General features: G+C 37.5%; 12 protein-coding genes, 4 non-coding genes and 1 pseudogene across 20 annotated transcripts in view; 13 read left to right on the top strand and 4 right to left on the bottom strand.

The window, feature by feature from the left end:
- The first annotated feature begins 36,407 nt into the window (after positions 1–36,407).
- On the top strand, positions 36,408–37,931 carry LOC137747815 (pyruvate decarboxylase 1-like; annotated as a pseudogene).
- Positions 37,932–46,316: 8,385 nt separating this feature from the next.
- LOC137748176 (thioredoxin-like protein HCF164, chloroplastic) lies at positions 46,317–49,069 on the bottom strand. Of its 2 annotated transcripts, XR_011069997.1 has the most exons (5): positions 48,691–49,069; positions 48,073–48,291; positions 47,632–47,735; positions 47,167–47,506; positions 46,317–47,070 (listed from the first exon to the last, which is right to left on the bottom strand). XR_011069997.1 is itself a non-coding variant. In XM_068488283.1 (4 exons), the coding sequence occupies exons 1-4, from the start codon at positions 48,859–48,861 to the stop codon at positions 47,224–47,226; spliced, it is 777 nt and encodes a 258-aa protein (XP_068344384.1). In that variant the 5' UTR covers positions 48,862–49,068; the 3' UTR covers positions 46,317–47,223. The 2 variants fall into 2 exon arrangements, 1 of the variants encoding a protein (XP_068344384.1); XM_068488283.1 differs by having other exon boundaries at positions 46,317–47,506; positions 48,691–49,068.
- Positions 49,070–49,119: 50 nt separating this feature from the next.
- LOC137748178 (uncharacterized) lies at positions 49,120–49,790 on the bottom strand. The gene has a single exon (XM_068488284.1). It carries the CDS (start codon positions 49,733–49,735, stop codon positions 49,262–49,264), a length of 474 nt encoding a protein of 157 aa, XP_068344385.1. The 5' UTR covers positions 49,736–49,790; the 3' UTR covers positions 49,120–49,261.
- Positions 49,791–50,611: 821 nt separating this feature from the next.
- On the top strand, positions 50,612–54,329 carry LOC137747424 (uncharacterized). Its single transcript, XM_068487528.1, has 6 exons — positions 50,612–50,998; positions 51,592–51,836; positions 52,621–52,827; positions 52,966–53,056; positions 53,202–53,475; positions 53,563–54,329. The coding sequence occupies exons 1-6, from the start codon at positions 50,700–50,702 to the stop codon at positions 53,893–53,895; spliced, it is 1,449 nt and encodes a 482-aa protein (XP_068343629.1). The 5' UTR covers positions 50,612–50,699; the 3' UTR covers positions 53,896–54,329.
- Positions 54,330–66,209: 11,880 nt separating this feature from the next.
- LOC137748156 (BTB/POZ domain-containing protein At5g66560-like) lies at positions 66,210–69,235 on the top strand. Its single transcript, XM_068488253.1, has 4 exons — positions 66,210–66,711; positions 66,831–66,900; positions 66,992–68,320; positions 68,449–69,235. Exons 1-4 carry the CDS (start codon positions 66,644–66,646, stop codon positions 69,052–69,054), a joined length of 2,073 nt encoding a protein of 690 aa, XP_068344354.1. The 5' UTR covers positions 66,210–66,643; the 3' UTR covers positions 69,055–69,235.
- Positions 69,236–71,668: 2,433 nt separating this feature from the next.
- On the top strand, positions 71,669–71,754 carry LOC137749117 (small nucleolar RNA SNOR75). Its single transcript, XR_011070186.1, has one exon. It is a non-coding gene; the product is annotated as a small nucleolar RNA SNOR75 (small nucleolar RNA).
- Positions 71,755–71,926: 172 nt separating this feature from the next.
- On the top strand, positions 71,927–71,995 carry LOC137749108 (small nucleolar RNA Z105). Its single transcript, XR_011070178.1, has one exon. It is a non-coding gene; the product is annotated as a small nucleolar RNA Z105 (small nucleolar RNA).
- Positions 71,996–73,308: 1,313 nt separating this feature from the next.
- Positions 73,309–73,382, bottom strand: TRNAV-AAC (transfer RNA valine (anticodon AAC)). The gene has a single exon. It is a non-coding gene; the product is annotated as a tRNA-Val (tRNA).
- Positions 73,383–73,499: 117 nt separating this feature from the next.
- TRNAI-AAU (transfer RNA isoleucine (anticodon AAU)) lies at positions 73,500–73,573 on the top strand. Its single transcript has one exon. It is a non-coding gene; the product is annotated as a tRNA-Ile (tRNA).
- An 813-nt stretch (positions 73,574–74,386) lies between these two features.
- Positions 74,387–76,145, top strand: LOC137748280 (oxygen-evolving enhancer protein 1, chloroplastic-like). Its single transcript, XM_068488408.1, has 2 exons — positions 74,387–74,706; positions 75,230–76,145. Exons 1-2 carry the CDS (start codon positions 74,464–74,466, stop codon positions 75,983–75,985), a joined length of 999 nt encoding a protein of 332 aa, XP_068344509.1. The 5' UTR covers positions 74,387–74,463; the 3' UTR covers positions 75,986–76,145.
- A 1,423-nt stretch (positions 76,146–77,568) lies between these two features.
- Positions 77,569–79,965, top strand: LOC137748849 (CASP-like protein ARALYDRAFT_485429). 2 transcript variants are annotated; one of them, XM_068489038.1, is made up of 4 exons: positions 77,569–78,016; positions 79,222–79,354; positions 79,448–79,517; positions 79,645–79,965. In XM_068489038.1, the coding sequence occupies exons 1-4, from the start codon at positions 77,886–77,888 to the stop codon at positions 79,734–79,736; spliced, it is 426 nt and encodes a 141-aa protein (XP_068345139.1). In that variant the 5' UTR covers positions 77,569–77,885; the 3' UTR covers positions 79,737–79,965. The 2 variants fall into 2 exon arrangements, with proteins under 2 accessions (XP_068345139.1, XP_068345138.1); XM_068489037.1 differs by having other exon boundaries at positions 77,571–78,016; positions 79,448–79,962.
- A 1,010-nt stretch (positions 79,966–80,975) lies between these two features.
- LOC137749061 (pentatricopeptide repeat-containing protein At2g22410, mitochondrial-like) lies at positions 80,976–83,025 on the top strand. The gene has a single exon (XM_068489244.1). It carries the CDS (start codon positions 81,005–81,007, stop codon positions 82,994–82,996), a length of 1,992 nt encoding a protein of 663 aa, XP_068345345.1. The 5' UTR covers positions 80,976–81,004; the 3' UTR covers positions 82,997–83,025.
- A 7,778-nt stretch (positions 83,026–90,803) lies between these two features.
- On the top strand, positions 90,804–91,583 carry LOC137748208 (uncharacterized). Its single transcript, XM_068488320.1, has one exon. The coding sequence runs from the start codon at positions 90,897–90,899 to the stop codon at positions 91,371–91,373; it is 477 nt and encodes a 158-aa protein (XP_068344421.1). The 5' UTR covers positions 90,804–90,896; the 3' UTR covers positions 91,374–91,583.
- Positions 91,584–108,698: 17,115 nt separating this feature from the next.
- On the top strand, positions 108,699–109,028 carry LOC137747814 (STS14 protein-like). The gene has a single exon (XM_068487955.1). It carries the CDS (start codon positions 108,699–108,701, stop codon positions 109,026–109,028), a length of 330 nt encoding a protein of 109 aa, XP_068344056.1.
- Positions 109,029–110,404: 1,376 nt separating this feature from the next.
- On the top strand, positions 110,405–113,721 carry LOC137747813 (STS14 protein-like). The gene is made up of 2 exons (XM_068487954.1): positions 110,405–110,541; positions 113,145–113,721. The coding sequence occupies exons 1-2, from the start codon at positions 110,405–110,407 to the stop codon at positions 113,719–113,721; spliced, it is 714 nt and encodes a 237-aa protein (XP_068344055.1).
- A 430-nt stretch (positions 113,722–114,151) lies between these two features.
- Positions 114,152–119,237, bottom strand: LOC137747637 (uncharacterized). Its single transcript, XM_068487781.1, has 12 exons — positions 118,773–119,237; positions 118,597–118,679; positions 117,720–117,792; positions 117,348–117,434; positions 117,100–117,216; positions 116,511–116,939; positions 115,847–116,250; positions 115,665–115,764; positions 115,505–115,564; positions 115,337–115,423; positions 115,098–115,226; positions 114,152–114,776 (listed from the first exon to the last, which is right to left on the bottom strand). Exons 2-12 carry the CDS (start codon positions 118,671–118,673, stop codon positions 114,474–114,476), a joined length of 1,866 nt encoding a protein of 621 aa, XP_068343882.1. The 5' UTR covers positions 118,674–118,679; positions 118,773–119,237; the 3' UTR covers positions 114,152–114,473.
- A 15,035-nt stretch (positions 119,238–134,272) lies between these two features.
- The window catches only part of LOC137748174 (histone-lysine N-methyltransferase SUVR5-like), an 11,468-nt gene continuing 2,420 nt past the window's right edge, over positions 134,273–143,320 (top strand). For 2 of the 3 annotated variants that reach the window (XR_011069996.1, XM_068488281.1), the window contains exons 1-7: positions 134,274–134,557; positions 134,680–134,905; positions 137,010–137,550; positions 138,068–138,370; positions 138,505–138,615; positions 139,289–139,399; positions 140,044–142,854. Coding sequence is in view for 2 of the 3 variants with exons in the window: in XM_068488281.1 (XP_068344382.1) it covers positions 137,080–137,550; positions 138,068–138,370; positions 138,505–138,615; positions 139,289–139,399; positions 140,044–142,854 (3,807 nt within the window). In the remaining variant the exon portion in view is untranslated. Of the gene's footprint in view, positions 134,558–134,679; positions 134,906–137,009; positions 137,551–138,067; positions 138,371–138,504; positions 138,616–139,288; positions 139,400–140,043; positions 142,855–143,320 lie in introns of all 3 variants that reach the window. The other variant, XM_068488280.1, reaches the window with a different exon arrangement.

Genomic DNA, 143,320 nt, shown 5'->3' with positions numbered 1-143,320 from the left:
CTAACATGAATAATTTCATTATGTGTTTCTTCTTGCCGTGAAATTTATTTCATATATATGCCCACAAACTGTTTTTTTTTCTTTTCAAAATGGAATCCGCTGTTAGCAAACAACAATGACTGATAGACTAGTAAGCTTTCAAGCATGGATTGATCTTATATTAATTTTAGAATTACATGTCATGTATTCCATAGAGCATGAATTTCACTTTGAGTTTGAAGTTGCTATACAATTGAAGTCATTTTTTGTGGCTTAACATTGATTCATGCCCAAAATTGTATTATTTCTTGTATGGTTACTGGTTACGATTATAAAATAGTAACCATTTAGTTAGTTAATTTGTGTGACTGTTTGTTGTAATTTCTCATGACATTTGTTTAGCAATTTTTTTTGCTATTACTTTTTGATGTATCTATAGAATCTAGACTTTTGTGGTCCTTCTTCCCTTTTCCATCGACATTCCTGTAAGTTGATATGCATGCAATGCAATTGATTTTTAACATCTAATTCATTGTATTTGGTTTTTCATGTATCTAGCATGTAGACTTGTGTGTGGCCACACGAACAAAATATTATTCTATATAGGTTCTACATGTTGAACACTGGCCACATCCCATTCTCAGTACATTTCTTCGATGTTATGAAGGCATAAGTCAACAAATTATTCCAGCAAATACGCATGGAAATTATAAGTCAAATTGGTACGGGATATAACTAACTTGCATGTGAATGTAAGGTACTGTTAGGCTTTTGATGGTGTTCATAAGATTCTTATGTTAGAAGAATGTACATACGGATCTTGCTCGTGCTTTTTTTTTTTGGTTAAATTTTGCTGTCCAGATTCACTAAACTGAGCAACATGAGCATTTTTATGACAAGTCTAGCTAGGAGGAACAATACCCTTTTAATTCATGTGATTGATAAGCCAATTAAAGATGGCTTCAGCCTTATCTTTCCAAAGTACAAATAAAAGAGAAAAAAGTTGCTTTGGCTTCGCTTCGTATTGAGTTTGTTGTGTTCCTCGTGTGCTAAATGGGTTACCATCTCAATCACATGATACTGGCATCGAGGTCCAAGCTTGGGGGTTGGAACTTTGTAGTACTGCATGCATGCGCTGGGATTAACAACCACCACATACGTTGTCCGTGGTGACCACTTTAGTGTCTGGGATCGGACCATAATGTTGCTGCGGTGGTCCATCAGTACTTTCTGATGTGAGAAGCAGAAGTGAAAGTTTGGGGACGTTTTTCAGCAATCCCACCAAGTAAACAAAAATGGAAAGCTCCACATACCTAGGAAATATTAAGAGACTATCTCCATCTGATCTTTTGTTCTATTTGCTTGTTTGTTGTGTGGTTAATGTGATCGATGTCGATGATTATCTGTATCTTTCAAAATCCATTATTGTTAGAACATAAAAAATATTTGTGCTTTACTCTTCATAGGGTCCTCAAGCAATTCAACTAGTGAAAATTGGTGGATTTGGAATCAATAGCATATCTGTTAAATAATTGATTCCCACACTATTGAAGATATGGTAAGGACATTTCTAATTGAACTATACTCATCATTTCGTGATATTTTGATTGATTTTCTTGTGCTGGTCATTGTTTCATTTTGGTGAAGAACGAAAGAATGTATGTACCTCTGTCCTCAAAATAAGTTTAAGTTGGTCGTTATCATATGCATTTTATACTAAAGTCCTGGAGCGCATATCATGTTTATATTGCTAAAAAATTGTAGTTAGGAGTTTAATAGCTTGGTAAAATTTCAAACACAGTCCTTTTTGTATCGTTAAAGTAAAATCTTCGTTGAACTTTACTCATGAGTTATGAATTATTGATAGATTGGTATATATAATGGTTACAATTAATGTTAAATATTATCCAGATTTTTTTTTAACTGACAATACTCAAGATTTGAAACCTAGCTATCTAGCTTCCATCTCGCTGGCTCATAATCCATTGTTCCATAGTCATACTAAACACGATTGATGTGCATTTCATTTACGAAAGAGTTCAGTGTCAAGATCTAAGAGTTCATACATTCTTCACAGTTATTATATATCTTAGAAACAATCTCATTATAGAGAGAGTCCTATAGTAAGAGATTAAGGACAGATAGCCTGATGTCACATCAGCATAATTCATACTGACATCGTGTCTGTTCAACTATAGTTGTGTAAGTTTAGATTGTTGTGTACTTCTTAATTATGTCATTTAGGAAAGTACATAAATATATAAAGTCTGCCTTGGTTCAGATGTAAATACTGATTTATTTTTAATGAGAAAAAGCTTTGTTATAAGCCCTAGAATATCTTTGCTTATTTCTAATCAATTGGTGAATCTCAGTCCAGATCATGAATTCGTTGAAAGATCAATAAACGTCCACCGGTAAGTTTGGTATTTTTAGGTCAACCATATTTGTGGGGGAAGATGGCATGAAATATATACTTATTTATCGCTTCTATGGAAATGAAACTTTGGAATCACTCACGAGGTTGTGTCTGCAGGAGTTATAAATTGTTAAAACATTATTTATTATCTTTCAGAGTTTCATTCAAGTGTAACTTCCTTCAAACATCTAAAGTTTAAGCCTGCTTCTGCTCTATATTCATGTGTGATTCCCCCTTGTAGATGAGACTTTTTCTTTGATAATTGATTGTTATTGTGTATTTAGGTTTTTGCTAAGGTTTTGATCAGGAGCTGATATATACACGTATATATAAATAATCCAAATTCTTGTGAAATTTTGCAGGATACTGTTGATTCATCATCATAGTAAATAATATATCACATCTGGCTGTTGGACGTTGCTTTTGAGTTCATCATCCCCACATGGCGTTTTAGTGTTGGAGCTAAGCTATTCTCTTTCACTGTGGATGGCCATGGGGAGATATTTCTGCTATAATGGAGCCCTCCTTTTGTTTATTTCAGCGGAGGATCTGGATTCGCTACACTTGTAGGTTTGGAGAGAGTGGAGTTCAACTAGGAAGTGCTTTCCCATATTTTTGGAAGCCTTTGTAAGGACCGACACGAATTGTCCTCTTCATACAGTTAATCCTCTTACAATATTCAATTATTATTTAGTGGTAGATGCCTTTTTGTACAAGGCTTTAATGGAAAAATCATTGTATGTATGTTCTTTTTTACTTTTGAACAAAATTAATTCTGGGAATGGTTTTTTCATAGAAGTATATGGAAATATGGGTACTCAGAAATTTGCCCTTGCTTAATATATATATATGGCGACTTCTTCTTTTCTCCCCTTTGATAATGGTCATCTCTTCGTTTTTTACTTCATCCGAATATCACCTAATTGCTTTCTTCAGATATTCAAACTGCTTGTGTAGGGTTTCGGGTTTTCGATCAATTCAGAAACTCCGTTAAGGTTGTATCTCTCCAAATATGCTGTTCAATGGACGTTATTGATTGCATTAGAGTGAGAAAATACCCCTGCTTTGTCCAAAATTATGAGCTTAGTTATGTATATATTATGGCCTATTGCGTGTACTGGTCGTTTATCGGTGCTGTTGGCGGCAAGTGAAAACTGTTTGGTCAGAGAAACTGGTGTATTTCATGGTGCCAAATGTTCCTTGGGTGCATATTTTACCATGGCCAGGTACTGTCCTTTTACTGTCCTTTATTCAGGTTTCAGGATTCGAGGTCAAGGTTTACCCTTGATTATCTAAAAAAAATCTGGGTCTAGTTACGAGTTCAGCTTTGTCAGTGCTTTCAGAAACCAGATCAATTAGGGCTCAAACCTTTTCACCATTGTGTTAAAAGGTGACTTGCTTTCAATAAAACAATTGGAGATGAAGAGTTACATCATCTATCAAAATTAACCAATCGAAATATATATATTTAATAATTCCCAGTCCCAAATCTCAATCGATCCCACCCTTTAATTTCCATTCACAATTATCAACTTAAATAATGCAATATTTAATATTTAATTTTCTAACACAATCTACTTATTAACTATCTTGAATTATCACAAAGATTATGTATAGAAGAAAGAATTGCAGAAAAGCTTTTAGAGAGATAAGCAAGAAAGATGAAGTTTCAGATTTCATTAACCGCCACAGTTATTACACTCAAGCCTTTATATAGCTTGCTAATACTTAGCTTGTCAAGTAAGCTACTACATAACCAATACAATCAATACATGTGGACTAATACACTGTTGACACATGTCCAAGTTTGTTATCCTGTTATTACCCCCCTCCCCTCAATCTTAACCAAGGTACCAAGGTTAAGACTGCCACAATGATGAACAAATACAGGACTATGGAGACCCTTTGTAAAAATGCCATCTACTTGCTCCTTAGTTGGTATGTATTGAACCATGAGATTCCCTTTTTGCACCTTCTCACGAACAAAATGAAAGTCGGTGTCGAGGTGTTTGATACAAGAATGAAAAACAGGATTTGTACTAAGAGATTTATATTTCGCCTCAGTATAACTACGAGATATTGAAGACTGCTTCTTAGACTACCATGAAACTGGATTGTCAAAAAAAAAAAAAAAAAAAAAAAACACCACATAACCAGTAATGGATAGTCGTGTATTGATATCAACAGCTCAATCGAAGTTGGAATAAGCTGACAGAAGAGAAGAAGACCCTGATTTATAAGTCAAACCATAGTGAAGAGCACCTTGAAGATATCTGAGGATCCTTTTGACAAGAGAGAAATGAACATCTGTTGGTTGACTCATATATTGACACACAACACCAACGAAATAAGCAATATTAGGGCGAGTAAATGTGAGATGCTGAAGGGCGCCACCTAAAATTCTATATAAAGTGGTATCAAGAAGAGGTGTGCCATCAACAACAAGCAACTGAGAGTGTGGTTTTGCTGGAGTAAGGGCAGGTTTACAAGTATCCATGCCTGCCTTCTTTAACAATTCAATAGCATACTTGGTTTGGTTAATAAACAAATCCCCATTCTCTCTATACTGAATATGTAGTCCTAAAAAATAGGTCAATTTGCCCATATCTTTTACCTCAAACAAGTCACCAAGAGTGGTAATAACAGCTTGAACCTGAGATGTATCTGAGCTAGTGATGATTATATCATCAACATATAATAAGAGAATCACCACATGTGTGCCATCATACTTGACAAACAAGCTAGCATTAGATTGTGAGACATTAAAACCAAGACCATGTAAGACACTAGTAAATTTTGAATGCCAAGCTCAATGAGCTTGTTTTAGTCCATATAAGGACTTTACAAATCTGCAGACATAGTTAGGATGCTAAGAATCAACAAAACCTTGAGGTTGATGAATGTAAACCTCTTCTTGCAAATCATCATGCAAAAATGCATTTTTTATGTCAAGCTGCCTTAAAGGCCACTTACATGAAGTAGCTAAGGTTAAAATAAGTCTGACAATGGAATGCCTCACCACTAGACTAAAAGTCTCAGAATAGTCAATTCCTTGTTCTTGAGTGAACCCTTGAGCCACTGATCGAGCTTTGTAACGAGATATACTGCCATCAAAGTTCCTTTTTCACTTTATAGACCCATTGACACCTAACTACGGATCGTTGAGATGGAACAGGAACTAATACCCAAGTCCTATAAGATTTCAAAGCATCAAATTCCTCCTGCATTGCCTTTTGCCATAAAAGGTTCATAGAAGCATTCCTAAAAGTTTTAGGTTCTTCTATATCAACTATATCAACAAGATAAGTGTAACCAAAAAAGCCATACTCATTTGGAGCAAGTTGGAGTGAAGATGACTCTAGAGAAGTTGCTAAATAAGCTGAATAATCCTGTCTGGATATTGCACCTGTCTTTAATCTAGTTCGAATTGGAGAATTATGAACAGAATGGTCAAAAGGGAGTAATACTTGCAACTGAGTAGAATCTAGGATAAGTAACAATGAGTGTGGAGGAATGGCATTAAAATGAGCCATTGATGTTTCAAATTCTTGTATACTTAGATCAACCATTGAATATGATGAAGACTTGTCTGACATATTAGAAACAGAAGCGAAAGTACTTGAGGAACTGTCATGCATACCACCAATACCAGTATGAGGAGTGATTACAGGTAAAGTAACCACTAATGGAGGAACTAATCAAGTTTCTTGAACAGTTGGAGCACACTAAGTTGTAACAACGTGAAGCTTAGCAGGAAACACACTTTCATCATAGATAACATGTCTGGATAAAATCCTTTTCTTGGACTAAAGGTTATAGCAAATAATAACCTTATATCCAACTGAATATCCCAAAAACACACATAACATTGATCTAGGTTGTAGTTTATTGGAATTATATGGCCTGATATAGGGAAAAACTGATGTACCAAAAATCTTGAGATGTTGCAACATTGGTGGTTTCTGATATAAAGCCAGAAATGGGGAATCTATATGCAAAGATTTACAGGGCATTTTGTTAATCAAATAGACAGTATGTGCACATGCATGAAACCAAAACTCCTAACATAAACCAGCAACAGAAATCAAAGTAATAGCAGTTTCAATAATATGTCTATTTCTCCTCTCAACAAATCCATTTTGTTGAGGAGTATAGGGACATGAGATCCTGTGTAGTAAGCCTTTAGAACTCAAAAAGCCTTCAAATTGTTTGCTAGTATATTCACCCCCTTCATCAGATTGGAAGTACTTAACAAAGTCATTAAAATGTACTGAAATGAAGGTATAAAATCTCATAAAGATGGAAAAAAAAAACATATGATTTATTGCATAAGGGAAAGATCCATAAAAAACAAGTACAATCATCCATAAAGGTTACATAATACCTATATCCTTCAATGGATTTTACTGGAGAAGGACCCCAAATATTAGAATGAATCTTTTCAAAGGGTACTAAACATCTAGAAGACTCTTGAGGAAAGGGTAATTTTGACATATGCCTCTGAATACACGAGTGACACATTGTACACTGATCATTTACTACATTATTTATTTGTGACTGTTGCAACATAACAGATAAGACCTCATTAGTAGGATGCCCCAGCCATTGATGCCACACAGAAGACTTGATTAATTACCCAAGATATGTTGAAGCTGGAACATGTTGTGCTGAAGAATGCAGAGTCTTGAAAACAGGAATCTGAAACAGCTCATTTTGCTACTCCTGCCTTAGTAAAGAACCTCCTTGGTTACCTTGTCCTACACAAAGAATAGAGAGTCATCACAAATGAACCAACACCGATTATGTTTGCAGAGTTGTTTAACAGATAACAAATCCTCAGTAAGATGATGAACATGAAGAACTTGAGTCAGTTTAAGAGAATGAGATGGTGTATGAAGCATTGCAGAGCTAACATGCTTGATAGGCAAACCTTGACCATTGCCTATTTTGATTATATCAGTGCTTTCAAAAGGAGTGACTTGATTCAAGTTGTTAAAATTTGAGGTCTTATGATGGGAGGCTTCAGTATTGACAATCCAAGTATCACATGTAGGGTAGAGAGTTATAGTATGAGCAGCCATAGCCTGCATAGAAGAACTGGAAGCTGATGGTCATGGAAAATATGGTTGAGATGATAAATTTGGAGACTGTGGATGAGCAAAATCATGCTGAAGTGAAACAGATGGACCACTGCCTTGATAAGCATAATTGCTTCGATGATAACACTTCAATGCAATGTGTCCACGTTTCTTACAAATTTGACATTCAATGAAAGTATGAGAATATGAAGAATTTCTGTGAAAACAGTTAGGAGCTGTGTGACCCCTTCTCTGACAAATCTAACACTCAGGTTGCATAGTAAAACGAGAATCAGTGTTACCAATCCATACTCCTTGTTTGTAGCCTCCATTATTACCTATGCCCTTGTTATATTTGTAACCACCATTATTTCTTTGGGAACCACTATAGTAAGGCCTTGACTGATAAGAATTATGTGAAAAAGGTATATAATTCTGTGATTGAGATCCAGAAGAAATATTAGAGCCAATATACCCAAAGCCATATCCAGGAGCAGAAGCAGTATATGGAAATGATGGAGGTGGTAGTGGTGAGACATCATATGGTGGAGGATGAGCATTATAGGAAGCTGGATGGACCGGTGGAACAGTGGAAGGATAATAGGTACCAGAAGTAATAGTACCAACAGTTGCAAATGGAACATCAGCATGAGATTGAGGATGAGAGGAAGAACCCCCTTGATTAGGAAAAACCTGTGAAGATGAACCCCCTTAATTAGGAAAAACCTGTGAAGATGAACCCTGAACATACATAGCAGCCATCTTATTAGATAGAGTATGTTTCATAATCTCAATATCATTTTTAGTATTCAACAGTTGGGCACAAAATTCTTTCAACGAGATTGTATCTTCATAAGCCAAGGTGACAGTTCAGATAATAGCATATTCCCTGGGAAGACCAACTAGAACAACAATGATGAAATCATTCTCAGAAATGTGTTCTCCAGCAGCAAGTAATTGATCCCTGATGGATTTAAGCCTAGACAAAAACTTGTCAATGCTATTAGATTCATTTTGGCGAGTTTGAAACTGTCTTAAGCATATTAATTCTCGATTTGGGCACAGTGGCATATTTATCTTCAAGAATCAACCAAGCCTTACTAGCAGTTTTGCAACTAAGCACATGTTCAATCGCATCATCAGACAAAATAGCTATTAACAAACTAAGAAGTGCTAAATCCACTGTTTCCCATTCTTGAAAATCAGAAGAGATTTCTCTAGTGACCCCAGATTCTGTATTGATCACAAATTTAGGTGGACAAACAGATGAACCATCAAAATGATCAAAAAGCTTGTACCCTCGAAGAATAGCCTTGAATTGGAAAACTCATTTCGAGTAATTTGTATCATTAAGCTTGATGGTTAACATCCCCAAAATACTCTCAATTTTCACAGTAGGGGAAGTCATTTTGTGTCAAAGCAATTTCACAAATACCTAGAAAAAGTAGTACACCAATTTCACGCTAGTAATGGCTATAGGCCTTCAATGTATGAAGCTCTCAAAAAAAAAAAATCCCAATCTTGAACAAAGAAATCATGAAAAAATGATCAAGATTCATATCTATGGCATTGGCCTTCAAGTATATCACAAATCAAACACTAGAACCAAGAGAAATCACAAATCTTATGGCAATCGACCTTTAAGTAGTGTAATCGGCAATCGACTTTCAAGAATCAATTAGCAATTGGCTTTTCAAGAATCATTCAATGGAATCAACTGAGGTAAAGAAATAACCTAGCAGAGACAGAGAGTATATAAATCATCGGAAATCGCAGTCGGCGAGACAGAAGTCACCAGAAAAGTACGAAGTCGGCGCTACCCAAAAAAACTCCACTGTAAATCTCAAACCTTCTTCTTGAGTTGCAGTAAGTGGAAGAAATTATGAACAAAGTAATTCCACAAAGGAAAAACCTGCTCTGGATACCATATTAACTATCTAGAATTATCAAAAAGATTATGCAGAAAAGAAAGAATTGCAGAAAGCTTTTAAAGAGATAAGTAAGAAAGATGAAGTTTCATTAACCGCCATAGTTATTACACTTAAGCCTTTATATAGCTTGCTAACACTTAGTTTATCAAGTAAGCTACTACATAACCAATACAATCAATACATGTGGACTAATACACTGTTAACACATGTCCAAGTTTGTTATCCTGTTATTACTACTAACCAAAAATTTTCCTCAAAATATGGCTTAACGCTTCATATAAAATACCAAGAAAACCAATATCTTATTCATTAATTACTCAAAACCCAAAAGAGCAGTACACCCACCAATATATAACATTGAATTGCCACAACTCTTATTGTTGTTTACATATTACCATCAGGTGCTTGCATGCAAAGGTTAGAAGATGATGGTTGGACTAAGAGTCAGTGCTAGAGGACGAAGCGTTTCGCAATGAGCCAAGCAATCAAATCCACATAGTTTTACGGTATTTCCGCATTTGCACAGTCATGTTAAACATTATACAGAAAAGAGAACAGAGAGATTGTAGAAGAAGAAGAAAGAAACAGAGAAAACTTAGAGAGAAAGAGAATGATTTTCCACTTGTATTTTCTTGATTACAAAGATATTGTTGCTATATAGATGGATATTCACTTAACTGCCTTATCCGAATCTTACAATACCAACAACCCTAACTACCTTATCTGTTTAACTAATGACATGTGTCATGATCCACACTCTCCATATCCTATATACTCTAACATAGCAGATTTATATACAATAGCAAACAAGAAAGGTGGCACAGGAACACAGCCCACAATGGCTTCCTCAGCAAGCAATTGTACACGAAAATCCTTGAGTGAAATGACATTTTCATGCCCTCTTATTACAGATTTAAATGTGTTGTATTCCACATGGAGTTCATTCAAGGCAATAATCACAATGTCTTCATTAGGAAATGTAACACCAAGAATAGAAAGTACATCCCTTTCTTCTTTAATTCTTCGAAGATACTGAGAAATTGAATAAGATCCTTTCTTAATGTTGTACAAATTAGTCTTTAACTTGATGATACTAGTTTTTCTGACTGGTAAGAAAAATTCGTTTTGAAGACGAACCCACATCTCTTGAGAACTCTTGCTACCACTCACACAAGAAATTGCAAATAAAGAAAGTGTTGTTAACAACATCAAAGCATGATCATGCATTTTCCACACTTTAAATTCATCTAATTCTGGTATGGCAGATGACTCATATATGATTATAGAATGTGTAGAGGTTGCTGCATACCGAGGAGGACAAGGATTAGATCCATCAATGAATCCCATAATGCCATGACCTTGCAGCATCATCTTCATCAAAAAATGCCACTGCAAGTAGTTGGTGTCATCTAATTTTACACAAGGAGAGGAAGAAACAAACGGAATCAATGATATAATTGAGGATTGCAAAAGTTGCAATTGTGCATCTGTAACCATAACTTTTGTTGTAGAAATGAACAACCCAGACAAAAATTTGTTGTAAACAAATCAAACTGATGGAACTGAGCAGAAAAATCGAGAAGTTATTGCAGATACAGCAGGAAAAAAAAAGAAGGAATCTTGGTTAAGAATCAAGAAGTCGAACAAGAAATCGATCGAAGTATGGAAGAAACAAGTAGAACCATGTTGTCGGTAGTTAGGCTTATCCAACTTGACTGAAACTGATGTTGAAACGGATGGAAAACAAACACCTAGTTGATCAATTTTCTTTTAGAACAAAAAACAAACACCTGGTGGGCAAGAACTTGTAAAATACAGAACGCAGGGATCGATAAGAAACACAACCCAGAAAATCAGAAAGGAAATCACAGAAAGATCATGGAAGAAAGAAATAGGTAGCGAAAGCAAAGAACTAAGGACCGAAAAAGCTTGCTACGAAGCTTATTTAGCGATGATACCATGTTAAGCATTATACATAAAAGCGAATAGAGAGATTGTAGAAGAAGAAGAAGGAAACAAAGAAAACTTAGAGAGAAAGAGAATGATTTTGCACTTGTATTTTCTTGATTAATTTTCTGGTTACAATGATATTGTTGCTATGCCCTAACATCCTCGATATCCTGAGCATGGAAGCTGATATTTATTAGTGTTGTTGATAGGATAAGTGCTTTCATTGCCTGGTTTATATTACAAAACACAACAATTAAATTTTAGTTAAACATAGTTTATTGTGAAACAAATCGACTTCAAAATATTGGTTTCCAAATTTTGAACAATATTGGTGTGGGAGAAATAAGTGATACTCACATTCAACTAGAGCTGCTAAGAGAACTATGCAAACAATGCAAGAAAGTGCCAATGAGACTTTGCTAACCTTAGTTGTTGCCATTATCACCTATGTATGAGAAAAAATATCTATGTTGTTGTAAGTGACAATCAAATTTTTAGCCTTTTATATCATTTTCTTATCAATCTTTATTCTGAATTTGTGGTATTGTTGGAAACAAAATAAATTTTAAAAGGAGATTTAAAATTTAATAATAACGCTTATACTTTTGGAAATGTCATAAAAATCACATATATATATATATATATGCACATTTGAAATCTTTGTGGTTTTACCAAGTCTAATGAGTGTTATTAGATATTTGTGCATTTTGAAATGCTTTTGACACGCTGCATTTTGAACTTAGATTGATGTGCTTTTGACTAAATATTTGTGATTATATTCTGGGAAATGTTATTAACACTCTTAATAATAACGCTTATACTTTTGAAAATGTCATAAAAATCACATATATATGTATATGCATATTTGAAATCTTTATAGTTTTACCAAGTATACTGAGTGTTATTAGGATATTTGTGCATTTTGAAACACTTTTGACACGCTGCATTTTGAACTTTGATTGATGTGCTTTTGACTAAATATTTGTGATTATGTTATGGGAAATGTTATTAACACTCTTAAAAAATGATTATGTAGTTTACATAATTAGGAATGTGTGGTATTTTTGAAAACAAAATAAATTTAAAAAAAAAAGATTTAAAATTTAATAATAACGCTTTTACTTTTGGAAATGTCATAAAAATCACATATATATATATATATGCATATTTGAAATCTTTATAGTTTTACCAAGTATAATGAGTGTTATTAGATATTTGTGCATTTTGAAACGCTTTTGACATGCTGCATTTTGAACTTTGATTGATGTGCTTTTGACTAAATATTTGTGATTATGTTCTGGGAAATGTTATTAACACTCTTAAAAAATCAATTATGTAGTTTACATTTTCTAAATTTTAAAAAGAAAATTACATTTAGGAGTGCAAAATTATTATTTTTGAATGTAAAATGACCTTTTTGACATTTTCTAAGATTATCTCCAATTCAAAATAGAAAATGTAAAAGTTATAAGTCCTATTTGACTACAAATTTGGTGTTGTATGTTATAACATTTTCAATATATACGAAGTCAAATTTGACCGTGAACTTTTACACATAAAAGAGAGTTTAAGTCAATTTTAGAGTTAAACATAACTTTTATATCATCTAGATATGGCCGGGCCTTCCACTTTTAGTCTTAGAGTATTATCTAAAGACATGACATATAACACCAACGTCATATATAACTATAAATTTTTCTAGTATATTGAAGAGTGGCTGAGTCCAAATTTAAAGAGCCTTTAACGATAGATATGTTCTTCAAATTGTAGATGTAAGTAGGATTGTGACCCGCCCAGGCCAAAAGTGTCGTCACTCCTTGAGCTAACCTCAAGGACTTGCGTACATGCATGTATTCTTGAGAGAATTATTGGCTGCTAATGTAGATGTTTTATCTCTTCGATTATCTTGTTTAACAACACTAAACCTAATCAAAGTAGAACGAGATCACAATATTACTAATACGGAACTCTTCAAAAGGGCTCATCACAACTTATATATTCATGGTCAGCAAGGTTGAGACAAAGTAATAAGCCCTAATATATGTATAGCTCTCTAAAATTTGACGAGCAAGCGATTAGCTAGGGATGGCATTTTGTATTTCATTCTTTGAAAGTATCCCAACATGTGATGAACCAACCGCAATAAAAACATATTTTTGTACCTAATTTCGAGCCCGATCGAGCTACAAGTTTCTTACGAGCAAACGTTAAATTCTCAACATCACCTCTCACTCTTAATTGTTCACAACAATATCGTTCTTGATGCTGCTAATACCAATGCCTTCATTGCCTATTTAATTATAATGTTGTTTGGACCCAATTTTTCACGCACTTGGTCCATTTACTCTAAGCTTTTGAATGAAAGAAATATTAAGGATCAGGATTGGTTTCCAGATAAAGGTTGAATCAATCCCACAATCAATCTATGTTCAGATCCTAGTCAAAGACGACAAGACTTGCAGGCAATAGAGTTTCAACCGAGAACAATTATGAGAATATTCAAAGATTATGCCAAAGAATTATAATTGAATTATACCATACTTGCCATCACGAAATTCTCCCTTTAAATAGAAGTGATTTTGCAACGTAGAAAGGCCCTTCAACTCAACAAACAACTCAAACGTTCTATGCAAAACCTTCTCATAATTCTGAGAAAAATACTAATTATCCTAATCCCTTGTCAACATGTACACCTTCAGTTTGGATTAACAATTGTGTTGGTAACCGACGATGCACTCAGTTTGAATTAAACCACTGAAGCTGTAGAATCAATCTATCGAGTTAGCGAGAGGAAAAATGTCGCATGACCATATGACAAAAAGAAGAAAAGAATTCAGATGCAAAGGTAACAAAATTAAGTTCGAATTTACAAAGAAAGGGATAAAGGGAGGAGAGAGTTGAGTGCCTAGAGATTTTGATTTAAGATTTTAGCAGCAAAAGTAGACAAGTTACTAGAGAGAAAGAGAAAATTGTTGTAGCTAGATAGAGTAAGAGATCGAGTTGCTGAGCAAGGAGGAAGAAGAAAGTAACTCATACTTAAAAAAAGATCAGAATCTTTGGCTGACGAACTAATTCGTCAAGCAAAGGTACCAATTCGTTGGGAAAAGGTATTAAAAATGTGACGTGTATGCCGACCCAACATATTCATCAGTCAAACTAAGTTGGTTTGTCGGGCAAAGGTTCCATAAAAATGCCGCGCATTTAAGTTTTTGGCCAAAAAAATTGGTGGGAAACACCTTTGCCCCACGAATAGTACAAAATTTCGTCAGATAAACCTTTTAATGTAGGGAAATTTTTGAATTTTTGAGAAAAAAGTGGGAATTTGAAAGTTTTTCCCGACGAATATAGTGTTTTTGCCTAACAAAAATGTTAAGTTTGCCCCCCAAATAGGTATATTTCGTCAGGCAAACACCAAAAAATAAAAAAAATTATTGAAATTTTATTTATTTTTCAAACAATTAAAAGATCAGGACCATCAAATAATATGAGTTTGTGGTTTTACTTTCAATGAGCGCATTTTTAAAGTCATCAAAATCGGATCTAAAATAGCCGTTAAATTGTTAATAATACATTTTTAACTGTCGAAAGATTTATTCCTGTTATTTAATTCCTAAATAATTTTTGGCGTATGGAATCTTATACTATGTTCAAACAAGTATAATGGTTGGATAGTTGAAATCTATTTGTCAGAGTGCAAAATCAACAAAGTAAGTCTTTCATTTATTTGTGCTACATTGATTTTTTCAAATTAATTTTCATCGGGTAAGGTTAGTTTTTTAGTTTATTGTATTAATTGCTTTTAGTTTTTTGTTTTATTTTTTTGCCCGATGAAACTTTTCATCGCACAAGGTTTGTATTTCAGTTGAACTGTATTGCTTTTATTTTTTTAATTTTAGTGTTGCAGAAGGTTTAGTTTTTTAGTTAGTTGTATTGTTTTTATTTTTTAAATTTTATTGTTTTGCTTGACGAAACTTGTTTTTCCGCAAAAGGTTTAGTTTTTAGTATAACTGTATTGCATTTATTTTGGGAATTGTTAGTAGCACTCTAAAAATTTTATTCTAAACTCTTCATAAATATATTTTTCTTTCTAATTATCGAAAATTTAGAATGCCAAATGAGATTTTTGAAGTGCTAATAGCAATTCCCTTTATTTTTCTTATTGTTTTGCCCAACAAAACTTTACGACGTGCCAATTTTTTCCCTTAGCTTTGCCTGACGAATGCTTTTGTCGCTTAAATTTTCTGACAAAAACCGAAACGTTAACCACTATTGCCCGACTCGACCAAAAAGGAAAAATACAATGTTGCCCGACCAAAGTTTCGATTTCGTCCGGTAAAATTGTCTGGCAAATATTAATTTATGATAGTTATTGCGTTAGAAAGTAGTTTTGGCTTTTATAATAATCCATATACTAGGGTTATATAAGAATCATCATAAGTACTAGGCTCATTGTATTAGGATTAAAGATTCATGCATCACGTTAATCTCGGTTATCCAAAATTAACCTCCTTAATTAACTTAGTATTACGATCTAGTGATATTCTTCTTTACTTGTAAATAAAAGGTTTAGATTCGATTCACATCATTGATGAGTTTAGTCCCACCTTTAACATTCATAAAGAGTTACATCATGTATCAAAATTAACCAGTCACACCTATACCCAGTCCCACCTTTTAACAGACACAAGAATAAAATTAAATAATTAAATATTTAATTTTCTAACACAATCTACTAATCAAATTTCTTCCCCAAAATATGGCTAGACACTCCATAAAAAATACCATGAAAACCAATATCTTTATTCATTACGCGAAACTCAAAAGTGCAATACACCCACCAATGTATAAGACTGAATTTCCACAACTCTTATTATTGTTTAGATATTATCATCAGGTGCTTGCATAGTTGCATGTAAAGAGTTAGAAGGTGACGGTCGGAGGAGGAGCCGGTGCTGGAGGACGAAGCTTGTTGCAACGATCCAAGCAATCAAATCCATCGACCCAGCAGCTACGATCATAAAAGCAAATCGCACATCTTGTTACGTCCTCCGCATTTTGCAGAGTCTTTTCCTAGAAACCCTTTGCGTGAAAGCTGATGTTTATCGGTAGCACTGTTACTGCCGTTGGTAGGATGAGTGCCTTCATTGCCTGTTTATATTACAAAAAAGAACAATTAAATTTTAATTAAGCAAAATTGTTGGGAAAAAGATCGACTTCAAAATACTAGTTGTCAAATTTTGAACGATATTGGTGTGGAAAAAAAAAAAAATAGGTGAACGCACATTCAGCTTGAGCTGCTAAGAGAATTATGCAGACAATGCAAGAAAGTGCCAATGAGACTTTGCTAACATTAGTTGTTGCCATTACCACCTATGTATGAGAGAGAATATCTAATATGTTGTACGAGTCACAATCAAATTCTTAGAATTTTATAGCAATTTCTTCTCAACGCTTCTTCTGAATGTGTGGTATTTTTTAAACTAAATAAAATTTAAAAGGAGATTTAAAATTTAATAATAACGCTATACTTTTGGAAACGTCATAAAAAACACATACATATGCATATTTGAAATCTTTATAGTTTTACCAAATATAATGTGCGTTATAAGATATTTGTGCATTTTGTAACTTTTTTGACACTATGTATTTTATAACTTAATTTGATTGATGCGGTTTGACTAAATACTTGTGTTTTTTCAGAAGATGTTATTGATACTCTTAAAAAATTAATCATGCACTTTAAACTTTCTAAATTTTAAAAGAAAGTTACACTTATAATTGCAAAGTTATTTTTTTAACATAAAATGACATTTTTGACATTTGCTAAGGCTATCTCCAATTCCAAATAGAAAAATTAAAAGTTATAAAATCATTTGTTTTTTTTTTTTGAAAAATGGATCAGCTGATGGTTTCATCATGACAGTCCACCTTTTTAAGAGCCGAAAAGACGTACAAAGGCATTTTAGCCTCCCCCTAGCTACCATCGTGTGATTCACTAGCCAAGAATCGAACTCAAAATGGACTGTGTGAAATATGGGTCTGGAATTAGTCCCCATCCACTAGGCCAGTGTTGCAAATTGTAAAATTAACAATGCATACGGAGTTAAATTTGACTGTTAACTCTTATACATAAGAAAGAAATTAAGTCAATTTTAGAGCTAAATATAACTTTTGTATCATCTAAATATGGCATGGCCTTCCACTTTTAACCCTAGAGAAATATCCAAGGACATATATAACTTTGATTACAAATAATACCGATGTCATATATAACTACTCTAAATTTTTACAGTATATTGAAGAATGACTGAGTCAAATTTAAAATGCCTTTAGTGATACATATGTTACTGAAAGTGTAGATGTAATTAGTTGGTGATCAGACAAGCCAAAAGTGTCTGTCACCTTGAGCTACTTTAAATCTCCAGTGCATGTTGTGTGTATATATATATATATATATATTTTTTTTTTTTTTTTTTTTTTGAAGACCTTGAATACGGTCCCTAACTATAAATATTTTTTGACTGAAACCTTGTTGGTTTTCAATTTTTGATTGAAGTCCCTGAAATTAATGTGATAATTTATTTTTATGTATGTTACTATATTTTTTAAATTAAAAATTGAAATTTATAGTTGTTTATATTAATGATATTTTAAATGAAAAACCATAATTTGTGGGATTAAAAATATTAAAATATAAATATACTATTGTGTGTGTATATAAACATGGGTACATTCATCAAAATTAACCAAAAAATTATTGTACCAAAACATGGGTACATTCTTCAAAATCACATAAAAAGAAAAAAGAAGATATTAGGCTTAATTAATAACATTAGTAAATTTCTTCAATTAAACTTGACATGGATACATTCTCAAATCAAAGAAAAAAGAATGTACCCATATAAGTTTAAAAATGGATTAGAAAAAAATTGAATAGATTTTATATAAAAAAAGGGTACATTTTACATATAACAAATTGGTATATTTAAGAATGAGTACATTTTAAGATTAAAAATTTGAACACCTTGTTACGGCCTTTCCGCATTTTTCAATCTTTAAGAATGACTCATCGGCGATCTCTTCCTCACCATCGGTCTCTTCGTGCTTGGAGGACCCCTTATCAGTCTCGTTGTCATATGATGACCCCTTAGTCGATGATTTAGTCTCATACTCATCGGCATTCTCAAAGTAAGGCCATCTTCAACCGAAGGAGGGCCAGATGGCTCTCTTTAGCCCTGTAGCCCTTCAAGAAATTATATTTTAATGAACAGTGTCAGGTATATTTCATACCATCTCCAACCGAAGGGGCCAAAGGACCATAGGCCAAACATATATAGCCTTGTGACAAAAAACCATCTGCAACCTAGGGGGCCAAAAGGCCATAAGCCAAACATAATTTATTATTTTAATTGAATTAATATAGTTAATTAAATTAAACTACCATATTAAAATTAGATTTTCGAACATATTGGAAAATTATTGAAAGAGGTGACCATTTGAAAATTATTGGAAAAAATTAAAGGAAAGATGATTGGAAGAGAATAGAATGTGAAGAATCAAAATAAAATAAAATAAGATAGAATGGTGAAAAGTATGTGAGAAATTTTTTCTTAAAAAAAAATTCGTCCAAAAAACAAAAAAAGGGTTGGGCTCATTAGGCTGGCTGGAGATGGCCAACCTGCTGGCCTAATTTGGTGGTTTTGGCTCGGTGGGGCCCACAAGCTCTTTGGCCTAGCCCTCGGTTGGAAACGATTTTCGTGTCATTTCGAGTTATTTTTAGCCCTATGGCCCTCTAGCCGAATCGGTTGGAAATGGCCTAAGACACCAACTGGCCAATCTTCTTGTTGTACTTGATTGCCGACGACTCTTGCTTCTTCATTTAACGCTCAAACCTTATGCGCTCATTTTCTTTGTGGGGTTCCTCTCCATAAGAGCAACTACAGTGGTGGTCTTTCTTCGGCAGATGGACCCTTTGTTGGAGATGGCCTAATATCTCATTGTCTCACATTGCTCATCACTAAAAGTTTCTCACACTTTGTAACACTTTGTCTCTCTTACCAAGTGAATGGAAGGATGGACCATAGAGAGCAAAATTGGACACCTTGGATTTGAGCTTTGGGGTGTGATAATTATATATAAATTAATATGGGCTTTGGGCTCGGGCTCTAATATTAATCTAATATTGAATTATTTTATTAATTCGGAATCAATTATTTATTTTTTAAAATCAACAAACGCATCCTTTTGGATGAAGTCTGAGAGGATGAAAGAGTACTAAGAGCAACGCATCTTTCTGAGCAGATGCCTCCTAGAAGATGCATCCCAAATTCGTACATGTTGCGAACAGGCATATGTACATTATATATTCATCCATCTGCATTGCATTTAGGAAATATAAATTATTCTTCCTATGAATTTTACCAAATTCTATCAGTAAGAGAAAACCACAAAGACATTCGTCAGAAGTCATGTTTTTTGGTGCTAAGATCTTGACTTAGATGGTTAAATCCTAGTGAAGCAGACGTCTATTGAAATACAAGCACAAAGTAGGGACGAAATTATGTTTTAAAGACATTGCAGTACGCAAGCCTCGATGTCATTTTATTTGTTTGATATTACTTTCGTTTTATTCATACTCTGTCAATATATTTAGTTGCAATTTATTGTTTATTCGCATATTCAAATTTATTCCTATACATATATATATATTTGTCATTAATTATTGATAAATATCCAACACTCTTTTCCAACAAAACCCACCTCCAACGGTAGCAAGTTGCCTAGGAGAAATGGAAAATCCCGATCCCCCACTGGCGGACAAATATTTTTATGCAATAAGATATAAAACTGTATAGTCACTTAATCGCTTGTTTGACACATAATTATTATTATTTAGATAAATTTGATATTGAAAGATGTGAAGTTGGAACACAAAATCTTGAATACTAAGACAAATATTTTTAATCAATTGAGCTAACAACGCCCTTATTGAATTACAAACATATAAGGTCATCTCCAACTGATGGCTGGTCAGAAGGCTCATTTTAGCCCTCTGGCCCTCCAAGATTCTCCAAGATATTAAGGCCATCTCCAACCGATGGCTGGTCAGAGGGCTCGTTTTAGCCCTCTGACCCTCTAAGATTCTCCAAGATACTAATATTTTAATGAACAGTACAGGGCCATATTTGTCTCCGTCTCCAACTGAGGGCCAGAGGGCCAAATGGCTCGTTTTAGCCTTACCACAAAAAACCGTTTCCAACCGAGAGCCAAAGGGCCAAACATAATTTATTATTTAAATTTAAAAACTATAACAACTTAAATTTAAAAACAACAACTTAAATTTAAAAACTACAACTTATATTTAAAAATTACAACTAAAATTTAAAAACGACAAATTAAATTTAAAAACTACAAATTAAATTCGAAAACAACATTAATTTAAATTTAAAAACTAAAACAACTTAAATTTAATATCCATAATCAACATCATCTTCATCATCCGCCATCGTAGGAGTATAGTCAGAGGTAAACAACTGTCGTCGGCTCATAATTTCTTTTTTTTTTTTCTATCAAAATAGGCCTTACTCATTGGAGTGTAATTCGAAGTGTTCATTTCCATATTCATATCATCCATCTCTTCTTGTATTTGTTTTGCCTGTTCTTCATGCCTACGCTTCATTTCTTCGCCCTCAAGGGCATTTTGCTCCGCCAATAATTGCAATAAGGCCACCACTTCATGTTGAGCGGAGTAATTATCATTTGCCTTGCCATTTTCCTTCAACCTTCGCGCCTTGTTTTGTCCTATAGCCCTAGGTATGGAACCTTCACCCGAAGACGGATTTTCTACCCTTTTTTGTTGAACGGTTGGAGATCCATCTTCATCCATATCTACAGCTGAGGATGCAGTTTCGAACACTGGCGTAAGAGCACTCTTTGGTGGATCTTCAAATAACACCCACCCTTTACAAATTTCCCAACAATTGTGAAACTGAAAGGGTTTCGAGCTGCTCTCCATATACAATTCCTCCGCTTAGCGTACCTAGAAAAAAATTAAAGGAAATTAATCTATGAAATTAAATGTAATATAATTAAATATTTAAAATAAATTGTGAAAACACTTACTTCGTCGTAGTAATTAGCACCGCTTTCATGTCTACTTGCGGCTGCTAACAATGCTTGATGCCATTTGTTCAAACTTGGCTGAAGATGTTTCTTCCATCTTGAAGAACAACTCTCGTGGTTTCGAATATTCACTGGAGTGGTGTCTTCATAGAACTCTAAGTATTTTTTGGACACACGAGTCCAAACATCGTCATTTGTTTGACAATTCCCCCTCACACTATTTTCCGACACCCATCTATAAGCCTTGCAAAGAGTTTCATCTTCTTTTTGGGTCCAAGCCCTACCTTTCATTGCAGAAGAGGCCATTTCAAAATTATTTAAAAAATTGAAGGATAGATTTTTGAAAGAGGAAGGAAAATATGAGAATTGAAATGGTAGGAATGGTGAAAATTTTGTGAGGAATGGTTTAGGTATTTATAGGAAAAAAATTTTCTATTTTTTTTTTTTTAAAAAGGCCCAAAAAACCCTAAAAAAAAAAATTGAATCCAACGGTAACTGGCGCCAGCTAGCCGTTGGTTTCAAAATTATTTTTAAAAATTCCTATCGATTATAACCGACAAGAATACATTTGTATTAAATAATATAAACGAAATCATGTCGGTTATTTCCAGTTTTTCTGGCCAGCCCTCTAGCCCTCTCCGATTCCGTGGGGCCCTCTAAGATTCCACAGCCCTCTGGCCTAGCCCTCGGTTGGAGATGATTTTCAGGCTATTTTCGGCCTTCTGGCCCTGGACCCTTCGGTTGGAGATGGCATAATATTTTAATGAACAATACAGGGCCATATTTGCCTCCGTCTCCAACCGAGGGCCAAAGGGCCACAGGGCCAAACATAATTTATTATTTAAATTTAAAAACTACAACAACTTAAATTCGAATCCAACAACTTAAATTTAAAAACTACAACGATAACTGACCCAAAAAACCAAAAAAATTAGAACTTAAATTTAATGAATGGTTTAGGTATTTATAGAAAAAAAAAATTAGAATTTTTTAAGAATTTAAAAAAAAAATTGGTCCAAAAAAAAAAATTGAATACAATGGCTAGCTGACTAGCCGTTGTATTCAATTTTTTTTTAAGCAATCATGTCGGTTATAACAGACAGAAATACATTAATTTTTAATATAAATATATTCATGTCAGTTATAATCGACAGGAATGCCCTATTTTCTAGCCAACCTTGGGCTGGCTGGCTGCATGCAACCAGCCCTCTAACCCTTTCCGATTTCGTGGGGCCCTCTCAGATTCCACAGCCCTTGGTTGGAGACGATTTTCGGGCTATTTTCTGCCCTCTGGCCGTCTGGATCTTCAAATGGCTTGTTTGGCACCTAATTATTATTATTTTGTTACAATCAATGTTGAAAGATGTGGGATTGGAACATAAAATCTTGAATACAAAGACAAATATTATTAATCAATTGAGCTAACAACGCCCTTACAAATTGAAGTATACGAATATAATAATGGAAGATTCGTACAAAATAAAAGTCTTCGTAAGGACGCACGCAAAATTATTTATTTATTTATTGTACCACATTCAAAACTAAGCAAAATGCGTCAGTAGTACAATAATATAGTCTATCTGTGATGATCAGTTAGCCTAGCTAGCTAGTCGCTAGGAGCAGGAGCAGGGGCTAAGACGCGACAGTTTTCATTACATTCTTCCCGAGTTGGATAGCAAACATGGTGAAAGGCGCAACACCAGCATTCCAGACCTGTAGCTGTTTTAATTCTTCCCTGCAAAATGTTAGTCGACGGCGGCGGTCCGGGATATTATTCACAATATCATCTCTCTCCCTTATATTCTGATAAACTGCATCACTTTTCTCAGCAGCGCCATCGTTGCCATTATTGCCTGCTTATATTGTTAAACGCAAAAACAAATTAATAAAAGCTAAATTATGTAAAAACCAATAGGGTTGGTGAATGTTTATTTGATAAGCATGGAGATATACGCACCTTCGGTAAGAGCCACGAGACTTGTGAAGATAATGCAAATTGTAGCCAACTGCATTTTGATTGCTTTACCAGTCTCCATTGATTTGTATGTTAGAGGAAGCAGAGACAACTTTGTGGTGATACGAAGTAAAATATTACTGTTAGGTTTTTATAACAAGAAGTTTTAGGTCAGTTTATTCAATTGGAAAGATATTAATTGGCTAATTGTTTTTTTTTTTTTAAGGGCAAGTAATCTCAGTTTCAGTTTCTTTGGATTTTACCAATCTAACAGTCATATGCAAGTATGCAACTCAGTTGTAATGAGTTCAGTTGATTAGAGTAATATGCTATTCCCTTTAAATTTAAGTTTAAATTTTTTTTCGTAATTTAGATAAGTTTAATGTAGACTATCGCTTGCAAAAAAAATGAGAACAATTTAGTATAGTCGGCTTTATCATTTTACTCATTTGGTGTTCGATAATCCTTATTCCTCAACATCTGCTTGTATTAAAAAAAATAATAATAAAAAATAAAAAAAATAAAAAACAGTAGCGGTGTAGAAAAAATATATGCTTGTATAAAAAAATTAAAACAACATTGTTGATGAAATATGTGGTTCTCGACGTTGATATTCAAATTATTTTCTTAATAAAATTGTGCAATACATGGATTATCTTCCCTTTACGGGTTTAGGGTTTAACATTTAATTTGTGCGGGTCACAGACTTGTTGACATTCTTTTAGAGACCTCCAGCACTCATGGTTAAAGGCGCAACACCAACATTTTTGAATCTGACTTGGCGAACAACTTTGTGAGCATAGCTCCAGTTTGCTGGCCCAGATATTCACAGTTTCATCACCTTTCACCATTGAATTCTCGACCACATTACTCTTCTTGTTGCTAGGAACATCAAAGTTGTTTCCATTACCTGTTTATAATTTCCAGTGAAAAAAAAAGAAAATACTTCAAATTATAACCCGTAAACGAAATAAGTAAAGTTCAGATAACTCATAGAATTTAATGTCTTTTGAGAAAGAAATATAATAGATGACAACTTCCATATCACTATCAATCCTACAAGTTTTAGGCGAATTGGAAAGGATAAATTTTCTTCATGGCATCTATTTGTTTATTCAAGCCACTAAATCTAATAAATTATTTATTCAATCTAATCATGGTCGAAGTTATATACTTACATTCAGTAAGAGCCAAGAGGGCAACAAGGACCATGCAAAACAGAAACGACTGCAGTTTGATTACCATTTTCCAACGATGTGTTTGAAAAGTCAGATACAACTTTGTGTTGGGATATGATGTCAAACTATATCTTATTCCGTTTTTATAACAAGAAAATTTAAACCTCGATTAATCAGAGAATCAATGGTGATAGCAATCATAGCAAAGAATCCAACAAGTAGTAAAGTATGTGATATAATTGGAATTATTTTTAACGTATAAATTGTAATTGCCTTGTCTAGGAAAAATCAAACTAAGGTCCTGGTTTCAGGCTCTTTTGGAATAGTTGAAGGGGGGAGTCCTATAACAGCAAATCCAATCTTATCCTAATTGGTTTACCATTTTACCATCTAATGCAATTAGAGATTTGGTTTACATTTTGTTTCTATTAATTTTTCTAATCCACGTGTTATATTATAAATGGGAATGAAGTTTGATGTTTCGTGAATCTTTGATATATTATTAATAGATAATACATGTATTATACTATAAGTAGATTGATAATATCACATGTAATAATTGTCACATTGTTGAATTTGGCATTAAATCATGCCTAAACTAAAACAAGAATCAAATAAGGATTAGGATATCTTGGACGCAAAATATTTGGATTTGTGTTTCCTAGTTGGTTTAGGATTTGGTTTTAGTATAGGATTTGGTTTCCTTTATTCTAGGGATTTTGTGTAAACCTATGACATCTATTAATATAAGATGGATGTGGGATAGAGTTTTGTGTGTGAGTTTTTGAGAGGTATAAGTTTGTATACTTGAGAACACTTTGTGTTTGTGAGTTCTCTTGTATTTGTTGGTAATCAATCAAGCTTCCGTTGTAAGAGAGGTACTCCTATATTGGAGGAACTCTGAAATCATTGTGTTTTGTTCATTGCTTGATTGGTTTTGGTTTAGTTTACAACAGGTGGTATCAAGAGCTTAAGTTTTTACGTGAGTTGTGACTATCAAGAAATGACGAAGACTGGTGATTCTACCAGTGGATGATGTTGAAGAAAAGTCTAGCATTAGTAGAACCAAGATGACGAGTCAGAGTGCTAGGTTTGAAATTGAGAAATTTGAAGGAACGAACAACTTTGCTATGTGGCAATGTGAGGTTCGAGATGTCCTGATACAACAAGGTTTGGTTGTTGTGTTAGGAGACATGCCATTTTCGATGAAAAAAGTAGAATGGGAAAGATTGAATGCTCAAGCATGTCCTACAATTCGGCTATGCTTGGGAAAACAACAGATCATGGTGTGATGAACATAACTTCTACGAAGGAATTGTGGGCTGTATTGGAGACAAAATATATGAAGAAGAGTGCAGAGAATTGACTGCATCTCAAGAGCAAGGTGTACAGGTTCCAGTACAAAGAAGGCACGAAGATGATTGGCCATCTAGAAGAGTTTAACAAGCTTTTAGCTAAACTGGCAAATCTTGAAGAGATAATCAAAAATGAAGACAATGCCTTGATCTTGATGAACTCATTGCCTGAATCCTATGAGCCTTTCGTGACTACTTAGATTTATGGCAGGGAGACAATTAAGTATGATGAAATCTCAAGTGCTCTTATGAATCATGAGGTGAGACACCTTGACAGGCAAGAAAGGAATAACATTGAAGCTTTGATGGTGAGAGGGAGATCGAAAGAAAAAGAAAGGTTCGTACAAGAAAAATAGTAGGTCTTATACTAAAGGAGTCTCAAAGAATAGGAAGTTCTTGGACAAAGATGAGTGTGTTTTTTGTCATGAAAAAGGACACTGAAAGAAGGACTGCCCTAAAATCAAAGAAAATACTAAAAAGAAGAAAGACGACTGTAGACATCAAAATTTCGGTGAAATGAATGTTGACCAATAATTAAAATTTCAACGCTCACGTGTCACATAAATTTTACATGTAGCGTGTGACTCAACGAAAAATCGAAATAAATTGGAAAAGTCATCAAATAGGACACGTGTCAATACCTGGCATAAATGATTTATTTCATCTGATTATTTAAATCCAAAAATCAAGTTTTGGAATTCTATAAATAGGAAGTCAAGGCATTCATTTTGAAAAAAAGAAAGGGGAGGGAGAAAAAAAAAAGAAGGAATTTACATCACACCAAAACCTTGAAGCCTTGAAACTCTAAAGCTCTCAAGCAAATCCCGAAGGATCAAGAAAACACTCTTTGTTCTTCGTCAAATCCTCCTTCAAAGGTCAAGCCCCAACGGCCCTTGAAGAACTTCCACCAACTCAAGATCAAGCCCCGACGGCCCCTTGAAGAAAGTGTTCATCATCCGTTCATCCTAAGATCAAGCCCCAACGGCCCTTTGGATCAACAACCTCAACAAATCCACACATCCAATCGTTTCTTCAAGATTAAGCCCAAAAGCCCTTGAAGATCCGCTCATCCATCAACCTTCAAGATCAAGCCCAAAAGCCCTTGAAGAAATCCATACACCCAATCTTCAAGATCAAGACCAAAAGCCCTCGAAGATCCGTTCATCAACTGTTCATCCCTAGATCAAGCCCCGACGGCCCCTTGGATCAACAGCTCATCCACAAACCTACACCCTACGAAGATAGAATCAGATGATCAAATTACAAAGAGATTGTAACCCCAAAATCATTAAACACAAAAATATATTTTGTACACGTATTCTTGTTTCTTGTTTCAGGAATTTTTCGTGTTTACAAATTTGGCACGCCCGGTGGGACATCTCTACCTTTCATCTCTATCCTCCAATCATCGAAAAACGCAAATGGCATCAAGAAAGGATCAAGCTGTTCCTGCAATCAAAGCAAAGAACAAGAACATCATCGCCGCAAGTGGTGATATTTCGGGCATCATAACCCGAAGTAAGGCAAGAGCTCTTTTTGCCGCGGCTTCCGCCCCTGCATTGACTCTGTCAAAGGAACAAGAGCACCTGAGGTACGAGCCTGTGATCACCCTAGCCTCGCTAAGGACATCAAGGGGGGAAAGCCCGAGGAAATACTCAGAGTCCCTACTCTCCGACGCTGATTCGAGCGGCAGTACAACCATGCAAGTCATGACCACTGGAGCAACTTCAATCGAGGAGCAGCTAGCTCAGATGAATGAAGCAATCGCAAAGCTCACACGGACTGTGGAAGAAAAGGACTTGCAGATTGCCGCACTTGTCAACCAACTAGATGCGCTGCCCGACGTGAAAGTCGACCCAAATATTGGCCTATTAAAGAAAGAAGTCGACGAAGAAGATGAGCCACCAGCGGAGAAAGTTGAAGAGAAGCCGAAGCTAGACCAAGCAACGGCATTCATGGGATCTCTCTCTATCCAGCAGCTACAGGAGATGATCGCAAACACTGTCAAGACACAGTACGAAGGAAGCTCGCATGACTCCGTACTGTACTCAAAGCCTTACTCCAAGAAGATTGATGCTTTGAAGATGCCAAGGGGTTATCAGCCCCCAAAATTCATGCAGTTCGATGGAAAAGGCAACCCGAAGCAACATGTCGCCCATTTCATTGAAACTTGCAACAATGCTGGGACAGAGGGAGACTACCTCGTCAAACAGTTCGTGCGTTCGCTGAAAAGTAACGCTTTTGACTGGTACATTGACCTCGAACCTGAGTCTATCAACAGTTGGGACCAGCTAGAAAGGGAATTCCTCAACCGTTTCTACAACACTCGTCGTACTGTAAGCATGCTAGAGCTGACCAGTACGAAACAGTGGAGAGATGAACCTGTCGTCGACTACATAAATAGATGGCGCTCCTTAAGTCTGGATTGCAAAGATCGGCTTTCTGAAACCTCTGCCATTGAGATGTGCGTTCAAGGCATACACTGGGGGTTACATTACATCCTTCAAGGCATAAAACCAAGAACATTCGAAGAGCTAGCAACTCGTTCCCACGACATGGAGCTGAGTATCGCTAATCACAGGAAAAATGAGCCGATTACTAACTTCAATAAGGAGAAAGTATTCGCCCCAAATGTAGACAAGACCGGGAAGAAGCCCGCTAAGGAAGCTTTCACCGTCAACACTACCCCCATCAAGACTTCCTCAGCGCCCATCAAGACCTCCTCAGCACCCATCAAGACCTCCTCAGCGCCTATCAAGATCTCCTCCAAGAAGAAAGCGAATGAGATAAAGACAAGTGAGCCTTCTCGCACCCAAGATAGATACAAGAGCACCTTGAGAGAGTTGGAACAGAAAACTTACCCTTTTCCTGACTCTGACATGGCTGCCATGTTAGATGACTTGCTGGAAAAAAAGGTGATTGAGCTACCCGAATGCAAGCGTCCTGAAGAAATGAATCGTACAAACGATCCTAGGTACTGCAAGTACCATCGTATTGTGAGCCATCCTGTTGGCAAGTGCTTCGTTCTTAAAGAACTCATCATGAAGCTAGCACAACAAGGGCAAATTGAGCTCGACCTTGAGGACACGGCCGCAACGCATACCACTACAATTGCGTTTGGATCGTTTTATCCTGTGTCTCTCCAAACGACACCTGACCGTTCCCGTGAATGCTCAAGTTGCACGGCACCTCCTACACAACCATCACTGGAGAGAAGCGACCAAGATGCACATGCTGATGATAAAGAAGGATGGATATTGGTAACCTACAAAAAGACAAGGAAACCAAGACCACGAGTCATACAGCCAAAGGTGGAACAAAGAAGAAATCACCGCGGCCGCAACAATGCGAAGCCTAAAAGAAACATAAAGCATAATAAAACAACATATGCTAGGGAACCTATGGAGCAGGAGCCACGCATTCCCGTTTCCTTGCGTGAGTACTTCCCGAATGACTTTTTCCAACAGTGCACTACTGTGGCCTGTCACATGGTTGAAGTAGAAGTAGAAAAGCCCTCAAAAGGCAAAGCTATCGCCACTGAGGTAGAAAAGGCCCTTACACCTGGAGAAGGTCTGCCAACACACTTTAGCATCGAGGAAGCGCTACCATTGCCAAAAAAGATGCGAAGAGCACTAGCAGCAGTCTTGGCAGGTCCCGACGACCACGAAGTGCAGGAAAGTAACGACGAAGGCTCGAAGCTTCAGCCACATGAATGTGCCACATGTTATGCCACCCATGACGTAATTAACTTCACTGACGAAGACCTACTGTTGGGATCAAAGCCTCACAACCGTCCTCTCTTCGTCTCCGGGTACATAAGGGAATACAAAGTCAACCGCATGCTTGTGGATGGTGGGTCGGCCATAAACATCATGCCAAAATCAACAATGACCATAATCGGCATCAAGGTGAATGAACTATCCCTGAGCCGTCTGCTGATCCAGGGTTTTAACCAAGGAGGACAAAGGGCGATGGGCATGATCCGAGTAGAGATGACCATGGGTGAGCTCAAATCAAGCACGATATTCCACGTGATTGATGCAAGAACTTCCTACAGCTTGCTCTTAGGAAGACCTTGGATCCACGCAAATGGGGTAGTGCCGTCCACCCTTCACCAATGCCTAAAGTTTTACCGAGAAGGAGTGAAGGTGATTCAAGGTGACACCAAGCCATTCACCGAAGCCGAATCACACTTTGCAGATGCCAAGTTCTACATGGATGAAGAGACGGTACCCGAAGCCCTTCCGGAAGAGATCAAATCCACGGGCAGAGCAGCACCTAAAAAGCAGGAGTGGCAAGCCATGCCTAAAAAGCAAAAAGAGCAGGCCGTGCCATCTTCAAGCAAAGACGATGACGAGTTTGCTAAACCTGCAACAACCAAAGGGAGTAGGATGCCGTCAGAAGGATCGAACGCACCCATATTCCGGTATATCCCGATGTCAAGAAGAAAGAATGGTCAATCTCCATTCGAAACTAGAAAAGCTGACACACAGTGGCACACGGATAACGTGAAGTTGCTCAAGACGAATGCAGTTTTGCCTCTGACACAGCTAGGGGGTGCTAAGGCCGCAAGACTACCACAAGGCTTCATAAAAGCTCTACCAAAGAAGGTGGAATCAAGCTTTCTTCCAACCAAGAGGACCGAGGAAGGTTTCGACCCTAACGCCTACAAACTCATGTCAAAGGCCAGGTACGACTTCGCTTCTTCTGCGATGGTTGGAAAGAAGGTTTCAAACACTGTCAATGACGAAAAACGTAACCTCACCAAAACTCAAAAGAAGTTGAAGGAGCATGGTTACGGAGTTGACAACAACAAAGCCGGACTTGGTTTCACACCAAATGCACCTGTAATGATTTCAAACCAAGCGAAAAACACTAGCACTCAATATGTCAGCATGAGCATTGAACAAGACCAAGAAGAGCCTAAACCCTCCCCTCGGACGTCGGTCTTCGATAGGATGAGCCATTCAAGCTCCAGAACTTCAGTGCTTAATCGCATTGGTGGTCAAGACCGAACCTCTGTCTTCAAGAGGCTTAACGCGCCGACATCCCAAAGCTCTGTTTTTGAAAGGTTGTTAAAGCTTAAGAAACAAAGCAACACAATTATCTCTCCTCTGCGACGATCAGCTTCAGAAAGATTTGAAGATAATGAGAAGCCTTTTGGAAAGAGGAAGACAACACCAAAGGGAGAAAAGCTCGATGGGTTAGGAGAAAAAGACGACGTTCGAAGCTTGATTCCTTCAAGGATGAAGCACCAAGCAATCCTAGAGGTTGACACAAAAGGACCACTGAAGGTAAGGAGGCGCATCATCGTCCACACTGGAAAATCTTCATGCCAACAAACCTAAGAGAACGGCACTGAAGATGAAATCCCTAAGAAAGATGTCACTTCTGGCTCTTTCGACACAAAGTCTTCACCTCAACCGCTAGGGGCATGCTCCAAAACCATGTCAGTCAAGTCAAGTGAAAATGAAGGATGGATTCATGTTACTCCGAAGAAACTGCACGAGAAACATATGTCTTGTCCACAAGTTCACTAATCGGAAAGGGGGCAAAGCAGCTACCGTCAACCTTCAAAGCTACATGAAAATGTTGAGGATGATGAAATTACAACACAAAGATCGTTCATGCGGGATCTTTTCTTCCTCGAAGACGTCTTCAATTTCTCAATCAAGGCTCCTTGTTATGAAGATTGTAAGGAATGCATTTCAAAGATCGCTTCGAAGAAATTGGACAAGCAGCAACCATCTTGTCCACAAGTTTATCAGTCGAAAAGGGGGCAAAACAGCTTCTGTCAACCTCCTGAACAATGTGAAAGTGTTGGAGATAATGAAATTTCGACACAAAGATCGTCAATCCCCATCACAATGTGCGACCTCTTCCTAGAAGACTTCTTCAATTACTCGGTCAAGGCTCCTTCCTATGAAGATTGCGAGGAACGCCTCTCCCAGAACACCAGACAATCCTTATGCCAACAAGCTCGAGAAGACAGCACTGAAGAGGAGATCCAAGATGTTTTCCACATCACGGTTCAAGAAGGTAAAGAAGACGAAATCCCCGAGGAAGATGTCACTGCTGCACCACCACAACTCGAAGATGGGGGGCAAGCCACGATCGATGATCTCAAGGAACTCAACTTAGGTACAAGCAAGGAACCAAAGCCTATCTTCGTAAGTGCATTATTAAGTACAGATGAGATAGAGGAGTATTATCAGCTGTTGTTAGAGTACAAAGACGTCTTTGCCTGGACCTACAAAGAAATGCCCGGCCTGGACCCTATCATCGTTGTTCATCATCTTGCGGTCAGGCCTGGAACACGACCGATAAAGCAAACTCAAAGACGCTATCGATCTGAGCTTATCCCACAAATCGAGGTCGAGATCGACAAGCTAATCGAAGCAGGCTTTATTCAAGAAGTGCAATACCCCAAGTGGATCTCCAACATCGTCATTGTCCTTAAGAAATCAGGACAAATACGTGTTTGCGTAGACTTCCGGGACCTTAACGATGCTTGCCCAAAGGATGACTTCCCCTTGCCAATCATTGATATCATGGTGGATGCAACCACTAGCCATGAGGCATTATCATTCATGGATGGCTCTTCTGGGTACAATCAAATTCGCATGGCCTTCGAAGACGAGGAACTAAAATCCTTTTGTACTCCAAAAGGTATCTACTGCTACAAGGTGATGCCCTTTGGTCTAAAGAACGCTGGAGCTACGTATCAACGCGCAATGCAGAAAATCTTCAATGACATGCTACACAAAAACGTAGAATGTTACGTAGATGATGTGGTGGTCAAGACGAAGAAAAGATCAGACCACTTGAAGGATCTGCGAATAGTGTTCGAAAGGCTGCGAAAATACAACCTCAAGATGAACCCGTTAAAGTGTGTGTTTGGCGTCACCTCTGGAAAATTCCTCGGCTTCATCGTCAAGCACCGTGGTATTGAAGTAGACCAATCAAAAATCAAGGCCATTCAAAGCATGCCCGAGCCAAGAAACCTGCACGAGCTGAAAAGTCTACAAGGACGGCTAGCCTTCATCAGACGCTTCATCTCCAACCTCGCAGGGCGTTGTCAACCGTTTAGTCGCCTTATGAAGAAAGATGTTTCATTCGTATGGAACAAAGCATGCCATAATGCTTTTGAAAGCATAAAGAAATATTTGTCAAGTCCACCTGTCCTGGGGGCACCTGTGCCCGGGAAACCACTCATATTGTATATTGCTGCTCAGGAAAGTTCAATCGGAGCACTCTTGGCGCAAGAGAATGAATCCCAAAAAGAAGGAGCACTTTACTACCTCAGTCGAACTCTCACCTGCGCTGAGTTGAACTATTCCCTAATAGAAAAGATGTGCCTCGCTTTGGTGTTTGCCATTTAGAAACTCAAACATTACATGCATGCTTACACCATCCACTTGGTTGCTAAAGCCGACCCTGTCAAATACGTTATGACTAAGCCAGTCTTGACAGGGCGACTCGCTAAATGGGCTTTGCTTCTTAATCAATATGAGATCATCTACGTCCCAGCTAAAGCCGTCAAGGGACAAGCGCTAGCAGACTTCCTTGCAGATCATCCAATCCCGGCTGATTGGAAAATCTCAGACGACTTGCCTGACGAGGAGGTGTTCTACATCGACATCTTCCCGACATGGACGATGTTCTTCGACGGATCCGCACGAGCAGATGGAGCGGGGGCAGGAGTAGTATTCATGTCGCCACAAAGGCAAATACTACCTTACTCCTTCCAACTGAATGAGCTATGCTCCAACAATGTTGCTGAGTACCAAGCATTGATCATCGGGCTCCAAATGGCGATCAACATGGAAATCACAGCTCTTGAGGTATATGGCGATTCCAAGCTCATAATCAATCAACTCTTAACTGAATATGAGGTGAGGAAAGATGATCTCGTCCCATACTTCCGGCTAGCGACCCAACTGCTACAAAAGTTCGAAGCTGTGACACTAGAACATGTGCCAAGAAAGGAAAATCAAATGGCAGACGCTCTCGCCAATCTAGCCTCAAGTATGACACTAGGAAAAGATGAAGTTGCAGACGTGCCAATTTGCCAAAGATGGGTGATTCCGCTCGTTAATGAAATGTCACTAGATGATACAAATGTCATCTCAGTACTTCCAGTCGATGCTGAAGAGTGGAGACAGCCGCTGATCGACTACTTAGAGCACGGAAAGCTTCCAGATGATCTTAGACACCGTTCCGAAATACGTCGACGAGCACCTCGCTTCCTTTACTACAAAGGAACACTCTACCGACGCTCTTTTGAAGGACTGCTCCTGAGATGCCTAGGTGAGGAAGAAGTTAATCAAGCCATGGAAGAAGCACATTCAGGTGTGTGTGGGGCACATCAGTCTAGACCGAAGCTACATTTCCAGCTTAAAAGAATGGGTTACTACTGGCCGAGCATGGTGAAAGACTGCCTGGAACACGCCAAAAGGTGTCAAGCCTGCCAATTCCACGCCAACTTCATACATCAACCGCCTGAACCATTACACCCTACAATTGCTTTATGGCCGTTCGACGCATGGGGATTGGACGTTGTAGGACCAATTACGCCAAAGTCATATGCGGGGGAAGCTTACATCCTAGCTGCAACAGATTACTTCTCCAAGTGGGCTGAAGCCATACCTTTAAGAGAAGTAAAAAAGGAAACTGTTGTTCGTTTCATCAAGGAGCATATCATCCACCGATATGGGGTGCCTCGCTACATTATCACTGACAACGGAAAGCAGTTCTCCAACCGACTCGTGGACGAGCTTTGCGACAAATACAAGTTCAAGTAGTACAAGTCTTCCATGTATCATGCTCCGGCCAACGGCCTCGCGGAAGCATTCAACAAGACGATGTGCAACCTCCTGAAAAAGGTAATCGGCCGAACAAAGAGAGACTGGCATGAAAGAATAAGTGAAGCACTTTGGGCATATAGGACTACACATAGGACTCCTACCCAAGCTACACCTTATTCTCTCGTATATGGCGTAGAAGCTGTTCTACCGCTCGAAAGTCAAATTCCCTCACTAAGGATGGCTATACAAGAAGGCTTGACTGATGAAGAAAATGCAAAGTTGCGCCTTCAGGAGTTGGAAGCGCTGGATGAGAGAAGGCTCGAAGCTCAACAACACTTGGAATGCTACCAAGCACGATTATCCAAGGCATTCAACAAGAAAGTCCGCCCAAGGTCTTTCCAAGCCGGAGATCTCGTGCTGGCATTGCGTAGGCCTATCATTACAACTCATAAGACAAAAAGCAAGTTCACATCAAAATGGGATGGACCCTACGTAATACAAGAGATCTACACCAATGACGCCTACTTAATCATGGCAAAAGACGGGTTGAAGATCGGCCCCATCAACGGCAGATTTTTGAAGCGCTACTACCCCTAAAGCAAACACACCACGCTCCTGGCCCGCAAGAGCATAAACTGTGTACGGCAAAATCATCATCAAAACCATCACTCATTTGAACTACGTCATGACTTGATCCCTCCTCAACCAAGGGTACGTAGGCAACTTGAAACTTCAAAACTTCAAGTACAGTCACATCAAAAAAAAAAAAAAAAAAAAAAAGCATTTGAACTACGTTTCGACTTGATCTCTTTGTTGGAAGGGTATGTAGGTAGCTTGAACGTTTAATTTTGAGTTCAGTCACATCAAAATGAGGTTGTAGTAAAAGTGACTAATGAAAGTCAATATTATTACATTCTTTGTACAAAAAATTACATGTTATTTGTTAAAAAAATAAAAAAAAAATAAATAAATAAATAGAGGAAGGGAATGCATGTATATGTGTTCTCCCAAAATCAGAAAAAATAAATTAAAAAAAAAATAAAAAAAATTAAAATTAAAATTAAAAAAAAAATCAGCAAGTCCTTAAAGTCTAAGCCCAGCGGCCGAATCGGCCTGGTCATTCAAAGCCTTCCAAGCTTTACCAAGTATAGACTGAAGATGCTTGCTCTGTGCTTCAATTCGAAGTGGTCGACGACGCCGCCGTCTACACCAACTGCACTTCCTCGGCCCAAGTCACCATCTTCTTATGCTTTACTCTCTTCTCCCTCCCATCAATCGATGGAATCCATGGCCATTCCCCCCAATCTCGATTCCGACGCAGCCCAGTTCAGCCGGTTCACTTCCCCACTTCTCACCCCTTGTCTTCACAAACACTCGACTTAGCTTCGGTTCTAAACCTAACACCAACTCCGGCGCCGGCTCCAGTGACTGCTCAGGCTATCGTTCCTCCGACTCCGATCGAGTTAAGGTTTGTCCAGTTCGCCGCCACAAGTTAAACCCTTAGAGCTTCAACCCAAGGAAGCTTCCAAGGTCGACTCAGCCTCTGTGCCTCAATTGCAAATCTGTTACAGGAACCCGTGACCTCCATTCATTGCGATTTCACCACCGGAGGTTGCTTGGTTGCCAGAAGTCAAACCAAATTCCAAAAATCCCAGAAAAACCCAAATCCCATCACAAAGTTCCCATTTTTTCTCTTTTCCGAGTTGTTTTCAGAAACGGTTTTTGAGTACGATCAAAACCCAGTACCCCATGGACACAAAGATCGGATCCCTCGACGTCTGCAAGCCGGCGTGCACCGACGTCGAGAGCCTCCCCATTGGCGCCACTTCGGCAATCCAGAGCTCTGCCCCCTCTGCCGTGATCAACTCCTGCGACGCCACTCTTGGTTGCCACCTCGCGCGCCGACTCGACCAAATCGGCGTCACTGACGTTTTCACTGTACCTGGTGACTTTAACTTGACCCTCCTCGACCACCTCATCGTCGAGCCCGGGCTCACCAACATCGGCTGCTGCAATGAACTCAACGCCAGGTACGCTGCTGACGGCTACGCTCGATCGTGGGGAGTCGGCGCATGTGTTGTTACTTTTACTGTGTTTGGGCTCAGTGTTCTCAATGCGATTGCCGGAGCTTACAGTGAGAATCTTCCATTGATTTGTATAGTTGGAGGGCTGAACTCGAATGATTACGGGACGAACAGGATTCTTCACCACACTATTGGATTGCCGGATTTTAGCCAAGAGCTGAGATGCTTTCAGACTGTGACTTGCTATCAGGCTGTGGTGAATAATCTGGAAGATGCGCATGAAATGATCGATACCGCAATTTCAACTGCTTTGAAAGACAGTGAAGCCGGTTATGGTTGGTGGGCCTAAACTTCGAGTTGCACATGCTGGCGATGCCTTTGTTGAACTTGCTGATACTAGTGGTTATGCTCTGGCTGTCATGCCATCTGCAAAGGGGCTTGTACCAGAGCACCACCCCCATTTTATTGGAACATACTGGGGTGCTGAGAGCACTGCTTTTTGCGCCGAGATAGTGGAGTCCGCAGATGCACACTTGTTTGCTGGACCGATTTTCAATAACTACAGCTCTGTTGGGTACTCTTTGCTTATCAAGAAGGAGAAGGCCATTGTGGTGCAGCCTGATCGAGTGACCATAGCAAATGACCCTTCATTTGGTTGTGTTCTTATGAAAGATTTCCTCAGAGCTCTTGCAAAGAAGCTGAGGCACAACAACACTGCTCATGAGAACTACCGCAGGATCTTTGTTCCTGATGGACACCCTCTAAAGTCTGCACCGAAAGAACCTTTGAGGGTTAATGTTCTGTTCCACCACATCCAGAATATGCCGTCAAGTGAAACTGCTGTGATTGCTGAGACAGGGGACTCATGGTTTAACTGCCAGAAACTGAAATTGCTGGCTGGTTGCGGGTATGAGTTCCAAATGCAATATGGATGAATCGGTTGGTCAGTTGGAGCAACTCTTGGGTATGCTCAGGCTGTTCCTGAGAAGCGTGATTGCTTTCATCGGTGACGGGAGTTTTTAGGTGACTGCTCAAGATGTGTCCACCATGATCCGAAATGGACAGAAGACCATCATCTTCCTGATAAACAACGGCGGCTACACAATTGAGGTGGAGATCCACGACGGACATGGTTAAAGAGGAAAGAGAAATGGCTGGTAGTGCTTGACGTAGTTCACTATGCCGTTTACATGCTCAGTATCTTCGACATCTACTTCAAAGTCCTTCATTGTCCACAACATGGATCCCGTCACCTTTCGCTTCTCAAGTCACCATCTCTGTTCACCATAGCTTTCCTGTGCAGGGGGAGTTGGGTGTCTTGAGAAATTCTCCTCGATTTCATCCTTGCCGTCTCTACCGCAACGGATGTGCTTGAAAGGTAAGAGATGGACGCATACTGCGGTAATAGCTGCCATTGGGGTGAATAAGCAGAGAACGCAGAGAGGCTTCAGTGGTGGAGGAGCAAATGGAGCTCAAACTCCAACAGTAGCTTGTTCGCTGCCCGTCAACGCCTCCACCGATTGCAGCAGCAACCATCCTTGCCGTCTTTGCCGCTGTCAACTCCTCCCGCGGAGTGTTCCTTCTTCATCTCCACCGATGGAGACATTTGCAGCACTACAAAAAAAAAAAAAAAAAAAAAAAACAACGGAGATCTCACCAAAACGCAGCGACAAATCCACCAAGCCCCGAGCCGTCTCCGTCTTCGTTGAGCTCTTCGTCCATGCTCTCCATTCTGCCCATCTACCCCAGTAAGATCTTCATGCTGCTCTATGGGCAGTTTGTCTCTCTCTAAGGATGAGCAGCGTGGCCTTCTCCCTTCGATCATTGATCTCCTCACAGCTGTGCTCCATCTTCAGCTCTCCAAACTCCATAGCCGCAGCAACACCATCCACTAACTACCTCAAGCTCCTCACTCCGGCCACCGTGGTCAAAATCGGCGAAGAACTTCAGTGACCGCTGTCAAACGACTAGCCGATCGTGAAGCTCGACGCTTTGCACTACCTCCAAGCTCGACTCCAGCTCTCTGTCCGTCTTCGTCCTCCTCTGCGAGCCCTCTCCTTCTACCGATCAGCTTCAGCAGCACAGACACCCCTTCCTCCTCCGTCTTCTCTCGAACTCGGCCTGGGTTTTCACCCACAAAACTAGCTTGCAGAGCACCATATATATATAAAAATAAAAAAATAAACAAAATAAATAAATAAAATAAAATAAATAAATAAACAAAATAATAATAAAGAAGAAAAGTATTGATGGTGCCCACCGAGAGCAATTATACAGAAAAAAAAAAAAATAGATGATGCATGCTACTATTAGCAAGTCAAAAGAAAAAAAGGAAAAGATGAAGCAATGATGATGTTGGGAAGAAATGATGAAGGTAAAAATAAAAAATAAAAAATAAAAAATAATAATAATAATAAAATAAAAAGGCAGTAATGATGATGTTAGGAAGTAATGATGATATTGGGAAGCACTGTAAAAGGCAGCACCAGCTGCCAACTGTTTAAATTAGCAGATTGGAGGGCATTCGGCTCTCACAATGCCAAAAGCTGAAACCACTCACAATGGCAAGCTACTGTTAGCAAGTCAAGAAGAAAATAAGGATAAGGTGGTGCACGACACCACTTGCAAAAGTGTGTTTAAAAAAAAAAAAAAAAAAGGGAAATAACACATCTTGGTGATATATATGTTTTATCTGTATTTAGCACATTACACTGAATAAAATAAAGCATGTCCATTGATCTCCGAGAAATTACAAGTGCATACAAAAAAAAAAAAAAAAAAAAAAAAAAAAGAGAAAGATGGAGCTTTCACAAAGGTTGTTCACGTGAAGCCCCACTACTTGGCAAAACTCCAGGAGCGGGAGGCATCGAAGATAGATCATTCGAGGCCTCAATACTTGGTGGAACGCTGGATGACCCAGGAAAAATGTGCCTCTGGAGATAAGCCGCAAGCCTTTGACGGTCACTTTGAATCCGACCTTCAGATTCTTGCAGCTCATCAAGCTTTCTCTTCATGCCCGTCGAATAGTTATTTGCAAGCACGTGCAAACTTCTATTCTCGTACTTAAGCTGCTTGATCTCTTGCTTAAGACTTTCCACCTCTGCCATCAATGATTCAACTTGACGGGATCGAGCAAGTAGGCGTTGGCCCATGTTGGACACAGAGCCTGCACACTGAACGCTGAAAGCTAGGGACTCTTGAACGGCCAACTCATCGGACCGTCCTGAAAGCAGCCTACTATCCTTAGGAGTGAGGAGGTTCCTAGCTACTATCGTAGCTGTTGTTGCGTCCTTCATCACAGAATCTTCACCTGTCAAATGGCCATTATAAGATAGGAAAAAAGGGCACCATACATTTACCTGACGCGGCGCACTCGGATCACTGCTGAGACTCAAATCTAAGCAAATGTTAGACGGGTTAGCCATTGTCAAAGGGTTAAAAGAGAAAGGTGGATGGAGTAAAATCAGAAAGGGCCGAAGACGATTTTCACAAACGGGCGATCTTCAAAGTGTGCATGTTGGAGGTGATCGATACCTCTATAAAAAGCCAAGGCGACACGACCACCGATTCAAAAAAACCGGATTTTCCTGCGTGAAGTTCGGCGACGCTTTCGCGGCTTTTCAGATAACGCGTTCAACTTTGTCAAAAGATCTCTGACAAAGTTGAAAACACGTGAAGGTTATCATCCCAACTACGCGCCTTTGCCAACAAGCGTGGTGACAGAGCCGCACCCGTGACTACTTTTTCGAAGAGGCGCTCGCTCAGAAATCGAAGAGACGCTTGTTCAAAAATCGAAAAGACGTTTGTCGACAAGGGTAAAAGAACAGTACCACCACTTGCTATTGGGAAATCCCTATATATGTCGACCTTCATCTTTTATGGCAAGGCAGACCTAAAGAAAATGCCCAACTCTTCCTCACCTCTGAGGGCGGACTCTCAGCAAAGCCTCTTGAAATACTCAATTTTTTTTCTCCCCCAAAGAAGATACCAGATACCTGGAGTACAGATGACCCAGGAGGAAACGGTAGATCGAAGCATGTGGAGACAACCACAACAAATACATGTGCTGATTCATTCGCCGTTTCTTCAAAAGCAAAGGTATCTCATATCATCAAGGTCAAAAGCAAACGTATCTCATATCATGCTCTTTCCCTGTCTTTTTCTTTGTCCTTGTTCTTACTCGCATGGCAAAGTGAAAGAAGCAATCAGCCGGCACTTGGAGTCAGTCTTTCGATCTGGAGCCGACTGCCTGGAAGCTATTCCCTGGTTGCTTACCTAGCGTTGCTCTCGAGTAGTCATCTTCAACGGTTGATACACTTCCAGAGAAGAGACCACTTCTGCAAAGGGGAGCAAGTAAGGCAAGTGAAAATGATACGTTGAAGCATGTGGAGACAAGCAACAACTGCATATGCTGAGCTATCCTCTAACCCTCCTCAATACGAATTGGAAAGATTGAACAAAGAAACAGATAAAAGGAGTAAGCTCAGACCTTCGAGGGAGACCAAAAGAATCCTGCTGCCCAGTTCAAGAGTAGCACAAAGGAAAATCAACGATTGGAGGAAACCAAAAGAATCCTCCAGCCCAGTTCAAGAGTAGCCTGTGGAAAATCAACGATTGGAGGAAACCAGAAAATCTTCCAGTCGAACTCAAGATCAAGCCTCGACGGCCCTTGGGTTGACATCTACATTAAGGGACTTCAAAACGCATCTTCTTCACGTGACAAGCACATGTCTACGACGCGCCTTGAAGTGGGGGCATTTGTAGACATCAAAATTTCGGTGAAATGAATGTTGACCAATAATTAAAATTTCAACGCTCACGTGTCACATAAATTTTACATGTAGCGTGTGACTCAACGAAAAATCGAAATAAATTGGAAAAGTCATCAAATAGGACACGTGTCAATACCTGGCAAAAATGATTTGTTTCATCTGATTATTTAATCCAAAAATCAAGTTTTGGAATTCTATAAATAGGAAGCCAAGGCATTCATTTTGAAAAAAAGAAAGGGGAGAGAGAAAAAAAAAAAAAAAGGGAATTTACATCACACCAAAACCTTGAAGCCTTGAAACTCTAAAGCTCTCAAGCAAATCCCAAAGGATCAAGAAAACACTTTTTGTTCTTCGTCAAATCCTCCTTCAAAGGTCAAGCCCCAACGGCCCTTGAAGAACTTCCACCAACTCAAGATCAAGCCCCGACGGCCCCTTAAAGAAAGTGTTCATCATCCGTTCATCCTGAGATCAAACCCCAACGGCCCTTTGGATCAACAACCTCAACAAATCCACACATCCAATCGTTTCTTCAAGATTAAGCCCAAAAGCCCTTGAAGATCCGCTCATCCATCAACCTTCAAGATCAAGCCCAAAAGCCCTTGAAGAAATCCATACACCCAGTCTTCAAGATCAAGCCCAAAAGCCCTCGAAGATCCGTTCATCAACTGTTCATCCCTAGATCAAGCCCCGACGACCCCTTAGATCAACAGCTCATCCACAAACCTACACCCTACGAAGATAGAATCAGAGGATCAAATTACAAAGAGATTGTAACCCCAAAATCATTAAACACAGAAATATATTTTGTACACGTATTCTTGTTTCTTGTTTCAGGAATTTTTCGTGTTTACAACGACTTAGAAGCAAATATGGTTGAAGTCGAGGATGAGGAATTTGTCTATGCCCTAATTGCATCGAGCAATGTGGATTATATGAAAGAGTGGGTGATGGACATAGGTTGTACTCATCACATGACTTCTCAATGGCATTAGTTTTCATGCTTCAAAGTTATGAATGGAACTGTGTATATAGGAGATGATAACCTATGTGCAACTCAAGGAACTGAAAGCATAAGGATCAAGCATCATGATGATTGATTCGAGAATTGCATAGTGTAAGGTACATCCCAAATCTAAAGAAAAATTTTATCTCACTAGGCACTCTCGAGTCACAAGGCTACAAGCTTTACTCCGATAACAATGTGCTCAAAGTTGCTAAATGAGCACTTGTCATAATGAAAGAGCCTTGAAATGACTTACTTTATATGCTACAAGGAAAGACTTTGGAAAATGGAGTGGCTATGGTAACTAATGAAGTGCAAAGTGATAAAAGTGACTTGTCTGCATTATGGCACATAAGGTTGGGACATGTAGGAGAAAAAACATTGCAATGATTGATCAAGTAAGGGTGTTTAAAAGGAGCACAAACTGGAAAGATAGAGTTTTGTGAGCACTGCGTTATTGGCAAACAAACAAAGGTGAAATTTGGCTCAGTTGTTAATCAAACGAAAGGAATTTTGGACTATGTTCACTCTGATGTTTGGGGGCCTGCAAAGAATTCTTCTTTAGGTGGAAAATGATGGTTTGTATCTTTTATTGATGACTACTTTCACAGATCATGGATATATATATGATGAAACGAAAGGACGAGATTCTTGACATCTTCCTAGAATGGAAGAACATGGTGGAGAACAAGACCGGAAAGAAGATTAAAATATTGAGAAGTGACAATTGAGGGGAATATACCTCTGATCCCTTCTTTAAAGTGTGCAAAAAGGAAGGGATTACTCAGCATTTCAGTGTTAGACATACTCCATAACAGAATGGGATTGCAGAGAAACTAAATAGGACCATGCTCGAGAAAGTTTGTTGCATGCTATCTCAAGCAAAGTTGCCAAGGAGATTTTGGGTAGAAGCTTTGAGTTATGCATGTCATGTGCTTAATCGACTACCATCAACAACATTGAAGGGTGGAACAGCCATTGCAGTGTGGTCTGGAAAACCAGCTCATGACTATGATAAGCTACAAGTGTTTGGATGCAATGCCTACTTTCATGTGATGGAAAACAAACTGGATCCACGAGTCAAGAAAACTGTCTTTATGGGATTCAACAGTAGTGTGAAAGGCTTTAGACTTTAGTGTCCTGAGTTGAACAAGATTATAGTAAATATAGATTTGACATTTGATGAAAGTCACATGAAATTGAAGGAAGAAGTTCAGATAGTGGAGCTTGAGGAACAAGTAATTGTGAATTCACAACCAAGTAAGGAAGTTGTGGAAGAAGAAAGATAAGGTGATCAACTTGAACATGAAGAGAGTGATCACGAAGAAGAAACATCATCAGAAGGACTAAAGATACAAGATGATTACATAACCAAAAAGAAAGGAAAAAGAGACATATCCTTACCTGCAAGATATAAAGATTGCATTGCCTGCATGGTATATGCATTGCCAGTAATTAAGGCTTAAATTCTCACTAATTTTGAAGAAGCAGTAATTTGTGAAGAATGGAGTAAATGGCATGATGCAATGGACGATGAAATGCTCTCCCTTCACAAGAATAAGACTTGGGAATTGGTGGAGCTGCCTAAAGAAAGGAAAGCAATTGGTTACAAATGGATTTATGCAAAAAAAAAAAAAAAAAAAAAAAAAAAAAAAAAAAAAAAAAGAAGGATGAAGTGGATGACAAGAGCTTGGTAAGATTTAAAGCTAGGCTAATGGCTAAAGAATATGCTCAAAACGAGGGAATAGATTACAATGAGATTTTTTTCTCCTGTGGTTAAGCACTTCTCCATTCGAATATTGATTGCCCTAGTTGCACAATTCAACCTTGAATTGGTACAACTAGACGTGAAGACTGCATTCCTTCATGGTAATTTGGATGAAGAGATTTATATGAGACAACCCAAGGGGTATCAAGTGAAGGGCAAAGAAAGATTGGTTTGTAAGCTTAGAAAATCTCTTTATGGTTTGAAGCAGTTGCCCAAGCAGTGGTATTTAAGATTTGACAAGTTTATGAAGGGTCAAGACTATACAATAAGTCACTATGATCACTGTGTTTATCAGAAGAAGTTGAAAGATAGTTCGTTCGTGTACTTGTTAATCTATGTGGACGACATGCTCATAGCCTCAAGCAATATTTCAGAGATAGAAAAGTTAAAAGAGCAAATGAGAAGGGAGTTCAAAATGAAGGATCTCAGTGAAGCCAAGAAAATATTGGGAATGGAGATCACAAGGGATAGACAAAAAGGTTTAGTGTGTTTGTCTTATAAGCAATATCTTGAGAAGTTGTTACAAAAGTTTAAAGTAACAAAAGACACTAAGCCTGTAAGAACTCCATTAGACGCTCACTTCAAGTTGAGCAGTCAACAATGTCCCAAAATTGATGAAGAAAAGATGAAGATGGATGGTATTCCATATGCTAATTTAGTTAGAGGATTAATGTATGTTATGGTGTGTACTCATTCTGATATAGCACATGCAGGTGGAATTGTTAGTAGATTCATGCATAATCCTGGAAGAGAGCATTGGAATGTTGTTAAGTGGATACTAGGGTATTTACATGGAACGAGGGACAAAGGTATTTGTTTTGAAAGATGTGAAGAAGGAATTGATAAGTTCTCAGTTGGATATGTGGACTTAAACTTTGCTGGAGACTTAGACAAGAGAAGATCAACGACTGGGTATGTGTTTACTATGGCAAATGGGCCTATATGCTGGAGATCAATATTACAACCAACGGTGGCACCATCAACCACAAAAATAGAATACATGGCGATCGTTGAAGCTATCAAATAAGCAATGTGGACTCTGGGGTTGTTAGGAGATTTAGGTGTAGAACAACACAAGTTGGATGTATATTGTGATAGCCAAAGTGTAATTTATTTGGCCAAATATCAGGTACATCATGCTAGGACTAAGCACATTGATGTATGATATCATTTTGAGAGAGAAGTGGTAGCTGAAGGTGAGATTCATCTAAAAAAGGTTGCTACAGAATATAATCAAGCTGACATGTTGACAAAGGTGGTTAATACAGCTAAGTTCGAGCACTGCTTGGATTTGGTGCAATTAAAGCAAGTTTGATCTTGCGATATGGTGGAGCAACGGAAGTTGTTTGATGCCTCGTTATGGATTTCATGCCAAGGTGAAGATTGTTGGATTTGGCATTAAATCATGCCTAAACTAAAACAAGAATCAAACAAGGATTAGGATATCTTAGACGCAAGATATTTGGATTTGTGTTTCCTAGTTGGTTTAGGATTTGGTTTTAGTATAGGATTTGGTTTCCTATATTCTAGGGACTTTGTGTAAACCTATGACATCTATTAGTATAAATAGATGGATGTGAGATAGAGTTTTGTGTGTGAGAGTTTTTGAGAGGCATAAGTTTGTATACTTGAGAACACTTTGTGTTTGTGAGTTCTCTTGTATTTGTTGGTAATCTATAAAGCTTAAGTTGTTAGAGAGGTACTCCTATATTGGATGAACTTTGAAATCGTTGTGCTTTGTTTATTGCTTGATTGGTTTTTAATTTAGTTTACAACAGATACGAAAGAATTTCAAACACTAGTTTCAATTAGCGAGGCAAGACAAGTCATTGTGATGCGTAGACAATGTGTGATTTAACATACGCTTTACGGGAGCATTGATATGATTAAGTCACGAAATTATCAGTTGTTAAACACCCCAATTAAATTATACGTAGAACAAATTGATCAAAGACTGCAAAAATTCATTCAAGGGCCAGTTTATTTATTCAATGTACCACATTCAAAATCAATCAAAATTCATCTGTGAACTGTCGTACAATATATAGTCCCTCCCTTGATGATATATAGGCTTGGGTCTCTCGGCAGTAGACTTGGTATTGCTTACTTGATGAGACAGAAAACTTTGTCTCCAGCTTTGTCTGCAACTCCTGAGTAACACTGCAAAGTTTGTTGATCTCGCCTCTGGTGTCTATTGCAACTTTTTCCATGTTCCTCATCACTTGGATCATGGTTCTCTGCAGCTCCTCGTTCGACACTTGCTTCCATATGATGAAGGGTTCTTCAACTCGGTTGTGATCAACAATTTCTCAATCATAGTAGACGCCGCTGGTTTTCTTAATTGTTGTTTCAAATACATCTTTGTTAAAAAATCAATCAAATTGTAGATCACTTGGTCGTTAATATGTATCAAATAAATGCGGTTTGTTATCAGGATCTTAATTGTTATCAAAACCATCAATCTATTAGTTGTGCTTTATGGGGTGTCCAAAACCATCAAAATACTCATTCCCACATGTAGAGAAGCTCCACTAAGAATTCATTCAAGAAAGGTATGTATTACGAAAAATTTCGTAGCAAAGTGTTGAAGTTGCAATACAAGGACTCCCTTCCTATACGGGACTTTACAATTGAAGTAAAATTCGAGGTCTATGAGTCGCGAGAGTAGGTCAAATAACTTACAAGAGGCATATGAACAGGACCGCTAACCAATATCATTTTGCGATGTTTATCCTGCAGGTCGAAGACTATCGAGATTCAGTCCCACCTTAAATGCAAAGACACGCGGTGTTACTGTATCAAATAACCCACAAGGTGGATACTCATTACCTTTATACGTACTTCCTTCAACAAATTAATGGGTTCTACTCCAAAATTAGCGAGCACCTATCCGTGACTTCTTGGTTCAGAAACTTGGTGAACCTTTCTGGCTTCGGCACTTGAAAACTGCCCCACTACACGAGCGTGAGGTATGGAAGCTTCTCCACGGGCAAGAGCGTCCACATTTTCAAGCAGGTACTTCTCTGGAAGCCTGCCTACTACGTTACCCTCTTCGTTTCCCGCTTTATCTAGGAACGCAAAGTGTGGAATTCCCTCAACACCAAACTCATCAAGCTCCTGTTCCCACTTTGTGTTGTCTACGTTCAGCATAACAAAATTTACACGACCCCTGCGTACAATAATTGGTGAATAATGAAAAATAATAGTAGATCTACTTTAAAAGAAGAAACTGTGAAGCGTTCTAGTAGAGATGCAAATTTTAAGTAATAAAAAGTCAGAACTTGAAGATCATACTTATACTTCTGCTCAACTTTATAGACATCTGGAGCTAATTCCCTGCATACTTCACACCAATCGGCATAGAACTCAACAACAGTAGGCTTCCCATTTGAAAGAGCCTGATCAGCGATAAATTACAGAAGATCGTAAGAAACTATTCACATTGAAGATCATGTCTAGATTCATTAACACACATGTACACGCTGGAAAACACAAATTAGATGACTGAAGGCAAGGGAATTAGAGTGATTGTATGTTCAAATTACTACATTCTCCGAGTTAGAGCATAAAAATCCCGTTGCAAATTACAATTCATTGCGGAATAAGGTCTGAACCTCACTACTGAAATGGTTCATTTGTGCTTAAAACATCTATGTTATTGTTTGAGGGTATATACTTGTCTAGGTTCTCAATCATGCTAGACAGAGTAAAAAGGGAATGGCAAATCGAACGAACCTCTTCATAAGGTAATGCCGCAACGGAGAGGTCCTTCAAAGAAACACCAAAATGGAGCCTTGCTGATAAGAAAAGTGCCAGAGCTGCAAGAGTGGAAACCACCGCTACTTGCCTGTTGGTATTCTTGTTTGGAAATTCCGGAGGGCCAGAGCTCGTGGAGGAACTCGTAGCTTGACTGCTGGTATCACTGCCAGAGCCTGGCTCAACAACTGACTTCTCCTGAATCAGAATAGTTGATGAACACAGCACCAATCACATAGTAAATTCAACTCGAAAAACTCTTCGAACAAGAAATTGAGCCAACAACGATTCAGATACGCAACGATTAACGAAACCAAGGACATGCAGGATAGTTTAGGGAAGTTTTACTAAAAACAAGAATCTTATCAAGATAATAACTATTTTCGGTTGCCCAAATCCTAAATTTCATATAAATGTAGAAATCACGGAAATTCCAACTTTCTCCATCAAAACAACAACTTTAAGCTTCACAGCTGAAACCCGGAGAGGATAAATCGGGAAACATGCAAATTATTGAAAAGGGAACAATTTACAGTCGTGCAAATACCGGTTTACGCGAGAAAGATGGGAGATTTTGGAGGGAAAGAGAGAGCGTACCGTCGTGGAGGGGTCGGATGGATTGGGGGTTTGCTGGCAAGAAACGGTCGGAAATCGGCGGTGGTGGTTTGGGAAGTGGATAGAGGGTTTAACGTAGCGGGGAAGTGGAGGAGTTTGGAAACATGGCCGGAATCTATGGAAGCCAACTGGGTTGGAAGCCACGCGAGCCATTTGTAATTTGCAGATAATCTGCCAGCGTTCTTTTGTAATTTGCAGTAAGCCATTTGTAGTTAGCGTGAAAGGAATTGGATTTTGGGGCCATCTTTAGTTGAGTACGAGATCATCACTCTTTAACGACTTTTTGGTTTTACGATTTTTATGAAAGCAATGGTGCTCCTCATCCGTCGTCGTGGCACATACAAATGCCCTACAAATTGCCAAACGCGGAGCCTCACGAAATCCACCATCGTCGTGTAATTACATGCATAATTAGCAATAATTCTCCTTCATTAGCTCGCAATTAAATACTTCAAGTTTACAACTTACAGTACAATCCCATTAATCCAGATTTCGCACAGAAAAATTACGAACAGATACAAATGAAATCGAAATTTCAATTAACGATTTCTAACTAACGCTCCGGCCCCAGAATCCCACTCACAACCGAAGTTGCCACCAAAACCCCCGCAACCTCCGCTCCCACCACCGCTCCAGCCTGCGCCAAACCCCAGAAGCTCAACGCCGCTTCCACCCCTTCCTCCGCCGTTCCAATCCCCAACTCCGCCGATTCTAGCCCCTTCTCCGCCGTTTCCAGCCCCTTCTCCGCCGCCTCAATCCCTTCCTTCACTATCACCTCCGCCTCCTTCTCCGCCTCCTTCACCTTCCTCCTCAGCCCAAACAGCCCGATGTCTTCCGCCTTCGCCTCCTTCGCACACACAGCCGCAATCGCCGCCGTCCACGTCAGCGACAGCGCCAGCTGTCTCCGCCCGGATAATGCGAGTCCACTCGGCGGCGCAGGCTTCGGAACGTGCGCCGGGGAGGAGGAGGAGCTGCGGTGCGCATTGCGCGCTGGGTGGAGAGCGAGTACTGAAGCTCTCGCAGCCATGTCTTTTCTCTCTGAAAGTTTTGCGAATTTTGATACCACACGCTAACTAACTAAATCCTCGAGTTATTTATTTACAGAATTTTAAAAAAAGCTTTTAATACTATTTATTTTAACCAAAAAAATTAAATTTTTAACCTAAACAGTCAATTCTGGTACTATTTATTTACAACACATCTTTGTTCTTTTCATTAAAACTTAAAATTTTCAAGCATTTTTCATTAGTTTCCTTTTATTTAATAACTAAATTATACTTTAATCAAATTAGAGTAATGTTTTCTCAATTAAAAATTCATTACCATTGGTCCTTCAATTCATCAAAATGTGTAGCTATGGTCATTTTCGTCAACTTCGTTAAAATTTTGTCAAAAATAAGTTATGTTGGAATGACTAGTGCTACAATTGGGGTCCATCAACTTATAAAAACGTGTAGCTATGATCATTTTCATCAACTTCGTCAGAATTTTGTCAAAATGAATTATGTTGAAAGGACCTCCGCTCCATCCCTCAAAAGGTGTAGCTAGAATTGGGGTCCATCAACTCATCAAAAGGTGTAGCTACAATTGGGTTAAAGTTGATGGACTATTGATTCAATTGGGTTAAAGTTGAAGGACCATTTCTCTAGTTGAATTAAAGTTAAGGGACCAATGGTAATGGATTTTTAGTTAAGGGATTATAGCTATACGTTTTAATGAGTTGAGCAACCAATGGTAATGAATTTTTAGTTGAGAGGCCATTACTCCAATTAAGCTAAAGTGAATGGACAATTGCTGGAATTTACTCTTATTTAAATGACAAATATACCCTTGGCACTGTGACCGCACCAGAACGCAACAAAATGCTCCGTTTCGAGGTTCATAAAAGACAAAAACGAGGTCTTCGTTTTCCCTCTACAAAAATTTCGGGGTTTTTTTTCTCATCGAGTTCTCTACGTTTTTGCGCCAAGAAAGAGAGGGTTTTTGAAACGATGGTAGAAGAAGCATCAGCGTCGGCGTCGGCGACGGCGACGGCGAGCGAAACCCTAACCCAAACCGCCGCGCTGGAGGCACAGAGGTCGAACGAGGCCACCATCACGGAGGTAGCTCAGGGAGGCGCCGAGTCCACTTGCAACAACGACAGCACGGAAGCTTCAGCTGTCAGCTCCGATGGAGATCGTGAAAAGTCGCTCGAGTTCGCCGACGAGCTGATTGAGAAGGGCTCCAAGGCGGTCAAGCACTCTGATTACGGCGAAGCCACCGAGTGCTTCAGCCGTGCCTTGGAAATCAGGTTAGGGTTTTTTATTTCCCTGATTTTCCTTGCTTGCCTTACGTAACATTCTTCGTGTTTTCTTAGAAATTGAGTATTTCGGGTGTATGTGATGCTGTAAATATTGTTGCTTTTGTTAATATTTCTTGGATTTTGCTTTCCCTCATAAACCCTAACTTTTGGTCAGTTTTGATTTGTTGCGTTGCCGTCGGTAAAGGTGTTAGACTCTGTCGGGATTGTACAATTTGAATTATTCTTTTTCAATTTGCATTTCTTTCGTTAGTCAAGCCAGTGTGCCGGTATACTCATTTTCATATTTTGAAGATTTTGTATTGTGCTGTTGAGCCCTGCTAATACAACTATTTGGTTGCCAAATTGTGCATTTGTTGGAGTCCAATTCCTTTGCCCTGTTATATCGTATTACATTTGTTTAACCATTGCATTTCTTTCATATTCATGTTGTAGTTAAATTTTTATTATTATTTGTACTCTCATAAAATCTGCATTAGTTAATTCACAGATTGCCTGTGTGCTTTTATTAGGTGCTCCTCATTTTCAGAATCGCATTAGGTATGCTAATCAGTAATTACTATTGATTATGTCAATAAATCCAGGGTTGCACATTTCGGTGAACTTGCTCCTCAGTGTGTCAATGCGTACTATAAATATGGATGTGCATTGCTTTACAAAGCTCAAGAGGAGACTGATCCATTGGGTGCTGTACCCAAGAAGGAGGACGAGTCGCAGCAAGAATCTGCTAAGAATGGTGTAAATGGTGAATCTTCCACAGCTTCTGTTTCATGTAATGCCGAACAGGATGCAAGTTTGAGTAATCAGGAGGGAGCAGCTGATGATGGTGGTATGTCATTTGTAATTATTGTTGAGTATAATTGTCGAATAGAATATTTCTCAATCATGAACATTTATGAATGATTGGGCATTGAATTCCAAACCATCTTAACTAAAAGTAAAAGCTATTCAATGTAGCTCTTTGTTTTTTGCATAAATGTTGCACATGTATGAATATGATGTCTTCATCACATATAATGTAATGAGATTCTAGTCATGTACTCCTGTAAAAATTGGCATCGTTGACTACTGTTGATACACATGAGACACTTTGTTTACCTCTCCTGGTGGCACCGTAGCTGCTCGCACAGATCTGCTCCACTCCAACTTTTCAACTTCAAATCCATTGGAAAATCAAATGAGTCATGCCTTCTGTTTGGGAACAGATCATGAGTCTCATATCGTATTTTAGTGTAGAGATAATAAAATCTGTCAAGAGACACTGTTTTGCCCATTGATCAACCGGTAGAAAAAATCTAGACTTCTATCCTGTGTTTGTGTTTGTGTTTGTCATGTCTTCTAGTTTAGATATTTGAGGAAACGTAACGTCATATTGTCAATGTTTTAGATAGTCATTTAGTGTGCTTAAGAAACTCATGTGACATTAAATTCCATGGAAGATATGGAGAAATAGAGTCTAAATAGCTGAGAAGGATATAAGGACATAAGTTTAGGTATACGCAGATTGTATCAGATGGTATTTTCTGTCCCAAAACTGATTATTGAGGATATCTCATCATTATTGTTATCATTGCATTATGAAGTTTAACAGTTCATTTCCTTTTCTGATGCAGTTTCTGGTGGAAAAGACCAGGATGAAGATGGTGAGAATAGCGATGATGCGGACCTGGCTGAAGCAGATGCAGATGAAGATGAAACTGACCTTGATTTGGCATGGAAAATGCTAGATGTAGCAAGAGCTATTGTTGAAAAACACCCGGCTGACACAATGGAGAAGGTGGACATATTATCAGCTTTGGCAGAAGTTGCATTGGAAAGAGGTATGTTATGTACTCAGTTTAGTTGAATTGAGATCTGTATATCGTAATCGAAGAGATTCTTAAACTTCACTATAATTTTTTGGTGCATTATTTCTTTTGAAAATACCTTATTTGGCTTTACATTGTGTCTCCTTTTAGAGGACATTCAAACTTCTCTCAGTGACTATGAAAAAGCACTTTCCATTTTGGAGCGGTTGGTTGAGCCTGATAGCCGACGTATAGCTGAACTGTATCCTTTTCAAGATTGACATACAGGCTTTGAGTTCATTACTGTTACTAATAACAGATCCTTTTCTATATTTTTGTTTTATTTTATTTTGGTTTCTCCCATTCCCACTGGGTAAGGGACTCATGACCTTAACTGGAGAATTCAGAAATTTTCGAATATGTTTGTGTCTAGAGATTGGCTCCAAGCCTGAGGAAGCCATTCCGTATTGCCAGAAGGCTATATCAACCTGTAGGTCTCGTGTGCGGCGGCTCATGCTTGAATCAAGGAGTTTCTCGGAGTCCACAACATCGTCGTCTGCTTCTGTATTGGAGCCTGGTGTCACGCTTACCCCAAATGTTACCGAGTCTGATAATAATGTGACGGATAAACAGGCAGAGATTGAAACACTAACTGAACTCTCTGGAGATCTGGAAAAGAAGGTTTCTAATAATTTTTTCAACCTTAATTTTAAAATTGGAAAACATTCAGGCTTATATTTTCTGATTTTTGTATTCTTGAGCTTGTAGCTTGAAGATCTGCAACAGTTGGCGTCAAACTCAAAATCCATTCTCGCTGAGATTCTGGGATTAGCATCTGCCAAGGCAAAAGGGACTGAGAAAAGTGAATCTTCAGCAGTGGTGAGCTCTTCAAGGATGGGAACTGCTGACAACAATGGAGGTTTCGACTCCCCAACTGTTTCTACTGCTCATACAAATGGAGCTTCTGGAGTCACACATCTTGGTGTGGTGGGAAGAGGAGTCAAGCGAGTGTTGATGAACGCAGGCTCGGGAGAATCAAGCGCATCGAAGAAGCCTGCTTTGGATTCATCGGAAGATAAGGGTGAGGGCAACGTGTCGTGAAGGTCATGGATTCCGGTAAATGTATGGACAGAATTGAGAAATCTTGGTTAGATTCAGGATTCTAGTATTATATGCGGACTAATTCCTATTAAAGTTTAAGCTGACTTGTAGATTTTTGTATGATAGACCTTACTATTTAGATTTGAGATTATGAACACCTCACTGCCCGTGTTTCCATTTGACTAAAAGTTCATGCTGGTTTGTGTTCGATTTCGAAGAAATGGTAATGTACAAGTTGGAAGGTTAGCATACCATCTCTTTCTCATACTAATCAAAGTTCTAGAAATGCTCTTTTTTTTCAACGTTCTTCCTGGTTGATCATAATCTTGCAAGCTCCATTTACTTAGGGTTTCGTCTTCAGAATTTATCATGTCTATTTACTGAAGAAAAAAGTTGTTACAAGTTCATGAATCGATGGGCGAATTTAGCCTTTATTGTTCGTGTCCGAGTAAAGTATCATTTGGTTTATAAAATTTAGTTTTAAAATTTAGTCTTCCTAGCATTACCCTTTTATATAATGTACTCAAGAAAAGTTAAAGGAAGAATGAAAAGAAAATTCTGCAATTTTTCTTTCATAGTACATAGCACTGAGTGATCTAGAAAATCAACATTTAGATCTTACATATAGGAATTAATGGATCTTTGTAACGATTATATCTTATATAAAAGTCGTATTACTAAGCGGTACGTTGTACCAGGACCCAAAAGTTTGCACCTAAAACTCTTAACGATTGTCGCACGGGCAACTAGTAGGGGGCAAAGAACCGGCTAATCGGTCAAACGAATTGAACTGGCCTGAAAATCTCCTTTTTTTATTATAAAATACATTTTTTATATTTTCACGGAACAATCAGTTTGTTTTTGGTCTTCAATTTTCCCGAACCAGGCCAACCGGCACGGGTTTTCAATTTAGTCGAAGTTTTAATGAAAAGAGTTTGGGTCAATAAATATTTAACCAAAAATCATCTTAAAATGTTATTTAATAAAAAAAATTCAAAGTTTAATAATAAAAAATCATCTAAAACTATTATCTACCTTTTCCGTACCCTTATCCTCATCTTCTTATCAGCACCATGAACAATTTATAGTGTTATTATTTTATTCCAATTAGATCCAATAAGTACCTACAGTCCCGGTGATGTACGTACATATCAGACGTCTATAAATAGGGAAAAAAAAATAAAAAAACCAAAACATAAAACTGTTTCTGCAAAACCCAAAACATAACACTATTTCTGGAAAAAAAAAATCAGATACAATGTTTGTTTTTTCTATGCACAAACAAACATTGTATCTGGAAAGAAAAAAACCAAAATCCAGAACCAATGACTTAAATTCCAGAAACAGTAACTTAAATTCCAGAAACAGTCTATGTTTTAACCTTTGATTGTTTCTTTTCTTTCATGCATCAGTTGTTATATTTAAGAAACATGATGCTTATTTTGCTTTGAATCCAAATACAATGAATTTCACTATTTCTTTTCTAGCTTATATTTAAGAAACAGTGTGTCTATTTCATTTGGATCCAGAAACTGTTTATTTTTTCAGTCCATAAACAATGACCCGTCGTTATTATTGAATAATATGCATACCTCAAATTTATTTTCTGGAGAAACAAACGATGAACTCCACTAACGAAGAAAATTGAAAAACAGTACCTCGAATACTTTATGAATAATAACGATGATCACTTTTCAAGGAAATAAAACAAAATATAAATTAAATAGCATGAGGATCTATATTTTTGTTTCAAAGAAAAAGAAAAAGGTCTGCAAAAGAACGATGAACTCCATTAACGACAAAAATCTGGGACTCAACCTAAAAAAGTTAGGGGTAAAATCAACAAATCATAATTTATTATAGTTAGGCCATTTTTAGTTGAACTACTTTAATGTGGGCCTTGTACTAATCATTAAACAAAACTTATAACATGGTTTTTTTATTAAAACTAAAATTTTTCAAGCCTTTTTCATTAGTTATCCTAAAAATTAAACGATAGCCAAAAGCCCATCCAACACAAATAAGGAAGATGAAACAAAAAACCCTAATCCCCAGAATCCCTAATCGAATTTTGCCACTAAAATCACCACACGGGAAAAGAGCCAACGAATTAGAGCCACCATCAAATGCCCCTACAAGTAGAACCAAAAACAAACAATAATGGAAGGGGGATGGGGATCGGGCTAACCAGTTAAGGGGGCATTTAAAACACAACACACTGGCCCGGATTTTCTGGCATGCCAGTTGGGGTGCGGAATAGTGAAGGGAGGATTCAAATCTAATTTCCAAAACAAATTTGTTGCTTCTAGCTTTGAGCAGAGGTTGGAGGAGGGATGATATGTGAGGAGCAACCAAAGGAGAAGATGACAAAAAGATGGGTGTTGGGGGTTGAAGATAGGGGCTGCATGTTGGAACCTGAGGATGAACACTCAAGAAAACTTGTAAATAAATGTTTGTTTGTGCACTCAATAGCTGGGAAAATATCTGTTATTCAAGTGAAAGAGCAAAAATGGCGTTAAATAACCTTACAAGAAAACTGAAAGCTAGAAATAAGTAGCCCACATTTTAACAAACCTAATAACGTGGTACACGACTAAAGTTAAAAGCAAACTAAACAACTTGTCCCTAAAGAATTGGGACTACTAACAACTACTGAAAACAATCCTACAAACTAGGAAACCTAACCCTAACGGCTAGGAAATCTTAACAACTTCAACATCCTCCCTTAAACTGAATACTATCAACAATCAGTTTACATCCATAAGTGAGCAAACACTCATTAACTCCCGTAGTTTCAAAAACACATCCAGCTTCAATGGTTTGGTCATGATATCCGCTACCTACTTCTGCATAGAACATTGAACCAGTTCCACGATTTCATTCTTGGTGAGCTCTCGAAGAAGATGGAAGCAAACATCTATGTGTTTGCTGTGACCATGCATCACTGGATTCTTTGAAAGCTTAATAGTATAACTATTATCGCAATAAACCCTTGTGGATTTGCACTGTTCATGACTAAGCTGCTGCAAAATCCTTCTTAACTTAATTGCTTGACACGCACTCGATGTTGTAGCTATAAACTCAGCTCCAGTGGTAGATAAAGTACCACAAATTGTTTCTTCAAAGACCATGAAACTTCCCCTGAACTCAACATAAAAGCATACCTTGAAGTACTCTTCATATCATCTTAATCTACAGCATAATCACTGTCTGTGTACCCAATGAGTTCTTCGCTTCCTCTCTTCTTATAGAACAACCTAAAATTCACCATGCCCTTCAAGTACCTCAACACTCTCTTCGTTGCTTTAAGATACAGCTCAATAGGTCGTTCCATTAACCTACTAATTAAACTGATAACATTCATCATATCAGGTCGTGTGGCAGTCAGGTACATGAACTTCCTACAATTTGTTTGTGCAAAGTGCTATCAATTTTTATGCCTCATTCATCTTTCATCATTTTGAAGCCAGGAATAATAGGATTATGAACTCCATTCATTCTTTTAACAAACAAAGTGTGTTCATGTGGGGACTTCTCGAAACCTTCCTTCGTGAAATAGGTCTCAATGCAGCTGTACCAACCTCGATGAGCTTGTTTAAGACCATATAAAGCTTTTTTAAGCTTATATACATTGTGCTCCTGCTCCTTTTGTTCATAGCCAGTAGGTTGTGCAAGGAACACTTTTTCATTCAAATCTCCATGGAGGAACGTCGACTTGACATCCAATTGGTAAACTATCAAATTATTATGAAATGCAAGTGATAATATGACACGAACTGTATCCAAGCGAGCTACAGGTGCGAACACTTCGGCATAATCCACTCCTTATTTTTTACTGTACCCTTTTGCAACCAAGCAAGCCTTGTATTTGTCCATTTCACCTTTCTCGTTAAGCTTTGTTTTGTAGATCCATTTTACCCCAATCACTTTTCCTCCTGATGGCATCTCTATCAACTCCTACGTATTATTTCTTTCTATGACCTCAATTTCTGAATTCATAGCCTTCTTCCACTTGTCACTTTTCACTGCTTCCTCATAAGAGATGGGATCAATATCAGCAAACAAAGCTAAGTGAGCCATGTCTTCCTCCTCAGACAGACCGTCTCCCCTTACGTAGTGTCTCATCCAAGCTGATCGTCTTATGACTCGTCCTTCAATGTTAGTGTCTTCTGGTTGGTAATCTTGATATGATTCCCCACTCTCTAGTACTACTTCATCAATCTCATATTCCTTTACATTGTTATCATCTCCTAGACCTTCTTCTTTATCCATTTCCTACTCAAGATCAGCCATGATTGCTTCTATGTGATTGTCGCTCCAGTCCCAAGCTTTATCTTCTTCAAAAATCACATCTCAGCATATCACTATTTTCTTAGAAATTGGATCAAATAGTCAATAAGCCTTGGATTCTTCGCTGACTCCAAGTATGATGCATTTCATACTCTTGTCATCAAGTTTAATCCTCTTACTATCAGGAACATGTAAGTGTGATAGACACCCAAAAACGCTGAAGTGTTTTACTGATGGTTTGGAACCACTCCAAGCTTATTCTGGTGTCATGTTTCTTAGAACTAGCGTTGGACTTTTGTTGAGTACATGGATGGTCCAATTGACTACTTCTGGCTAGAAAGTTCGTGGATTTTTTTTTCTCTGAAAGCATGCTTCCAACCATATTCATAATGGTTCGATTTTTTCTCTCCGTGACGCCATTTTGTTGGGGAGTATAGGCAGCGGTCAATGGCTTTTGAATTCCATGCATGTTGTAAAAATTTGTGAACTCGAATGAGGTGAATTCACTTCCACGATCTATATGCAGACTCTTTATGCTTGAACCAGTTTCTTTTTCAACCCTAGCCTTGAAGTTTTTGAAAGTACTAAAGGCTTCTGATTTGTCAGCCAAGAAATATACCCATGTCTTTCTACTGTAATCATCGATAAAGGTAATGAGATACCTTTTCTTACTGTTGGAAATCGGATTAATGGGGCCACATATGTCAACATGCACAAGTTGAAGAGTATGAGATGCCTTTTATGCATTCTTCTTCGGGAATGGATCTCTCTGCTGTTTCCCCACCAAACCCTCTTCACAAACCTTCGCGTGAACCTTGAACTTTGGTATGCCCTTCACCATATTCTTTTGTTAAAGAATTTTTAGGCCGCTCAAACTCAGATGTCCATATCTACGATGCCACAGTTGGGGTTGATCTTCTACAATAGTGTTAAAACACTTATGTTCTTGTGGTTATGTGCGAGCAAACAAGATGAACATTTTGTTCGCTGCCATTGATGTTTCCCAAATCAGTCCTCTCTCAGGATGATAAATCTTGCACTTGTGACCTTTTATAAAAATGGCAAGACCTTTCTTGCAGCTGCCCAATGCTGAGTAAGTTGTTTTTTAAATTTGACATATAAAATACCCCAGTGATGACTTGCATGATCCCATTGACTTTCATATGAACATTTCCCTTCCCTAGCACAACCAAGCTTGAATTATTCCCCAACTTCACAGATTTTCTGAAGGTTTCATCAAGGTCTGTGAATATATCCTTATTGCCGCACATATGGTTGCTGCATCCTGAATCCAAAAACCATAATTCCTCTCTGTCAGTTTCCTCGATATCCACATAAGCCATCAACAACATTTCTTCACTTGTCTCTGTGTAGAAACATTTTGAATCCTTCATTTTCTTTGGGCATTCCCGCTGGAAATGCCCAAGTTCATGGCAATTGTAACATTCAAAGGTAGACTTGTCAGGTCCATTCCTACCTCTCATTCATCCTTTTCTTCTGAAACCGCTGCGTCCATCTCTCCCACCTAGCTAGATTTCATAAGTCACCTTCAGAGCTTGTTCATCCACCGTTTGCCTGCCCATTCTTTGCTCGTGCACTAACAAGTTACTTTGGAGTTCATCGATGGACAAGATGTCGAGATCATTAGACTCTTCAATAAAGCACACCACGTAGTCATATTTAAGAGTCATTGATCTCAGAATCTTTTCGATGACCAACACATCTCCCATCTTTTCCCCATGAATGCTCATCTTGTTGGATATGGTGAGAGTTCGTGCAAAGTACTCATTTACTAATTCCCCTTCATTCATGTACAGAACTTCAAACTCTTTGCGAAGAGCTTGTAGTTATGCACGCTTAACTCGTGCTTTACCTTGGTACTTCTGCCCCAAGGAGTCCCAGATGTCATTCGCAGTATCTTTCTTTAGTATCATCTCTAGAATTGATCGATCAATAGCCAGGAACAAATAGTTCTTAGTCTTCAAACCTTTGATCATCAATGGTCTTCTTCTATGCATCAGTGAGATCCTCCTTGTCTACTACTGCAAGAATCCCAACCTCCACCAAGCTCCAATATTCTTTGAAGCGCAAGAAATTCTCCATAAGCATGCTCCAGTGATCATAGTGTCCATTAACCCTCGGAATTGCAGGTTGCACAAAGCTACTTTCAATGGTCATGGTGTTGTTGAACGATGAAACTAGCTACGATCAGGCCCCGTGATGGGGCTTTGATACCAGATGTTGGAACCTGAGGATAAACACTCAAGAAAACTTGTAAATAACTGTTTGTTTGTGCACTCAATAGTTGGGGGAATATCTGTTATTCAATTGAAAGAGCAACAATGGCGTTAAATAGCCTTACAAGAAACCTGAAAGCTAGAAATAAGCAGCCCATGTTTTAACAAACCTAATAATGTGGTACACAACTAAAGTTAGAAGCAAAGTAAACAACTTGTCCCTAAAGAAATTGAATTATTAACAACTACTGAAAATAATCCTACAAACTAGGAAACCTAACCCCTAACGGCTAGGAAATCTTAACAAATTCAACATTGCAGGATTGAGATCTGGTTTACCTAAGACAAAAACGGTGAGAAACATTGAAAAATCAGCAAACAATGATGAATATATGATGAAGAAACCGAAAAAAAACAAAGCTAAGCTACTAAAAAGGAGAATAAAAAAGCAGAAAATAAGTAGGGATTGCCACCAACCCCATCCAAAGGAAGGGGTCAGTGGCGAGACGGAGGCTAGAGTGGTTAGGGTTTCTTTCAAGAGAAAGGTCTAGGCTCGAACTACTCCACCTTTCACGATTTTTAATTTAGTCAATTTTCCTTCAAATTCTGAGTCTGAATTTCTCTTTTTACCATCACTTGTATAGAAAAATATCAATTTTTTGTAACCAAGAAAGCATTCATTTACAACCAAAAACATTGAAACCATAATTATTATGTTTGACATTTCTTATGAACACAAGCAGCTGATGATTATGTGAGACAGACTTGTTCTTAATTAGTTCCTACCATCTTGATGATTTGTGGGTCCATTTCCATTTGCCTCGGATGTTCAAATTGGCTACAATATCAAGAGAACATGGGATGAAGATGAAACCTAATAAAGCGATGATGAATCCTAATTATTTCTATAACGACGTGTTTCTGTTTTTGTTTTGACTGCCTTAACTTTAACCATCATAGTATAATTAGGTTGTGAGTTACCAACTTTGGCGGAATGTGAATCCTAGCTACTTTTTGCTTAGTAGCTTTCCCCTTCAAGCTTATTCTCACTACCAGAAAATACAGGTTGTCTTCACGGATGTTTGAGTTGGTAGGGCTAAAACAGTGAACATATAGGGTTTCGGAAAATCTTTAAACAATTGCACACCGTTGTAGGGCAACACATCTGTCAATCAGCCGAACTTTTGTCATGATCGGATTATGAATCCTAGCTACTTTTTGCTTTGTAGCTTCCCCTTCAACCTTCTCGTTCTCTTCATGTAGTGTGTTTTGATGATTAGAAGTCACCCTTTAACAATCATCTTCGCAAAAATTGAATCTGGTTAATTAGAAATCGCTTATTAATCTAAGTCTTTTATCAAATAAAAGTACAAGTCAAATATATTGCTAAACAAAAAATTATTACATTGTTAATTAAATGATTGAACGATTCTTATTTATGTTCATCCCTCGAAAATAAACGGTTTAATAATTATACATTGTTGGAATATCCAGAAGAAGAAAAAAAAAGATAAAACCCTAGGGGAATAAAAGCATCTTGACTAAAACACATTGTAAGATTCGAAAACATGTGCCGAAATTATTCAAAATCCATTGGCTATTACTTAATAAAGTATGTCAACTACTATGCAAAGGGAATAAAGCGATGGCTTCAACGCCAAGTAATGAGGGGCATTTGAGACAAAAAGAAAAACAAGTCGATGACAGCAAAGCAAAAGAGACTGCATATACAACTGCAATTGGATAAGATGGAAAACAAAGCAAGAAACAAACATCCACCCAATCTCCACAGAAAGAAAGAATAAAACTCGGAGTCGGGATCAAGGGTTGTTGTCGAAATCGAAATCGAAATCGAAACCGAAACGATGTGCTTCAGAGTGGAATGCAAGCAATGTGGGAAGACGTCGTGGGGAGGATGTGGGAAGCACTTGAAGAATCTGTACGCAGGCATCGAGCAGGGAAAGCACTGCATGTGCCGCTCATGGCCTGGTGTTGTCGTACCAAACCAGCAGCCGGGGACGACAGCTACTCAGCAACAATCGCCGGCTTCTGCTTCTGCCTCTGCCTCAGGTATGTATGTGCCTAATGTGTTATGAAGAAAAATTAGATTATTCATATTGTATTGTGGAGTGGTGATGGTCTATATGTACTATGTTTGATATAATATTGGTATGTTTGAACTAATTAAATAGGTGATGTTCTCTTATCATATAGTTTGACAATTTAACTATATGTGTTGGTACGTTATGAATCTAAATTCAGTCTAACAACAATAACACATGTTATCTATATGTTATCAGACTATCTAGCAATATACAGGGATGTTACCACCCATTGTTACTATGCATAAAATTTCCCCTATGGCTTCCATGGGGACCACTTATTCAAGAAAATGTCTCAAAGATGTTGAGACATGGTAATTAGGAGGCAAGAGCAACCATAACAGTGACGCAGATGCTTATTTTTTCCCCTCGTGAATAAAATTTTTTGAACCCGTCAACAAATTGTAGCTTATGCTCATCCAACAATCTAATGCCTATTTTGTATTGTTGATTAATCCATGGTGTTTCTATGTGCAGGCAAGTAGGTAGGTTGCAGTTGCAGATGTCTCCTGTGGTAGCATAAACAAATGGAGGGAATAATGGGAGTTAAAAAGCCTTTAGATGAATATCATCTTGTCATCCAGGGTTTTGTTTAATTTAGATTTGGAATAATGATTGTGCAGGTTGTAGTCAAGACACATTTGACCCAACTCCAACCTGCCTTTTCTTTTCTAGTGTTTGGATTTGAATAATGTTTAGAATTATATGAAGATGATGAAGGATATTATTATGAAAAAATATATTATGTTACGTAATTGGATGTATACATGCCTGATTATATAATTCGTGACACAATTTTTATTATTTTTAACCAACTCAATATTTTGTACAAGCAATATTAAAAAACGAAAAAATCGAAACTAAAATCTCGAGTTTGAATTAAACGCTGAAAACCACCTATTAGCTCTATTGCATTTTCTTCAATTTTGGTTCTTTAGGTATCGTTTGGTATGCAGACGGGACGGGACGGAACGGAATGGGACGAGACGGGACGGGACAGGACGGAACGGAACGGAGCGGGAGCAAAGATGCCCTCAGGTGGAAACAAGGAGGAAGAAGAAGGAGACGGAGAGGTTATAATTTTGTGTTCCACGGATGTGGAACAAGTCGTTCCAGGGGGATGAGGTGTAACGAAAATTCATCCAAAACTCGTCCCGTGGAACAGCTCATTCCACCCGTTTTAGGCGCACCAAACGTGGGACGGAACGCCTTGTCCCACTCTGTTCCGTCCCGTCCCACGTACCAAACAGTACCTTATAGCTTGGCGTCTTATTGTCTTGTCACCTAGCATGGCAGGTTAGTTGGTGTGCGCCCAAATCAGCCTCCCCAATTCCCATCCTTCTTTATGCATTTTGCCTAATCACTAGTCACCAAACCACGTGAAAACAAAGGGCTAATCACAAGTAGTCAAACATTTGTATCATTGATTACTTCCCTTTCAACTTAAAAATCATTCAAAAAAGCAGGTAATTACTATTAAATCACTCACAAGATTCCGTCAGAAACAAATTACTATTAAATCACTCACAACATTTAAGTGGAGGGACACTCAAATTTTTTTTTCTCTCCGCTTGTATAATAACAATGGCGTAAAAGTCCGTATTTTTGACATATTGAAAAGGCTTAAATATCAAAATAGTCACTGTGTTTTACTCAATCGGTCAATTTAGTCTATGTGTTTTTAATTTGGCCAAATTGATCCTTGTGTTTGCATCTGTTAGCCAATGCAAGACAATCTATTACAGAACCGTTAAAATTGACATGTGCTAGGCACGTGAGAGGACAAAAACGTAATTTTATGTACACCCACTAAACAGATATAATGCCCATCTTTAGAAATTGATATTTTGATCAATTCACTTGAGTATTATGAGATTTAGGACATGTCAATTTTAACTGTCTTTTAACGAATTGTCTTGAATTGGCTAACAGATGTAAACACAAGGACCAATTTGAACAAATTGAGAACACAGTGACTAAATTGGCCGATAGAGTAAAACATAGGGACCGCTTTGACATATAAGCCTATTGAAAAATAAGGATTCGGATCTAATCCAGATTCTCTTTATGAGGATCTCAGAGATCCGTTTATTGTACATCGTACGGGTATAAATTATTTTAATTTTTTATTTAAAATTAAATACAAATAATACCGGATGAAAATTGATTGCACAATATATAATAAACGAACAGGATTCACGAATCATCAGGATTCTAAAAAGTTTCGAAGTGAATCATGTTGGAAAAAATATCTCGAGACAGAGTCTGCTTGTCTTCCCCTTGGCCCCTACGAGTGACACATCATCACCATCTCTCCTTGCCTTCTAATCAAAATAAAATAATTCATTAGATCTACTCAATAAAAAACCAAAACTTTAACTAAGAAATCATGTTTAATTAGACAATTTTGATTACAATTAAAATCAAAAGATTAGTAATATTATAATGATCTGACCAATTTCAAATTTGAACACCTCTCAGTTTCCCAATGTGTCCATGAAAACATTCAATGCACCCTGCTTTGCTGCGTCTGTTTCATTAATGCAAAAGCATTAATGCAAGACCAAACAATGGTCCAAGACTACTCGGAGTAGATGTGTTGTTATAAATGCATAAGGGTGCCCTTTTTTTGGCTTTCAGACACAAATCTATGGGAAAACAGTTGGTATCATTGCTCAAAAACTGAGGAAGCTCCCTCACATTTTCAAATTTTAATCATCAATCAACAACTGAAATACCACAATCAACGAGTAACTCAAGCAATTAAGAACAACATCACTTAATAAAAATTAAAAAAAAGGCCTTTTCCATGTATATCGGATAGAAGATGATAGACGATCATATCATTGCACTGGACAAGACGGTATCGTCTCCCTAAGTTAGTTGGAACCCAAATTTTAGGGTTTGTAATGTAAAAAAAATGAACTATTCATCTTAGTAAAGGTCCACTAAATTTTAAAGAAAGTTGTACACAATGAGACAATATCCCCATTCATTTTATCTTCTGCGCACTCCTGTCAAAATTACAAATACAAAAGGAATTTAATAGTAAACAAATTGTAAATATTCTGGCTTTCACTATAAAACCAAAGACTAGAGTTATCAAAAGACAGCTCTTGTAGCACATTCTGCTGTGACTTGTGAGGCCCGGCCAATTTGAAAGCGCGACTGCAGTCTCGTGACACTCATGCGGGTAGTTGAGAATTTGTATCGGTCTCACCAGAAGTAGGTTGTTCTCGATTCTTAAGGATTTTCCACAACAGTTCCAAAACTCATAATTGCTGTATCACTAAGAATTTAAGATAACGGCTAGATAAACTCGTTTAAAGTGAGATTATGTATGAACTCTTTATCACTTTACACTTCAACATTATTTTTCATGGAGAGTATTTTTGCTCATTATTCTATTTATCACAGATAGATTTAAATTTTAAGATTTATGTAGTAGATAAGCATAAATTTCAAATTTTAAATCCATCTAACGATGATAAATAAAATGATATACAAACATTACATTAGATAGTAATGAATAAAAATACATTTATTTCTGATGTTAATATTATAATATCACGAAAAAAAAAACATGAAATGATTTAAAGAGTTCAAAAACATGAGGTTGACACCGGATTAAGAAACGATCAAAATTGAATTAAAATATCACTCTATTCCATCATCTGCGCCAAAAAGCAAATAAGGCCCCGTTACAGTTGGCACGCAACGTAATGTTTGGCTAATTTATATTTATAATATGTCGGGGTGCTCTTTTTTTAATGTCTCAAAAATAAAAAAGAGAGAATTTGCCTCAAAGACAACGTGCCTTTTCCAACGCCACACCCATTTCTCTGTCTCGGCATTTGGAGGGGAGAGAGAGAGAGAGGAGAGTCAGCTGGGAGTGAGTGAGATTCTTCTTCTGAATTCTGGATACCCTTTTTCGAAATTTGATCGAGTTAGCTCTATTTCTTTGTCCTCTCTCGGTTTTATTGGATTCCAATCCCTCTCTCTCGTCTCTCCTTTTTCTTTCGTGGTTTCTGTTGTCTCTCTCTCCAAATGCTGAATTGATTCTCACAGAATATCACAACCACCCAATTTCTTCCACCCTTCCATTACCTGGTCGAGAAAATGGCAGCATCAGCGGCGGCGACGGCCACGGCGGCAGCTGAGAAATCAAGCTCCAAAGGCCAAGCATGGTGAGTTCAATGTTCAAATTCAATTTAAAAACCTCACCTTTTCGATTTTTCTGCCGGATACCCATTTGAAAACAATGCACCAATTCGCCAAAACTCACTTCAAAATCTCGTCTTTGCAGGTTCTGCACCACTGGATTACCAAGCGACATTGTCGTCGAAGTCGACGACATGACCTTCCATCTCCACAAGGTCATTTCATCAAACACCTGGAGCGCACATTCTACATTTCATCTTCTTCCACCGCCAAAAATTTCAGCTAACAGTTTCTGATTTGTTACAGTTCCCTCTGATGTCGAAAAGTCAAAGGCTTCACAACCTGATCACAGAGCAAGAGGCGAACCCATCAAACCCCCACCAGCAAGTTGATAACGACGTAGACGACGAAATCGAAGAAGTCCAGTGCCAAATATCCCTCTCGGACTTCCCCGGCGGTTCCGAGACCTTCGAGATCGCCGCCAAGTTCTGCTACGGCGTCAAGATCGACCTGAGCTCCTCCAACGTCGTGCCGTTACGTTGCGCCGGAGAGTATTTGGAGATGACGGAGGAGTACTCGGAGGACAACCTTATTTCGAAAACTGAGAGGTTTCTTACTCAGTCGGTGCTGAAAAGTTTCAAGGAGTCGCTCAGAGCTCTCAAGTCCTGCGAGCGAGTGGCGCCTCTGGCGGAGAAATTGGGGATAACGCAGAGGTGCATAGACTCCGTCGCTTCCCGCGCCACGTCCGCCGATCCCACGCTGTTTGGCTGGCCGGTTGGTGACGGTGGACCCAATCGGAATACTAATGCCGATACTGTTTCGGCTTCTTCTGCTTCCAAACAGCAGATTTTATGGAATGGGATCGACGCGGGCGGCGGACGGAGAAGATCCAAACACGCGGATTCATGGCTTGAAGACTTGGTCGTTCTGAGCTTGCCTCTCTTCAAGCGGTTGATTTCCGCCATGAAATCTGGAGATTTGAGCTTGGAGATGGTGGAGACGTGCTTGATGCATTATGCTAAGAAGTACATTCCTGGAATTTCGAGAACGAATCGAAAGCCTTCGTCTTCTTCCTCAGGCGTCGCCGCCGCCACTACGGCCGCCGCATCATCGGGTTTAGCTTCGGAGAGTCAGCAGAGAGAACTTTTGGAGACCATCATCTCCAATCTTCCATTGGAGAAGAGCTCCAGACCTTCGACCGCGACTCGATTCCTCTTTGGGCTTTTGCGAACCGCCAACATACTCAACGCCTCCGATGCCTGCAAGGCCGCCTTGGAGAAGAAGATCGCGTTGCAGCTCCACCAAGCCACCTTAGACGACCTTCTCATCCCGAGCTATTCCTACCTGAACGAGACGCTCTACGACGTCGATTGCATCGAGCGGATCCTCGGCTACTTCTTGAACGGCTTGGATCAGGGAAACACCGCCGGAATCGAAGACGACGACGGTTCTGGCGGCGCAGTTCGATCTCCGTCGCTGATGCTCGTCGGAAAACTGATCGACGAGTTTCTCTCCGAGATCGCCTCCGATGCGAATCTCAAACCGGATCGGTTCTACAATCTCGCGATTTCTTTGCCTGATCAAGCTCGGCTCTTCGACGACGGTCTCTACAGAGCCGTCGATGTTTATCTCAAGGTGCGTACGCAATTCGATACAAATTAGACTACGATTTCAGAAATTAAGCCTAATTAATCATAATTAATTTAGAAATGAAACTCAAGACGGTGTTAGTTGCAAAATATTAATCGTTTTCTCCTCTCCAGGCTCATCCATCGCTATCGGAACCTGAGCGCGAGAAGGTCTGCGGTATTCTGGACTGCCAGAAGCTGACGCTGGAGGCGTGCACGCACGCGGCGCAGAACGAGCGATTGCCGCTGCGCGCGGTGGTGCAGGTTCTGTTCTTTGAGCAGCTCCAGCTCCGTCACGCAATCGCCGGAACTCTTCTCGCCGCCGATGTCGCTCCGCCGGAGTCGGCCAGGCCGTCGGTGCTGCGACGCGAGCCAGAGGATGAGGAGGAAGAAGACGATGATGACGCGGCGGAGGCACGCGGGGAGGAAGAGGAGAACAGAGTGGCACGTGCGGAGGGAAGTGGCGGCACGTGGCGGGCGGCGGTGAGGGAGAATCAGGTGTTGCGGTTGGACATGGATAGCATGAGGACGCGGGTGCACCAACTAGAGCGGGAATGCTCCAGCATGAAAAAGGTAATCGAGAAGATTGATAAGTCGGGTCAACCCGGGATAGACGGTTCGGGTTGGAAAAAGTCGTTGACCCGGAGGTTCGGGTGCAAGTTCAAGACCCAGGTGTGCGATTCGCACGAACCTACGGTCGTCGATACGAGAAAAGGACGGCGACACCATCACCAACAGTAGGCCCGCCCGTAGCGGATCACTTATTTTCACTGCCACGTAGATGAATGAACCTTGGATTGGATTCGCTTATTTGGTACTGAGAACTCGACTTTTGAGGCGATGTGTCTGAGAAAATATGATTATGTAAAAGCAAAAGCCGAAAAGCGATTTTACAAATGGTGCAAAATGCAAACTTTTTTTCCATATCTGCTTTTGATTTTTTTCGCAAAAGCAGTTTTTGGTATGACTTTTGGAAGCTGCAGATATGATAACAGCTTGTCTCTCGTCTGGGGTTTTTGTTAAGTTGATTGAGATGATGAGAGGGGAAGGACAAGGAGAGAGAGCACGCACATGTGGTTCTTGAATATTCATGATTCATGATGATTAGTTAAAAAGATTATCTGTTGGATGGTTGAATTGTGTCAAAGGAAACATTAAGAGATGGAAAGTTTAAGTAGACTTTGAAGTTAGGGGGGGCCATTTTCTACTCATTCATCATGAGCTCAAGCGTTGGTTTTCAACCTTGTAAAAAGAGAAGAAAAATTAGGGTTTTGGTGGAATTAGTTGCGCACGCTTGAGTTGGTAATGCCCCACATCAGTGGTTGGGAGTTGTCTGCATTTGTTTTGGTGACTCAAATAAGTTTTTACGATTGTTTGAGTCACCAAAGAGGGCAGTGCTTGCCCACTAGCAAACAATGGTTCTTCAAATTGTGCTTGGATAACTTACATGTAACTTTTAGAAACTTTGGCTACCTTGATACTTGATAGAGAATATGATAAGCAAAAGTGTTTTTTAGTTCCTAACCAAGCATGATGATTCCTTGGGCCTAATCACTTATTAGGAACTTGGTGCAAGCACCTAGCATCGGGTGTTATGAGGATGGGCTTGAGATTCTAATCAAATTCCAGATGGATTTAGCCGAGCAATATAGAAAATGGATAAATAGATGAATCAAAGTTTCCAGTGACGTTATGATTTAGTGATATTTTTCTCTTTTTGTAACCTAAAGGTTTCAAGTTTACGCATTATGTGACTTAGCTGATTTGAGGCATGATTACTAAAATTAGAATAAGAAGCAAATGTTGCACGTAAAGAAAAGCTCACAAAAGTGAGGACTGCACTTCTGATTGGACCAATTCGCCAAGCAAAAAAGAGATTTCACTTCTCCTAAATCTCAAGTTCGAGTCCATGGGCTCGTCATCGAGGTGAGGCCGCTCGAGCGGCCAATTCTTGGACTACGTGTAGTGTTGGCTAGTACAAATAGTGCTAAGGCGGTCGATTTAAGTGGTCCATCCCATAAAACTAGGCTACTTCAACTGAGTTTCTAATATAAATTGAGAACAGGGTTACAAATAGTGCTCAATTAGAATAGTACAATTTCTCTCTCAATTCATCTAACCCCCCCTTTACGGAAGACTCATCCCCCTTTTATAGACATTCTTCTGAACTTTCAGACCTTATGTTCGAATATATCTCTTCCTTTACATTTAATGTGCCTACTGGCAAAGCTACATAGGGGCGGCCACCCCTCCTGTCGTCGGAAATCGTCATCCCCCCGAAAATTCCTGGCTTCGCCACTGAATGTGCAAAATGCACATACTAGATAGCTATCTCTCTGCTCTTAGGTCGACATGTGACAATGAGGGGACACTGAAGTACGACCACTTGTGTCCTTTCTTGGGATGACGCAACTGAGCACCTTACTCAACCTTGGGTTGTTGAGAACTTATATCCGAGCACCCTACCTGTCAACCTTTACGTTCCTTCATAGGCCTATGTTCCCTTGTCTAGACTTGCCTCCTCTATTCCTGGGACCTCGTGCCTTAAAGCTATTAGTAGCCAACTTGCCCTTTGGTGCTTAGAAGTGCTTTATGAAAAACACTTAGCTTGACTACTAATAACATAGACTTCTTGAAGCACTTGACTTACTCTTTCCTTTGGACTTGTGTCCCTATGGGTCTATGTTCTTCTAGGCCTGTGTTCCTTTGGGGCTTGTCGAGGTCGGAAAGAACCATCTGTTAACAATCATTCTAAGTGTGTTTTAGAACCCAATAGAACTTTTAAATTTCTTAACCTAACATGATTATAAATACTTTTAGTGATTTGAAAGCGCTTTTTTATATTAAAGTGAACTTCCAAACATGTCTATGTCTTCATGCAATAACGTGTGAACTCCACCTCGTCGATATTTAAGCCGAACCATATCACGCGAGTGAAGCCCAAAGTCCAAAGTCCTCATGTTCGGACAAAGCAAAGCCCAAGTGTCCTCATATCAAAACCAAGGCCCATGGGCTATGACTGCGCTCTATTCAGCCGAAATGATGGCCGATTCGTAAAACCCCCCAACACCGAAAACCCAAAACCCTAACCCTAATTGAGCCCTATAAAAACAGCACAAGAACTGGTTCACGGAGACCCATCGCAAGCAGTCGAAATGGCAGTCCCGTTTTCTTCCTTCTCCTTTTCGCTTCTTCATGGTCATTACTCATTAGGTTAATCATTCTGTTTTTTATTCTTCTGTCGATTGTTTGTTCCGTATTTCTCAAAAAAAATCTTCCTTTCTTTTTTGGTTGGTTTCTTCCTTCTGAAATCTTTATTTATTTATTTATTTTTGAATTTGTTATTTGGGGTTTTTCTCATTGATGATCAACAACGATGACGAGTCCGATCCATTCATATATAAAATCGTGACGACAAAACGAGGCATTTGTCTGAGAGATGAACACCCAATTACCATTTTTTCCATCTTTTTTTCTGGGATTTTATTAATTTGTTTGGTTGGGCTTTTGAGAGTAGGCATGTGTGTGGATGATCCATTCGGCGTTCCCTTCTGAATTTATCTGGGTTGTGGTTGATTTCTTGGTGTTTTTATTTTTTTCGTTTTTGAAAAAACAGGCATGGTGATGATGTGTATTTATCTGATTTATTGTTGATGAATTAATTACCTCCTACTCATACTGAATGCCTGCTACTCAAATTTTAATTTAATTTTAAGTAAAGTTTTGATCTTTTTTTTCAAAATTGGGTGAAAATTGTTTTTAGTTTGTATTTCTATTTTAATTTTGGGTTGGTGTTCGAGTAGAATTCTCTTTCCTACTATTATAGTTCTCTTTCATTCCCTTTTCTCATATTTTTCTTTTTGTTTTATTTTTTTTATATAAAAAATTAAAATAAAATGTAAACGTGATGTAATCATAAATGTTTAAATAAAAGGGGACGGAAAGAGAGAGATTAGGATGGAGATAACTCCATTTAAGCATTTGAGAGAGAGAAGGGTGATGAGGTAGCAATGATGATAAAACTCAATCCACAAGTCTAGTGTTCATTGAGGGAGCACCCATGATATTGTTTCAAGCACTTTTGAGCTTCTCTATCATCTCTCAATTTTTTGTGTCTGTTTTTTCTTGTTTAATTTCTTAATTTCCCCCAAACAATACCAAATCTGGAGGATGAATGCAGAATTAATGCAGTAATTAGGTTTAGTATTGCCATGAATTCGCATTAGCAGCATTTAATTGCTACAAAATACAAAATTAATGCAGTAATTGGGTTTGGTATTGCTATGAATTCTGAAAATAAAAGGATTCTGCCGATATTTAACTGTGGACTTCTGACAAGTGATTTTTACCAATAAATACGAAACCTTTTGGAAATAATTGAAGGTGTTGAAAGAATGCCACAATCCATATTTGGAACAACTGATCGGTCTAAAGTATCTAAAATATAGATTGGATCCCTGGGACCTCAGAAATCTGCGAGCTTTGAAATTTCGAAAGTGGTTTTCTCCATTAGGGGAAAATCTTGTGGAATATGAGGAGTTGATTGATATAGTTGCAGTGGTGGATCCACCAAAGAATCAAGTGTTATTAGGGCAATTTTGATGTCCTCCGACTCTCGGTGTGTATCATCTGTTTGACAAAATGCTTGAATGAAACATTAAGCTGTGAACGATCTTGAACTCCTGGAATTTAAGCTGAAATATGACATGTTATGGCAAATTTTGATGGATTTTCCATAGCATAAGTTGAATTGGAATGATGACAATGACAAGGGGCACTGAAAGGATATCTGAAATTTTGGATGCCTTGATTGATCTTTAGAAATTGAGCAAAAACTGAAATATCCATTCTTTTGAATGTCGGAAATTTAAACAATTCCCTGCATATTATAAAAAAAAAATGGAGAAGAAATTATATATTACTCACAGCAGACCACACCTCAAAAGAACAGAAGTCACACAAAAAAAAAAAAAAAAAAAAAAAAAATCAAGAACATGGCTTCGCCCGGGTTCGAACCGGAGACCTTCAGTGTGTTAGACTGACGTGATAACCAACTACACCACGAAACCTTGTTGGCAATTCTTTTTCTAAAATGCTATTTCATTGTACTATTAAGTTCTGTATCTCAATATCTGTTTTCGGTACTCTTTCGTCTAATACGGATAATTCAGAAAATTGAACAAGATGGCCTATTAGCTCAGCTGGTTAGAGCGTCGTGCTAATAACGCGAAGGTCGCAGGTTCGAGACCTGCATGGGCCAATTTAGTTTTTACGATTTTCGGTTTTTAAGTCTGACATTCGAGAGAGCGAACTTTTTAAGGTGGCAAGTTCGAAACTTCTATGCTCTTCTTTTCTTTTGGGGGTTTTAATTGGATTAATGTCACATCCCCCTTCATTGATTGAATTGTTTTAGAGTCTCTAATAGTATCTTCTTGTTTTTGGGAACAAGTGAAGTTACAGCGATAATCTTGAAGGATATTTATTGATCACACACAGTACATGTGTCTTTAAAGTTTACAAAGAAATTTTGAAAACCAAATACTATTATGACGATAATGTTATCCTAATTCTCCCAGAAAATTGTGTTTTGCCGTTAATTATGTTGATGAGATCTTGTATATTCCTTCCACTTGAACATGATTCAGACCCTAGATGTTAATATCTAATTGTCTATCTGCAGAATAGATCTTAGATAATGATACCTAATTGAAATTGAGAGTGAAACAAAAATCTTTAACGTAAAATCCTCTAACTTTTTCATTCATTATGTGCTAGTAAATGTTAAATATGTCAAAAATTAGAGCGACACTCCTACATTTTATATTGTCATTCTGGATAAGTAACCATGTACTAAGCTTAATGTAGACAAATAAAACGTTCAAGTTTAGAACCTATGGAGTAGGAGGCCAAGGATATATGAACTTGCTTGTCTGACCACTAGTATGATAGTATCTTTATCCCAAATGAAAAACTTGCCACTTGGCTTCCAACACATCCAAACCCTCGACCTTCATACCACCAATCACAGCAAGCCTTATCCTATCCATTTTATCTTACTCCCACCAACTAACTCCCCATTTGCCACACAAAAACGCTTCCAAATACTCAAATTATTGTGTGAGAGATCACAAAAAAATAGTGAACACAACCATGGCAGCCTCCCTCCAAGCAGCTGCTACGCTTATGCAGCCAACCAAGGTCGGCGTGTCGGCGAGGACCAGTGTGCAACTGAGGTCCTCTCAGAGTGTCTCCAAGGCCTTTGGCTTGGAGCCATCTGCTTCTGCTAGGCTCACTTGCTCTTTGCAATCTGATCTCAAGGACTTGGCTCACAAGTGCCTTGATGCATCCAAGATTGCTGGATTTGCTCTTGCTACTTCCGCTCTCGTCGTTTCGGTATGACATGCTAACTCCATTTCACTCCTTAGTTTCTTGCTTCATGTGATTGAAATTGTGGTGTACAAGTAGAACAATGACTAAGTTGTTTGCATTTGTACTTTTGTGAATTTATGTTTACTAGTACTTACTCGTTAATATGAACTATAGTTAGGCAGTAAGTGGAATAGTTGAATACGCAATTGTGTAGCAATATCGACATGTTCTCCATTAATTTGTTGGAATTGGATTGTCTCACCAGACAAGAGTAATGTTCATTTTAGATATATGACATGTTATGTTGTTTGGATCACAATCGGAATCGCATATCAATTGTACGAATGCTCATCTAATAATTGGGACTGAAAACCTATCACACATAACGCAGCATCACTTGATTTTATGTGGTATGGATATAAATATCACCATTTCAAATTTAGATTGACAGTTTGACAACAACTTAGGTAACGTGATCATCGGATTCCTTTTTATTATCAAGTAAGATTGACATTTGGTCATTCTTGGCCAACACTTTGTGTTTCAGGGAGCAGGTGCAGAGGGAGCTCCAAAGAGGTTGACCTTCGACGAAATCCAGAGCAAGACCTACTTGGAAGTGAAGGGAACAGGAACTGCTAACCAATGCCCAACCATCGACGGAGGATCCGAAGCATTTGCCTTCAAACCCGGCAAGTACACTGCCAAGAAGTTCTGCCTAGAGCCAACATCCTTCACTGTTAAGGCAGAGAGTGTGAGCAAGAACGCTCCACCAGAGTTCCAAAACACCAAGCTCATGACCCGCCTAACCTACACCCTTGATGAGATCGAAGGACCTTTCGAAGTTGCTCCAGATGGCACCATCAAGTTCGAAGAGAAAGACGGCATTGACTACGCTGCAGTGACAGTCCAGCTCCCGGGAGGCGAGCGCGTGCCCTTCCTCTTTACCATCAAGCAGCTGGTAGCCTCTGGCAAGCCCGAAAACTTCACAGGAGAGTTTCTAGTACCATCATACCGTGGATCCTCTTTCTTGGACCCCAAGGGAAGAGGAGGATCCACCGGTTATGACAATGCGGTCGCACTGCCGGCAGGAGGCAGAGGAGACGAGGAGGAGCTGGCAAAGGAGAACACCAAGAATACAGCAGCATCGAAAGGGAAGATAACACTGAGTGTGACAAAGACCAAGCCTGAGACTGGTGAGTTGATTGGGGTGTTCGAGAGCCTTCAGCCATCCGACACTGACTTGGGAGCCAAGACTCCAAAGGATGTCAAAATCCAGGGAGTTTGGTATGCTCAGCTTGATTAGTTTCGTTTTCCTCTATGTATTAATGGTGATTCTGGGTTTCAGATTTTGCTATAAATTAAAAAGGTGTTGCTCAACTCTCTTTGTAACCCAACTGAACAACAAGCACTGAGATCACTCAGATCATTATCTTCTTGTATATTATCATGCCTATTATCTTGTATGTATTATCTTTCTTGTATATTATCTTTTAAGGAGTCAAACTTCTTTGACGGTAAATCATTATACGTCAAAATTTGACGTGCGCAAAAACTGTTTCTTTTGGAGATGCGCCAGACAACGATTTGCAGCGAAAAAGTAACGAGCGATATTGATTAGAATAAATTATGGCCATCGACATGATCTTTTTACGCTAATGGCTTTCTCATGTCCTTTTATTTGGTTGGTGAGCCACACAAATTTGACATTTGGACTGAGCGGCATGCATTTGGTAGTATTCTCTTCATGATTGTCAAACTTTTAAAAGAAAAAAAAAAAAAAAAGAGTGATTATAATTCTCTGTGTTTTGTATGGCAAAACTTGAAAGTAATTATATTATATTCATATATGAAATAATATTTAAACCCTCTATGAAAGAGACCATTGAACCATGATATTTGGGAAATTATTATATATTAGATTATCTTAAATCAAAAGCAACAAACATTTAATTAAATATTAATTCTTCAATGAACGTTGTTTTCGTCTCAATTTTTATAATATTACTAGTAAAATGATGTGGTTTGGGTAAAAAGATAACATGTTGACAATGCTAGATTCATGTAGACTTTAAAAATAATAGAGAAGAAAAACTAAATTAAAAAAAAAACAGTTTAGTAATAATTTTTTTGTCGCTCATAAGTAGAGGGTTAAATTTTGACTTACATGAATGATAAAGATGTATAACATCAATGTTAAGTTTAAAATCTAATTATATTTGACTTATCGTCTTCTTTCACTTGTAAATGACAGTAAAGTCATAAACCAACTGGATTGTGTTCATGAAGATTAAATACATGTTAAGTGAGAAATGAAGTTTGTCAAGTTTCATTTGAGCTTTGTACTACTTTTTGGTTCTTTTGTATCCAACATGTATTAAAATACACTCGGCAATTAATCATGCAAAATAAAACAAAGACATATAATAGCAAATTTAAGGTCAATTCCCTTACTTTAGATGCTTTGATTCAAAGAACCTTATTGGGGGAAAATAAATAAATAAATAAAGAGAAGAAAAAAAACATTATTTTTATCCCCCTAATAATTTTTGTGTTTTGCCCTAATGGTTGAGAAATTACTGATACATCATCGCATGCCAATGAAATAAAAATATATAGATAAAATTTACATATGTTTTTATTTCATTGGCATACGAACGCCACTATGATTTTATATCTATGTCATATAGTCACTCTCGATGATTAATTTTTTTTTAACTTATTTAGGATTAAACCCTAAGTAAATAAAAATATAAAATTCGCTTATAATAATAATAATAATAAATAAATAAATAAATAATAATAATTGAAGTGGGATGAAATGGAGGACAAGATGCCACACGCCCTACCTGCCGGAAAAGAACATTAAACTACTTATGCCCAAATGAAGGAGAAGATGCCAAAGCCAACGCCAAAAACCCACCAAAACTGCGTACCCTTTACGTCCCTCTCACTTTTCTTTTCTTTTCTCCCAAACACTCCTTTTCCTTCACAATTCACCACAACGATTCACATTCCCATTACCATTCTTCCCACCAGAGCAAGTCCTCCTCTCCCCCTTCAAAACCCAGTTCCCATATTTCCCCACAATTATTTGGAACTCCACTTTCGTCACAATTATTTGGTCATGTGGCTGAGAAGAATTGTTCTTGAATTTCGTTTACCATGAGGAGTTCTTGTTGCTGGTGCTGCATGCAATTGCAAACATGGATGAACTGCCGGGGTCGTTGGGAACCAGCGCCAGCTTGGCTCTGCGATTCGGGCAGGCCATCTTCTCCACTGCCTCCCTTCTCTTCATGTGCTTGGACGTCGAGTTCTACAGCTACACTGCTTTCTGGTACTTTCGAATTCTTCGAATTTGGAGTTTCTTAGTTGAATTTCATCCGACCCTTTTGTGATTTTGACTTGTTGTTCAATACCCATGTCTCTGTTTCTGAATTTGATGGCAATTCTGTTGTGATTTCTTGGGCTGGATATTGACTTTTGGCTTTGTTAAGAACTGGAAACTGTGTTTCTGTAAAGATCATATGGAGATTGAACTCGTTAAAATTTAACATATTCTATACATGCAAAAGATTATAATAATATATAGTTGGGCTTACTGATGAAGAATCTTCAGTATATGCTATTGTTTCTAAGTTTCTCCTAATTGAGCAACTAAATATGTTGGAATTTTTGTAGAGAATGAACTGTTTAGGACTCTGTAATTCACTATCGAATTTTCTATGTCGATGGGAAGGTTTACTTTGTATGTTTGTTTGAATCAAACCTAGAGATTATGTTAGTTCTAGTTTTTAGCAGCTTTGAAGTCATTAGAACATTGTAGAGCATCAAAACTGCTTCTTGATAGAATTAACTGGTTTTATGGCCCGTAAGATGTGAATCTTGATTCGAAACAAAAAACTCTTGAACAGAGAATTGGAAGCAAAATCTTTCAGCCTTCAAACATTATAGTGTAAACTCTCATGGAAATGAAAAGACTGTAAACTCTCATTGTAGAACATTGTAGTATCATCTGCTCTTAGTTGACTTTTTTTCCTTTTTCTCACAAAGCTAATTTTGCACGTCTGTTTTTGTTGGTCATTGACTTAGTCTTTAAGAATTTATGCTCTAATGATATGTCCAAAGAAGTCTACTGTGTTCACCTGTATGTGTTGCTTCCATTGCTCCAAATGTACTTCCAATCAATAACCTCACCCTGAACTTGGCCTTATTGGTGTGTCTTCTCGAACCTGTAAAATATTGCCATCTCTAAAAGTCTTCTGGTGAAGAGCTAGAAATTTTAACAGTTGAGAACTTTTCAACTTCTAAAACCTAATGAATTCAAGTCACTTTTCCTGCAACGTTTGTTTCTTCATGTGCTAATCTGTAAACTGAAATGATTCTATGGTGCTATTTGAATTGTCCATTATAGCCATTATCAGATTTATGTTGTCTCGGTTATTTCACGTTTGCAAAATGAAGGAGATGAAAATGCTCAACGAGAACTCTTTCAGTAATATATAGTAGTAACTCTTACCATTGCTTGTGTTGGCGTTGCAGCTATTTGGTGACGGTAATGGGTTTGGTAGTTCCGTGGAGCATGACATTGGTGATCGTTGATGTCTACTCTGTCTTCTTTAGATGTTTGCCTCGTCGACCAAGAATAACTACAGTAATTATTTTAGGAGACTTGGTATGTGTTTTTGTCTATAAACTTATTTATCTCATTAAGAACAAATTCATCGTTTTCCCAACTTAAGAATATATTATGTTTGTTTCATTACAGGCGTTGTCGTATCTCTCACTCGCAGCAGCTTGCTCGACGGCTAGTACCACAAATCTCCTACTTTATCTTGGTAGATCCTACTGCCCCGCCAAGTTATGCACTAGATATCAGTTATCTGCTGCGATGGCTTTCCTTTCTTGGTTTCTTTCACTAGGTTCCTCTCTATTCAATCTTTGGCTTCTTCCTTCTTTGTAAAGGTCTTGCCGGCTGTTGTCGTATACAGAAAATGAGCTCCGCCGAGATTGAAACAATCCTGTCATATGCAGAAACTTTGAGGAGATACAAGTAGAGTCGTTCTGATATGAAGCTTAGAGAAATGTATATTACAAAGTTGTTTTGTTGAGTTGTATTTTATGAAGAAAGAATAAGTTTTTCAAGTCACTTGTAAATGCAAGTGACACCTGTAACCATATTTGCAAGAAGCTTTTGTTGAAATATCCCATATCGACCATATCTTTGTGAAAATAAGGGTTTAAATACCCAACTCTACTCCAACTAATACTGAAGCCTTTTTTGTGATAAATCCCCACACCTGTCGGACTGTGCAGGTGGTAATTAACAAGTTGGGGACAATACTAAAGCCTTCTTTGGCCCGTCTTTCTTATAATTTTTCATGGTATCAGAGCCAGGGACAATGATGGTGGGTCCCTTGGCCTCGCGTGTAGGGTGAGTTCCCTTGACTTCACGTCCTACGTGTGACCCACTAATTGATTCCACGTGAAGGGGTGTGTTGAAATATACTCCAAGATAGTGGGTCCCTTGGCCCCGCCTGTAGGGTGAGTTCTCTTAGCTCTATATGGTTGCCGATGTGTGAATCTTCTACGTGTGACCCAAGACCCACTAATTGGGTCTCACATGAGGGGGCATGTTGAAATATACTCCATGATGGTGGGTCCCTTGGCCCCATGTGTAGGGTGAGTTATCTTCGCTCTACGTGGTTGCTGATTTGTGGATCTTCTACGTGTGACCCACTAATTGGGTCTTATATGAAGGGGCGTGTTGAAATATCCCACATGGACCGTATTTCTGTGAAAAGAAGAGTTTAAATATCATAACTCCACTCTAAATAATACCGATACCTTTTGTAATAAAATCTCAACCTGACGAATTATGTAGGTGGTAATTATCAAATTGGGGACAATATCAGTGTTGTTGGAAGTGGACCTTTAGCCTGTCGCTCTGATAATTCAACATGTTTACATATGGGTCATTTGGTTTAGAACATATAACACTAACATTATGAATGGCACCATTGTGGGTTGCACTTTCTTTATATTTAACATGTTTGGTTATTAGACTGTCAATTTAAATCGTACATTCAAATAAAAATTAATAATATGGCTTTGTTTTTTAGGCGATATTCATTTTAGTGAAGAAGGATTCAAATTAAGCTTGCACAATAATCATTCGGTTATAATAATTAGATATCAAATTTAATCATGTGAGTTTGGAGATCTTCCATACAAATTCAAGGCTGGTTGTTTTTGCAACAAGGTATTTTTCAACCCAAACAAAAAACAAGGTTACATTTACCTCCAAACCAAAATTCCAACGGCCATGTTCTTCACTCCCAAAAATCCGACCGTTGCTTCCCGCTTCTTTCACTCTCTACACCCCACTCTCCCTTCAAAGCCCACCAATTTCGCCCACAAATTCAAAAACTCCACTCACCAAACCCTGCACCTTCTCCTTGAGCAATGCTCCTCCATGAGAGAACTCAAACAGCTCCACGCCCAAATCATTCTCCACAGCCTCACAAACGAAAACCTCACGCTCGGAAAACTCATATCATTCTGCTCCGTCCCCGATCCCAGAAATCTCCACTACGCCCAGCTTGTGTTCGACCAAATTCCTGAACCAAATAAGTTTATGTACAATAGTCTTATAAGGGGTTACTCAAATAGTGATGACCCATTTAAGGCTTTTTCACTCTACTGCCAAATGGTTGGTTCAGGTCTTTCACCGAACGAGTTCACGTTGCCCTTTGTGCTCAAGGTTTGCGTGGGACAGTCCGCGTATTGGGAAGCCGTGGCTGTTCATGGCCAGGCTATTAAACTAGGAATTGGGTCTCAAGTTTGCGTGCAAAATGCCCTTATAGCTGTCTATAGTGTTCGTGGGTTGATCCGGTGTGCTCAGAATGTGTTTGATGATATGTCTGAGAGGAGTCTGGTTTCGTGGAATTCAATGATCGGTGGCTATGCTAGAATGGGTTCGTGCAAGGAGGCTCTGTTGTTGTTTAGGGAGATGAGAGATTTGGGGGTTGAGCCTGATAAGTTTACTTTGGTTAATTTACTCTCTGTTTGTTCACAAGCTTGTGATTTGGAATTGGGAAGATATGTGCATCTTTTTATTGAGGTTAGTGGGATTGAAATTGACCAAATTGTGAGAAATGCTCTTCTGGATATGTATGCCAAGTGTGGGCATTTGCACTTGGCACGAACAATTTTTGATCAAATGACTCACAAAAATGTGGTTTCCTGGACGTCAATGGTTAGAGCATACACTAAACATGGGCTCATTGAATTTGCCCAGGAGTTTTTCAACCAGATGCCACATAAAAATGTGGTTTCTTGGAATTCACTGATCTCATATTATGTCCGGGAAGGCCAGTGCAGGGTGGCTTTGGATCTATTCCAGAAAATGCTTGATTCCAGTGTGGTGCCTGATGAGGCTACCTTGGTTTCCGTCCTTTCAGCCTGCAGTCAAATTGGCGATTTGGTCATTGGAAGGAAAACCCATAATTACATTTGCAACAGCAATATTGCACCCAGTGTAACTCTTTTTAATTCCCTTATGGACATGTATGCAAAATGCGGTGCTGTTGAAATTGCCATGGACATCTTTGTTCTGATACCAGAAAAGAATGTAGTATCATGGAACATCATTATCGGGGCCCTTGCATTGCACGGTCGTGGATCAGAATCAATCGGGATATTCGAACAGATGCAAGCAGGTGGAATCTGGCCGGATGAAATCACCTTCATCGGACTGCTTTCTGCTTGTAGTCACGGTGGTCTTCTAGACTTAGGGAGACATTACTTTGAAAAAATGAAGTCTACTTACAGAATATCACCTGAAATTGAGCACTATGCTTGCATGGTAGATCTGCTGGGGCGAGCGGGACTTTTAGAAGGAGCAATGAGGCTGGTAAGAGGAATGCCAATGAAGCCTGATGTTGTCATTTGGGGTGCTTTACTTGGTGCTTGTAGGATCCATGGAAATGTGGAATTGGGAAAGCTGATTCTAAAACAGCTGTTGGAGTTGGAACTGCATGGTTCTGGGCTTTATGTACTTCTAGCAAACATATTTGGGGAAGCGCACAGATGGGAGGATGTTAAGAACATCAGGAAACTAATAAAAGACGGCGGATCCATGAAGAGTAGAGCAGTGAGCTCGATTGAAATTGATGGCCGTGTTTATGAATTTACGGTTAATGACAAGAGACATGAAACTTCAAGCAGGATATACTCGATGCTTGATCAATTAACAGATCATCTGAGGCCTACTGGGTATGCTCCAAGTGCGATTTTGGATATTGAAGAATTATAGTTCTGCTGTATCTGTAAGTTAGAACCGTTACACTCTGATAATTATTTATACTTTTAATTGTTTTGATATGAAGTGACTTGCAAGAAGCCAATGCCTGCTTCTGTTTTCCATACCAAACCCAGTCGGGAGAAACTCACCTTAATTAAAAATAACTATGCTTTTAGAATTCAAGACAAAGGTTTGTTTAAATGTCAAGTCATTAGCACCGCCTGACCGACGTTACAAGTGTTGATCTAATTTTTGGTTACTTACTTTGACAAGGTCTTAGGCAATAGAACTGGAAACTTACTCCTTTCAGTTCTAAAGTTGAGTGTGTGAAAGGTAAAGGTGCCAAGAAAGTAACTTGCAACTGATAATATGAAACTAAAAGTATCATTGAAATTCTAGTTGATCTAAGTAGGATATACAGCATATGATCATCATTGAAATTATAGCTAACATGAAATTTTACTGCAACTTGAAGTAGGATATACACCTTTTGACCACGGAGCAAGTAGAAATATCTTCTACAAAAAGGTTTCTTCCTTTCAGGGCGTTGATTAAGTGTACGAAACAGAGCTTGAGCACCTGGATTTAGACTTCTATCTAGTTTGAGAGCATGTCAACCATGCAGAAAGAACCTAATACCGACTGATGCATCATGGTCGTTGCTAATAGGTTACTTGGTGAGTTCGAAAATTGTAAAAAGTACAATGAAAATCCTTAAAAAATACTACTGTACGAACTGTTAGGGAGTAGTGAAACTTGGAAGGATCAAGGATGCACACCGAACATGCAGGTCGCCTTGTTTTCGTTTTTAACCAGCTATGGCCACTTCTTTCTGTATTTTTTTTCTTGAGAATAATAATCTGTTTTCCTTTTCATGTCTTCAGAACTTCATGTCAAACTGCAGCTAATAGGCATATATATGTACGGATGGGAACAACTAAAACTTCCATACAAGTTTCATTGAATCGAATGTAGGGAATACAATGAAGTATTAACAGTAATATTTTGCTCATTTTTATGCTATCCAATTGTAGGTAGATTTAGTGATTTACTGAAATATTTTTGGATTAAAGGGCATTATCCAATCCTTTTGCTGCAGTTCAACAAAAAGGACAAAACCCAAAATCCAATCTTGCAAGGAAAGAAGAAGGAAAGCCACATCCAATCCAAGGTATCTCATTTCTTCTATATTTTTAATGATCTCAATCGTCCTGTCGAATTCATAGGACGAGTAGAGGACAAAAATTCTTTGTATTTGTTGAAAATTTGTTCAATTATTTCGTACTGCATTCTTTGTATTCTTTGGTTATGCAGATTGCAGAACCAATTTGACCAAAGCTCGAGTCTTTCCAAATCTTAAGGAGCTAAGGAGAGGTGGGGCCTGACAGCCATGCATGGATAAAGTGCTCTGGATCAAGTACCTTCATGGTAATGACCTTGCCCTACTTTTTTTTATCAACCTTCTGCAATCTGCACTGATAAAAATAATGCTAAAGCGATATGTTGTCCAACCTTTAAAATTGTTGAAATCTAACATCTAGGGTTTAAGTATTAGTTAGATCGGATTCTTTTCCAGGGTTTTGTCTGAATTCATAATCCACATATAATTGAGTAGGATTTGCTTTTATCCGGTTGGTGGGGTTCATTGTTTGTGTTGCCAACATCTCTGCTTCAAAATTCAATTAATTTACCAAACAAATGAAATAAAGTCCAAGCCAGAAATAAAAGAATGCAAATCTCATAACTCATTCAAAACAATAATTTCTTATTAGAAAATTGATCCTGAATCTGAATATATTGTTTCTTTATATATGATCCGGCCATGAAGCACAGGTTAGAGAATGGGGAGTCGGTAATGTGTTGGTAACATCGTAGCGTGTTCTTTCATTAATAAAGAACGAATGTCTTATGTAAAGAGTACTTGTATTTATATATGAGAGTTTTAACGAAAAGCTCACGGTACTGTTCACTTTAACGAAAAACCACATTTTTACATTAAAAAATCAAACCTGATACTATTCATTTTACCTTTTATTTTGTCTTTATTATTAAAACTCAAAATTTTTAAATCGTTTTCATTAGTTTTCATTTTATATATACATCTAGGCCTTAGCCCAAATGAAAGCAGCGCCCAAAACAACATATATTTCCAAGATGGGCTCATAAACAGACAAAAGGGCCAGCAAAGATTTGAGAGGGAGAGGGTGGTGAGAAGGGAACAGAAAAGGACATTTGTCAAAATAATTAAGCTTTTTAATGACAAATGATTAAAAACACAAAAGATTGTTTCTTTTTAAATAAATTAACTAAATGATTAAAAAGCACAAAGGGCATTGGGTGTTAGACATAATTTTTGGGGTCAAAAAGTGCATGATTGAAGCACTTATTTTAAGAGGGATACGTGCATGACTATTTTGGTGGGCAACTTGGAGGGGTGCAGAAGAACGCTAAGAAGCTTCAAGGAAAGAAGGTTTAGGGAATTGATGCGGACATTTTAATAATTAAGGCCCATAAAGTGAGTTTGATAATTATAAATAATTATAATCAAAACCAGAACAATTCGTTAGTAATCTTTCTGACAAACTATGGGGTTTTAGCGGTTTTGGGTTTATTAAATTTAATTAAGCATACAAGGGGGCCAAGTGGGTAGCCCTTTGTTCTAAAATGTAAGACATATTAACATGCGTATAAAACAATTAACAAAGACCATCACAATCCACGAACTCCATTTCCTGTGTGGTATTGTCAGGGTTTGAGCCCTTTGCTGACAGTTTCATACTTAATGGTCCTTGAGACAACTCATGTCTCACATCATCGTACTAACAGAAAATTTAATAAAATGACTAAAATGATTTACGATAGATAAATACATGGTTCACTTCAATCGATTTTCATCATTAGGAACCAAACTGAAGAATCTCAGATACTATTTTGGCTAAAAAATCAATATATTATTTGATTTATTTGCCAGTAGGTGCAGGATCCATAATTGGTGATCATTTTCTCTCTCTCTCTCTCCTCCAATAGAACTTGAGTATGCATGCCAAAATGGAAGAAATCCTGGATTTCCTGTTTTCTTTTCTTTTGTTTAAGAATGTGTTGAAATTAAGAGTGGATTTGGATGTCTTTATATCATTTGTCATACAAGAAAATTTAAAAACTCAACTCTCTCCTCCAACCACACTTTGAAGTTTAATCCTCTAAATATCCAAAATGTGAAAATTTTTACAATTACATTCCTTAAGTCAAAGTATTGATGTAACAATGTCCATGAAATTCAATGCCAATGGATTCATATAACATGCTTAATTGATGATAATGTATGTTGATGCAGGATTTGACATGCTATGCTGTTAAATTATGTATGTAAATTTGAATTATTTACTTCTATGCAAACTATTCAAATAATCTTCAAACTTATGAACAATTTAGATTCACCAATTCGATGAATGATAATATTGTATTGTCGTAGTATTTATATGGATATACACATTCAAATAAAAGTCTGCTCAATGAATATTTTAGATTCAATAAAGGGGATGTTGATGACATATTGTCGCTGAATTTAATATGTTATGTTGTTAAATTATTTAATTATCCAACTTTATTATGATGCATATATAATTTAGATTTATAGTCCGACAACGTAAGAAGGAAGATAATGAGTACTAGACAACACCCTAGTTATCATACATACGTAGTGATAGTAATTAAGTGATAGTGGCACAACAACACTAATAAACATATACAAGAATTGTAGTTAAAAGAGAGGAGGTTTGTGGATTGCAGGATGATAAGAGTCACCGGGGAAGCAGGAAAGGGCGGCGGACTTTGGAAGCTTATTAAATAAGTTTAAAAATGAGAGGAGGGCTGCATTGCGCCGGGATGCATGGATGAGCAAGCAGATTGCAGGCGCAGTCGGGGTTCAAACCAGCAAACCCACGTCAGCTTACGCCACTGCTTGTCTTGTCGGATAATTGATTCATTACCTTGCAATAATATATATATATATATATATATATATATATATATATATAAAAGAAGTTTTAGACTAACTCCAATGGTGAGCTAAAAGTCAAATTACCTCTCAAAATTTCCTCCCGAACCCACTCCAACCCAAGAGGAAAATTTGGACTAAATGCTAAATGCTAAACCAAGGCCAAATTCCTTCCAAAATTTAGCCTCGAAATCGGAGTGGACTTCACCCAATATTTATCAGAATTTAAATTTTTTTTTATTAAAATGTTCATAAAATTAATTTACGATTGTCTACATATTTATTTTTTTAAAATTTTTTTAATTTAACAAAACAAATAGCCTAAGTTCATTCTTTAATAATTTTGGGCTAAAATTTTAGGTTAAAACGGTTGGAGTAGAAAAGTTGTTTTTGGGCTAAAAGCTAAATTTTTCGGGCTAAAATATTTGACTTTTAGCCCAACCATTGGAGATGGTATTAAGGGAAGAGATCTTATTTTTCAAAAAAAAAAAAAATAGAAACATTATCTCGATCATTAGATCTGACTTTAATGAAATTTTGTGGTTAAAATTCTATGCCTGTGATTTAATCTTAACCATAGAATTTTATTAAAACCTTAATCACAAAATTTCATTAAAATCAAATCTAACGTTCAAGAAAATATTCCTATTTTTTTTTTAAATAAGAATTCCTTCACTTAAAAAGCATATATATATACACACACATATATATTGTATGTACGTCATTATATTATCTACTTATTAGTTATAGCTTGCTTGTTGCAGTTTTCATGGCTACTCTTTTCCACGTGCCCTCTCTCATGCATTGCAGCGACGCACCACCTTCCCCCCGCACCCTGCCACGTTTCCATTTCTCTTCATTCATGCATTCCAATTTTATATTTTTCTTCTTTTTTGTTTGTTGGAATTTTCTCTGCCCTTGGAGTTGGGCCAAATTTTGAACAATGTGCCTGCAAAGCGCCAACTGCGAAGAAAACGTTGCAAGTTCATCAGCCACCCACTCTCTTCTGGTCACCAATTATTCACTCATGTTGTTGTCTCTGGGAAAATACCGCATTTCTCTCCCCCCCCTAAACGGAATAGGATCTCCTTCTGATATTCTCTGTGAGAATTCGAATGATCAATTAATTGTATTCGTTTATCGTACATCGTACGAAAAATTATTTTTAATTTTAAATTTTAAATTAAATATTATTAGTATCTAATAAAAATTGATTGTACAATATATAATAAACGAATAATATTGATTGATCATCGAATCCCTACAAAAAGAATCTGAAAAGTATCCTTGTCCCCCATAAATTACAATTCACCTGCAGATTTTGTCTGGGGAGTGGAGATGCTGGAGTGACATGAACCCTTCCACGCATGTGAAAATTCAGTGTGCACATTTGGAGTTTTAGCAATGTAAATTGTCTGTGACAGATTTCGTTTGGTTTTTTGGGGGTCGCAATTAGAATAAAAAATTCGGACCCTTCTTACTTCTGGTTTTATGTATGCGTTTCTGGGGTTAATGAGCCAAACGTATTATCTATAGAATTAGGTGGACATAAAACTTTACACTTATAAACGAAGAAAAATATTCTTTATCATATTAAATATTTGTTATTTTCATATTAGTATATTAGTATACGTAAGATATGTCAGAAATGAAAAAAAAAAAAAAAAAAACGTACTTCTTATATTCACCCTAATACTTATCTTCACAAATATCTGCATGGGTTTTTTTTCAGCTTTTCTGTGTTGTTTGCAGGGGTAACTTTGTAAGGAGAAGCATTTTGTGACTTTTTCTTCCATTTAAAAAAGTACTCAAAGCTCCTTTTACCTAGTGGAATCCATCCAAAGGTCGCACATTAGCATATATAGAGCCATACACCTCTTAAAGTCTAATCTAACAACTAAAAACCCCCAAAGTTTAAGCATAAGTGACCAAAACCTTCAAGGCTAAGGAAGGCTAAGTTCCTAACATCTTTGGTAAGTCCAAATTATTCCAGGATTTGCTTTTTTTTTTTTTTGGTACAACGATATATTTCACATTAGGAAGAGGGGAAGTTTGGCTAAGCTACACAATAGGCAACCTAATTTGGTATCGAATTCGCCATCCACGAGATTCAAACCTAAGACCTTTCACTTACAAGTGAAACTGAATAGCACCAGACAGTAGTACTGAGTGGCTTCCAGGATTTGCTTTTAAACCTTCTTTTTAGATATTTGCCTTCTTCCAATGGTTAATGGTTTTCACATTTCTGTGTTCTGGTTTTAATTCCATTAGCAAATAAAATCCATGATTGTAATACTCTCTACATTTTATTCTTTAAAAAGCAAAATTCTATCTGTTTCATGATTAATCATGATAAAAATTGAGATTAAATACTAATTAATTAGTTATAAAACAATTGGTGGACCCATTATATTCAGAAAACAAACAAAATAAATAGTAAATAAATCTCCCACAACAAACACAAGGGGGAAGTGGAAAATATAATTGGAACCATATATTAATATTAGTACCCCAAGAAAAAAGGGGTTGATATATAATAGTAGTACCATCATGATCATGATCATAATCATGGTTAGGTGGGTCTCCCATTCCCATAATCCCATTATCCATGAAATGGCTTGCCAAGTTTAGCAGTTCTTCCCCTTTTTACAAGCATCCTTTGACATCACTCTCTACTTATAGAAACTGTGCTAATCTCATGACCAACCCTAGTCCCTACCCTTGTAATTTTATACAACCAAGAGGGCAATTTATCCAAGGATCCAATTCCTTTCTTCTTTTTTTTAGAAGTGATAAGTCTTTCATTGATCAAATAAAACAAAGAACATCACACTTTCTTAATGCAATTTTATGTTTATAAACGCAACAGAAAGAAAATTAAAACTTACTCCACATAAGCCCATCTAACCAAACGAAAAGGTAATTCTTACGAAGATAAAACCTTGCACCATATGTTGATGATGAACTTGTAAAAGACGACGCTCATTCGGCAAGAAGCCTTGGTACGAGACATTTCGAAGATGTTCATATAGTCCTTTGCTAAGCGAACAAACAACAAAACCACAACGCAATACAAAATAAACTCTTCAATGTGTGATTCCTCGATCACAGGAAAGATAAACTCACAAAGCCTAAGTTCTACGAGTCAAACATAACATTGTCAAGACACACAAGGTAACTATCATACCATCACACGAAGACTCTGCAATGACTTGAAAACATGATTATGAATCCCTCAAACCATTGAAAAAACCCCACAAAAGAAAGAACGCACCCATTCATTCATAGCTTGCAATCACCAGCAAAAAAATCCTGCAATGAGTTACCTCCAATAAACATCAAACTTCTTCCGCATAATCCTTACCAAGTGCACAAATCACAAAATTACCTTCTCGAGTTCGAATAACAATGGTCGATTTAAGATATAAAATTAACCGGTAAGTCATATATGTTAAAAAAAAACTCTCTACCTCGTAAATAACCCCAAAAGCCAAGACTAAAAGCCGGAGTGGGTGGCGGCAGGTGCTTTAACCGCAAGTTAATCCCAATTCCAAACTCTCAGAAAATATTTGACAAAAAAAAAAAAAAAACAAAAAAAACAAAAAAAAACTCTCAGAAAATCGATTACAACCTGTCACCACCACCAACTTACAGCCTGGCTGTGGCCAAGGCCCTCTGCCCACTGATCCAATAAAACAAGGCTGAGCTAAACGACAAATATCCTAAGTGGCATCCTGGTTCAAATTACGAGGCCCCACCACCCCTTTCTCTCTCTCTATATATTCACTCTCTTTCTTCTCTACACCCTTCGTGCTTCTCCCTCCTCCGAATTTCTCGTGCTGTCTCTCTAATTTCCCTCTCTAAAAATACACCTCAAATTCTCCGCCATTTTCCAACGATCCGAATTCGACCCAAATGGGTATTTGCAGCTCGTCCGGGTCCACCCAAGTGGCCACCGCCAAGCTGATTCTACAGGACGGAAATTTACAAGAATACCCGTACCCGGTAAAGGTTTCCTACGTGCTCCAAAAGAACCCCACTTGCTTCATCTGCAACTCCGACGAGATGGACTTCGACGACGTCCTTCAGGCCGTCAGTGATAACGAGGTGCTCCAGCCTGGACAGCTCTACTTTGCCTTGCCGCTCAGCTGGCTCAAGCACCCGCTGCAAGCGGAAGAGATGGCCGCATTGGCCGTAAAAGCCAGCTCCGCGCTTATGAAGAGTGGCGGCGAAAAATGTGGATGTCGCCGGAATTCGGTGTCTCCACTGATATTTTCCGGCGTGGAGGTGAAGGAGCGCCGGAGAGTGGTGGCCAGTGGGGGGTCGAGGAGGCGGAGGGATAGTGGTGGAAAAGGACGGTTTGCGGCGGAGTTGAGTGCAATTCCGGAGTAGGGCTAGTTTGGGAAATAAGATGGGTAATTGTGTAAATAGATTGTAACGATCTGGATGTGATTAGTGGGTGGGTAGATTTGCTTAATTTTGTTTAGGAGTTTAATTTGTTTGTCCCCTAACCATTTTGGGGTGGTGTTACAATTTTACCCTGGTGGTTTTGAGAAAATTGAATTAAAAAAATAAAATAAAATAAAATGTTCACCATAAAAACGAGTATTTTGGTGTCCAAAATTTAAATTTGACAGAGCAGATGCATATACATAATTAAGTTAATTTTTGGAACACTGCGTACGTTACACTTAACCAAATATTAAATATTTAGATAGCAATCTCAACCAAATATTAATTTATTTAGATAGTTATCTCAAATAATAAATGTGGTATTAAAAAATAATGTTGCAAATCAAAATAACTAAAAAGTAACAATCACAGAGTAGTAAACTAGTTGGGGACGAATTTCAGATCTATATTTCACACAAAACGTTCGAGGTTCGATTCTGGACGCTAGTGAATCACACTATAGTAGCCAGGAGAAGTTAAAATGTCTTTGTGAGCTTTTCGAGTCTAAAGATGATGAACTACCGTTATGAAGCCATTAGCTGGTCTGCTTTTTGGAGGAAAAAAAAACCCTAAAAGGGAGTATAGACAAAAGCAAAAACCAAAAGGGTACTTCTTTGTTTGTAGGAACCAAAAGTGTACTTAAAATAATTTACTTGATGATGATTAACATAACTTTATACCATGTGTTTGGGAGAATTGAACAGCATATACTCGTATAAGAAGCAAGCCAAATCAATTTGAACTCAAAAAAGTTAAATTCGAGCAGAGTAATATTCGGTTTAGCTCAACTCGTTAAAAGTGTTACTTATCATCTTGCTCATTTTGCTTTACACATAGGTGATGTTCGTGCATGATTTGAGAAACTATCGGACATTTTTTGGATCTATTACCCTCTTGATTTTTACTTAGTTGCATTTCTTATCCAAATTACATTTGCAATAGAAATAAAATCTACGATTCAAGTTTAAGGTTAATGCTTTGGGTAATTACATTTGAAACGAAGTAGTTTAGACGCAAATCTAAGATTTAATTAGAATATGATTATGATAACATAGTTTTTACAATGTGTGTAATTATATGTGAATGTACGCTTTAACACTGGTGTATCCATAGACACATAACCAAAGGGAAAATAAGTTAATTAATTATCAAAGTAAATTATATAATTATTTATTTAGTTAATTAATTAATTAATTCAAAATATATGAATGATTATATCTTGGGGGAAGTTGCAACTTTCCTAAAACGGTATTTCATCTTTATATATTCACTGAACCCTTCGTCAAAGTACATCATAATTCCAAAGTATTCTTACTTCTCTAACTCATATCTTTCACACCGCATTATAAACTTCAGTGTCATGACGTCAGTTTTTTTATCTTGTCTTAACTCTTAATATCCGACCCCAATTTCCATCACATTGATGTGACACTAAAAAGTTAAGAAAATTAACGAAAAGTTTTAAAAAAATTTAAGTTTAATAAAAAATGATAAATAAATGTATAGTAAATTGTACTAAGAAAATGTAAAAATATAATTTTTTGTTAAAAATGAACATTACTGAAAGTGTTTTATTAAAACTCTCTGGAAAAGATTACCATGATAGATGATCGATGATCCATTATTTTGGGGTGTTTTGGGTACTTTACTAGATATTAGTAGAGCAATTACTTTATGGGTTGAAAAGCTGGGTCGTAGAAGACCACCAAAGGAGAGATAAGCAGCAAGTGGCAAAGGTGTTCAGATAATTAACAAGAGGCCGGTCACTTTTTTGACTTTGGTTTGGGGGTTGAATGCTGAAAATATTAGATATTTCTGTGATAGGGTTTGTGTGGATGGATGGTATAAAGATATTTGATGTCAACTACTTTATCTGTGTGTTTAAGTCACTGTGCTGACGGATATAAAGAAAGTGCTTTTACAATAAGTCGCTTTTACGCGGAATCGGTTCGAACTAGGAAGGAAAGAGACAGAATGAGGAGGAAAATGTCTAGATTAACTGGCAATTTGGCAGCTGAATCTCGATTAATTATATTCTTCACGAGGTTCAGTTTTATATATAGGGACCATGCATGCAGGCTGCTGATTAATTAAACAACGCGGTATTTGGTTAATTAGATTTGAAGGAACGAAAATTCTTTACAGCTGTGGTAGTAGAACTAGCACGTCGTCATTATAATTAATGATCATGCAATGTATGAGGGTTTTATCACACTTTTCTTTTGATTGATCAAAAAGAAATTTAGAGGATAAGAACATATCTCGGTTTGGTAAGATTGATTGTTTAAAAATATAACATGTTAGGTTGCGTGGCAAGAGAATAATTATATACTTGTATTTGAAACATGTTGACAACCCTAAAAGGTCATTAGCCGGGCGCATACTACGTTGTATACCTTTTGTTCATGTTTTGATCGTTTCAGATTGACAATCTAACATAATGTGTTAGATTGCATGACAAGAGAATATTATCTGCAAAGACGCTGGCAAACCCTGAAAAGTCACTATGCGTTGTTCATCGTGCCCTCCTAAGAGTTTGGACTAGTAAAAAGCTTAAATTTTAGTTTTTGACAATGTCAAACCTACGATATAATGTGTTAAACCGACTGACATATGAGATGTTGATGATAAACGGTAGAAAATGATATTAAAGAGTGTGAACAGTAAATTACTCACATTGCCATGTGTACAACATCCAAACACTATGGATGCATCATGTTGAATATAGTACGATATAACGTATTAAACTGACTAACATATAAGATGTTGATGTAAAACGTTAAAAAATAGTAGTAAAGATTGTGAACGGTATATATACTTACAACATTGGCATGTCTAGAACGTCCAAAAACCATGCCTGCATGATGATGAATATAGTACAGCCAGACACTGATATGTCATGGGTATCGTTATTATTATCTCTTGGCCTCTTTCGTGGGGTGTGTTTTTTGTTTGCCATATTGTTTGGATCTGTAATAACACCATGATGTGTCTATATCTCTACTAATTAATAAAACATTCAGTGTCAATTAAAATATTATAAAATTACCAATTTAACACTAATTAAAACAAAATATAAATAAGAAATATGGGGCAGAAATGTAATTTCACACAACTAAATTTTTCTGTTTTTGTTTTTTTTCAAAACCTCACCTATATGTAATTCTAACATATCTCTAATTAAAAAAAAAAAAAAACTTCTAACTGCCACATTCTCTTCCTCTCTCCTTCTATTTCAAAAACAAAAATAAAAAATTTTCTCACACATTTTGCGTGTGCCCATATGCTAGTATATATAATTGTAAGATTTTTGTTGAGCAGCTTATCAGAAGAGTTGGCCACGACAGTGAGCGTTGTGTCTGCGTGTGAGTATGGTAATAAAGGCAGAGAAGTTAAGCAGAAGTAGAGAGAGGGAGAGCTGCCATTTTTACATGGGATGTTTTGTACGTTAGTACAGGGATACAGCTGTTGCGATGTGCTTATTCCATTTGGATCTCGTAGGCTTTGCTAAGTTTCCTTGAACACGAAAGGAATGGGTTGAAATTTCTTGGCTTCCTCTGGTGTAGGTATACGTAAGGTTTGCAATTAGGCTTATTAGTCCCTAAATTATGTCATTGAGTCTGAGTTAAGCCTATGAAACTGGTTTTGTCTCACTTTGCCATCTAAAATTGACATTTTTAACTTTTTTGTCTCACTTTACCCACTTCCATTAATGGACTGTTAAATTTAAGGGTATTTTAGACATTACATTCTTTACATGTTTATTTACTTCTAGCCTACACACTACAAAAGTCTCAATTTTATTTTTGAAACTCTAATTCAAACCCATGAATTCAACAATGTGAATTTTTTTGTTTCAAATTGTGCACATTTGCTTTAAATGATTTTTTTTTTTTTCGGTTTGGGAAGTATTTTGGATATGATAGCTTAATGATATAATGATTTTGTTGTAATGAATATTTTTTCAGTTGCAAAGTTTCGAGCCAATACATGGATGTCTTGCAAGTGAAATGACTCTACGAACAAAATGTAACCCTTATTTTGGTTGATACAATGATTTTGTTGCTCAAAAATTTTCTATTGACTAAATAATTTATTTTTGAAGATGTCCAAAATTTATGGGTTTGAATTAGAGTTTCAAAAATAAATTTGAGACTTGTTTAGTGTGTAGGCTAGAAGTAAATAAATGTGTAAAAAATGAAATGTCTAAAAGAGTTGAAGTGGGTAAAGTGAGACAAAAGAGTTGAAAATATCAGTTTTAGGGGCACAGTGAGACAAAACTAATTTCAGAGGGTAAACTGAGACTCAACAGCAGTTTTAGGGGGGCATTTCGACTAATAAGCCTTGCAATTATACAAGTTGCAAATATTATGATGTCTTACTTACTTTGATTAATTTATAGGTGTGACTTCAATTCACGTAGCGCTCAGTATTTAAAATGTTATAATCACTAAATTAATGTAAAAAATTGTTAATTTTATATTTTTTTTCAACTTCAGTCATTCATTTCACAGATCATTTAAATTTTACACATTACTGTCCTGAAATGGCTAAAAAAATTAAATTATATGTTAAAGCTGCAAAAACTGAAACCAAAATTTAATAAAACTACACCGTTGCCAAAACCGAGCAAGAACTTATAATAATATTACCTTAACTAAAAGAAACTAGTAAACAGTGGCTAGTCGATGAGCACACATTCTGTGTGTGTAAATAATTTCATTTTATTTTTTATTTTTTTATTAAGGAGTGTGATTAGTTTTTAAAATTTTAAAAAGAGTACGAAAAAATAATGATGTGACAATTTCTCTTAATAAGTGCATATTTTATCTTAATATTACATAATTACTGTTTTTTTTGTCCTCTTTATGTAAATATTGTGTATCAAAAGTGAGAGTAAAATAGGAAAAATAGGGATATGATTGTCATTTTGTCACAAGGTACAAAATTACTATTTTACCCTCCTCATGTCAATATTGTGTATTAAAAAATGAGGGTAAAATTGAAGAAAATAGGAAAAATAGTTAACAAGGGCTCTTCTCGAAATAGAGTAGATATGTTAAATATACAATGGTACGTGTGACACGCCCACCAACACTGTACTTATGGTAAAAAAAAAAAACATAGAGGGGGAAATTATGATTGATGTTAAATATACAATGTAAAATGTAAAGGAGACAAGTTCACATACAATTGAGTCAATACAAAATTAATCCTGATTTATTACTTAACTAAAACACATGCACAAGCTACACAAGTGGGAAGGAAGACCCCAAGATGGGGAACAGCTTGAATTGTCATCATAATTCTACCAGGCTTAGCTTGTTGCCAGGGGACCATTGACCAATCCCAACAAATTATCATCATTATCCAAAACCTAACTTAATGGTCCTCAAGCAAAATCAAATAAATAAAACTAATAACAATATTAATCAAAGGTTTAATTAGTGGTCCTGATCATCAGGTTCTCGTGAGCTGGTCCAGTCAAGGTGACATATACTGATATGTATGCCTGTATATGGCTATGGGTGCTTATGTTCTTCCTCGATTTGCCCATTGAGAATCCTTCTACCAACCGAACAAGTTGGTAATCGATGACGAGGAAAACTTCCTTAGGTGTATTTGATGTGGCAAGATATGATCTACATGTTGTATTTGACACAAAAATATAGATTTTCAAGTCGAGCACCAAAAGACCGATTCAAGGCAATTATTTGAATTTGTTTAAGTTTAGTAGTTGATAATGTTACGTGAATTTGTTATCTATGTATATGAGTCCTTTTAGTTTTGTTCACATGAAATAATTTCGTGAATTTGAATATTGATCTCTGATATCATGTTTAGAGGTAAATTGTCTTAATCGCTTGAATTACAGACATATCATCGATCTTTAACTACTATAGTTTAAACAACATTGTGAAGTAAAAAATAATCAAGAAAATTATGAAGGCAACACTTGTACTTTTGGGTGAAATGACAAAATTACCCTTGAGCCACAATGAAACTCCCACGTGCAAGCAGTGGACAATCATGACTCAATCAAGGTAAAAAATGATCAAAATAGGTATTTATTCAAAACCTATTTCATCCATCCTCATCAAATCCTTCCCACAAGGTAACCCTCAATTATTCATTCAAATTAAGATTAATTACCTAAATTAATTGATTAATTTCCTAATTAATTAATTAATTTTCTAATTGATTGCAAGATATTATTTTGACATAATATCTTGCAATTACACCAAAAAACCAGCATAAGTGGCCGGACCCCTTTTCTCCAAATATGGGCCACACCCCTATAAATAGCTCCAATTTCTTTCAAAAACCTAAGTCCAATTCTCTTGCAAAATTCTCCAATCACTTTCTCTCTCAAATTCTAACTTTGGTATTAGAGGTTCTTCGGCCAAAGCGCCCCTCCCCCCCCCCCCCCCCCGAACACACACACACAATCATCGTGGGCGCGTGAGTCTCTTGGCCTTGACCTAAGGTGTTAATTGTTTTGCAAGTGCATTTTCGTCCAAGAAGGAGAAGGTGGAAATTTGCATCCACAAACATGACATAACTATTGGCCAAATACAAAATATATACTTTAACTCTACTGTAAAAATTAAGGCTCGTTTGATTTTAGAGGATAAAGACGTGAGAGAAATGAGTGAACTAAAAAAGGAATGAAAGAAAAACAAAATGAAAACTAAAAATAAAAAAATCGTTTTAAATTGTTTTCACATTCTAAATTTTGTTTTCATTATTTCTTCTGTATTTGTTCTCTTATATATATTTTTCGTATCTCCAATCTAAAAAGTAAAATTAAAATCAAAATAATTATCGTCTTGTATATCTTTCTTTTACAGGCATATATTTATTATTTACACTCATCACACATAGCAACTATTGCAAGTGTGGGACATAATGCACTCCTCAAGTCCTCATCTATTAGTACAAATAGCTATTATTCGTGAAAGAATGTGCCCCATTACCACAAGTTATAGGCCTTCAAAACTACACAGTTTCAAGTGCATGGGACTACAGGTCTGCAAAAACTCGTACTGGAAAACTAGCTAGTTGAGAACTTAATAATAGTGCGTTACTTCTTCTCGAAGAACAAGGAACAGGACGATTTGGATTGTATAGAAGGGTTTTCAAATCGCTGTCCTCCACTAAAAGCTTGTCTTTTATGTGTTTGTTTGAGGGTGAGAAGATTCCGAGACACTTGCTTTGGTTGCAAAGGAGTCCAAAGCAGTCCCATTAAGCATGCATGATATAAGATGATTTCTAGCTTTGGGAAGCTACTTATTTTGGCTTCACTCCACTCCCGACTTCAAAACTTCAACACTTTTGGCCCCCACTTTCTTTTTCCATACGTTCTTTGATTCACATGGTTTACATTAGTTCGATAGTCGAGCCCTTGGATCCAGCTGTTGATCACAATAATCTTATGCCTATATGAGTAGGGTTTTTGTGAAGGTGATGTTATCTTGACATCAAATTGATATATTCGTTGATACGCTCTTTAACACATTCGGAAATCACAGTAATAGTATGACTCACTTTTATTGTGTCAACAAGTATATTAATTTTGTACGTCTGAATAATTTTATTATTTTTTGAAATTTATGTAACGTTTTTTTTTTTTATTCTCACTACACCTTAAAGGTACATGCATTATTATTATTTTTTTATCTGCATTACAATTTCACCAAATGACAAGTGAAAGACAATTATAGAAGTAACGTTATTTGTATTACATCTTCATCGATTACGGACAAAAACTTACACGCCTTGCTCCTTATAATTCAACTACATAATCACCTGCTAACTACACAATCAAATAGTCTAATTTGAGATTTGAATTTAGATTTTAGAATATCTGAATTTATAATTAGCTTCGTACCTACGTTTTTTTTTTTTTTTTTTTTTTGCTAACTCGAGTAGTGAGTCTCAAAAAATAAATAAAACTAAACTAAAAGTTCTTGATGCAAAAATTTAAATGGGGAAAAAGCTTAACAATTACCTGCATCGTGTTGCTTTTTCAATTTAAACCTTTTATCTGTTGCTTTTTCTTCTTCCTTTTGGTTTGAGAAACTTCTCAAGTGGAATTTATAATTTTTTGCAATCATCGCTTGGCTCATCTCAAGTGGAATTCCATAGTAAGTCCGTACCAGAATGCGGATTGCATTATAGTATGGAGGCTATTTAGATAAAATAACCTTTGAAATATGCATAACTTATCACTTTGATCGCTGAGATTTGTAATCAATAGAAGTAGTCCATGAATTTGTTCACCATCAATTATTTTGGTCATTTCATGAAAAATTACATTAAATAAAGACCAAAATGACATAAAAAGCCCTCAATTTAATAAACAATGAGCCAAATGATTTGACAAAAATTGAGCATATTTTTGTCATTTTAACCTTATTTAATAGAGATTTTTCATGGAATGACAAAAATGATTGATGGTGGACAAACTCAGAGACTACTTCTATTGATTTCAAATCTCAAAGATCAAAGTGAGGAGTTATGCAAATCTTAAAGACTATTTTGACTGAAAAGCCTTGTATGAATGCAGTTTATGCGACCTATTAGTTTGTACATATTTGACATCAAAGTAATAGTTAGTTATGCATAATGTCATCTTTTAAAAATTTAAATAGCAAGAAATAATCATGGAAATGAACCTGAAGACTGCATTATAGTAGTGGCTTGTTAGGCGTCTTTTCTTAATTTGGATTGGATTCAAATGAATAATTTTTTTTTTTAAGTTATTCACGATAAAAGTGAATTATTATTTTGAAAATATTAGATATAACATAAATGTATTTCACACAACATCTTGGGTCCGATTTCTGATCTTGGTGAATTGCACGATAGTTGTCAAAAAGAGGCTGAAGTACCTCTGTGAGTTTTTTCCTCCCCCAAAAGGATGGATTGTAGTGGAGCAGCCACCAACTAGTCTCTTGTTAAGGGGAAAAAATAAAGTTTACTTTACAAGTAATTCATTTACACTAATTTATACTAAGAAATGGAAGACAATTTAAATCCAACTTAAACGCTCTATTCCAGTGGAGTATCTAGACAAGCCAAGTATAGAGGTGGAGCTGGCAACTGAAGTGTCATAGGTTACTATAACTCCCAGCTGGCAAAGTTCTATTATAGACTACCTAGTTAATGGGACACTCCCTATGGAAAAGGTTGGAATCTATAAAGCTCCAAATGAAGGCAACACGCTACTACATGTGGAACGACATTCTTGTCCAAAGATCCTACATCGAACCACATCTTCATTGCCTAGCGTTTCCCAACGACCTAAAGGTTATAAGCTCAATCCACCAAGGTGTTTGTGGAAATCACTCCGGAGGCCAATCCTTAGCACAGAAAGCTTTTAACGCAGGCAACTACTGGCCTACCATGCATTAAGACACTAGGAGTTAGTGCAAAAGTGCGACCGTTGCCAACGCTACAAGCCGGTACCAACCTTGGCCGTTCATGCAGTAGGAAATCGACTTGGTAGGGCCAATGCCACCTGCTACTAGGGGCAGAGGCATGATGGTCGTGGCAACCGATTACTTCACCAAATGGGCAGAAGTAGAGCCCATGACAACCACGACTCAGACGAACATTGAGCGCTTCATATGAAGGAATATCATTTATCGATTTGGCATTCCTCAATCCATCATCACTGACAATGGCCCGCAGTTCATGGGCAAAGGTTTGGCGAAGTTCTTCCAAAAGTATGGCATCAAGTAGCATATGGGCAGGCCGAAGCATCCAACAAGATGATCCTTAACTACCTCAAGAAATCCCTCACCGACAAGAACGGAAAATGACCATACGAACTCCCTGGATGTCTATGGGCATATCGCACCACCAAAAGATGAGCAACCGGTGAGACTTCTTTCTCTTTGGCATTTGGTTTAGAAGCAATCATTCCTCCCAATGTCATCATGCCAAATATCAGCACTCTACTGCCAAGCATTGAGCAAAACAGTAAGGAGATGGTCACAAGCTTAGATCTGGCAAAGGAGAAGCGCAAGTAGACCATTACCCGCATCGCAACCTACCAGCAGCAGCTCATCTCTAGTTACAACAAAATGGCCAAGATCCAGCAATTCCAACCCGGAGATTTAGTTTTAAGAAAAGCCTTCCTCACTGCCTGCAGAGAAGGCTCCAAAAAGATGGATCCCATCTAGGAAGGTCCTTACAAGATTAGCACAGTAGGCAGCAAGGGTAATTACACCCTCACCACCATGAACAACAAAGATATCGAAAAGCAGTGGAACGTCTACAATCTAAGGACGTACCATGTATGACCTCATGCTACATCAAAGCCCGAAGAACTTGAGCAGCTCTGTAACGCCCCGGCCCTGAATTTTTTTTTTCTTTAAGGATTGATTTTGTTGATAGGCCCAACTTCAAATCATAGTTAATTTATTTTCATTAGTCACATTCCCCTAAGTCAATGATTTAGATTCTTACAAGCTATCCATATTTTCTTAAATGTCAAAACATAACATTAAATTAACAATTGAAAACACTATCATTAGTAGCATTCTCCAAATAGTTTCCTTCACCCCACGTGTAATTCATAAAAATTAATCATTTACCGAAACTTACAATTTCACTTCCAATTTAGAAATTTCTTTCTCTTAGGTCAAAATTCAATCTAAATATTAATTCTCAATTATTTAATCTCACTTATTTTATGGTTGCTTCTAACATCTCGTTAGACTGCCTACGTACCCTAAACAGGGATCAAGCCATTCGTAGTTCACATTCTAAATTCTATTTCATAATCTTCACATTTTAAAATGACTAACACTTCATAGATTAAGTCCAAACAATTGATTCACATCAAATATATTATAAATATGGACTCAGAACATTGTAATTAGCTTAAAAAGAGCAATATCATCGTCTTAGCCACGCGCCGCCGCGCAGGCCACCGCAAGTGGCGGTCGGTCGCTCCGACTCGTCGGAAAATTCAACTATTTTTAAAAAATTCTTAAAATTTTTGGAAATGAAGATCTCAAAGAGTAGATCAAACTTTATACATGCAGCTGAGTCCAATTTATCTGGGAAACCCCTCAAATTGGCCATGAACGGCTGGAACACTTGTTTTGCGTGTTCTTGATTTGACTCCTCCGGTGATCCACCGCCCCAACCAATGGCTGGGCTTTGTTCATAAGGTTGAGGTATGACTATGGGTGGTGTTTATGGGTGGAGTTAGCTTCAGATCATGGTGAATTTGAAGCCAACCCGTGCACCCCTCCTCACGGTTTCTCTTGCAATCCAAATTTTATTACATTTTCGGACTAAGATGGGAGAGGGATCGATTGGCCTTGAGGGAAAGGTCATTTTGACACTAACCTCGCCGTCAACGGTGGTCAAAGTTGGGAGTTAGATCCGGGTCGGGTCACGGTTTCACAGGTACCTGTTTCCCCTGTATTTTCTCCTTTCCTTTTCTCTCGTGCCCTCCTTTCCTTTCCTTCCCATTGGTCCCAACCCCTCCTTTTTCTCTACTTCCCTTTCAATCACGACCACACACGTGGCACTCCTATTGCTCCAGATTTTCTGCAACCTTCCCTCTTAATGCTAAAATGACTATTTCATCCTTAAATTCTATAGTTAATAACCTCTTCGTTATAACTCCGTTTCAAGAACAGTTTGCGTCCACACGTTCGTGAGATCGAGCTCTATTTTAAAATATAAATTGTGACCTCGAATGGTCTACGGATTTTAAATAATTAACTTCCAAACTTCAAACTTCATAACCAGTTTAATTTAGAACTAATTTCAAATAAATTAATATGATTTCTTGAAAATTAGCATAAAATCTCAATAATACAATTACGTGAATTATAATAATTTCTCAATTCTATCTTCATAATCGTAAATCGATTTATTTTCGATTTTCTCCACATATTCATAATTATGAATATATTTCATATATTTAAGTATTCAAGGTATTACATTTACACCCCCCCCCCCCCGGGTTAAAATAAATCTCGTCCCCGAGATTTCAACCTCCGAGTTACGATATTTAAGTATTCAAGGTATTACATTTACACCCCCCCCCCCCCCGGGTTAAAATAAATCTCGTCCCCGAGATTTCAACCTCCGAGTTACGAAAAGAAAATAGAAATATTCCCACCATTCCTTTAGTAGTGAATAAAATCGTAATCTCAATCTACGATTTGATTCAGCTCCAAAATAAGCACTAACGAATGTTAACTGTGATTTTCACTCATATTCTCATATTCCCATTGGCAAACCATTTAACATTATTCACTCACGATTCTTTCTCAAATTTTCTATTCACAATCACTAGCGTTATCCAACCTCAGAAAAGTCTTGCCATATTCAACGTAAAAAATAATTATCATACATCTCGGCCATAACCATCATGGGACCAAGAAATATAAAAAAAATGCAAGCCATACTAATCAGTGGCTAAGTAATTACCACACCCACTGGGTAATAGAAGGAAATTTAAAACTATGCCCGTAATTATGTTAATCTTGAACTAAATTAAAATTTATTCTATGATTTCATTCGTTTCCACTATTACACTAGATTACTCATGATGATTTTAAAATCTTACCTTTTTCACATCTTCCTTTCATTCATTTCTCTTTTTAAATTACTTCAAAGTGCAACCACAAATCTAATAAAAGAGCGACTCGCACTTCTAGAGTATCATTCACATTTCATCAATCAAGAGAGAAATTTAAATATATTACACTCAGATGGCCAACAAAACTAAACCTTATTTATCCTATACCACGAGAATACGTGTTCGTCATCAGTTTGGTTCACAATAACCAATCCAACAATGACAATTCATAATTGTGACAACCAACTAATCAAAATTGTAATTACAAACTTCCCCAACAATTCTTTGCATCGAATATAAAAACTCAACTGGAATACGTTTATATTAAACGAATCCAAAATCCCATTCCATACTTTTATTTATGACACTCATAATTCGATATATAAAGAATATCCATGGTTTTTCCACCATTCCACTTTATAAATGGACAACTCATAACCACAATTTGTACTTTCATTCCCGTTCAATAAATCATCAATACGTTCATAAGTATTAAGGTTTCCAAACATAATTATTATTGGCCAACAAGACTAATCCTTATTAATCACATAGTCATGAGAAAATATGCTCGTCATCAATTTTGTTCAAAATATCAATTCAACAATGCCAATTCATAACCGTGATAACACAAAATTTTACCAAAATAACCAATAAATTAATACTAAGATTAGGGTAAAATATATGGTATAATATCGACTCATCATGGGTCACTCGTGGAGATCCACGCATCAGCAACCACGTGGAGCCAAGTTGGGTGAGAGCTCACCCAACACGTGGGGCCAAACGGGGACCCACCCAATCATCGGCAACTGCGTGGAGCCAAGTCGGGGCTCACCCAACACGCAGGACCAAATAGGACCCACCCAATTGCGTGGTAACATTGGCATACGTGGAGCCATGTCGGGACTAACCCATATTTCGGGCCAAAGGGGACCCACCCAATCACGTGACAGTACGAACCCGTCCCCTAGCTCTGATACCATGTAGAATTTTTCAGGTCGACAGGTCGAGGGCCCACTCCAACAATACCAATACTGTCCCCACTTTATCACTTGCCCAATTCATTAGGTGTGGGGTTTTATCACAAAAAATCTCAATATTAATTAGAGTGAAGTAATTCTATTTAAATTGCTTTTGTCTTTTCCCTCTGGCTGACGTGGGATAATGGGATTCCAACATTTCTGATCATTCAATCTAGATGGCTAGAACTTGGGCTTTATATGAATATGATATAGAACTGAAGATTGAAGTGTCGAATTAGGTTTTTTTTAATTGCCTTTGGTTTTGGTTGAGTCAATGGTTGTTAATTTGATCAAATTTGTATTATGTTGACTCTTTTTTCCTTTGTATTATTTAGAACAGTTATGGAGAGGTGTTTTAAGAGAAAATCAATAGAAGATACTCCTTCACCTTCTATGACAAATAAAAAGTGACATATATAGCGTACTGGCAAATCTTCCTAAATATCCTAGTCTTCAACTTCGAATATCATAACATGATCCAAATATTAGAGATCAAGTATGAAGATCTTATTTGTAGAGGGAATTGTTTCAACCTCAAAGCCATCAATTTCCACATACATCATTTGCAGGAGTACAACAAATTATATTTCTACATGCTTTTGCATAATGATTTTTTTGGATTGAAAAGAATAGAAGCCTTAAACAAAAGCTGGTGGAGACAAAAGAGGGATAGACAATATTCCTTGGTGTACTTGTTCGTCAAATTAACATTAATTTTACTTGTTGCGACTGTTTTTGTTGAAAGAGTTTTTTCAGTGATGAATATTGTGAAGAATCCAAATTGTAATAGGATGGGAGATCAATGGTGAACAATAACTTGGTTGTATACATTGCGAAAGATGTATTTGATTCTATTGATAATGATGTTGTGATACGATGTTTTCAAAATATAAGAACACGTCGTGAACAATTATAAATGAAAGTACAATCGATTTTTAAAAGCTATTTTTTTATTCCATTGTTGTAAATTCCTGGTTTCACAACTAGTGTAAATTGTAGCAATGGTCCCTTAACTTTAACTCAATAGGAGCAATGGTCCCTCAACTAAAAATTCATTACCATTGGTCTCTCATCTCATCAAAACGTACAGCTATGGTCCCTCAACTAAAAATTAATTACCATTGGTCCCTAACCTTTAATCCAAATAGAGAAATGGTTCCTCAACTTTAACCCCCAATTGGAGCCATGGTCCCTCAACTTTAACCCAATTGTAATAATGGTCCTTCTAACATAACTCATTTTGACAAAATTCTGACGAAGTTGACGAAAATAACCATAGCTACACGTGTTGAGGGACCTTAATTTTAGCAATGGTCCTTCCAATATAACTTATTTTGACAAAATTTTGACGAAGTTGATAAAAAAAGACCATAGCTACATATTTTGATGAGTTGAGGGACCAATGGTATTGAATTTTTAGTTGAAGGATCATTGCTCCAATTTGATTACAGTTGAGGAACTATTGCTACAATTTACTCTCGCAACTAAAAGCAAATGCTCACCAATCAACATATACCTAACCGGCTTTCACATCTATCATATGGTCCTTGTATGAAAGTTGGAAACGTGAACACCTTTTAATATATGCTTTGGTAATGCTCGCATGAAATATTTATAAGAAAAGCTCATGTCATTGTCATGCGACTAATACTCTGTTTCTAGCCCTACTTATTCCACTCTAAAATTTTGAAAAGAATGGTCTTAATTTCCTTATCATATAACTCGAAACTTCGGTAGTGAAACAAAAGAACAACATCTTGTGGTAGCCCGATTTGAATGAACCAAGTTAAAATATTTGTATTTTGTGTGATTGTGATTTTACGATTTGTTACTTGTTTGATCAACTTTTGTGTATATACGTTTTCATGCATCACAGCGTTATTTTTCATCAAAGGATCCATCCCAAAACATCCATCATAGTGAAATGAAGAAAACTAAAACAATCGGACAAGAAAAACGCGGTCATTGTCATATATTAACTAAAATGGATGTGTTTCCTCTTATCCACTTGAGCTTAATGGACTTCTCTTTTCCTAGTTTAAAATAACTTATTGCTTGTATTATTTATGTTTTAAAAAGTCCTGATTTCAAATTGTCAGAAAAGTATCATAGCAGTTACTAAAGAAATTATGATTGTGAAATGAATATTGATAGAACCATATTAAGATCCTTGTGATACTCTTTCTTTTCAATATTGTATGGAATACTCTTCGACTTTTATGAACTTTTTATTTCAATATTGCATATAAACTTTTAAGTTTAAAATAGTAATTAGGGAAGAGATTGAGCTTAAAGCCTTGCATTATAATACCATATTTTTTTAATGAACATGAATGTAATGTTTAGGGTGATTATCGCTCACCACCACTTAAGTGCAAGCACAAATGCTCAAAAGTTTTTGAAAGAAGAAAAGGAGCTCCAGCCGGGCCAAATTTACTTTCTGCTACCACTGCATCCCAGAAGCCGGTCTCTCTGGCGATCAAGGCCGGCTCTGTGTTAGCCAAAGACGGGGGTCGCCTAATTTCCAAGCTCAGTTTTTACCAAATTACTTATAATTAAAGTAAGTTGAGATACTCTTCATGTAACCAATTAGTTTTATGGTAAAAGTTGAAACCTTAACTTTTTTCATATTCCAGTCCACACTAATCAGTACTAGAGAAAGGAAGGAAGGTTGGAACATGCAATGTGAGTTAAAATAAAAAACACTTGTCTCGCGTTCAAACCCTAACCATCGGAACAAATCTTAACTCAATAAGACGACGTCTCTTATACGTCATGTATTGATCTCTTATGCAATACAAATTCATGCATCTGGGTGAGGCTTTAAAAGTCACCACTGTCACAAGGCGTGGGTGCGAAAAATGTGGTCTTGTAGGTCGAAGGTATAAATTCAGGTCACGGTTTAAAGAGGCTGACGACCTCCAAACTTCAAAGCCATTAGCCACAAATAGAAGTCAACGCGCCCACGTGCATTGACGTGGGAAATTTATGTACCGTTTGGTCAATTAGGTACATTCATGCTACACCAACAATCACTTTACTATTCAACCATAAACCAACTCAATCATTGACTTTCTTGGATGAACAATCAATACTCCTTCTAAATCTTTGGCTAAAATGAATATACCATGACTGAAGTTGAGTCAAGTCAATTTTATAAAGTCTTGCCGCTCTAAATGATACTTGTAAGGCATAATAAGCCGGACTGTTGTCAAATTCAACAAATCTAGAATAAACAATTATATATAAGGTTTGTTATACAAAAAAGTTACAAGTTAACCAAACAACAAACATGCATTAGTCCAATTTAATTGAAACTATAACATCACACCTTTCCGAAAATTAATTAGACAAAAATGTATATGTTGATCACGACTGAGAAGAGCCCTAAATCTAAACTCACCTTCCACACTCCTCACTCTTTCACACCCTGAGAAGTGCAAAAGGCCATTTGAAGGTGGATTGGAGCGTGTTTGTGAAGTGGTTCCATTTGTACTCATATAAATAAAAAGGGTAAACCAAACTTCATTTCATTCCGTCCACCAATTCACAAAAAAAAAAATCACTATACAAGCAACAGATGTTGATATCAAATAATCATATGTAGCACATCAAAATAAAGAAAAAATAATGGCCCAATTTCCCTTGGTTGTAGTAGTAGCACTAGACATATGCAGCTCAGCCCATGGCGCCACTTCAGCTACCGCCATAGACTACGTCGAAGCCCACAACCTAGCAAGAGCGCCCGTCGGTGTCGGCCCTTTAAAGTGGAGCGAGTCCTTAGCAACAGCCGCTACCCGAGTGGTCATCCACCAAAGAGACAATAACCGCTGCGACCTAGCAGCAGACCCCGAAAGTTTGACTTGCTCCGACACCAAGTATGGCTTCAACCAGTTTTGGACAACTGTCAGGACGCGGACGGCGATGACCCGCATGGCGGTGGAAAACTGGGTGGAGTAGAAGCAGTACTACGACCACGACAATAGTTCGTGCGCACCAAATCATGAGTGTCGTTCGTACACGCAGGTAGGGTGGATAAAGTCCTTGGAGTTGAGGTGTGCTGAAGCCACGTGTGTCAAGGAGCAGAAGAGTGTTACTGTTTGTTTTTATAATCCTCCGGGAAACTTTGAAGGGGAGAGTCCCTACTAGCTATTAGCCAAGAGACGTTGATTAATTAGAAAGTAAAGAATAATAATGCATCGCAATTGACAATTGGGAGAGAGGTCGTAAGTTTCATCCATGCATATGCCTTCAGGTTTGTCAAATTATGCCATCTCCTAAAGCTTGAAGGCAGACGTGAGATATGGATACAAATTGAAAGCAATTAATTATGCCTCAAGTTTATCTAATCACTAAGTACCTAAAGTAGTGCTAACAATTTTTGCACTAACCTTTATATTTGGACCTTTTCATATTTAATAAAACGTATTTTTTTTCCACACACCAAAAAAAAAAAAAAAAAAAATCTTTTAGTGCTTTGGGCTATCAATTTATTTAAGACCAAGTCTTGTCGCAATTAAACTCACCTTCAAGTCTTCATGACTCAAAGAGATTTGAAGAACTCAAAAATTATGATTTCTTTCAAGTAGTGGCGTATTTTTTTAAGATGTAGCTTTAGTTCCTTATATTACTTACATTAAAGCTTATAAAAGAGAAAATTCTAGCATTGTTTTAATTTTTTTTAATACATAATCCTAATAAAACACTTGAAAATTTGTGAGTTTTGAAGAACCATGAGGGAGGGAGGGAGGGAGACAAAATACAGTTCTTTCAGTTGTATCATAGGAGTAAAGGACATGCTATTATATATTTTAGGAGTGGACCTTAATTATAATTACAAAGACGCAATCCTACATGCGTCCTTTATAGCTTAAGGGCATTGTATATATAATTGAGAACAACAGAGTGTGTGGCTAATTAATTTGACGGAAATTAACCTGTCATGTGTTGTGCTGTGCTGATCATGTAAACGTAAAGTCATGTATTCATGTTGGTTGTCGTCTTAACTTAACGAATTCCTTCCATCAAATTCAACACGTACAACACAAGACTTCTAGGGTTTCTATAAATAACTGTACGACAACTGAAGATTGTTTACATATAGAGCACATCAAATCATCATTAAGAAGAAAAAGAAATGGCCGAATATCCTTTGGATGTAACACTACTAGTGAGTAGTGACTCTGGCCATATGCTGCCTTAGCTCCGCCTCAGCTTGACGGGCGGCAGTTCCTGTGTCAGATCCCACAAATGCGGCGGCCAGAGAGTATCTGGAACCCCACAACCAAGCAAAAGCCGAGGTGGGTGTCGTCAGGCCTCTCAATTGGAATGAGTCCATGGCAAAAGCTGCAACCCGGCCGGGTGGTGAGCCACCAAAGAGACAGCAAACACTGCGACCTGGCAGAAGACCCCCGCAGTCTCCGGCTCGAACTATAACTCCAACCAGTTTTGGTCGGTTGTGCGGTCGCGGCCAGTGACACCTCGTTTGGCTGTGGAATCCTGGGTGTCGGAGAAGCAGTATTACAACTCATGCGTGCAGAATCATGGGCGTGGTTCGTACACGCAAGTTGCGTGGAGAAATTCTTCGGAGTTGTGTGCTGAGGCCACGTGCAGACTAGTTTAACACTTTGTTTTTATAATCCTCTAGTGAACTATGAAGGGCAAATCCCTTATTAGCAGGAGGGCTGGAGGGGTTAGGCCATCTCCAACCGAATACTGGCCAAATGACTTGTTTTAACCCTCTGGTCCTACAATAAATTAATATTTTAATGAATCGTGCATGGCCATATTTCTTACTATCTCCAACTGAGGGCCAAAGGGCCAAAGGGTCATAGGGCTCGTTTTATCCTGTCACAAAAAAGCGTCTCCAACAGAGGGTCAAAGGATTATAGTATGGAATGTGAAGAATTGAAATAAAATAAGGTAAGATAGTATGAAATGGTGAAAAATATGTGAGAAATTGTGTAGAAAAAAATAAAAAATAAAAATAAAAATAAAAAACTGGGCTGGGCATAAAAAAAAAAAAATGGGTTGGGACAAAAAAAAAAAAAAAAAACCTAAGCCTTAAACCTTAAAATGGGCTGCGCAAATGGAAAAGAAAAAAAAAATGAAATTGGGCTAGCAAGCGGGCTGGCTGAAGATGGCTAACCAGTTGGCCCTTTGACCTTTTTTTGTCTAGCGGGGTCCACGAGCCCTTTGGCCTGGATCTCGGTTGGAGACGATTTTCGGACTATTTTCGGCCCTCTAGACCCTTTGGTTGGAGATGGCCTTAGATATTACAAAGAGTCCGATATCAGGGCCTCATGTGCCACTAATTAAATAAAGTTATAGGTTGGATGCAATAAATCTTTTGATTTATAGCCTTTGAAATACATGATGGTGATAATTAATATGTACTTATTCTTATAAGCTTCATTTATATTATTGGCTATGTTGCCTCAAACTATTTCCAAATGAGATGTCAAATAGAATTAAAAGACATTTAGGTGTTCTCCAATGGATATGCCAAATATGATATAGCAGTTGAGTCATTTGACTCATTGCATTCTAGTTGTCTTTTTTGACAGCAAACAAAGAATGAGTCAAATATTTTTAATTTAATTTTTTAAATTCATGAGTCCCATTAGCAACTAATGGAATAACAACTAAAGTTAATTTTGATTATTTTTTAGGGTGATTTTGTATAAAATCAATACAAAGTTACACATTGACAATAGATCGACAATATTTGTGTTAGTTATAAATAGGTCAATCATGAATTGTGGCACTTAAATGCATTTAAAATAAACAAAAATTACAGAATTTGCCATTATAGTTGGCACCCACTTCAACTAACACCTTAATTCTATATTTTTCATATTTTGGAATAGGCCAATATGGATCAGACACTTTAATGCAATGTTTGTTTACTGATTCTGTTTTTTTACACTTGGATTCAGACGCTACATTACAGTGTCCATTTCCTGGTATTTTTTTTTTCATCACTCATACGCTTTCTATGCTTCATTCTTCGAGCGACTATTTATTTTTACGTTTAGATTCAGACACTGCAATGTAGTGTATGTTTCCCTGTTCTGTTTTTTTTTTTTTTTTTTTTTAACATTTTGATTCAGAAACTACAACGCAGTGCTTGTTTCCTAGTTTTTTATTTTTTCTTTTTTACATTTTGATTAGACACTACAACGCAGTGTCCATTTCTTGGTTCTGTTTTTCTTTTCTTTTTTTACATTTTGATTCGAAAACTACAATGCAGTGTCCATTTCTTGGTTCCTTTTTTTTTTCTTTTTAACATTTTGATTCATATATTGCAATGTAATGTTCGTTTCCTGGTTCTGTTTTTACATTTCTATTCAGACGCTACATTGCAGTGTCTGTTTCTTGATTCTCTTCTTCTTCTTGTTATCATTTCCATATTTCATGGAGTCTATATCGACTCATAAAATTACTTTAAAAAAAAAAAAAAAAAAACTATAAATTTCATATCACATAACTCTGGGCCTAATAAAATAATAAAATACATATTTGACACATCCATTGAAAAAGATAAGAATTTAGCACTTGTATTCAATTTGCTATATCAGCCATCATATAAAATCTTGACATATTATTTTTTACATCTCCTTTGGAGATACTCTCACACGTCAAGGTTTAGGATTAATGGTTGTTTAACATGGCATCATTATTAGAGTTTTTTTTTTTTTTTTTTCTTTGCGAGTAGTTTTTAAGTCCGATCCTTATTTTTTTGCCGATCACCTTTATCTCAATAATTTGAGAAGTTCAATTCTCGTTCTCCACTTCTTTGTTCATTTGCATTTGCAAGATGTAGAATGAAAATGAAGTTTCATCTATATATTTATTTCTCATATCTTCTATTTTATCTCTGCCTTACAAGGTATTTAAACTTTCTGAGTTAATGTTTGTCTAACAATTACAACAATTATAATGATCACCTACCAATTAGCACATCAATCATAACTTATGTGATCAATTTATAAAGTCGATAAATTTTGGTACATGCATTTAACATTACTCCCACAAAGAAGGGCCAACTAGTAACTTTATTCCTTTCACTCAAAGGTGTCCCAATAAATACGTAGACACACCAATTAAAGATTTGATCACATCAAACACCAGATCAAAGATCAAATGGCCCATCATCGTCCTAGCAGCCCTGGCTCTAGCCATGAGCTCAGCCCATGTTGCAGGGGCTCAAGCGCCAAGCTCCAACGCTTCAGCCAGAGAATACCTCCAAGTTCACAACCAAGCCAGGGCAGCCGTGGGTGTTGAGCCGCTCAAGTGGAGTGAGTCTCTCGCCAATGCAACAAGCAGGCTAGTGAAGTACCAAAAGATCAACCAAGCCTGCAACTTTGCTAACCTCACCAGTGGCAGCAAGTATGGAGCCAATCAGCTGTGGGCAAGTGGGCAGTCAGTGAGTCCAACCATTGTGGACACTTGGGTCAAAGAGAAGGACTTCTACAACCACAGTGGGAACTCTTGTGTGCCAAATCACAGGTGTGGTGTGTGCACCCAGGTGGTGTGGAGGAAGTCTTTGAAGCTTCGGTGTGCTCAGGCTACTAGTGTGAAAGAACAGAGCAGCTTAAGTATTTGCTTTTATAATCCTCCTGGGAATGTTATAGGGGAGAGCCCCTCCTAGGGGAAAAGTAATTCCCTTGTATCTGGGATGTTACAGTGATAGAATCTCAAACCAATTGGACTACATGTCATCACAGCATTCCAGGTATCGGTAAGTTATTCAAACTTAGAGAAGTTGAAGTAGAAGCTAGTTTGAGTTTAGTTTTTGCAAGTGATGTGATCTATGATCTTGAGGGGTTGATTAGCAAATAATGTGTTGTACTAGGGTGTTTGATGTGAATTAGGCAAATGTATTAGGGTCTTTGCTGCTAAATATGTAATGTAACACTAATGCTCTTCAGATCTCTTTTCTCTTTGTTTGTGATTTGTTTTGTGTTTTGTGGTTTGCAGAATACAGCTGCATCTCTGTGAGAAACATATGATGCAGAAAACTGCTAATAATAAACACGTGACTCTCATGTGCAGAGTTCATTGACATATAAAATGCTTAGAGACAAATTCAATCTACATCACTAATCCATTTTACTATTAACAATGATGGTTTAAGGGAAACAAAAGATATATTTACAGTGCACCATCTCAATTCATTCACAACATTGCAGATACTTTGCTTAGCCTAACACAAGATAATGCAGAAACAAAATGCTGCAGGGTTTACGCCCTTCTATTCTGCAGCCATCACTTCTTTGTGCTTTTTTTTTTTCCGGGTTCATATTCTACTTTGTACAAAAAAGATAGATGAATTCTTCTACCATAAAAACCTTAAAACTGTTGCAGATTACTTGATGAATGTATGGGACCCTGTGCGAGTGTTCACTTCACCAGCTCTTTAGAAATCAGATACCGAAAAGTGAAATTGTGAGGAATATACTCAATGCTCTTGCGAGGATTCCCAAGATGGACTTTCTTGACAGTTTTCCTCAAAGATTCAGGCAATGTCTGTTGGATCATCTCCAAAACGCCAATCGGACACAAACCTGAACTCTTTGCAAATGCCTCTACAATCTTTGGCAGAAGAATTTTGTGGTCCTTGCGCACTCCAAAGGTAGCTCGAGTATACTCCTCCTTTGCAGCTTCCAGATCTTGATATACCCTCTTGGGTGTGTACAAACGAACCTGAAAAAGATCATGGCAGGTTCATACAATAACTCAAAAGACAAAACATAAAAAGCTAAGTGCAGATCAAGGTATTCAAAGATGCAAGTTCGCTTTATTATCATTCTCTTTTTTGGTGTAATGTGGAGAATTAAGCCTCAAACAAATTTTTGTTTTTGTTTGGTTACAGTGCAAGAGAATCAAACCTTAACAAAAAACTAGTGTTAGTTTTGCTAGTTTAAAAGAATAAGCAAACTGTAATTCTGATGCAGCAAAGCTTAGTATTTATGAATTAATGGTAGACATAAAATTTATAAAAGAAGAATGAAGTTAATGAAGTACCGCAGGATCAGAATGGCTTCCTGAACAAAGTGCGAAGTGTAGAAGGGGTTCCGGATGGTCAATTGCATATGCTTGCCGTTCATCTCCAGTCTTGAATTTCGTCCTTGGAGTAAGTAACAAACGAAGCCACTGCAAGCAGAGGCATACCATTGTAAGTTTGAATCCCATACGGATATTAAGTAAAAACAAGCATTTCATAACCCTTCATAGTGCACGTGCATGTGTGACTTAGGATCTACCTGTCCTGGGCGAGACATTCGGCATCCAAGGATAGAGCTCTGCATTGTGTCTGCACTGATTGTGTGGCCTCCAATGTTGTAAGCAGCCTGGATAGCAAAAGGAACCTAGTAAATCAATGCCAGTGCTCAATTTTTCCCCCTAAGTAAAGCCAGTGGAACTATTCTTACCTTCAAAAGCAAATATACTCTCTTTACATTGTTTTTAGGAACCCCATAAGCCAAATACGCCTGTCAGAAACAGAACACTGATTACAATCCAGTAACAAACATACAAAGAAGATAACAATGTAAAACCAGTATATTAATTATCAAAGATGGTGAGAATTACATGCATAACCAATGCATTGTGTACATTAATCCAGAACGCTAACTTCTCATCATTTTTTAACTTTCTTGGATCTACTTCCTCTAAACGACTGATAAGTGACCTGTAACAGGATAACTCCATAAGCACAATGATAATGTCCAGAGAATTGGGAATTTAAATCAGATCGGTACGTAAAGGCTAACCTGAAATGTTGTAGCAAGTGCTCGATATCGCCTAGTTTTTTACTATCTCTATAAATCCATGGCACTTCAACCATTGTGCTGTATGGCCCGCTAAACTCTTTAAGTCCTTCAACATGAAAAGGATTGTCCAATCGTACATCAAAAGATGAATTATTCCTACATCGTGGACTCCACATGTCACTCTGATCTCGTGGAGAAAATGCACTTGTTGATGACAAAGATGAATTGGGAGATGAAAGGCCATTATGTGACAAGGGTGGTTCCATAAGCTTGCAGTATATGTTGGACATGCACTTGATCATGTCCTCTGAAAGCCTGTTAGCTGTCTCTGGAATATGATCAGAAATGCGTGTACCAAGATGCTCGGCCAGACTAATTAAATTTGACGAAGTATTCTGAGCATACTGGAAAAACAATTGAAAGTCATAATCCAGATAAAGCCTCCAAATTGCCATACATACCATGACAGAAGTTAAACCCTCTAGAGTTAGGTTTCCTAAATTTGTCACTATTACATGTGTATCACCACAAACAAGGATCTTCTTCAGTAAAAATGGTGAAGTAAAGCAGCTTACGCCATGATGTGTGGTGATAGAAAATAACAAGAATTTTTAGGGGAGCAGACTTTAACAAGAAAATGGTAAGAACAATGCACGGAAGTTACCTCCATCATAGACAATGGTTGAGAATGACAGGAACGCAAAGCTTTCCCCAAAGAATCTTCTGGAGAAGTTCTACTTAGGAATGCAGAGCGTTGCGAAAGTTCGGAGTGGCAACGGTGAACACTGGAATCTAATGGTTTCTCTTCTCCTCCAATTTCATTGAAATCCCTTTGTGAATTTTCGTGAACAAGAGAAGATATTGCTCCAACTGCCAAGTCTTCCCTCTCCAATGGCATATCAGGTTCGGAAACTTCCAGGAACCTGCTTCTTGGGGTTGTTAGAGTTGGTTTTAGTCCTTCATCCTTCTTAGATGGGGCAACAGAGGAAAATTGTCCATCAAATGCTTTTCTATACAACGAGAGAAGATATTGTTCCAAATGCGTGACTTCTAATTCTAGCACAGCAATCTCCTTAATCAATTCTGTAGCTGGCTGGAGTTACATAAAAGCAGAGTCACAATGTCAGATATAATTTACAAGATTAGTTCAGAGAGTGCGACAGAATATGACAAAAGTAGAGCATGTAAATATTTCATCAACATTAAAGTAGAAAAAACAGACAAAATTTTATATCAAGACAGAAATAAGCTACCTTAGGCATCACACTTTCATTTGTGTTATGATGGATGGAAGACTTATAACCCAATGCGTTTTCTAAAGCATGACGGACCTCGAACTGATCTTGTAATCTTTTCTCAAGCTGGAGAATCTGTGTACAAAATATTTAAAACAACATCAGTAAGCAAAGTTCAAGCTGGAGCCTTCTTGCACATAATTGGTTGGATATACTAATTTAGAATCTCCTGAACCTAAATATAAAGATATACAAGTTTGGTATACCTCTTGCTTTAAAGAGTTGTGCACTTCCACGGTAGGAGGTTGTTTCTTCTTGGTTGTTGTACCACGGCCCTTGAACTGTCCCATATCCTGGTTTTAAATATAAAGTTATTTTTCGACGCCAAAGTTCAGAATTTTAATGTGCAAAATAATTATCAGTCTATTCAATTTACCTCAATAAAGAATATATCAAAGACATAACAACCCTATATACGAACTTTTAGTTAAGATTAAATATCTGGAAAAATAAAAAAAAAAGAAGGAAAAATTAGAGGGGCCAATTTTTAATGTTTGAGCTGGCAGCCTGGCACTAAACTTAAGATCTAAAGACTTATTGTAATAGGTGGTCAGACAAAGAATAAGCTTTTATCTTACCAGCTTTACACGGTCTGATGCTTCACCGGAACTATCCAAATCATCTTCCTCCACCCTTTTCTTGTCAGGAAAGCTGGCAAATGCATAAGTGTGAACAAAAGGAACGAATTGATATTGGCTGAAGAAGAGAACATTTGACGTCTTTCATTCCACACATAGGCCACCGCACACATGATTTGTTTATTTACAAGCATACATGATCTGTCCATTACTCCATTTACAAGCCCAAGCTTAAGGTATTCTCATCAAAGAAGAGGAACAAAACTTTTCGGGTTCAATATCCTATAATACTCATGATTACAAACTTTAAGAGGAAAACGAAGTTGGGAAAGATTTAGAGAAAACGGAGAAAATAAATTTGGCACAGGAGAAAAAAATTCAATACCCTCAATTGCTCATGAAAATACAAAGATTTTGGGGAGGGAAGAGCTATAAATTTTCGAGAGAGAACCAAAAGATGGTGATAACACCTGAAATCCCAAACAAAAAGCACCTGAAAATCAAGGGTCTCAACGAATTAAAGCATTCTCAGCTAATATTCCTCCCTTGGGCTCCGAATCTCGTATCAATTAAAAACAATCAAGGCATCCATGAAGAATAATTGAGCAGCAAAGTAGTAACAGGCAAAGTGGAGGGTATTGTTTTTTGGTCTGAATCCAAAAAAAGGAGGTTCGTAGAAATTGACAGTGTTGTCACTTGAAGAAAAATTCTTTGCAGCTGTGAAAGATCAGATTCCCAGTTGTCGCAAATAATCCACCTCACAAGTTTTTCCAGTTCAAGAATTTCAACAAGTATGCATAGTAAAATAAGGCAAAAGTGTGAGAACAGTGACTGCTTGATAACAAAAGAAAAATGTACTTGGTAATTAGAAACCAACCTTTTTGAACGCTTGTGTTGTTTCACTCTTAATCCCAGCACTTTACCTTCACCGCCGCTCATCCCTCCGAACCCCATTAATCTCTGCAAAAACCATCCGAAAACACAACGGAAACTAATTTCAGTGAAGAAATTTCAACACAGAAAAACAGAGGAAAATGTAATTTTACCACTTACCCGCCAGCCCAAAACTGGAGAAAATTTTCTCAAACTCCTCTAATCAGACTGCATAGTCCAAAGCTTTAACTTTCCCACTTGCATTTTTCACCTTCCCGGAAAAACCCCACAAAGTGAAAACTTGCTGCTATCAGAGTCTGGAAATTGCAGAGCTAAAATGGTGCCTAAAACCCAGAAAAAGCGTCTCGGAAATAGACGACCCTTTTGACCGGGGAGCTTCCCTGTGAAGATATGGCTGTAACTTTTTGAGCTTTTTTCGCAATGGAGGGGAGCTTTGGCTTTGGCTTTTCGTTAAAAGAAGGAAAAACCAGACAGTGGGGTGTTTAGTGGGAGAATAAAAGCCGGCATGGACTTGTGGCGGTAGCAATGGAAGACCCCTGAATGTCAAAGGGTTCCAAAAGTGGACAACTTTCTTTCTTTCACTCAGCCAGAGGACAAACGGGAGGGTGATAAATAGTGGCTCTGACTCCGACTCTCGATGTATTGCGCGCGTGAGTGAAGATTTATAATGTTTTATTAATTTTGTGCCACTTCATAAACAGTCTAACAGTATTTTTTTTTTTAAGATCTTATGATCAAATCTTATAAATAAAGAGTTTTATACTAATTTGTTTCGGTATTCTCCAGTGTAAACATGTCATTTTATTGGAAGTTTTAATTAATGTTATTGGTGCGTCATAAGTATATAAGTCAAATAACAACACCAAAATTTCAACATTCTGTTCTCTTGTTGTGAAGCAAGTGGGAGTTGGTGACCGCCCCTCCACTCTTGTCCCCGGCTGATTGCTCCATATGGTCACTGGCCTAAGACTCTGGCATGACCTGCATATGGAGCATTGCATGCCATTGCTATGCATAATATTACAAATGGAAAAAATACAAATGGCAATAATCATAATTATTTGTTATACCGGTTTGGGTTTTTCATTCTTTTCCCAATTTTTGATCAAGGGATGATGGTGAGAGGGGGAATAAGATTTGGATAATGCTAGAGAGATTAAATTTTGAGACAAAGTTTTGAATACTAAAGGACATGAAAGTTAATGATGGGTTGATTACTTAAACGTTAATAAACATGCTTATTCATATTGATAACACATCATTTAGTTTGCAAATTTAGCCTTCTTAGCATTACTCATAAGATTTTAAGTGCAAAGATAAGTACTCTTAAATACATGTGGTAGAGAGAATGGGAACAAATAGAGAATTTTATATACATAAATTGATTATTCTTAATCACTATGGATTAGAGAAATGATTTTCACACTCTGTTTTCTTTTCCTACACGATAATTCATGAATATAACCCAGGTTTTCAAGAAAAATCAATTCCATGTTATTTTAGGGTTGAAGTAGTTCTATAAGTCCACATAATAACTTGTAAATTTAGAAATTCAAAACTTGTGAAATGAAATTTTAGCATGGCTCAAAAGGTCAATGAGTAAGTCCATGCGAACTAAGACAATTGTGAGCAAAACCCAAAAATGGGTTGTGTCCAATAACGACTGGGTAACAAGTTTTTTGGGTTTTAGAAGAAAAGCAAATAAAAGAGAGCCTCCATCAAAAGGGATGAAAGGTTAAAGGATAAAGGAGACATAGGATGCTGGAAAAGGAAGAAGGACTTGAGAGGTTTCTCTTTGTCTAAATCTCTTTTGAGGAAAAAAAACAGGAGGATGCCCTAACTGTCCTTCAGCGTCAAGAGGAAAAAAACAGGTGGATGCCCTAACTGTCCTTCAGCGTCAAGGGAACTAACGTTTGTCACAGATTCCACAGAATAAAATAATGCTTAATATTATATTTAAAGCTTGACCTTTTCCAATTTCTCCGATACCAATACAAAAGAAAAAGATGAAATGGCCAGTGTGGTAAGGTGGCCAGTCTCTCTCTTTCTGTCGTGAAATACTGAAATTCACCTAACAGGGGAAAAGAAAAGGGCAAGGAAAAAAGGCTTCGTTTTTCACGGCAACGAGAGATACTCTCTTTATTTATTTATTTTTTATTTTTTTATTTTTTTGCCTAAGGGATGAGAGAAAGTGAGAGAGAGGTTTTGTTTTAGTAAAAACCTTTCTGTGGATTGTTTTCTGGGTGCCTTTTGTATTGAGACTGCAGAAACCAAAACCCTAGGGCAACTGCATGAGTGTAGAAAGTATACTCTAGACTCTAGCTAGGATCACGATTTTTTTATTTTAGACGGAAGTAATGGATTTAATTAGTCCAAAAAGGCCAAAACCAAGACATAAGGAAGTTAAGGAGGAAAATAAAAATTGCAAAAAGATGGAAAAATCCAAATTTACAAGCATTTTGAAGGTTTTTTTACTTCTTTCAATCTGCACTTGAGCAATTATTATCAATGAGTAATCACGTCAATCCATGGTTGGTAATGTCTAGTTGGTTGGTGAACTCTACTGTGTGAAAGACCACTATTTGTTTGAATCCACAAAACGATTTCTATGATTGATCGTTGATGGTAAAACAATAGACGCATAAGTGAAAAAAATGAGTCTCAATCATATTATGAAAGTGACTTTCCCACACTCATTTTTATTCCTTAACTTGTTTGTTTATTTCTAACCTTCAAATTCAACAAATCAAGAACAGTGTGCATAAATCATCTCTCTTTATTATTAACTGTCTTATGCTTGGTTTGATCCTTTTTTATATTATCTTTGCGTGGGGATTCTTCATTTGGGGTTGAGGGTATACAGAGTCTAGAGACAGAAAATATTGTTTCCTTTTGGATCCATCTGCCATTTTAATCTCCATTTTTATGGAAAAAGATCCTCTTTGAATTTCTTTTACCAAGGTCACCGGATCAAGTGATACGGGCCTTCCAAATTTCATTCAATGATCCATCTGTTTTGACCTCTTAAAAGTTGTGATAATTTTTTGTTGTTGGATGAAATTTGAAAGGTCCGGATCACTTGATTTGATGGCTTTGGTGAAAGAGATCCGGAGAGGATCTCTTTCCCATTTTTACTAGAAGTTAAAGCTTTTGTTTCCAATAAATAAACAAATGAAACTTCTATTTTATCTTATTATCAACTGTTTATGCAAGTCAGTTGGATGGTTTCTCAATGCCAAAAATATTAGAACCAAGAAAAAAAATACATGTATTCAATTCAAGAGTAGGAGAATCTTTAGTTTTCAAATCAAAACTGACAGACATCCTCCATGGAAATTTGGATTTATATGTTGCATTAATAATATGCTTTAGTTTGTGGACCTCGAAAATGACATCCTTGCTACAAGGATCAAGGAGTGTAGGGTTCAGAGTTCCATGTTACTGAGATTTCTCTCAGAATGCTGTTGCTTATCCAAATAATTAGGTTAAACAGACAATTTTCCATTGATTTTTAAATCAATAAAATATCTGTCATATAGCTAATTTAAATATATTTTAACAACTTAATTAGGGGACATAAACAAAACTTACCTGCAATATACGCTAACCAAGATGTCAAGCATGCATGAAATGCACCTTGACAAATTAGAAGTGTATGCGAATTCTGAGTATTTGAAATTCGAAAGAAGCTCTTAAAATCAGAAGGCGAAACCTGCAGCTTCCGAGTCAGGATTGCTTTGTTCTTGTTTCTTTCAATATATTTTCCATTTTTTTATATGAAAATGTTAAATAAATTCCCGATTATATAGAAAAATACAAGAACTTCATCAGATGTTTGTGTTCAAACAAATATATGTTAAGCAAATTCTTGACTGATGGGAAATGTCTGTTTTCATTCAGTTAATCATTCAACAATAATGATTAATTCAATGCCACTGATTTTTTTTTTCATATTATATATTGATGCCAAAATGGGGTCTACATGTAAAGAAGGAAGAATGAAATGATTCACATGGGAAAATTCTTACTGTATGTCTTTGATTTTATGAGTGGTCCGATAAAACGGAAAGATCAAAAAAAGGAGTAATCTTAAACAAGAAAAGGACTCTCAAAGGTGGTATGTATTGTTAAAAAGATAAAGTGCGCAAATCCTATAGCCAAACATAAAGCAACCAAGAATCTATGTTTCTTTATCTGCTGCTGCTGGATCATCTCTATCACTAGCAGGGACTGGTCACTGAGTTGTCTTGAGTTGGCCAAAACTATATATAGATCTATATAAAATGTCCTTCGGTGTGCATCGCACTCTTATCGTGTCACCAATTCGTCCATTGTGATGTATCCACGTGCAGAAAATGTATCTTAAAAGTAATGTGATACGAACAACCTTACTAAAGGATTTTTGGTGGAAGAGACATTGTGTGTAGTAATGAGAAATGGGGAAGAGGATTTTATTTTTTATATTTTAGGGTTGAATTAATTTGTTTTGGGTTGGGGAAGGTGAAGAAGAATCCCACTAGTGGGACAGAAAAAGCAAAACTTTCCAAAGACATTTGGACAAGGGAGTCAATGCCAATCATAATCAGCAAAAGGCATCTCTCTTTCTACCTCCTAGTTTTTGTCCCTCACCCTCTGTCTCTCTTGTAAGGTGGATGGTCCAACACCAGAAGGTTAATGGGGAAGAGTTTGCGCGCCAACTTGATCCTGATGCAATTAATAATTTAATTATGCTTAGAGAAATCATTGTCTAATTACACACTATAACTCTAACATCTAACAACACAAAAATGATCTTCAAAAAGTTTTTGGTTATGAGAGTTTTCAGGTGCATTAATATTTAACCCTCTGCTTCTCCTAAATACAATCCCTGAAGATAACTACTATGGCACGTTTACGTAAGGATAATCGAAATAAAGAAAGGGAATTGAATTCCGATTACAGAGTATTCCGATATTTACTTAATATTAAGGAATCAAAAAAGTGGTGGAGCCCACACGAAACAAGGAATCCAATTCCTTAAATTGGAGGAACGGGATTCCCTAGATAGATGAGGTATTTGAATTCTCGGAGGGTAAGAGAATTGGGAATGCATCTTTTATTCCTATTATGCCCTCACTTGTTTCTGATTATCCCAACATTGCCCTTCATTTGACACTCATTATGCCATCTTTTAATAAATAAATAAAACCTATTTATATATTTTTATATAGATAATTTTATTATATATATTTAATTAAGAATTTAATTTAATTAGTTAGTATGAAAATAATTTATTTATGTAAGGGCAATTTAGTAATCAACTTAGTTTTCATTCTGATTGAAGTGAATTAGTAAGCAACTTATATGGACTGAACATTAATCCTGCCATCTTTTAATAAATAAATAAAACCTATTTATATATGTTTATATAGATGAATTTTATTATATAAATTTAATTAATTAGTACGAAAATAATTTATTTATGTAAGGGCAATATAGTAATCAACCTAGTTTTCCTTCCGATTGAAGTGAATTAGCAAACAACTTTATATGGACTCAACATCATTCCTACTTCGATTCCAAATAGTTTTAGTAAACAGTTTCAACAAGAATCTGATTCTGATTCTACCTCATTTCAATTACTCATCAATCCAATTTATCCTCAATTCAATTCATCTCAATTTGATTACGAATTAGTAAATGCGCCCCTATTGTCTACCATTGGCCTACTAAGTCACTAACAGCACCACCACACAACTCTGCAACCTCTACATGTCATTACAAATAGTAACTCCAAAACATGACAGAGAATACAAAATTTTGTAACATTTTTTAGCAGAATTTTCTACCACTTATGGATGGGTTGGTTCATACATTTGGCAGATGTTAATGACAAAGGCACTAGGATTTTGTAAATTTATTTTTGCAAAAATTCAGTTAATTGTGTCATTTAGTACTACAGTCTAGTTGTAACATCCCACATCACCCAGGGGAATGGATCCTCTAAGCCTTATATGTATATTCTCATCTCTACCTAACACGAGGCCTTTTGGGAGCTCACTGGCTTTAGGTTCCATAGGAACTCCGAAGTTAAGCGAGAAAGGGGCCAGAACATTCCCAAGATAGGTGACCCATTGGGAAGTTATGTTCGCGTAAGTTCTCAGAAACAAAACCGTGAAGGCATAGTCGGGGCCCAAAGCAGACAATATCGTGCTACGGTGGAGTCTGACCTGGGATGTTGTGGGGGCCCGGGCCGGGATGTGACAATTTGGTATCAGAGCCAATCCTTGGCTGAAAGTGTGCCGACGAGGACGTCGGGCCCTTAAGGGGGTGGATTGTAACATCCCACATCGCCTAGGGGAGTGGATCCTCTAAGCCTCATATGTATATTCTCATCTCTACCTAGCACGAGGCTTTTTGGGAGCTCACTGGCTTCGGGTTCCATAGGAACTCCGAAGTTAAGCGAGAAAAGGGCCAGAGCATTCCCAGGATGAGTGACCCATTGGGAAGTTCTGCTCGCGTGAGTTCCCAGAAACAAAATCATGAGGGCGTGGTCGGGGCCTAAAGCGGACAATATCGTGCTACGGTAGAGTCGAGCCCGAGATGTGGTGGGGGCCCAGGCCGTGATGTGACACTAGTGGTATTCCTCTACTTATAATGAGAGGTCTTAGGTTCGAATTTCGCCAAAAGCGAATTTGAACCACATTATTGATGGCTCATTGTGAGGTTTAGCCCACTCCCTTACCCTTTTAGTGTAGATAATATCGTTTGTTAAAAAAAAAAGTCAATTAATTGCACCCAAATGATGTACCAAGCATATATACATACATACATACATTAGTCAAATAACCAGTTATAACGCATATTCAGAAATTTTAGGGGTGTTCATTGGTTCAAAATCGTTGATTTTTAGCAAGACGCAACTCAGATTCGATTATTACACACTTATTTTTTCTTTATGCAGTGACATATTTTTTGTTTTTGACGTGTACAAAGTAAAAAAAGAATCAAGAGACATGAATCTTAATGAGTGTGTATATGCATAATGATAAAACTAATGTGCTAAAAATCATTTCTGGATATTATAATATGATACGGACACACCTGATGCTTACATGTACCTACTCGACCATTACGATATCTTTTTCTTTGTTGAGTCTTTGCTTAAAGTATTTGTGCAACCGTCGTCCCGATGTGCATTCATCATGTGTATGATCCATCGATCTAAGTTTATTTTAAAGAGTTTGATGATCCAAGTTTAGTGGCATTTTTTTTCTCCCTTTTATATATTGTAAAAGAAAATTCAAGTTTGACCTCCCTCTCTTATGTTGATTTTTAAAAAGGATAATACATGCATTCTCCACAAAAGAATTGCACAAATCTCACTTTGCAAATAATGTGTTTTTATCGTATCACCCAAACTATTAAATTTCTTAATTAACCTTCGTAACGACATCCAAGTGTATAGTCTAATATTATAAATTGTACGTAATTAAATATTTTCTACATTTTGAAACTTCTATCACAATGATGTATGCATGTGCATCATGCATGTCTCCATTTAACCTTATTTTAAGAACATTAGTTGAAAAAATAGAATACTAATAATTCACAAATGAGGATTTTATTGAAAAATATAGAAAGAACAAAAAATTAGGCCACAAACCCAGTTACTATACACTTGTATACATGACATCACAAAATAAATACTCTCTCGATTCATACACAAGAGGAGGAAAGAAAAAGCAAAAAATTAGGGCACAATCCTAGTTATTATACAGAAGTACTGGCCCCCCAAATCGGTAATTTGACTAGTGTTAAAAACTCCCACACTTGTAGCTACTAGCTAGGTTGCAGATGAGATACCATGCATGCACGTAGAGATCTCAATGATAATCACTACCAAATTTTCTTAATGCACGTGCATTTATCATCAACACAATCAACACTGTAAAAGCCGGTGGCTACGCATGATGAACGACAATCGCCGACGCTATTAGTATCGGGAATCCAATGGCTCTGGATGTGACTCTGAACATGCTCGTCACGGTTATTCTTGTTAGTCTTATTCTTGTGCTTTGCCTAATGATTCTTAGCGGTCTCACTCTGCTTTATCTGATGAAGCTTCTTCTCTGCCTGAGGACTATCACGTTCTTGCTTCTTGCCCTCAACAGCCATTGGTGCCATCTCTGCCAATATTATACATCATATACAAATTACGTCAGGTAATTCCAATACACACACACACACATACATATACAATTATATATTCAAATAACATATGATAGAAAGATACCAGTAACCATGAGAAGAGTAACAAGGACGAGGGAAACAAAAATAATCGCATGGAGCAAGCCATATCTTGATGAATATTTATTAATTACGAGAGAATGATAATTTTGAGATAGAGCTTTTGATCGATGTAAAGGAGTATAACCTTGCAAGGCCTTTCTACAGAGTTTGTGCAGTGGATTAGGCTATCTCCATCTCAAGGATAGAAATCTCATAATACAGCCCCATATTTTCAACCATTCATATATACACATGAAGTTAATCAGTTTTTTCCTACAATGGTAAGGACCTATCATCCCACCCCCAACTTTATAATTTGTTAAACTTTAAAATTTCATCTTGTTTTATTTTTAGGAAAATCAAATTTAGAAAAGAAAAAAAAAATTGAAGAGATATTTTTGAGTTGGATATCATTGAGTTCTATATCACAATATTATTCTGATATAGTATGAACTATCAATTTGGATGTCCTACATAGTGAAGATCTAATCTTTTAAGATTTTTCTTTTCTGATTCCCTATGACACGCCTGACCCTAATATTCTCCCAAACACCAAGGTAGGCACGTGCTGGCTGACACCCGAAGGTGACGAAGCCATATTAGGATGCATGAGAACTAAAAAATATAAATAAAACTTATAAATTTAACTATAATGAATATGCAATTTATGGAACGTGTTCAGAGCATACAGCTAAACCAAGACAATAAAAAGGAATAATATAAAATTGAATGAACAAAAGGATGGGTCCTACACTGAGAAGACTCGAAGATGCTGATGCGGGAGTGCCTTAATGCTGAGATTGTATGCCTCGATTCTAAGTCCTAAAGGGGCACAAAACAAAACACGAGTGGACCAAGTTGATATATATAAGTAGTACAAAAACAGTTATTCAATAACGTACTAACCCCAAAATGTTTATGAAGATTTAATAGCATAATAAGTAATACGTTTTCTGAAAACCCTAGCATGCCATAAAACTTCGAAAGACATATATTATATATAGTGTGTGCTTAGTAGTGGTATATATATAAAGCATATACATAGATATTATATTTCATTTGCCCGAAGGCATGTAGAACACTTATTCATTCATCAGAAGGTTCTACATCACGCGCGCGTAGGCTGATCATTCCCCCGTAGGCACTACATCTCTCGGTCGAAGCCAATATAAGTATCTTTTGACCCATAGGCCCCTAAATCACCCGACTGAAGCCAATATATAGATATCATTCGACCTGTAGGCCCCTACATCACCCATATATAGATATCATTCGACCCATAGGCCCCTACATCACCCGACCGAAGCCAATATAAGTATCTTCCGGTCAAAGCCATCTACAAACGCCTGGCCAAAGTCAATATAAATATCTTAGCCGAAGCCAATCATATATCTCCTTCCCGTAGGTACCAACCAAACGCTTGGTCGTAGCCAATATAAATATCAATCACCTATAGGCTCCTACATCACCCACCCGAAGGCATATAAGTATCAATAGCCTGTAGGCAAAACATACGCCCATATGCAGGACATACGATTTCTAATATATATAAATATATATCCTAACTGGAGTTCGGTAGCTACAACGTCATATCATAAAACATATTCGTAGTATATAGTCATCAATCATATATACTACGAACAACGTCAAAATCGATAAAGGATGGTATTCCAAAATATTCTCAGTAAAGTATGATATCTCATAAAGTGTAAATCTAATTTACTCATAAATGTTTCGTAAAACATATCCATTAAATCATATTTTTCATGTATGCATTTCTAATAGTAAAATATGCATTTTAGAATGGGTTCACTCACCTTACACCGTTGGCGAAGAGTTGTGCAAACAAAGGTGGATAAAAAAGTCATACACAATTACACGTAAGCACATAAAGGTACCAATTAATAAAACTCTAGCATAACAATTGAATTTCGAGAAAACGGACGTCATAAACAGATTCACAACGTCGAAAAACATAAAGGGGACCTCAGGCGCGTGTGCTCGAGATAGGTTGCTGGAAAGTTCACCGGTGAACGGCGGTGGAGGCGTGTGTGCTCCATACGCCGGCACAGGCGACCCTTCACACACGCTTATGCGCCACTCACGCATAGCCTTGGGTTCTGGGGTCCGATTGGGTATGGGCTTGGTTCCTAGGCTTGGGTTTTCTAGGGTTTGGGCCTGAGGTTCATTGGGCCGAAGGCTTGAGTTAGCATAGCCCAAAGGCTTAGGTTTTAGGCAAGGTTCACACAGGTTTGGGCTTAAAAGCTCGGCCCAAAGGGTCTAGGCTGTACAATGGGTTTTGGGTCTGGGTTTCAGGGTTTAATGGGTTGGGCTTGATGGAGCACATGGACTTGGGCCCATCTTAAGGGTTTGGGCTGGCCTACTGGGTCTGATAGGTTGGTTTTGTGTACTTGGGTCGCCAGACCTAATGGAAAGGAAGACCGAGATTTTGGTCGAGATATCTTGAGCTCTGATTGAGCTCAAATCCCAACTAAACATTACAACCCAATACATAAAATTAAAGCCCGTGAGATAATGAATCGAGTTATACCTTTCTTGTGGCCAGCCGTGGCTATATCTCATCGGAATATGCCTGCAAAGGTAAGTTCACTCCCCGAAAAAACTGGGTTTAGCACCCCCGAGGTATCTTTGTGCTATCTCATTGTTCCAACACATAACTTAGGTTAGAATTAGGCCAAAAGAATGAAAATAGAGAGATTTCAAGTGTTCTGAGACTTACCCAAATCAGAGGGACGAGGAATCTCGCCGAAGCTCTCTGTTTCCAACTTCTCTCTAATTTGAGTGCGGGTCCATGAATGGTTCTATAGATTTGGGCTTGGGAGGGAAGATGAGACAAGGTGAGTAATGGTGGCAGAGCTCGTATGAGTGGTAGGTTGGTGACATGGGTGGTCCATGGGTGTGCTCAAGGGAGAGGGAGATATCTTCGAGAAGAAGAGGGACATAAAGAGTGAGGAGAGAAAAGAGAAAAGAGAAGAGAGGCTAGGGGACAAAAATCAAGGGTGGGCCCCACGTTGCTCACCAATCAATCCCATAAAAGACAAAAAAAGAAAATATCTCCCTTGAGTGTGAAATTACCATTTTACCCCTAACGTTCCGAAAAATCCGAGACGAGTTGTTACATCCAATCTCTCTTATCTTATTTTGTCTGATTTCCTACACATTTGTTATGATCAATTCCTTCTTTATAAGTCGAAGGAGTTCTAGGCAAACACACACCTCTTTCTTAAATCTCATACTTTTGCTTAAACACTTTCATTGTTTTAATGGGTTCAAGTTGTGACAAGAGAATTCAGATGCTAGAAGTATTCGATAAAGAGGAAGACCACCATCAACATGATGTCGTTGTTGTTGCTAGTCAACAGACATTGTTGGAGGCTAATAGGCATCCAAAACATATGGCAGTTCGGTTGCTAGTTATGAAGTTGTTGATCGTGAAAGAAAAAGTTGGCATGAGAACCTCATGAAAGACTACTTCATCCCTCACCCTATTTTTGGAGCTTCTAAATTCTATAGGTGTTTTATAATGAAGCGAGAACTTTTCTCCACCATTATGCAAGCTGTTGTTGGACACAACCAATACTTTGTCTAAAAAAGGGATGTTGTAGGCTAACTCGGTCTATCACCTGAACATAAGCTAGCAAGTGTCTTTCGATAGCTTGTATATGTCCTCCCAACTGATTCCACAAATGGATATACTAGGTGTGGAGAATCCACAACTATTAAGGCTCTGATGAAGTTTTGTAGGGTCCTTTTAAAGATCTATGTAAAATGGTACCACCAACGCCCAAATTTAGTTGACATTCAAAGACTACTGATAAAGGGTAGTGCCTGGGATTCCCAGGCATGCTAGGGAGTCTTGATTGCATTGCATTAGGAATGGAGGAATTGCTTTTCTGATTGGGGTGGCTAATTTACTAGGCACCATGATAGGCCGATTATGGTTCTTGAGGTTGTGGCATCTTACGACACTTGGATATGACATTTTTTTTTTTTTTTTTTTTTTTTGGATCTGGATCACTCAACAACATCAATGTGTTAGGAGAGTTTGATAGATAGAGATTTTGGTCTATGCGAGGGAGTAAACCTTGCAAGGCTTTTATACAAAGTTTGTGCAATGGATTAGGGTCTCAAATTAAGAGCTTGTCCGTGAAGAAAGCTTCGTAATCAGCTGAAATAGCAAGATATCAGTGGGCTCACTCGGCCTGCAGATGTTTGCAATAGCCCAATGGGCTAAATAACAGTTTTGTTTGTTTGGGCTTCCTGCTCCCACTTTATGCAAAAAAAAAAAGTAAAAAATTAAAAAAGTTGGATAATCTTGATTTTCATAAAGCTGTTGCTGTCGTGTTGTGGAAACATTGGGAATTCAGATGCTCTTCAAGTGATGCAATTAGCAATTAACATGTGGTCTTGAATGTATTCCTCCATGAAAATACAAATTTTATTCAAATCTATTTGTTTATTTTTTAGCTTTTTAATCAATTTGGAAAATAGTCTATCTATCGTATAACAATGACAATCTAGAAGACGAAAACAAACCTGTCGAATCTAAAAAAAATATACAATAATACTTCCTATGAATCTGCAAGCTATGACATACGTTGTATTAAGGTGGAATGACTCCATCTTGCTAGCCTTTCTTTCTTCTTCTCTCAGTCTTGGCCACTGCATCCACTGCCACAGAACTTGTCCTGCATAAGTAAAAAAAATAATTAAAAAAAAAAACATACAAGGAAAGGTACTTACTTGAAGAAATGTAGCATGAGTGGTTAGAGGTCACGTGAGAGGTGAGTTAGGAGTACTAGTACAATCTACAAGTGAACTGCCCACCCAATTAACTTAAGTGAAAGCAATATACATGACCCGTTACTTTGGTTTGGTTTCTTATCCTTTTCTAAAAACCATCTTAGAGCTTGCTTAAGATGGTTATAAGAAGAGTTAAAAGAGCTTTCTGATAGTCAAAAATGTTTTTTACTAAGGTTATTAAAATAAAAAATAAAGGTGATTTTGTGTCATAAGAAGCACTTTGTGAAGAACACACTCGTAAAATGCTTATTTAGGATAACACATGAATTATTAAATAAATTTTAACATCTATCTATTGAAAACACTTCTAGCAAAAACACTAGTGGTCTTTGTAGAAAAATTATTGTGGCTGATGGGAGTACCACTTGGTATGTTGACATGTTACTATTTGTAAGTGTGGGATTGCCCCAAGGATTAGGATCTTCCTCTTCAACTCAATGTGTTCCTAATTCAAACTCTTCCCCATTCCCTTTAATATAAATTATAGAGTATAATATTGTTTGTATTGAAATAAGATTTAAATATTAGTAAGTGTTAAATTTTGAGTAAACTCATTTTAGTCTTTCAAATTTTTGAAGCTCTGTCTTGGTTGTTTTCTCTTTTTATTAAAAAACCTTCTTAAGTTAATGATCGTTATGATTTTGATAAAAGGAACTTGTAGTTTTACGAGATCATAATGCATAGTATCAACGTTACACGAAAGATCTAGTTGGCATTTGTGTTATATCTAACACTTCATTTAATATATTTTTAAGTCCAAAACACGTAGACTAGATTTTAATTAATACTCTTTCGGTGAATTATTAATGGAATGATAATCTACAATCTTGTAAGAAGTGAGCTTACCGTGTTGTTAACAATTAACATATTTCTTTTCCCATCCCTCAATAAGGTTTTGGATCCTCGCCGAATCCCCTCCCTTAGATTCTCGTAGTATCAACGTTACACGAAAGATCTAGTTGGCATTTGTGTTATATCTAACACTTCATTTAATATATTTTTAAGTCCAAAACATGTAGACTAGATTTTAATTAATACTCTTTCAGTGAATTATTTATGGAATGATAATCTACAATCTTGTAAGAAGTGAGCTTACCGTGTTGTTAACAATTAACATATTTCTTTTCCCATCCCTCAATAAGGTTTTGGATCCTCACCGAATCCCCTCCCTGAGATCCTAGGGATCAATGTACGTGGACCGTTGATAAAAAATTGCACGGCCATAATTTTTTTATTTTTTACGCAAAACGAGACTGCTTTACTTTTAAAAATATAAAAAATATTTAATTAGGACCGCACGATTTTTTATCAATAGTCCACGTGCGTTGATCCTTAGGATTCCCTCAAGGGGATCAGCGAGGATCCTAATCCCCTCATTAAATCACTCTCAAATTGCATCGTAAAATATTCAACTAGCTCTAGTCAAGTAACATTTTACTTTCAGTTATTGAAAGAAGTCTTAACTTCTAATATATTATCCCTCGTTCTTAACGAAAAAAGTCAATGTAAAAGAAAGAAGTTACAAATTGCCAATGCCAGTTAGTTACTTCATGAGTTAGCATAACTTCATCATCATCACTTATGCGTTTTCTGTGAGAGCAAAATACGATGGAAACGTTAAGGGGAATGCTCTAGAGAATGAGCATATTTTTTTCACTTATAAATAAGGTATTGTTATTATAAAAACTTTATAAGCGGAACCATTTAATTTTTTTATTTTCATTTAAGGATTATCTCTACAAAAAGTTATTCGAATTGAAGATGTCAAAATAAATCAACTGTCTACTAGTCTACGTACCAAGTAGCATATTCATGAGGAATCGTTGACTTATTTGATACATTTGGATGAATATATCTCCGATTTGAATAATTTCTTTTTGCAGAGCTGATCTTTAAACGAAGCTTAAAACAGCAAACGGTTCAGATTATGAAATTTTTACGACAATAATATATTATTTGCGAGTGAAAAAAGAGTTCATCCCAAGAAATGCAAGTATTATCCAAATGGTAATCAATTTCTCCTCTAGCGTATATCCAAGAGTCAATCATATGGTTAAATACCTCCCCACTAAATTTGCCAGAAAATAAAAGAAGAAGGATGGAATAGATCTCCATTTTTTCAACCAGAAAAAAAGAAAGAACATTAATATTTTAGTACAAAAAACATTTTTAACAAAGAGTAAAGAAAAATAAGTGGTGATGAGTTGGCATGTTTCTTAATTTATTGAGTTACAAGTTGAGATTTTCAACATTGAGTTTGAGTATTTCTCTTTTCGATAGTGTACTAGATTAGACCCACTTCTACCTTTTCATTTTAATCAAGGGTTTGAGGGAAAATCTTATCTCAGACGTCCAATTCTTGAAGCAAAAATTACCCTTGCACCAAAACAGAAACACAAAGGAAAAAAAAGGTGAAAACAAATACAGAAAAAAGAGAGAAAAATAGAAAAACATCTGCAAAATTTCGAAACCCAGATAAGATTCATAGCACTTACTCTGGCAGTGACCCCAAAACCCAAAAAATAGAAAGAAAACAATAGTAAATTCTATTTGTTTTGTTGCTTTGGTCATCTGTCGAGAAAGAAGAGAGTAAAACGAAGCAAAAGCAGCGTGCCACGTTACGAAAACAACCTATAGAAGCGCGCTTCCTCCCCCACAGAAACAACCCACCTCCTCCCGAGTCTCCCTAATCTCCCCCCCCAATATAAAACCCACCATTTTTTTTTCTCTCTCAACAATTTTTCTCTCTCTAAAATATTCACACAAACATAGAATTGGGATTTTAGAAGCTGCCCCAAAAACGCACAACCCAGTTGTTGTCTCAGTCGGTCTTCTTTTTTGACAAAAGGGTAGGGCTTCTTTTTTTCCATGAAATTGTACCCCACACGTCTCTGTTTCTCTAATCTCTTGATATCTATATCTTGGTATTTTATTTGGTATTTTCTAATATTTTTTTTCTTTCATATTTTAGGCCACGGGGACCTGCAACATCTATAAGCCCCCTTTCACTCACTAGCCAAAGATCTGCCAGATTGAGAGAGGGATAGAAAAGATTGTCGCTTTTACCCAAAAACCCATCAACCCATCAACCCAATTCTTTTTCTTAACACAACGACTCAAACTTTCCCCAAAATCTCACCCAAAATCTCACCCAACCCAAATGGGAAAATGGTGATCTTCCTCCCCCTTCTTTAAAGGTAAGCTACATTACTCTCTCTCTCCTCTCTGTAAATTTGGCCATGCCCATCTCTATGTATGTCACATTTTTTTTTTCTTTTGTTTCTTTTTTGCTGACTAATTATATGATTATATCTCACCCCTACCACAAACCTATTACCCTAACCCTCTTGCTCTAACATTTGGACTCCAACTTTTTAACATGGTAGGGTAAATATAAAGGCATGAACTTGAACCATTTCTTGGGATTTTTTTAGCTGTTGTTTTCAAATGGACATGTTTGTGTTATGTTTTTGGTACATAATTTATGTTATGTTTCCTTTTTTTTTTATTGATCTGTACCCATCTGCATGTTCACGATCCGTACATGGGTTGTCCGTTGTGGATTTTTCTAGGGTTTTGCCATCAGAATGTTACCAATCCGTGGTAAATTCCGTGGCTTTTACCAAATTTAAGTTCTGGGTTTAAGTGAATTAGGGTTTGTTCCTCAGAAAGGGGCCAATTTCACATGGTGAGCTTGTTGGTTGGTTGTCAATTATAGTGTGTTGCAGCTTTTTTCTGGGCTGCTTTTTGCAGTTGGATTGTGGGTGTGATTATTTTTTTGTAGAAATTAAGGTATTTTAGATGTGTAGGGCATCGTTGACTGTTGGTTCGATGTCACATGGTTTCTCACTTGAGGAGCACCGTTGCATTGCCCTTTGGGTATATTATATGGATTACTATTTCTTTAGTACATTTTACTGTGTTTTGATGTGTATATTTGTAGAAGTAGAAGGGTTTATGCGTATTTAATGCCAAAGATTTAGTTTTTATTTTTACAACTTCATTTTATTGAATAATTGGATATGTGAAAAGTTGTTCTATGTACCTCTAGAATATGCTTCTGCTGCAAACACATTTGAAGACAACTGGAGCATTTTCGACGGCCGATTCTGTTGCTTTTGTAGAATCATAAATTTATTTGAACTAACACATGAAGTTGCAAAATTGTTATCCTAATTTCCTTCTTTGTGGGGTGAGCTGTTACTGTGAATTTTTTTTGTTCTTAGAAGAAGAATAATAAATATGTTATTTTGCTCAATATAACAAGTAATTTACTGTTCTTGTTTTTGTTTTTGAAATTGAGAACATGGGATTTAGTTTCTGGAAATTGCTTGCTAGTTGAAAGTAAACAACTACCATATAAAAAATGCATGCATATGGAATTAATGTTATTTTCCAAATCGTATTTCTATTTCTATATTTTAGAATTCTGCAATGGTAGGGGGTATAATTTTAGTTTTCATTTTTTTTTTTATAAACAATAACGGACGAGGGGGGATTCAAAAAACAGGACCTCGGGTGTAGGGCTAAATGGCTACAAGCCCCTTGCGGGGGGGGTATTATCGTAGTTTGGTATCTTTTTTATCTATGTGCTATGATCATTGTTTTAAACATTTTTTCTTAGTGATATGAGTTTGTCAGTAATTTGCCTTAGTATCAAAATAAAATTATCTTTAGTTTATTGATTCAATGTCCTTAGTCGTCTATACATGAAATCTTTTGCATGCATTGATATATCTGGAAGTTTATGTAGTTTATAAAATACCATTGAACCGATACGGATTAAGTTAGTCAGTTGCCTAATAATATGGTTCAAACCGAGGGTGTGATTTTGTTTTGCTGTTCTAGCAGTCCTTTGTTATGAATAAATTGAAATGCAAATTTAAACTCCTCAAAGAAGGTGAAATACATATCATGGCACTTGCCATCTAATGGGAATACGAACATTTCTTTCTTCTGTCTTACTGCATCATGTCTCTTCTTAATTTCTTGATTGATCCCATTGACATGATTGACATGGTATTTCTAGCGCTGATATAAAACCATTCATTATGCTATGTTGGTCAGACCAACTAAGGCCATTGTGGATTTTTCAAGATTGGCTTTAGGTTTTTCCTCTGGTCATATTTTTGTAGAGACAAGCCTAAACACATGTATGCACACATGTGCTCATTGTGGCTGTTGCAGCTTTTTATTTTCATCGGTTAATTAGAAGTATATTTTGGATTTTGTTTTCTCAATTTGGTACATCATCGAATATATCCCTGACTCTGTTTGTCAACTGGACCTTTGTTTGAACAGAAAGGTGCGTAGGCAAATAATCAGTGATAGCATACGCATCATATGGCACCAGTATTTTTAGTGTAGGATCATGGAAGTGCTCCCTTGTTCTACCATTCGTGTTGGACAATCTGATTGCCCTCAACAGAGTTCATCAACCCCTTCTGTCTATGACGGCGAATCCAACTGCCTTGAACATGAAAAGAAAGTGCAAGCGGCAGATGACATATTGCCAAATGTGGAAGGACCTCAATTAGGAAGACAAGGTGAAGTTCAAGAGGCAGTTGATGAATTGCATACTTCTGAAGGATGTCAAAATGGAGCTTCAGTTATTGATTGTTGTCAACTGGAGGGTCAAAAGTCATCTAGTGGCTCGCAAGATTTTGATGACGATGACGTAAATGCACAGAATTACAGTGAACCCTGCGTAACCTCTGATAACAGTCATATGATTGTAGACAGCAGGGAAAGTGCTTTGCCAAACAACAGTAGGGAAGGAGAGTCATCTCTGTCAGAGTCTGCATGGCTAGAAAGTGATGAATCTGTGGCACTGTGGGTCAAGGTAACTTTTGTTTCTTACACGTTCAACATTACTTTGTTTTCATAACTTAAAACTTTTTGTTATGCAATTTCTCGGGCCTGATGCATATCAAGTTGGTTAGTCTCATTATCTTTACCCATAGGTTTGGCTGCTCAATTTTTCTTTGTTTTTCTCCTCAGTGTTCAGATTAACATTTTCCAGGATCACATTCTATCAATGCAAGCTTTTGGTTTAGATACTTCAATGTGGCAAAGCGGGAGGTCCTGAGTTCAAATCTTTATTATTGCAATTGTCCAGTAATGGCTTTCTAGAAATGGACAGAGGCCTAATTTCAGCTTTTGGGTCGGGATACTTTTAATTTCTTTTTATGTGATATAATACTTGTGAATAGAAATTGTGAGGATGTATATTTCCTGATACCCTTCCCCATTTTTCCTTTGGTGACTGTAACCAAAACTATAAAGATTGAAACTGGTGGAATAAATTAACATTGCTGATTTCATTTTATTTTGGTACCTCTCTATTTGTCTAAGTATAGTGGAGAGGGAAGTGGCAGACAGGAATACGGTGTGCAAGAGCTGACTGCCCATTATCGACTTTGAGAGCAAAACCAACTCATGATAGGAAAAAATATTTTGTGATATTTTTTCCACACACAAGGAATTATTCTTGGGCAGACACACTGCTTGTTCGTTCCATCGATGAATTTCCACACCCTATTGCATATAAAACGCACAAAGTTGGCTTAAAAGTGGTTAAAGATTTGACCATAGCACGTCGGTTTATTATGCAAAAGTTAGCTGTTGGAATGCTGAATATTGTTGACCAATTTCATACTGAGGTATGCGATTTTAATTGAGATTCTCATGCTCTCTACAAACTTTCGTTTTCCATAGTTGGAGCTACCAACTTATTGTGTCTTTAGTATCCTCTTCTGCTTTGATGTCATTCTCTTAGATATGTCAACTTGTGTAGGCTTTGATAGAGACTGCTCGTGATGTGGCTGTCTGGAAGGAATTTGCTATGGAGGCTTCTCGTTGCAGTGGCTATTCTGATCTTGGAAAGATGCTTCTGAAGCTGCAAAGTGTAAATTGCTACATCTAGTGATACTTGAATTTTTAAAATAGGCAGAAACTGTTTCTTTTGTCTTTTTTTATTTTTTTTTATTTTTTTATTTTTAGTATGAGCTAAGGCATTGTCTGTAATGAAATTTAACTGCTTTTTTTTTTTTTTTTTCCTTCAACGTCGACTATTGATGATGAAAAAAAGACCAATTAATCTTTTAATAAATATATATCAGGTTCTTCTGACTTATTTTGTGAGTCAAATTGTATTTCTTCTTGTAGTTGTCCTTAATCCATAATTTTTGGGAAGAAAATTGATTAGCTTTAAAGTTGGTGTAGAAGGAGCCCCTTGGAAATTGATTTATCATATTTCTGCTGATCTTGTCATCATCACTTTTACAGTTTTACTTGCCAATACTTCAAGCTCGGAAAAGATTTATCTGTTATTCTATGTGCGCACTTGTGTTTGTGTTTTCATGCGTGTGTTTTGCATAGAATGTAAAGTTTTCGTGTTCTTACCACGTTCTATTTATAAGATTAACCTATATTTTCAGACTAAACAAAAATTTAAATCTTTTTATTTATTTTTTTATTTTGAAATTTTGTTCTGCTCTGAAATAAATTACTTATTTATTTTGTATTTTGTTTTTCTTCTGATTAGTTATTAAGAAATGCCATTTTATTTTCCTTTACAGATGATATCACAGACCTACCTAAATTCTGAATGGCTAGAACGTTCATATAACTTTTGGGTGCAGCAGTGTCAGAATGCGAGTAATGCTGCAACCATTGAAGTACTTAAGGAGGTATACGTTATAATTTTTGCTGCTCATTTATGTTCTATGTTCACTGGTTGAACTGTGGTAGTACAGTAGTACAAGTTGTCATGCATTAGATAGCCGTAATTTCAAAGACTAGGTTTCAACCTTATATTGTTTCCTTCCATGTTGTGTTGGTATATATATTGCATGATTTTTCTTAGGAGTATTTTTACCGTTAATTTGTTTCCATTTAACCAGTAAGGCTCCCGGTAATGGAGCTAAAGTAAGTTGCTTCTTTCCTCTTGTTTTAGTTTTTGACCATTCAGTTAAAATTAATTTATGTGCAGTGCATGGTATATATATGCTCGGCAGTTGTTTTCCACTTTTAATTGAGTGGTGGACTGTTTGTGTAAGAAAAGTTGCATAGCTGTTTGTAACTTTGATTTGGAATATGTTACCATTCCATGGAATTTGGGTGTGCTCACTGTAAATGTTGTTATAGCTATTTATTTCATTGTGATAGGGCATGAGTGAAGACCACTCAAACTCACTTCCGGTGCCTCTTACATATCTGTTTGTAACTTTGTTTTGGAATATGTTACCATTCCATGGATTTTGTTTTGAGATAATTTTTACAGTTAAAGTCATTTGATCAAGCTTTTGGCTTTATGTTTCCCTTTCTGGTTCAGGAACTAGTTGACTCTATTCTCTGGAATGAAGTCCAGTCTCTCCAGAATGCACCATTGCAGCCTACATTGGGTTCCGAGTGGAAAACATGGAAGCATGAAGTTATGAAATGGTTTTCAACCTCTCATCCCACATCGAATAGTGTCGACTTTCAACAGCAGACTAGTGATGGTCCCTTAACCCCAAATCTCCAAGTTGGCTGGAAAAGGCCAAAGCTCGAAGTTCGTCGTGCGGAGGCAAATGCTTCCCAGGTGGAATCTAGGGGATCAGATGAATCTATAGCTATTGAAATTGACTCTGAATTCTTTAATAATCGAGACACTTCAAATGCTGCTACATTAGCATCAGAACCCTATAAAAAAGAAGATATGAAAGATATAGCTGCACCAGCAGACACACCTGGGCGAGTTGCTGATAAATGGGATGGAGTATTAGTTGAAGCTGGTAATTCTAAGTTCATCCAAACCAAAGATGTGGAAATGACACCAGCCAATGAAGTTGCTGCCATAAGATCTTCTGAGCCTGGAAGTAAAAATCGACAGTGCATTGCTTATATTGAAGCCAAGGGAAGGCAATGCGTGAGGTGGGCAAATGATGGTGATGTTTACTGTTGTGTACATTTGTCCTCTCGTTTCATGGGAAGCTCTACCAAAGCTGAAGGGTCTCACTCTAGTGATCAACCACTGTGTGAAGGCACAACTGTCCTTGGAACTAGATGTAAGCATCGGTCTTTACAAGGCTCTTCATTTTGTAAGAAGCACAGACCAAAGAATGATATGAAGACCATCTCAAATTTTCCAGAGTATACACTTAAGAGAAAGTTTGAGGAGAACATTTCTAATTTAGAGACTACAAACTGCAGAGAGATGGTATTGGTGGGAGATGTTGAAAGTCCTCTACAGGTAGATCCTGTCTCAATCGGGGCTGGTAATGCCTTCCGTGAAAGAGGGAGCTTATTTGAGAAGTCCGAGTCTCCTGCCAAAGCTTGTAATACAACAGGAGAGCAGCGCTGCATAGGGTCTTGTTTCTGGGATGACAGCAACCCTTGCTTGGAAAGTCCAAAGAGGCATTCATTATATTGCGAAAAGCACCTCCCAAGCTGGCTCAAACGTGCAAGAAATGGTAAGAGTAGGATAATATCAAAAGAAGTTTTTGTAGATCTTTTGAAAGATTGTCACTCAGAGGAGCAAAAGTTTAATTTACATCAAGCGTGTGAGCTCTTTTACAAGCTCTTTAAAAGTATATTATCTTTAAGAAACCCTGTTCCTAAGGATGTGCAATTTCAGTGGGCCCTATCTGAAGCTTTTAATAATCTTGGCGTTGGAGAAGTATTCACAAAGTTGGTTTGCTCTGAAAAGGAGAGACTTAGAAGGATTTGGGGCTTTAATGATGATGAAGATGCACATGTTGCTTCTTCTGCCATGGAAGAACAAGCTCTGTTGCAATGGACTGGGGATGACAACGAACAAGCTATTAGGTGCAAAGTTTGCTCGCAGGAGTTTTCAGATGACCAAGCACTTGGAACTCACTGGATGGGCAATCATAAAAAGGAAGCACAATGGCTGTTTAGAGGTTATGCATGTGCTATCTGCCTGGATTGTTTTACTAATAAGAAAGTCTTGGAAACTCATGTTCAGGAGAGACATTGTGTGCAATTTGTTGAACAATGCATGCTTTTCCAGTGTATTCCTTGTGGAAGCCACTTTGGGAATACAGACGAGTTATGGTTGCATGTGCTTGCAATTCATCGTGATAATTTCAGGCTCCCAAAAGCTCCTCAGCCTGTCCTGTCTGCTGGTGATGTTTCTCCAAGGAAGTTTGAGTTATGCAATTCAGCTTCTGTGAAGAATAACACTGAGAATGTAAGCGGTCAACGAAAGTTTGTTTGCAGGTTTTGTGGGTTGAAGTTTGATTTACTTCCTGATCTTGGTCGTCACCATCAAGCTGTTCACATGGGACCAAGTTTAGCCAGTTCTCTGCCTTCAAAGAAGGGGATACGTTATTATGCTTATAGATTAAAATCTGGAAGACTTAGTCGTCCTAGATTGAGAAAAAATTTGGCAGCAGCATCATATAGGATCAGGAATAGGGCAAATGCTACAATCAAGAAACGTATTCAAGCATCAAAGTCACTTGGTACCGGAGGAATAAATGTACAGCATCATGCAACTGAGGCAGCAAGTCTGTCTAGATTAGGGGACTCACATTGTGCAGCAGTAGCAAGAATTCTGTTTTCTGAGATGCAGAAAACAAAATGTAGGCCGAGTAACCTAGACATTTTATCTGTTGCTCGCTCTGCTTGCTGCAAGATCAGTCTCAAAGCCATGCTGGAGGGACAATATGGAGTCCTGCCAGAAAGTTTGTATCTAAGGGCAGCCAAGCTCTGCAGTGAGTATAATCTTCGGGTAGATTGGCATCAAGATGGCTTTATTTGCCCTAAGGGATGCAAAGAATTCAAGGAATGCTTTGTGTCTCCGGTGATGCCTCTTCCAATTGGTACTGTGGGGCATAGATCTCCACCTTCATCAGATCCTCGTGACGATAAGTGGGAGGTGGATGAGAGCCACTATCTTATTGATGCACATCACTTGAGCCAAAGATCCTTCCAGAAGGCTCTTGTCTTGTGTGATGATATAAGCTTTGGACAGGAATTGGTCCCGGTGGTTTGTGTAGCAGATGAAGACCAATTGGATTCTTATCCTGCCCTTGCAGGTGGTTCTAATGACCAAAATGCTGGTCATTCCTTGCCTTGGGAGAGCTTTACCTATATTATGAAGCCCTTGCTTCATCAATCCCCGGGACTCGATAGAGAGGTTTACTTTTTGTACTTTTCAATCTTTGATCTAATATCTTTCAGTCACTGATTTTATCAGCATTGCATGTATGCCACATGTTTAAATATGCATCTGGACCACCATAATTGTAGTAAAGGTGCAAATAAAAGGAAGACTTTGACCAAAACTTTGGATGCAATGAGCCAGTAATATGAAAAAGAACCGCAATGACGACATTTAGTTAGATGCCATCTGACCGGAATAACGATTTTCTTTAAAAAGACTAGATCTTGCATTGGTGCCATGTGAAAAAAATGGGGAGAATGAGATTTATTAATCATGACCCTCATTAGTACAGGAAACTAAATGCATAACGAAATAACTTAATTTTGAATACTAGATTACACCCCTAAACAAACCTGGAACCAAATATTCGAGCTGACTAGGATCCTAGTTACAATATATTTTTGTTCTCTAATAGTATGCATTGACTATGACTTCATGA

This window comes from Pyrus communis, chromosome 10 (assembly GCF_963583255.1).
Source record: "Pyrus communis chromosome 10, drPyrComm1.1, whole genome shotgun sequence".
In the NCBI taxonomy this organism is placed as follows: domain Eukaryota; kingdom Viridiplantae; phylum Streptophyta; class Magnoliopsida; order Rosales; family Rosaceae; genus Pyrus; species Pyrus communis.
The sequence above is the reverse complement of the archived record's forward strand: the minus strand, read 5'-3'. Positions and strand labels throughout refer to the sequence as shown.

Coding starts and splice junctions, on each gene's coding strand:
- LOC137747424 (XM_068487528.1), top strand. CDS start 50,700: ATGGTAGAAGAAGCATCAGCGTCGGCGTCGGCGACGGCGACGGCGAGC. Junction 50,999..51,591: donor AGCCGTGCCTTGGAAATCAG/GTTAGGGTTTTT, acceptor CAATAAATCCAG/GGTTGCACATTTCGGTGAAC. Junction 51,837..52,620: donor GGGAGCAGCTGATGATGGTG/GTATGTCATTTG, acceptor TTTCTGATGCAG/TTTCTGGTGGAAAAGACCAG.
- LOC137749061 (XM_068489244.1), top strand. CDS start 81,005: ATGTTCTTCACTCCCAAAAATCCGACCGTTGCTTCCCGCTTCTTTCAC.
- LOC137747814 (XM_068487955.1), top strand. CDS start 108,699: ATGGCCCAATTTCCCTTGGTTGTAGTAGTAGCACTAGACATATGCAGC.
- LOC137748849 (XM_068489037.1), top strand. CDS start 77,886: ATGGATGAACTGCCGGGGTCGTTGGGAACCAGCGCCAGCTTGGCTCTG. Junction 78,017..79,221: donor TACAGCTACACTGCTTTCTG/GTACTTTCGAAT, acceptor TTGGCGTTGCAG/CTATTTGGTGACGGTAATGG. Junction 79,355..79,447: donor TAATTATTTTAGGAGACTTG/GTATGTGTTTTT, acceptor GTTTCATTACAG/GCGTTGTCGTATCTCTCACT.
- LOC137748156 (XM_068488253.1), top strand. CDS start 66,644: ATGGCAGCATCAGCGGCGGCGACGGCCACGGCGGCAGCTGAGAAATCA. Junction 66,712..66,830: donor AGCTCCAAAGGCCAAGCATG/GTGAGTTCAATG, acceptor TCGTCTTTGCAG/GTTCTGCACCACTGGATTAC. Junction 66,901..66,991: donor TGACCTTCCATCTCCACAAG/GTCATTTCATCA, acceptor GATTTGTTACAG/TTCCCTCTGATGTCGAAAAG.
- LOC137748208 (XM_068488320.1), top strand. CDS start 90,897: ATGGGTATTTGCAGCTCGTCCGGGTCCACCCAAGTGGCCACCGCCAAG.
- LOC137748176 (XM_068488283.1), bottom strand. CDS start 48,861: ATGGCTCGCGTGGCTTCCAACCCAGTTGGCTTCCATAGATTCCGGCCA. Junction 47,736..48,072: donor CGGCATTACCTTATGAAGAG/GTTCGTTCGATT, acceptor ATCGCTGATCAG/GCTCTTTCAAATGGGAAGCC. Junction 47,507..47,631: donor AAAGTTGAGCAGAAGTATAA/GTATGATCTTCA, acceptor TATTGTACGCAG/GGGTCGTGTAAATTTTGTTA.
- LOC137747637 (XM_068487781.1), bottom strand. CDS start 118,673: ATGGGGTTCGGAGGGATGAGCGGCGGTGAAGGTAAAGTGCTGGGATTA. Junction 115,765..115,846: donor CACTTGCTACAACATTTCAG/GTTAGCCTTTAC, acceptor ATCCTGTTACAG/GTCACTTATCAGTCGTTTAG. Junction 115,424..115,504: donor GAGTATATTTGCTTTTGAAG/GTAAGAATAGTT, acceptor TTTGCTATCCAG/GCTGCTTACAACATTGGAGG.
- LOC137748280 (XM_068488408.1), top strand. CDS start 74,464: ATGGCAGCCTCCCTCCAAGCAGCTGCTACGCTTATGCAGCCAACCAAG. Junction 74,707..75,229: donor CTTCCGCTCTCGTCGTTTCG/GTATGACATGCT, acceptor TTTGTGTTTCAG/GGAGCAGGTGCAGAGGGAGC.
- LOC137748178 (XM_068488284.1), bottom strand. CDS start 49,735: ATGGCTGCGAGAGCTTCAGTACTCGCTCTCCACCCAGCGCGCAATGCG.
- LOC137747813 (XM_068487954.1), top strand. CDS start 110,405: ATGGCAAAAGCTGCAACCCGGCCGGGTGGTGAGCCACCAAAGAGACAG. Junction 110,542..113,144: donor CGGTTGTGCGGTCGCGGCCA/GTGACACCTCGT, acceptor TTTCACTCAAAG/GTGTCCCAATAAATACGTAG.